The sequence below is a fragment of the Erithacus rubecula genome, assembly GCF_903797595.1.
Source record: "Erithacus rubecula genome assembly, chromosome: 14".
Taxonomy (NCBI): Eukaryota; Metazoa; Chordata; class Aves; order Passeriformes; family Muscicapidae; genus Erithacus; species Erithacus rubecula.
This window is the reverse complement of record NC_136666.1, coordinates 10621005-10742900: the sequence shown is the minus strand read 5'-3', so window position 1 is coordinate 10742900 and position 121896 is coordinate 10621005. Positions and strand designations below refer to the sequence as shown.

Below are 121896 nucleotides of genomic sequence, written 5' to 3'. Positions count from 1 at the left end.
CTGATTTAAAGTGCAATATTTTTTTTTTGTACAGTGTTTAATAAAGATTTTTGGACATATATTTTTTCTTACTACCAAAATTTCTTATTCATGTTTTCCCTTTATATTTAAAGTTTTCAAATGTTAACACATAGCATTTTTTGTTGGTTAACTTTGGTTAAGTATGCATGCTATACCAAAGCAGTGCTGTAAATGTTTGTGATTGCAATGGGCATGACATTCCTCTGTAGATTATTTTATTGCTTCTCCAGTAACTGAAGATTTCAGCTTCTTTAAGGTAGTTTTTGATATTTCTGAAATAAAATATAGTTTGATTATTCAACACTGTGATTATGCTGAGATTATTTATTACCATGATTTATATGGTAACCATGCCTTCATTCCTTGTTATTTTTTCAACCTACTTTGTCTGTAATTCTGGGATTTTTTCAAAGCCTCTGATTAGTTCTTGTTCTGTTATTTTTAACAGTCTATCAGACATATTGAAGTCTGCTTTGCATTGCTATTAAGAGACAACATAGATGTAAACTGACTGAAAAAGTGGGAAGATAATTTGTCAAACTCCAAATGTCAGCTCTGATTCACTTAAATCTAGAATCAGGATTCTTTAAAAGGTGGAATAAAATTGCATGTCTTTTCTGGGCCTTCACCAAGCAGAGTTTATTTACATCTGACAGAACAGCTCCATGTTTTGTATTTAGTGAGTGATGGGAGTACACAAAGAAATTGTTTCAGAATAGTCTTTGTAAATAATCTTTAGAAAGAATAATCTAAGAAATAGAAAGAATAATAAAAGCCTTAACAATTTTTTTATTGAATAAAAATAAATGTCTAACAATGTAATGGTGTTCCAGAGTTATCCTAGATAACAATATTGGCAAAGGCTTAATTTTCCTTTGAATTCCATTTGTGCAGTCTTTTAAAAAGCAAAGGCTCTGTACAGCAGTGCTGTGGAGCCTGCTGCTGGATGGCAGAGTGCACAGAAAGCACTTTCAGAACAGCAGCTGAATCCATGAATAACTTTTCTGCTTTTACATCTTGGTTAAGCATGACATCATAAAACGCTTTTTAAAAAGCTGTTATTTTGGAAAAATATAAGTTTTCCAGCCATCTCTTCATTTGGTCTGCATTTCAGTAATTTGTTGCTTATGAAAAAGCTGACGTCAGGTATTGAATAGTGTCTGAAGGTTTATAATATCATTTGATGATTTTCCTGGAAGCACAATCAGTGTGTTGGGGATTTTTCAATTGTGAATAATAAAGGCTTCTCTCTTTCACTATTAAACTTAGGGGAAAACATAAAGGACAAAATGAAAGGAAATATGTCCCTCCACCCTAAAAAAGCTTTCAAACACATCTGCAGAGGAACTGTTAAATGTATCGAATATGCTCTCCACTTCCCTTCCTCTCAAAATGTTTGTACCGTGCTGGTAGGTGGCAGCAAATGACTTTCCATAACTTAAGGGAGGAAAGTGACTTCAGAACTGAAAAAACAGCTGTGAAAATTTTAGAAAGCATCTGGGCTCCCTCACAGACCCAGCAGAAGAGCCATTTTGAGCAGAACATACAGGCACATGGAACTTCATGGATTCAGACTGCATTTCTCCCTCCCTAGAAAGGAGAGCTGGAGGGCATTGGGAGCTTTTGTAAAAGGCTCCAGAGGTACCAGGACCATGTGCAGGATGTGGACCTGGGTAGGTGTGGCTGTGCAAAGTTTTGGCTTTGTTTCCTCAGTAGTGGCATGGCACAGAATGATTCAATAGAGTGCATTTTTTTTACTGTGGTACAGAAAGATGGCAATCAATTGGACTTTTTCCTGTCCTGATTTTAGGATCTTACAGGTTTACATCATCCTTGTTCATTCACAACCTGAGGGAGGTGAATAATTTTCAGACAGAAAAACAAAACTGGTTTGCTATGTCATTAACAGTGATACTACAAAAACACAGTACAAAGACAAAACTTCTGTAAAAGTGACAGCTGCTTTAATAATGTCTGGATCCCTTTCATGCAATGATTTTGTGCACAGCTGATTTGCTCAGTTCAGCTTTCTTGCTTTCACATGACCAAGTTCCTGCTTTAAAAATGTTCCCATCATTGATCTTAGCTGTTTTATAAGAGACTTTGTTTATGAAGTACAGCCACATGATTCTGCAGAACCCAAATACTGTTCTACACCAATGGGTAGAAGATATGCAATACTGAGAAAAAAATCATACTGGAGTAGTGTGATAGAGCATAACAATACAGTTAATTACAGAACTATTAATTGGGACTTGCTTAAATCATGAACGTAATAAAATGAAATTGATTCATCTCAATTTCTCAAAATCAGCTAAAGATACATAGAGAAAATACTAAATATTTCATACAAAAGCAATTTCATGTAAAACTTCTGTAAAAAACTGGTGGTGTCTGTGTATTTGGAACAAGCAATTCTTTGAAGAGCAGACAGACTGAAGCCAGACTGCCTACAGATTTCTGCACCTCAGCTGGTATTTCTGAGTTTACTCTATTTTCTGTAAATCTATGCAGTCTCATAATGAGATTTGATTGAATTTGCACACTAGGTTTAAAGATGATTCAGCCAGGGAAGACACATGCACTAAGTGTGTCAGTGTGTCCAACGTGCTTCAGTTTTGTTTCCTTTGGAGGTAAGGCTGAAAGAGCACAATCAGGGAAATTAGAACACAGAGTATAATGACCTGCTTTTGGTGGTTGAGTGGTTTCAACTACAAGTATAGAAAAAGAATGAGGTTACCACCTGTAAATTGCTACCAGAAATTACAGTGGGAAGTTGAAGTAGTGATGACTAAACCTAAAACCAGGTTTTTAGAAATGCCTAGGTGTCATGGCATGCTATCTTGTGATCTAGGCAGTAAAATATAAAGAAAAAATCTTACAAATCACTGAGATTATTAATAATTTCTTAGATTATTGTAAATAGCATTATTTGCTTACTGTGTAAAATAGTTTATCAACAAAAGACACTGGCTATTTCACAAATACAGTCATTTGCAGAAAATATTGATATAAATATGTTTGAGATGGATATAAACGTGTTGAGATGTTTGTAAATATGCTTGAGACGGAGCGTGATGAAATCTGGGGAGTCAAGAAAACTAGAATGCACAATCAGAAAAAGGACAGATGCCATGTAGGGAGTAGTATTCCTTCAGCATTTGGAAAATCTTTATTAGTCTTGTAATAAACTTTGGTTTGGCTTTGGTTTTCTTCAAACATCTAAACGTAAAATTTTCAGTATTTAATTTGCTTTCAATGTTTATTTAAAGCGAAAATAACCAAGTTGGTTTCCAATTATTTTACCAAGGTGCTTGAAATATTATGACACAGCAGGTACTTCCTCTGAAGTAGAATTACATCTTGAGCCAGAAGGTTCTGGAGACAGCTGGCGGTAGAATTTGTGACCCTCGGAATCTGTGTTTACATAGACATAACCCGCGGCGTCTGGTTGCAGTGCTGGGCAGATCTCTTGCTTCTTTGGAGTATATTCAGTGCGATACAAAGTTTCATCTTTAAAAGGAACTGCTGTAGATACAGTCTGTACAGGTTTGAAACTTTGAGGTGGGTTGGCTTGATGTGGTATGTAATGGGACCTGAATGTAGTTAAACTAGAAAATTTCCCTGTGAATTTCTGAATTTCCTGTTCTTTCTTAATAAGTCCTGGCGGACAAACCGTCCAGGGCTGATAATCTTCTTTTGTAGTAGTCTTCCCTTGAAAAGAGCCAGTGCTTCTTCTTCCAGGAGCTGGTCTTATGGGCACTCTAGGAGCAACCTTGTGTTTAATGTAATCAAGACGGTTTGTGGACTTGAGGTCCATCTTGTCTGTGGGTGGAACGTACTCTCTTGGTTTCTGGAACTCGGGTGCGGTGACCAAATATGGCTGATAGCGATCCTGGAATTCAGTGGTTCCTTTAAAAGGATCATCAGATCCAAATTTTCTATTTTCAGGCTTGCAGCTTTTTGCTTGTTCCCCAGGCATCCCTTTAAAATCTCTCTGGTGGGTTGTGAGATCTTCAAAGGGTTGGTCGCATGGCTTGTACTCTTCTCTTGGCCTTACAAACATGGGCTCCAGCTCATGGACAACGTAGGCGGTGCGATGGATGGTGTTGGCATCGAAGGGCCCCTCTGCCAGCTTGGTTTCACAAGGTTTAAAGCTTGGGGGGGGATTGGGTTGCCTAGGGATGTAGTCATCTTGAAATGTAGAAGGATTTCCAAACCTCTCTGAAGGTGGCTCGTATGCCTGCTCCACCTTACAGGATTCCGCTCTTTCGCCTTTCCATAACCTATAGTCATCTGTAAAGCAAAACCAAAATTCCACCATACAGGTCTTATTACTTAAGACCATTCCTTCAAAATGAAAACAAAGTCTTCTGGCATTAAATCTTGCAAAACAAAGAAAATGGATCTAAATGAAAATGATAATTTTATCTGCGTGTTTGTAATTTGACAAAACTGTCTTCTATTATAGCCTGTGATAAAAACAGAACCCCAGAATTGTACCTGATGCCCTATTTTGACTATTTGCTCAACAGAAACTGTACAGAAAATAGCCTTATATGTTTTAAATACAATATCTTCCATTTTCTTAAAAGATTTAGCACCTTTGAGCTGACCATAGTAATAGAATAATTTGTGTCAAGACAGATAATCATTAGCATGATGTATATGTAAGCTATAATATAAACAAGCAGAAGCCTAAACTCCACTTTTGACTGCTCTGTGGAGAAATAAGTCAAATGAGCTAAAACTACCTGAAAAATACACTGCACCCTAATTTCCATCCAGTTTTGCCTGATACAGCCCAACCAAGTGCAGGCTGAAATTTCCTTGTAGCCAAGCTAACCTCAGAGTTAATTTAGAAGCAATAGGTCTCTCCTCAACAACTGGAGTGCTGAATGTTTTAGGGCATCATCACCTGCTTTCTAGTATATTTAACTCCCTGTCCCAAACCAGTTTCTAACACAGGTAATTCCAAATGCTACCTTCATCTTGGCTATTTCTGTTTCTGCAGGGGGCACATATTATTACCTCGGTAAGTTGGGATCGTATCCACTTTTGCATCTGAAGTGTGTTTCCTCTCTTGAGGCCTCACTAATGTCACAGGTCCTACTTTATGAGGACTATAATCTCTCTGGTATATGGTTCCCAGGTCAATCTTCCCTGACTTTGGTCTGTATTCTGCATGTGGCTGAAAAGGTCTCGGGACAATTTCATATGGTAAATAATCAGATCTGAATTGGGGAAAAGAAAACACTGGTCAAAAAATCTCTTCTTCCTTCTGAAGTCATTTTTGTAATTTTTCTGCTGGAAAAATAACAAAATGTTTACCCAGACACTATATGTTGGAGGGATAGCACAAAGGAGAAAGAATCACAGTATATAAATTTAAGGTCTGTGCTGCATTAGTCTTTATTGAAAGATAGATGGTGAAGTAAGTTTTTTAATTAACCCCAAGTCCCCATTCACAGTTTAACAATATCATTTAAAGTATCTGAAAGAAGACTTACAAAGTTGCTATAATTTTGCAAAGAAATTATCAGAAAGTAGAAGCAGAGCAAATCTCTATTAGTAAATTACTAAAAGTGCATTTACTGATAGCATGAGGAGAATGGAATATAATCAGAAACAGCATTTCACTGTTTTTTTGCACATTACATATGTGGCTATTTAAATGGTCCATACAAGCACATCACCCCAGTCTGGCAGAATAGCATTCAACCTTCCTATTTATGCCTTTTTTTTTGATAAAAAAAGAAATTTTACCAGATGCCCTCACAGCTTAAAAGAAAAACAATAATGGAAAAAGTAAAAGTTGATGCCACTGTCAGATCATGAATGATGAATGGGTGATATTTTTTTCTAATTCTTTGAAAGATGCTCTTTAATTCTGTAAGCTTAAAATCAGTCTGTGCACAGACAGAACAGATACACTGAACCCCTTCACAGTTTGCTTTCTTGAAACTAAAAATTTTCTTGAAACTAATAATCTAAATTTTAAAAATCAATAAAAGAATTCCTGTTCTTTTTTTCTTAAGATTTCATTTTCCCACTATCTTGGATTCTACAAATGTATTACAGAAAGCTCCCCAGGTTTTCCTTGCCAGGTTTTCCATATGATTTACATTTCCTAATAGGCTGAAAACAAGGCAAAAATGTTTTTTTTTTTCTCTTTACAGGTTAAAGGCTGCTGTAAAGAATGCAAATCTTGATATATGCATGCTTTGCTATTTTTCATGACTTTTTATGACTGTATTTGTATACTCAACATTCATACTTTAAATATGCAGAAAGTGCAAAGGATGCCATGACTGCACTTTGAGAACATTGCAATATTTAGCCTCCTTAAAAAACAAAGAACGAGAAGCCTTACAGACTAATTCCAAAACATCATTTGAAAAGATTTACTTGAATGTCGTGGTGCCGTCCATTCTGCCCTGGTCCTCTGGGAGCTCTGGTTTTGGCTTGCAGCTCTCTCGAGGGCAGATGTTGCCATAGCCAGGGTACTTCTCCACATACTCAGTTTTGTGGCTCGGCTGCACTCCATCATCATAAATCTTTGTGGGTCTGTGGCAGCAGCGATGGCGTCTGGGGCAAACACAGCAGAGAATTTGGATTGTTTCATTTGCAAGGGAAACCCATGTTCTGTCTACTGGGAGTGAATAACAAATGTCAGTAGTTTTTTGTTTAAAATCTTTTCTGAGTGATAAAGCCCCAAAATACTGTGCTGATGGCACAAGTCCCAGAGCACATCACACTAATGCAGTAATAAAAGCACTGTTAGCTGGAAGTTGGGCCTTGCTGCAGAATGCAAAGGGTGCACAGAGCTGATCTCACTTCTCTAAATGCTGCTACCACCAAGATGAACTTTCTTCTTATCTGTGATGTTTAATGCTATTACTCATTTCATTTGGAAAAGTAACTAACTATGCTTCATTTTTTGTCTCATATTGTCTGTTTTTTACTGCTATTACCTTATCACTTGTCTTTTTATTTCTGTACATCTCACCTATTTTCACCATGACTGGATTAACATTTTTTGATTAAAATTTTAGTGATGTGAAATCTCATGTGTACCTCTAGTGATCTGCAGGCCACTTATGACTTTTCAACCCTTTTTTTTCTTCACAGACTGACTAAATTCTCTATCCAAAACACATGTTTATTTGAAAGCAATTACATCTCTTTTTCTTAATAGGTTTTATTTCATTTCCTCCTGTTTCTCATTGATACCTCTATCAATGACATCATTATGCAAAAAGGTGTTGGGAAGTATATAATGACAATTTTTTATTCATACCTTGTTGTTTTCAATTAATGATCCATGAAATTAAAATTTAAATGTTGTTATTGTTTTGAAAATCTTGCTATATTAATTCTAATTTGCAAAATGCACATCTCTGGCTGATCTCCAGAAAATATATAATGACAGCTCTTCCTCCTACTTGTGGCTGACACTTCCAATGCAAAGGGGAAAAAAAAAATTTTCAAATAAACAAGTATTGTAAAATTCTGTGATGAAAAGCAAAAATATTTAAACCCCGTGATGGGTAAAATTGTACAACTTTTAGTAAGTAAAATAAATTCAAATTTCAGGAAGCTAGATATCCAAAGAATATTTCAAAGGTCTGAAAAGAATTTTAGCTAGTATTGAATACCATAAAGGAAAATAATAAACTAAAGCAAGGTAAAATAAAATAGAAATAGACCTGAAGAACTCCTGCTGGGAAAATGAAAAAATGAAAATTAAAAAAACACTGAAAGTAGTTCTTAGGGAAAAGAGATCCTAAAGCTGGTATTAGTTTGTGCTGCCTGATTTTGCCAGCTCAGTAGTTCAAAAAATGAGAAATAAAGTAGCTCTGTCTAAGAATCCAAATCCTTTCAAAGCCTCAGGTGTTTACTCCTTTTCAATCAAGTCAATTAACAATTGAGAGACCTTTTCAAAACATAGCAGGGAAAGGAAAAAGGAAGAAGAGGGAAAGAACTGGAAAGGAAGGAAAACAAGGAGGTAAGTGTGTGCCATTTCTCACTACAGTGTTTGCCTGTCATTACATTTGTCATGAATTCACTTTCACCTTAGTAATGTTTTTTTCAGAAAGTACAAACAGAATATGCTGTATCCCACAGTATCTAAAAGTAACAGCTAACCTGGAACAACGGACATTGAATGGATGGTTTGAAGGCTGGTTGAAATACAGGTTATCAAATTATAATGTTTTTCACATATTTTTTTTGGGATGCAATTCAAAGGAGTTGGAAACAAACCTTACTCATCTGCAAAACCTTCACTTTGACAAATCTTCAGTTTGCCATCAGCTGGTCCAGAAGACCAACTACCAAACAAAACACCTCCTGTGTTCTGGGGTCACCATTCTTTAAGGACTTAATCCTGAATTCTGAATACTTTTAAGCAATGTTGTGAGAATATCCCATGTATTCCTGAATGGATATGCTCCAAACTGAAATGGACACTAGAAAAATAATTACTGCAGAGTGAGACTGCAGTTCTTGGTAAATACAAAACAGAGGTGAAAGCAATCTGCTCTTACCTCTTCAGGGAAAGAGATTATTGCAATTTTATTAGAGTTCATTGCTGATCCAAAAATGTCCTTCAAACCACTCATTTCCAGTGTATAAAATAACTCTGAACACACTCTAACTGTGCACAAAATTACTTGGAATCAAATCATATTGTTGAGGAAGTTCCTACATCCTGCTCTGTGTTGTGAAAGTGCTTTCAGTTGGCCTGAAGGGTAATCTAAAATTGCCTCATGAATTTGACTTAGAGAAGAGATTAGGGGTTTATGGTTAACTGATAAATCTGCTGTAAGATGTTGTCAAATTTTTTTGTTGCCCAATTGCTAAACTGAAATTTTTCCTTTAGATAATGGTTTTTTAAAACTAATTATGTAAGGCATCACAAAGGTAGGAATCATCAGAGAAGACACATTACAGCTCTGATAAAGAAAATATGTTGCTTAGAGTTTGGCCTGCACTCCTTGAGACACTGTTTATTTTTAACTTTTCCTTGTATTTATCTTCATTTCCACCCCAGAGTTACTGATCATTCAAATGAATTTGGTGAGAATATTCCTTTTCCCATGCCTGACTGGCATTTGCTTTGATGGATTATTTTTCTTTCCCTTCTTTGTGGGAGACTATCTTGAGTCTTGCATAAGGTTTGAATAGAATCTCAGCTAAATAAAAGTGACAGTACACTCTTGTGCCAAATGCTCATGTTCTGGTTATTTTAGTAGAATGTTGATGATTTTAACTTACTTAAGGCCTGGCATGCATACTTTTTTAATACAATGCTAGCAAGACTCTTGAAACTCTACCACAAAGCATTTTTCTCCAGCAAACTGGACTAATGAGAAAAGCTTAATATTTGTCATAATAGGAAACTTACTACCTCTCCATAAAAACAGCTCAAAGCTTTTCTTTTTAATTTATTTTTAATTTTTGCCAGTGCACACACTATGGTCTGGAAGTCAGAAATGATGGATGGACACTGGTTTTGAGAGTCATCTACTTTTCCTGTTCTTGACAGGAGATCTGGTAGTTTTTACTGGGTTTGTATTTATATGTGGTCAGTATGATGGCTTAAGTAACCATATTTTAGAGAAATCTTTCCTTTTAACTTATATTTATTCAGAAATACAGATTTTTATGATAATGATAACAGAAGGGCAAGAAATGGGGGAAGGCTGAAAGACTAAGAAGGAGATAAAGCACTAGTTTATTTTTGTGTCTCAAAACAACTTTTATGCTTTTGTGGGCTGTGATTATCTTTTATAGCAAAGAATACAAATAGTATTCTTGAATGCAAAAAGTTCATCTACCACACAGGCTTTACTCTTCTTTGGAAGACAGATTTAACATCTTGTATTTGAAAAAGCAGAATGAAGTTCTCTTACTGGCTTTGCTCCCCTGTAAATTTTTTTCAGTTTGGTTTTTTTTTTTTTTTAATTCTGTTGATAGGGGATATTGTTTCCTTCTATTCTATTATTTAGAATTAAGCAGTAATTATACCTCCATAAAATTTCCTGCAAAGAGCTAAATGATAATGTCTACAAAACATTAGATATTTATAGTTGCTTTGAAGTCTCTGCTAAGCTGTGTATGCATTCCAATGTCCAGGTAACACTGCCAAGTGACCAAGTAGCCTTCCCCTAAAAACAGAAACACTGTACACTGAAGCAAACACAATGTGCTGCCTAAACCAATACTGACTTAAGATTTTATTGACTGTAAAAACTTCAGTGAGGTTTATTTTAAACCACAAGCTTTATGCATATTTAATTCAATTATTCATATTATTGAACTCAGTTTTTGGATTGAGAACTTTTGGTTAGTGGAACCTCATTTTGTGCTGTCTCATTATGTTATCTCACCATCTTTCTACTTGAGGCTGAGCCAGGTTTGTTATCTCATCATGAAAACAATGTGTTCCAACTCTTCATTAATCTAGGACTTAAGAAACAAATTTATGGGGCAAAATTCACCACAGGCTTGGCCAAAAAGAACATGAGGAACTTTACTTAGTGCCTGCCTCACACCTCTGTCTACAGATGAAAAAAAGAAAGTGGCTGATGAAGAGACAGACAGACCTCCCAGACAGAAACACACAGAGGGTGCAGACACTTGTGGCCATGGTGCATTTTACAACCACAGTTTGCTCTGTACTTCCACAAACATTGAGCATACCTCTGTGATCTTATGATGACTATTCTTGTATGTAGTTGTTATTTTTATTTTCTTAGTATGAACTGAATCTTTGGATCCTAGGGTGATTATTTTTGTGATTTTTTTTTTTCAAGCAGACAGAAAAGAAATTGAAAATATTAACAGTTGTGACTCCAACCTGTAAATATATATTTGAATCCTGAAAAGTCCATGTCCCCCCTGAGTTGTGTGCTTTTTTTCAACTGTGACATCAATAATATTGCTTATAGACTTCTAATAGTAACTTTCCAGAACAGCTGAGGGAGCTGGGGTTGTTTAGCCTGGAGAAAAGGAGACTCAGGGGTGACCTTATCACTCTACAGCTCCCTGAAAGGTGGCTGTGCTCAGGTGGGGTTGGTCTCTTTCTCCAAGCAGCAACTGACAGAATGAGAGGACACAGACTCAGGCTGCACCAAGGGAAATATAGGCTGGATATTTGGAAAAAAACTTTCACAGAAAGAATTATAAATGGTCTGCCCAGGGAGGTGATGGAGTCAGCATCCCTGGATGTGTTTAATAAAAGGCTGGATGTGGCCATTGGTGCCATGGTTTAGTTGAGGTGTTAGGGCATGGGTTGGACTCGATGATCTTGAAGATCTTTTCCAAATGTGTGATTCTGTGTCTGTGTGAAATGTAAATACACTACTTCACATTTACTGAGAGGGTGTTCATACTTGGGTCCTACTCCCCCGTGGCCCAGGGTGCTGCTTATGTTTCAATGAGGTTGGAAAAGGCCTCTGAGATTATCGAGTCCAACCTGTGACCAAACGCCACCGTGACAACCAGAGCATGGCACTGAGTGCCACCCAGTCCCTCCTTAAACACCCCAGGGGACAGTGACTGCACCACCTCCCGGGCAGCCCATCTCAATGCCCAGTCACCCTTCCTGTGAAGAAATCCTTAATGTCCAGCCTAAAGCTCTTCTGGTGCAGCTGAGACTGTGTCCTCTGCTCGTGTCACTGGTTGTGTGGAGAGGAGGCTGAGCCCCACCCGCCTGTGATCCGCAGTGTTAAGGTCACCTCGGGGCTCCTCTTCTCCAGCCTGAACACCCCCGGCTCCCTCAGCCGCTCCTCATAACACTTGTGCTCCACTGCCCTTCTCTGGACACGCTCCAGCACCTCAATGTCCTTCTTGTCCAGGGAAGCCCAGGCCTGGTCACAGCCCCAGGTGTGTTGTGAGCAGCGCTGAGCGCAGGGGCGGCCGCTGGCCCTGCTGGCCGCACCGCTGCTGCACAGGCCCGGTGCCTCTGGCGCTCCGGGCACACTGCTCGCGTTCAGCTGCTGCTGGCAGCACCCCGGGCTGTTCTGCTGGGCATTTCCAGCCCCTCTGCCCAGCCTGTAACGCTGTGTGGGGCTGCTGCGGCCTTGTTGAACTGATACTGATACTGGCATCATTCCACGGCTCCAGCCTGTCCAGTCCCTCTGCAGAGCCGCCTTGCCCGCAGCGGGACACTGCAGCAGCTCGGCGTGGCGGTGCCGAGGGAGGGTGGCGCTGGCCGGCTCGCAGCCGCCTGACTCACCCGCAGGAGCATATCTCGCAGATGCAGCGCGGCGGCGCCATGCCCGGCCCGCTCGGCCGCCCGGCCGGTAACCACGGACGCCGCCGCGCGCGGAGCAGCGGCGCCCGGCCCGGCCCGGCTTCCGTCCGGCGTCACGGGGCGGGATCGCAGCGCGGGCGCGGCTTTCCGGGAGCGGCGGAGCGGGCGCAGGTGCGTGTGCCCCGCGCCGGGAGCAGCGGGGCCCGCAGCCCGGCGAGCGGGGACAGCGCTGCGCCCGCCCTGGGGCGGCCGCGGGGCCGGGGCAGCGCGGCCCTGCCCGCCCGGAGCGGCGGGAGGGGAGGCGAGCGGGGGCCGGGCGGGGTGTGAGGTTTGTGCCGCTGCGGGCGGCTCGGAGTTCGCTGCCGGCCCGGCTGAGCCTTGCCCCAGGCGCACGCACGGGCCTGGGGCGGCCCCGCGGGTTCGTGACGCGCTCCGCCTGTCCCCCGTGAGGAGCTCAGCTCTCCTCGCACTTCGCGTCGTTAATCCAAACCTTTCCTCGAGCCGACTCCTCGGTAAAACACTTCGCTCCGTTCGCAGAATTAGCCAGCCATGGTGCTCACAAGCGTGGGAAAGATGGTTGGCCTGCAGAAGAAGGCGTCCGGCATCAGGAATATCTGTATACTGGCCCACGTGGACCACGGTAAGGCAGGTGCTGGTGCCTCCTCCTCCTCCCGGCACACGTGTGTGTGTTCGAATAGTGCTGCGATATTTCGTTCGCTGTTCTGAAGTCTCGGGGTTTGCGCATTTAGCTTTAAACTGTCTTGAACGTGATTCAGAAAAGTGAAACTGCTTTATGCACCTTTTTCTTGGCTTCATGGAGTTTATCTTACATAAAAGCGTATCACACTATAATAATTTGAAGTAGTTGAAATTGAATGTTTTCTGTGATGGTGAGTGTCAGTATGGATTTAGTGTATGCTTGAGAGGCAGAATAATATTTTTCTAAAATATTCTGTGTTATCTTCTTAATAGAACGTGTTTGTTATGTAGGTGGAAATAGTACTTGAAAACACATATTTTGTCTAGTTGCATGTTATAATGAGGTTCTTATGTACTGTTTGGTATTTCAGCTACTCTTCTGACAGGTAAATTTGCACCCACTCTTCAAAGATAAATTTGTGTGCATGTAACAGGAGTAATTTGATTTATATTTTGAAAGCTAACTTGTACTTTTCATGGGGTTTTGCAGTCTTTATTAATGTTGTTATCATAAAATACTCAATGTTGCATCTTTTGTCATTGTTTGTATTCATTCAATCTAAGTAATTTATTTTTCTTTTCAGGCAAAACTACTCTAGCTGATTGCCTTATATCTAGCAATGGAATCATCTCCAGCCGCTTGGCAGGAAAGGTAGAGTTACACTGTCACTGAACAGAATTCTGGTGTGGATTGTGAATTCTTGATCATTAAGGAAATTCCATCTATACTCTTGCTAAACCTAGTTTTCTCACCATCATTTTCTGACAGTTGATAAATGAATTGTGAGATGTTTCTTCAGACTTACTGTCTTTTCTTTTGTTTCTGTACTCAGCTGAGATACCTTGACAGTAGGGAAGATGAGCAGATCCGAGGAATAACAATGAAATCTAGTGCAATTTCACTGCACTTTGTGAAAGGTAAGTTGCTGATGCTGGCATGTATAAATTTTAATAGATATTTCTGTAAATTTTCCCTGTCTCTTTGTTGTTGCTGTTGTGGTCTCAGTGTGCAACTTTTACTTGGTGTTTCTCAGTGTTAGGTCACAATTCTGCAGAGACATAGGCAAGTAAGTCAGCCAAGATAATTGAGTTCCATCTCAGGGTCAGGATGAACATCTTCAATCATATCTCTCAGTGCAGGCTGTGAGAGTGGTTGCCTTATCTTTTATTTTAGATATAAATATGTATATTTTGATTTCAGGTCTTGAATTAATGTCACTTAAAGGCAAGACCTTTTTTCAAAAAACCCAAGTTTTAGTACAGTCTTACTACTTTATTGAGACACCTGTTACACTGTGCTGTAAGGTTTTTATAGTGTAGTTTTTGTCAGGACATGAAAAAATAATAGCTGAAGCAATATAAGTGGGTGGCTGGAAGAAATATCTTTGAAAACTGTTCTGAAATATTAATTTATTGTTTGATCCTAGGTGATCAGGAGTATCTGATTAATTTAATAGACTCCCCAGGGCACGTGGATTTTTCTTCAGAAGTATCTACTGCTGTCCGACTCTGTGATGGGTGCATTATAGTGGTGGATGCTGTTGAAGGAGTCTGTCCACAGGTGAAATAAAGTGTGTTAAGAAGAGAAAGAGGGGAGCAGGCAGAGTCTGAAGTGGGTTATATAGAAATGAAAGAAAAACTATCTAAGAAGTTTTGTAAAACTTTTAATAAATGGCAGTGCAGCTGAGGTATGAAAGCAAGTAGTAAAAATCATAGTTGTGCTGAGCAACTGAACAGTGTTGGTGAAAGGGTGTAGAGATGCAGGGTTGAAACAGTGATTATGCCATTTTTCAGATAATTGAATATTTTGATAGAGTAAAGTCTTAAGGGAAATAATTTATATTTATCTGGGATTTCAGGGTTTGGAAACGAATGCACCAAAAAATGGTTTGCTTTTTTCATGGCTTACTTTTCTAAGTAGTCTAGTTTTTGTTATGGGGTTTTTTGCCATGAGATCCCACCATTCTGCAGAATTCTTCAGTAACTAACACTGTACACTGTGGGAATCAAATTTCTGGTTTGCGTGTCCACCTGTCCTTTACTATATGTTTATTAGATTTTAGAATTGTATTTGATTTTTTTTTTTTAATGTTCTGTCTTTTTGGTGCTATCAGGCTTTCTGTAATGGTTTTTTTTTAAAAACTCTTTCCCTCTCAGACTCAAGCAGTCCTGAGGCAGGCGTGGCTGGAAAACATCCGCCCAGTCCTGGTGATTAACAAAATCGACCGCTTGATTGTGGAGCTGAAGCTCACCCCTCAGGAAGCATATCTGCACCTCAAGAATATCTTAGAACAGGTATTCCTGCTGAGGTGTGGTTTCACACAGCAGATTTTGTGGCACTATCCAACATCCAGTCTGATTTTTAACACTGAGGTGTATCTTATTCCTGATTGCTTTTGAGGTTCACTTTGCATGTCTGTGATGGAGAGAAGAGTAGTAAATGCCTCTTGACAGGTCATCAGGAAAAGCCTTTATTTTTAGAAACAATATGCTGAGTGTTTTATTCTTCTGTTTTAAACTTACTGGAGGTAGACAAACGTTAGACTGTTCCTGATATTGATGGATTTATGTAGGAATAAAGTTGTTTCATCTTTTAAATCGTAATTTAAGTTGCTCTCAATTTTTTTTCCCCACAGTTCACTTGGGAGCATTTATCTGCCTGGTTTCCCTTTGCCCTCTGTTGTTTGCTTTGTTGACAGAAACACAAGTTCCTATTTCACCATTCCTTGTTCTGAGAGACAAAGTGTGTTACGTGTGATTCTTTGATTCAGTCTGGTGTGGCTAACTTGGACTTGGAAAATTCGTGGTGTTTATGGCAAAGTGTCAGTCTCATAAACTCCTGTGGTTTTCAAATGTGTAGAATTAGGTGTTCTAATTGCCCAATGAATCACAGGCATGCTACCTTGTTAACAAAACTTCTCTTTTTATGTTTTCAAGGGTGTGAAAATTACACTTCAGTTGCAAGGGTTGTGAAAGAGTGAATGAATCTGAGGGTGTTTTTTGCATATCCTTCTCTAGATCAATGCAGTCACTGGAACACTTTTTACCTCCAAAGTATTAGAAGAAAGAGCTGGAAAAGAAACAGAAAGTGAAAGCGTTTCAGACTCATCACCAGGAGATCAAATTTATGACTGGAGTACTGGATTGGAAGACACTGATGATTCACATCTCTATTTTTCACCAGAACATGGAAATGTGGTGTTTGCCAGTGCAATTGATGGCTGGGGTTTTGGGTAAGCTTGAGATTTAATTACTGACATTTTTTAAAATTTGATTTTAATCTTAAAGTATTTCAGTTGCATCATGTTTGTAAAGGTGTTTGATTTTTCTGTGGTGTGCAGCTGTGTATAAATTACCTGAGTGACAGGATCCCTGTTTTACTTAGACAGGAGTTCTGAGCTCCTGGTAGGATCCAGCCTAGCCTGGTGAACAGTATTTTCTTCCTTGCTGCCGTTGGATAGAGTGTAGCAGAGGATGGCAGGATTGGTTCAGGGTGTTTGCTTGGAGGCAGCAGGCATGTGAGCTGTGCTCCTGCTCTGGTCGCTGGCCACGAGGGGGAGGCGTTCCTTCATCCTGGAGTTGGGATTAGAGGGATGTGCTCCGTGGTGACACAGGGAATGAGTACTGCAGAGCCCTTAAAGAAAATCATCTCCAGGATTTTTAAATCTAAGTCAAACTGTAAATCAGGTGCCTTGTGTACTTTGTAGTCCAGCACAAACAGCTCTTGTCCATTCAGAGGGAAGAGAAAATAAAATGGGCTATTTTAGTTTAATTATCTTTCAAGACTATTTTGTTCCTTCCCATGAAGTGTCAGGCCCTGGCTCTGATTAATCATAGGGGTAGAAAAAGAACATTTTCCTTAATTATTTTCAAGAGTTTCTTCTGGACTGCCAGCTACAGTACGGATCAGTTGGGATTTTTCTTAATAATGGAAAGTTTTGACTGTTATTTCTTAGTTGTGAGTTCTTTTCCTGAAGGTATTAGAGGAAAAAAATTAATTTATTAGGCAGTGCCAGTCTCATCCAATGTGGTAAGTACATATGCTTTTCTCATAATTCTCAAGTATTGAAAAATGCCATTATGTATATATATATGCAAGAGCTGCTGGCACAAGAATCTTGAAAGTTCTCCCTGAGTTGAGAGTTTAGACAGTTTCTGGAAAAGAAATCTCTTTGGGCCTGGTTCAGAACTCACAGCTTATGTGTTGCTGACATGGACAGGTCCTTTTTTCAGCTGTATAAAAACTGAAGAATTCTGAAAGAATTTCAAAGAAAAGATGATCAAATACCACTGTTCTGTAAATAGGATTGTTACAGTTACAGATTTGTATTTTTTTTTCTGCAAGCACAGGGAGCAAATATATGGAAATATTTTTTATTACTGCTCATTGAACAGTTTCAGGAAGGAAACTATAGCATGTTCAGGGCTCCCTCTCTGGGCCTAAGCAGGCTGCTTTTGTTAACTCATGGGGACTGCTGAACAACACAGAAAATTATATAAAACTGTAATGCCATGATTGTGTTGTAAAGCCACTGTGTTGTTACTTTTTAAAGTAATGATTCAAACAACAAGAAGTTTCATAAGTGGTTAATTAAAAATAATTACCCCCATGCAATGGCTCAAGTGTGACTCAGAAGAATGCTTTGTTTTTAACATCTTACATGCTGGTCCCAGACCATAATTAAATGTGTCATGGGCAGTCTTTCAAAGAATAAGTTCAAGAGTCATCACTAATGTATTGTAAAGTCTGTATTAAGCTTTTGAGTTTTTGAGAGGGGGTAGTACACAAATGTTTATTTCTAGTAGTGCCTTGAAGCTGACGTGAAACAAAACAAAGCTATTCAAATACTGTTGATGTTTCTGATCTGTTATGACTAAATATTTTTGCAGGTGTAAATGTTAAACAATGTGAACTAAAGTGAAGACAATTGGAAAAGTGGGAGTAAAAAAGGATTTGAGATTGTTGTTTGATTTACACATAAGATGTTGCTGTAAAAAATACTTCCATCAAGATGTTTCCTTTTCTTTCAGAATTGAACATTTTGCCAAACTGTACAGCCAAAAAATTGGAATCAAGCCTGCAGTCCTTCTGAAGACTTTATGGGGAGATTATTATCTAAATACAAAAGCAAAGAAAATAATGAAAGGTGATCAGGTATGGAGAGTGTAAAAAATATAACCTGATTTTTATTTTGGAGTTCACTTTTTTCCCCCCTAATTCTGTTCCTTATAGTTTATCCTGAAAGTTGACCTCAGTGCCTCTTGGCTCAGTGTTGCTGAAGGTACAATCTCACCAGGACAGCCTTGCAACAACTCCTGGAGCATAAACATTCCACAAATGGCCACTCAAGTGCTGCATGGAGGAAATCTCATCTAACAGGGCTCACTAAATAAGGGGCATTGCAGCTTCATGGTTTCAGCATTGAGTGAAACACACAAGGTGAAAGGCAGATTAACAGTGTAGAAACAAAGTAATGAGTGGGTCTCTCTTCTCTGTGAAGAGCTCTTCCACAGCTAATGGTTTAGGATATTCACATTTATCTTCTCTGGAGATTTATGATTTAAAAAAACTTTCTTGCCATAGGGAATTTCTGTTGAATGCTGTACTGAAGCCCTGGTCTGAGGACTACACTTTTCTAGCATTCAGCATTTCCACCATTAAAAGTTAAGGGAGGAGAGAGTAGTTTCCCTATTTTCATGTAATCATGATTTTTTTTTTTTTGCTGTTTATATAGGTGATGATTAATAGTTACAAAAGGGGTGATAGGCAGGCTCAAAGTAGTCACATGGCATGTTTATCAGGTTCTTTTTCTGAAATTGAAACCCTTGTCTTCCACTTTGAAATTTCATGTTTATTTTGTGCCTTGTACCATTCTTATAAGACAGAGTTCTTGATTTTGAATCAGGTTTTACATGTTCCTAATGAGAAGTGCAGTCTTAAGCTTATTGAAAAAGTGAGAAATTGCTGGTAATGAGCTGTTTTTATCTTCTACCAGTCAAAAGGAAAGAAACCTTTGTTTGTGCAGCTGGTGCTGGACAACATTTGGAGTCTGTATGAGGCTGTTATGAAAAGGTGAGAACATCTATGAAATTTTCATGGCATCTTTCCATTTTTTTAAATACTCTAAAATAATAGATACTGGTTATATATTGCTTCTGTGGATTTTTAATCTATTTATTATTTTTCTTACAGAGACAAAGAAAAAATAGAGAAGATAGTCACCTCTTTGGGATTGAGAATTGGTGCCCGGGAGTCACGACATGCAGACCCAAAAGTTCATCTAAATGCCATTTGTAGCCAGTGGCTACCAATATCTGATGCAATCCTCTGTATCCTTAAAAAAATCAGGATTTTGTTTTTTCTTTTGGCAGTTTTCAGACTTCAGAGTGTCTGAGATATGTCTGTCACATGTATTCCAATGTATGTTTAATGTCTGTGCCTAAGCTAGCTGGACCTCTCTTCTTGCTTATAACATTACAATTTACATATCTTCCATTGTTTTTACATTTCTGCCAACTTTGTGCTTTTGCATGTCTTATTTTTAGGATAATTATGAAGTTGGAGGTAATTTGGCAACACACCTTCATTAAGTAGCTTTAAATTCAAGTTTTAGTGGTTTTCCTGAAGTAGAAAACAATTTATTGTTTATAATAGCATTATAGGTCTTCTGTCCATGAAGTTCTGTAGGTGTCTGGTGTTTTAGGCAGTAATTCTTAATTCAAAATGAGCCTTTGCTGTTTGTTAGCTGTGCCTATTGTTTGTGTTATGGTAGATGTGCACAAATTATTGATGTATGAATAGTAATTACTTCTATAAATCTTGCCCCAGTTGTGCTGGTTTTGCTTCCCAGCTGAATTTAGTGTGGACCACCCCTCCTTAACTCTGCCCCTGATAAATGGCAAAAAATTACTGCTGACCTGAAAGGGACCTGAATGCACTGTGACAACAGAGCTGGATTTTGGATCTGCTGCTGCTGGCAGTTAGTGCATGGAGCTCAATTAAAGAAGCATTGAAAACATTTGTGGTGTTGTTGGTTGCATTCAGCAAGAAAATACAAATATGTATCCTTAACAATGTGTTTTAGCCATGGTGTGTGATAAAATCCCCAGTCCTCTGGACATCACAGCAGAGAGAGTGGAAAAGCTGATGTGTGTTGGAGCAAGAACATTTGATTCTTTGCCACCAGAAACTCAGGAGCTGAAAAGTGGTGAGTAGGAGTTCTCCCATTAACATGGAAGTTTTTTCTGTCCTAGTGGTTTTGTTTGTCTTTGGATTGGAAGATGTGTAGTAATCTGTATATAAATTTATAAATATTCCTCTTCTGGTGACTTTGTTGATGTTTGTCATTGAAATGTCATAGTTTTATAGCCATGTATTTTTCTTCCATCCCATGTATTCCTGGGTTTTAGACAACTTAAGCTGCAGGTGGTGTAAATTCCAGGACTCTGAAACTGGGAGTTCTGCAAGAATACAAGGTTAATACTTGTTTTTAGTTCTGAACAGTAGAAGTTATGTAATTGAAAATTGAATATTTTGCCAACTTGTGTATTAGAATAATTTATTTTTAGCCAGCAGTGGTTTGAATTTGAATTTAACTTTTGCAAGTGTATTGATTAGCTTTTAATAATTAATTATTAATCATAGCGCAGTGTTTTGAGGAGAGCTTCAAGAAATCTGAAAGGATGAGTTACCAAATATTAATTAAAAATGAGATGTGAATGTCAAACTGACAGACTGTTAGGAATTGTTTCCCAGGGGTAACAAAACTGGCTTTTCATCCTTTATTGAACATATAAAACCATGGTATTCTCTAGATAGTATTCAACACTGTGTTAGAGGAAGTTAATAGGAAGAAATTTGCCTCAATACACTTGGATCTTACTGTTCTTGGTTATGAACAAGTAGTGGATTTGCACATTTACTGAGTATTTTGCTAATTTTTAGTAGTACTCTTGTGCTTTTGTTTGCCTTAGGTCTGTGGTCTTTTCATATTTCAGATAAAAAGGAGTGTAGGATATTCTGTTTCTGTGTTAGAAGTTTTGAATGGTTTGAATTTCATGTATTTCAAGTTGGATGGAAAAATGGTTTAAGGGAATTTCTTACATATCAAATGAATTTTGTGTGAATCTTTAATCTTTTGAGGAATATCTGTTCTTGCAGTGAAGTTGTTAGGATTTTGTGAGGGTTTAGACATTTACAGGACTTCCTCCTTTAGTTTGAAAGGAAAGAGAATACTGTGAGGTACTGAATAAATAGTTCAGTCTTAATCCTGTGCTGCTCTCTGGTTTCCATTGTGATCTAAATCAGCCTGCAAACTCAAGTTGTTTAATTTGGGTATATCTCTTTCTTTAATTAAGGGTTCTATTTTTGAGGTCTTGCTCATTTTATTGCAAAACACACTTGAAGATACAGGCAGTGTTATCAAAGATTAGGCCAGAGAAGTCTTCTACTTTTTCCTGTTGGTTTGTCCTTAGCATATTATCTGTTGAAACTGGAAATAAACAGTAATGCCTATTAATGTGAAGTCATAGCTTTGTCCATATTTTAGGGGGAAAAATGTGAAAATAACTTCCACTTATGTTTTTATTTTTTTAGCTTTTATGAAATGCAGTAGTGAAGGAACAGCCCCAGTTATTGTCTTTGTTTCCAAAATGTTTCCTGTTGATGCTAAGGCATTGCCACAGAACAAACCAAGGTAGGAAAATGTAACATTTTACTTCCTGATCTGTGTTAGGTACTTCAGAGGAAAAAACAATTATATTGAAGGCTTGGGTAAGTTCGTTTAGACGTGAGAAAATAATTAATGAATTCTTGAAATACAATGAAGTCTTTTCTGTGAGTAAAGATTTTCTGAATGAGTTCAGGAGATAATTTGTTTAATCATAGTAGTTTTAGAAGTCACAGCAATTCTGTTGGGGAATAGTGCTGTTGTCCAAAGGTATCATCCTAATGTGTGCAGTGTAAGCAGTTTCAGGATGTCTGGTGGAAATGATGGAGTTGTAAAACTTCCTTGTTTTTTCAGCAAAGTTGTGTTGGCAAGATCATAGCAACTTGTGTTTGTACCAAGGAACACTTCCCATCAAACTGGGCATAACAGTGATCATCCTGTCCATTGCAACAGCAAAATAAAATGGGTTGATTAAAATAGTCCAAATCCTTACTGACTTTTTACAGTGATGTGAAGGGCATTAAAGCATTTCCAAAGATTTTTTTCTGTGAGGCTGGGAAGATTTTTTGTTACAGCCTTTTGATTTTTAATAGGTATCCTATTTTCTTTGAGGAGTAGGTCCTTCTAGATCTTATTTTCCTGGCATACTTAAGTGTACTACTTTAACCAGTAACTTTTTCTGCAGAAGAAATGTACTTTCTTGATGAGTTTACAAGAATGAAGTTCATCTTAACCTTTCATCCCTCCAAGCCCCTGGATCTTTTCCAGTAGGCAACTTCTATATTAACTGGCTGTTTTTGAGTTTTTGGGTGGTTGTCACTGAACAGCAAAGTAATATAGAAAATGATAATTTTCCTCCTGAATTAGACTGTGTTTAATCTTTGTGTGAGAAACAGTTCTGCTCCTATTGTAATATTTGAAAGCTTTACTACGACCTTAGTTTTTTCTTGCACTTGCTAGATTTATTTCAATTTTTTTTATTATTGAGGTTATCTACTACAAGTCTTCCATCAGAAATCTTCCTTGCAGTGTTGGCACTCAGGGAGAAGATGCCCTGTGTGCCTGGGCTGAGCAGACACTAGATGGTGCAGTTTTGCTTTGAGTGCTGTCCCGAGTGTGTGTGGAGCAGCTCAGGTGTGGCACAGCAGCGCCATTCCTGCTTTGTCTCCTTTCCTGGGCTCCAGTTATCAGAGACAGCTGCACTGACACCATCACTTTTTGGCTGTTCTGTCATGATTATGACCTGGTTTTTTATTTTTTGGGAGAATCAAGAGTCTTTGAGGTGATGAGTATGTGAAATAGGGACAAAGGCAGATTTTACATACACCAGACACAGAAGTTTTCAGTATTGTAGTTCCTTTCCTTTCTCCCTGTTTATTCTGTGCATTGAAAAATTTGGTGTCTTGCTCTGTAGTTTGTGTGAAAAGTATCTCTTAGTGTTAAATAATTCATTGAGTTACTAATTAGCTAATATTAAAATGAAATCACATGTGTGTTTTTCTTTGAGAAAATCCCTCATTTTTAGTAATGTGGAACTTTTGCTGATTAGGTAATGTCTAAGATTTCTTTTGAAGTGACAGTTGGCTTCCATTAATTGAAAAACAGCAATAGAGCTAAATGTGTATTTCTCAATACTTGACTTGTTAAGCTTGTACAGGTAAGCAGTTCCTTAAGAAATTGGAAAAGGAGGTTAGTTCCAGTGAAGGAAAGTAATCTCCATGGAACAAAGTCCAAGTGTTTTAAAAGCTCTGCATTGTGTACCTGTGGTTCTTGAGCATATTTTTAATTGTATTGGTCATTGTGTGCTACTTACAGTTACTCAGTGAAGATTGTGCTTAACAGAATTGAGTGATGGTTGAGTGGAGCATGTGAGATCCAGTGTTTAAACTGGCATTCCATGATGGTGCTCCATAAGAATGTCTGAACATGGGGAGAAACAGAGAATATCTACACTATGTCTATTACCAATTGCTTCACATTTTCCTATTGAAGAATATTAATCCATGTTGTGTGTTAAGCTTACATGTTGATTTTGAGGAGCCATAACTGTGCTCTTGTGTATCTTGATGTTTGACTGCTAGACTGACCTAAGGTTATTTGCATCCCTGGGTCTGGGGAAGGACTGATTTTTTAAGCATGCTAAAAGCATGTAAAAAAATCTGAGAGTTTTCTCCAGATTTTTTTTTAGTAAGACTTGTCTTCTACTTCCAGAGGGAAAAATGTAGATCTGTGCTAGTGTCTCTTTTTTCCTTTTGTGAGATAGTATTGTGTAAGGTTACCTTTTTCATACTTTGTCAGATGATCCAAACTGACTTTGTAATTTTTTATAGTTTGCCTTATTTCTGCCATCTGCTTGTAATACTTATTAAGCATAAATTGGGAAAAGCAAAAAGCTCTTCTAAGTCCAGGGTGTACAGTAAATGATAACAAAGGATGGATTTTTAATTAAAACAACCTCCTTTGAGACTGCTGTTGGCAGCTCATATCTCCTTGAAGGTCACTTTAAAATTAATAGATTCTATACTAAAGCTGGTGTGATTTTGCTTTTACTGTTTGAATAGCAGAATACTTGGGAAAATTGTTCATTGTCAAGTTAAAGCAGATTGTCACCTTATATTTGTCCTTCCTTGGAAAGATTTGAAAATTAACTTTTGTATGGTACCACTATGTCATTAGTTTCTATCAGGTTTTGTAAAGAAATGAGAATTGCAAGTGTTTTGTCTTCTAGTTTCTCCTGTCTGATCTTCTGAAATTATTTGCTATTTCCCACCAAGTCAGACAAAAATGTAAATTGTTGGTTGGGCAGAGAAAATAAGCAGATTAGGGCCCCTCTTCCACTTGCTTTATGTAATGGTTATTTGATGGTGCCTGTGGTTATTTATTCCAAAGAATTGCTGAGTGCACTCTTAGGTGTTCATTCAGCATATGCTGTTTCTTTCTCTCAATTCTGCTGGTGTGTGACATTGAGCCCTAGTCTAAGACAGAATGCTCGAGTGTAGGTGTAGAAATAAAAGCCAAATTGAAATTTAGGTATAGGGTATATAAATGTACCAGTTTGCTTTTCTTGAGATTCAGAATTATGTCTTTATATAACCCAGTGTAAAAGAGAAATATTTAGTAGTTAATTACAATTGCTCCCAACTGATCACTAGAGGTATTTAATGTGAAATGTTAAGAAAATATAAACTGAACATCATATGTTTGTTATGATGAAATCATCTGCTTGTGTAGTAAAGCTTTATGTGCAAACCTTGCAGTGATGTAATGCCACGTGAGCAATCAGAAGCAAACCTTTCATGTTACCTCAAGTCCATCTTTTCCTGAATAATGTAAATAAATAAAATGTACTGAAGAAATTATATTTCTACTTTCCAGTGGTAAAAGTCTATTGAACAGATAAGCTAGTGCACTAAAATTATATTTCATTTCTGCCTGGGGGGTTTAAAACCTATAATACCACTACTATTTTCCTCCAGATAATATGAAAGGTTCTTCTTTCTCCTCAGTCAGCTTGAAATCAGGACTGTTTTTTTTCTTAGATGTCACCCTGAAATAGACACTTCCCCATACAATTCTGCATGAAATTACAGTGATAGTTGTTTCTTTGTTTTGTGCTGCAGCTTGTTAGCATGTCTTAAACAAACAGATTGTAGTGTGCTTCATTTGTTTTCTTTCTAATGTTTTATGAAAAGTGTATTGGGAAAAACAAATCCCATGATTTTTGCCAAATCTTCAGCTGAAATGTCATTGAACAAAATGAGAACCTGTATAAAGCTCCAAGCTCTGTAAGAAATTACTGTCTTCTTGCAAGTAAATTAATTTCTGTGTTTAAGGCAATATGACTTGCAGTGGCTTCAGTGTGATCAGAACCCATCATCTTCTGTTTTCATTAGCAGTTTGTTCTAAATTGTAGTTTGTGCATTAGAAATGAATAGGGCATGCATCATCTGAATGGGCTGTCAGATTTGTAGGTTAGCATCTGAATTTGGCATCCAATTGCATAACTAATAAATGCTTTTCAAAAATTAAAATCCCTGTTATGGCTATCATAAAATAGATTTCAGTAATAGTATACATTTGAATCTGGCTAAGACCTTGGCAGCTGATCCAAGAAGGAAATACAGAGTAATGGTTGAAATGGAATCTCTGGATGTGCTACAGTTTGTGTAATGGTGAGCTTAGTGAGTAAGGCTTGTAATGTTGTGGAAGTGTTTTGCTTCAAGTTTTTTTTTTTCTTTTTTGCACATTCAGCATGTGAGATAAATCAGAGGTCGCTCTATCAGTCTGGAGTGTTTTTCCAGGCACAGTGTGACATCTTGGGATTGATACCTCATTTCATTACATGTCTCAGAATGAATGATAACTGCTATATAATGTAATACAAATAGTTCAGTATTCATTGTTGAAAGAGTCCTGTAAAACTATTGTATGAAATTTTGTATAAGTTGTGATTTGGATAATTTTCAGTTGTTCCTTTTGTGTTAACATATTTATTTCTACTGTGAATTGTGAACCAGTCTCATTGCAATAGAACTGATAGTAAATGATCTTAGTAGGTGTACATTAGTTTGTGAATGGAAATTGTTGCATAGAAACAGTTTAATCCAGAAATTAATGAACTTCTAAAGGATTAGGGAGACCACTGGACAAACACTATGCTGAAATGTGCACAAACTGACCAAACTGTCCTTAGGGATGCTATTGACAGGATTCTTTGGGTGCCAGGTGAGCAGAGCAGCAGCCAGTGATTCCACTAAACTTAATTCTGAACAGCAGAGTGATTAATAGAATTCTTTATAAATTGAATGGATTTAAAGATGTTTCCAGAAATTACTCCATCCACACCTTGTGAAGTCCATGAGTTTATGCAGTTTAAACTGGAAGAAGCTGTATGGAGAGCAGGCATTCTCAGAGCTCAGAGCCATTGTTTGTGGTATGAGAGATGCATCACAGACACTTGCTGGCAGTGCTATTAGTCTTTTGGAAATCAGTTGATGTTTTGTCTGTGGTGTTTCCTTTTTAAGATGGTCTGGAGGTTAAGAACATAAACATAGCACTTCAGTAATCAAAGACAAATTTATCTTTGGCAGTTTTGTTCTGATTATTCACTCTGGATTTTTGAACTGCTTTGGATTGAAGTCTTTGATAATGTGAAAGAGTAGAAAAGCTGTCATGTCCAGAGGATTGATTGCATGAGGAAGTTTAGTTTTCATTCAGTTTGAACTAAATGTGTTCTCCTGGGGGAATGTGGGAATCAGAGAAGTAGTCAGCAGGAGCTTGCTTACATTACCTGAAATCTAATGCCTTTAATCAGCAATCTATTAAATGTCAATAGCATGTATTTTATACCCTTTCCCATATTATTATTTCCATAGCATTTGTTCACCACATGTGTGAGTTTAAGATGGGTTGGTAATGATGTGGTCACCCTTCTGTGCCAGCTCCATTACTGGTGCCAGGTTCCTGTGTCTGGGTGCTGTAGCATTTCTCTGGAGTCAGGGAATCTCTCTCTTTCTGCTACAGAATTTTTATTTGCTAGTTCTTGTGTTTCCTTCCAATATTATGAGGCTGTTGTTCCTTTCTAATGGAGCAAAAAAGGGGAAGGGGGAAACAGAAGAAGAAGCAGCAATCCTTCTTTTGGTATGGGCAGCTTTTGTTCAAAATTGATTTTACTTCTGATTGGTTTTGCCAACTGGAGAAATTGAATAAATCAGGGTATAATTTGAAACTGATTTTGTTGCAGATCCAGTGTCTTATGTGTGTTAATCTTGTTCTGTGTTCTGTTTGATTGTGTTACAACTCTATACAAGGCTTTATTTGACAACATTATCTTTTCGTGGTTTCTAATGATACTACTGGGAGTGACTAATTTTATAGAAAGTGATGGTGACAGAAACCAGGATGGAAGTCCAGGTTGTACCTGATAGTTAAAGTCAATCTGCTGTTTTATGAAAATGAGAATATTACTGTGTGTTTATAGATACATTACAACTTAGACCAGAGCATTTAGAATCTTAAGGTACCTTTAATATTTGTGGTTTGTGCTATTTGACACCTAAATATACTAATACTTTGAAAAATACCATATAAAGTGGAAAAAAGCAAAGAAACTTTTTTCTTCTACTCTGAGTTATTTATAAAAATGAAAAATATTTTTGGACAATCAGATGTGTTGGAATGCATACATAGTCCCTGTATGTATACTATGCCATCATATATAGACAGTGTTTATGACACCCTTGGCAGTCTGATCTGTTCTTTCCCTATCAATCTATCTCCTCTAGAAATTTTTCTGACATTCCAAACCTTTAAATAACTTTGAACAGCTGCCTTCAGGGAAAAAAAAAATCGTAAAAAAGTTTTCTTCTCCACCATCTGCTTTGCATTTTGTATTGTTAAGCCTCGTTCTCTTTAGTGGTAAAATAAACAAACCAAGCAGGAATACCACAGTATTTGAAATTTTAGAGTTACATATTCTTAATTATGTCATGACTCTTTAAGACAGAGATTTTTTCCTTTTTTTTTTTTTTTTTAAATCAACTAATTTGCTAAGAAGTTTGAAGTGCCAAACTATGGAAAAGATTCTCCTTTTCTGTAACATGCAATGTGTCTGTCCCAGATTCTGAGTTCTAAAAGTCTGTGCTTCAGATTCTGACATCTTATCCTGGGGGCCTCTCTTAGGCAATTTTTAGAGAGACTTTAAACTTATGTATATGTAACTTATGTAGTTTTCTTACTCTTTCAAATTGAACATTTGGGTTCAAGATAAACATGATAACTGTTCCAAGTGATTTCTTCGAGTTCTATGAAGAATTTTGATTAATGAAGTGTCTTATTTTTTAAATTAAGTCTCCTGCAGTAGGTGTTATCTGTAGAAAACCATAATGATATAAATAAAAATCTTGCTGGCAGTGAGTTGGTCTCAGCTATGTAATCTATTCAAGACTTCCTGCCCCTAATTAATCCAGTTAAGAGCAGAGTAGGTGTCCAGTAACTCTTTCTACTGACTGCACATAAAACTTTGACCTGTGATTAACAGAGCTTTTCCCTATTTCCAAGTATGCAATAGTTGATATGGCAAAGTGAGTCCATTTTTTTGCCATTTTATTAGTGGAGATCATATTTATATGGTTCTTCTGTAAACAAAAATGACTTTACTGCTGTAGTGCTTCCTGTGATTTTCTTCCTCTTATCATTCATTACTGCTGTTGCTGTTCAGGAAATCTTGCCCTGTGTTTGGAAGTGTGGAGGTTGAAGAGGGGAAGTGACTTGTCCAAGGCTACTCAACAAGCTAAAACCACTAATGGGGCACTTTTTCTTTTAATGCTCTGTGCTTGGTGCAGTTTGAAAAAATCCTAAACCATCTCACTACTAAGGACTGTTGGTTTTGCAGGAAAAATAATGTAGGAGAGGGGCTTTGCTGTGGTATTATGTTCATCTTCTTCAGCTGAAGTCAAGGTCTAAGACTTGGTGGTTGGTTTGTCCACTTGTGTTGTAGAAATGCATGTTTTGTGATAGACTTCTGTTCCCTCTCTGGAGTTAGAATTTCATTAACAATACTAATATAATGTAAAAAATACATTGGTTATTATTTTGGAAATTTATTGATGGTGGGAAGCAATAGATATGTCCATTGCTCCCAGTGGACAAAAAAAAAGACAAAACCAACATTGAAAGCATTCTGGTTCTCTTAAAAGTTATGTCTATATAACTTAGTTATTTCTTTGGCTTTTAAGTTACAGCACTAAAGATTATTTTTTAATGTAGGCACATAACAGCACATTACTTTTGTTGATACTGAAATTAGTAAACAGAATAGATTATTCATAGAAGTATCTGTAATGATTAGGTTTACATGGGAAATTAATGGAAACAGAGTAATAACTGAAAAGAGAAGATGACCAGTGTCTGAATTTATTTTCTATCTTTTAAATCACTGAATTAGAAGATAACATCATATATTTTTTTTTAAGGCCAGATTTAAAAATCAAATGGACAGTTTTGGGCAATGCTGTTAGATTTGATGTATGTGTAATGAATATCACTTTGCTGTGTGAAATGCTTGGCAAACAAGTCTCTTTGTATTGCCTTACATAAGGATGGTGATATTATTTATCTTGTATTATTTATTGCTCTAAATCATACTTTGAAGCACTTTGCTTTAAGGCAGTGTATACCAGTGAGTAGATGGATGCATCTATGAGACTATTAAAATTATTTTTTGTTGTTGTTGTCTGTTTTAAATCTTTTGCCTTAATGGGCTTATTCTCTATGAAAGGGAGCTTTAACAAGCAAAGACTTTTTCCTGCCTTTGAGTGCTTGCTGTAAAGATTGCCTTAAAGTAATAAAGATAACATGAGTAAATAAAAATGGCAGCATTTGATCTCTGTGTATTTGGAAGAAAAACAAAAGTCTAAATACAGTAGAGTTTGCTAATTTTAGCTGACTTAAATTATGGTATTGGGGGACAAAAGGCTTTCTTCATGGGTTTTTACTTGTGTCAAATATGGTATTTTAATTACTGTTACTTTATTTATTTTAAAACAAATGACATTACCAAATAGTGATGTTTTAAAATGCATTGTAGGCCATTAACTCAAGAAGAAATTGCTCATCGACGTGAACTTGCCAAACGAAGGCATGCAGAAAAACTGGCAGCAAGTCAAGGGAAGGAGCTGTCAGAAAAGCCCCCAAGTGAAAATTCACCTGAAGTGACTGGGAGCACTGGTGATAAAAAAGGTGTGTGGTACCTTAATGCCTGTTCTTCTAGGAAAATGTTTAATAGGAGTGTCTTGGCATTGCAAGGGGAGCTGTACAAATCCACTTAGTGAATCATCCACCTGCTATTCCAAAGTGCAATCCATGGAACTGAACAAACAGTGAGGAGGGATTTGTAAGAAAGCTGACAGTTCATTAGTGGTGAAATAGTGCCACAGATTGATGTTCCTTAGCCTGAGAATGTGCTTGATCTTGGTACTTTGGGGCATTGAAGGGAGATGATGCTTCAAGGAGATGCTCTGCTAAAAATGCCAAACAGCCAAAATTGGTACAACAGCAGGGTGTGAACAGCAGGACTGGATTATGGGTAGCAGCTGGGGGGTTGTCTTTTCTCCCAAGTTGAAGATGGTAGGACAAGAGGAAATGTGTTCAGGTTGTGCCAGGGAAGATTTAGAGGAAAACTTTCTTGACCAGAAGTATGAAGTATAAAGCATTAGAAGAGGCTGCCCAGGGATGTCATTGAGTCACTATCCCTGGGGATATTTAAAACAAGCTACACTGAAGAACATGGTTTGTGGTGGACTTGGCAGTGCTGGTTGGACTTCAGCATCTTAAAGGTCTGTTTTAACTGGAACAATTCTGTGATTCGCCACGTGACAATACAATATATAAATTTGGGTTTTTTCCCCTCCATATGAAAGTATTTTTATGCTTAATATATTTTTTTTTCTGACTGGTTAGGTGAAGAGCAGCAGCTCACTGGTCAAGGAGACAGCATGACCTCCAAGGCAGTGAAAGAGGAAGCAGACAACAAGGAGTATTTCATTGCTTTTGCCAGAGTGTTCAGTGGCGTGGTGAAAAGAGGGCAAAAAATCTTTGTTTTAGGACCAAAATATGATCCTGCTGAGTCTTTGCATAAGGTAAGAGCTGACTGTGAACTGTTGCAATAACTTGAGATTCTTTTGAAACACTGATGACTTAACTTCTTACATGTGTCTCACTCAAGAGAGAAAAAAAAATTCAAATGAATAATTCCAAAAAGTATCAAAGATTGTGTATGTAAACTCATTATAAGCTATAACATTTTCAAAATAATTTTAAATACATTATTGTATTAGCTAACCATGAATCTAGTATGTGTATATTTTGTTTTTTAAAAAAATGTGAAGGAAAAGGCAATTATTTTAGGGTACAAAAGGTGCACAATAGTATTGGGAAAAACTAGTGTTAAATACTTTGAGATTCTGATCAAAGAAGTTCATTACTTTTGAATTTACTTCGGAACATTTGTTTTTTCAGTAATGAAGAAAAATGAGGTAGAAGTAGTGCACCCCTAAAATTTGCCAAGGAAAGCATTATTTTTTATCTTATTGGTAACATTCATATGTTTGCCTCTAGTCTGGATTTCTGGGAGTGTTTAAGGTTTGAGATGAAAATGCTTTTGGATTGTATTTTTTCATTTTGGAATGCAAGGAGGTTTTGTGGAAGAGGTTTTTATCTGAGCTAAGTGATAGATATCCAGTTGCTGGTTTTGTGCTCTGTGTAGCTGTCATCCCAGTGCCCTGCCACAGATGATCTGCCAGCAGTCCCTCATATGACCTGCTGTACCTTGGAGAACCTCTACTTGCTTATGGGAAGAGAGCTTAAAGATCTTGAGGAAGTACCTGCAGGAAATGTCCTGGGTAAGAACTAGGATTTAATTTTATTTATTTATTTTTTATTTTAATTTTATGGCCTGAATCCTTATGTTGTCCAAAATACACTGAAGTCAGTTTGATGTAATTAATAAATAAGAAACTTTAAATCCATGAATATTTTGAAGTGTGTTGTATGTGGGGAAAAAAAAAGACAATCTAATTAAACTGGGATTTCTGTGCACTTTGAATGGGAGAAAAGTAGGGATTACATTAGCCTGTTATCTTCAGGTTGGATTATTGCCAGATAAGCATTGCTGCCAAGAATTGGCCAAAGGCAGTAGTAAATTCTCATATTTCATAGATTGCAAGGATTATTTATCATATTTTCCCAACAGTGGGAATTCTTTAATGTGACTTTTGTAGTGATGTGGATGAGTGTAGTTTTATTTATGGGTCTGTTTGAGCCCTGGTGCTAAAAATTACTTCTTTTATGACTGTGGCAATTTTTTCACTTTCTCCATGGACAGAGTTGTAAAAGCCAACCTAATCATTGAGTTATGCTCTTCTGTGCCAGACCTTGAGCTGCTTTGCTTTAGAATGAGTAGCATTCTTTACTAGTTTTGCCCTTAATTTGTCTTTTTCTTTGATAGCAAAAGTAGTGGTTAGAATTTAGAAAGTGTAAACTCTCAAATTCTTTTTTTTATGTTAGGGAAAATGTTTGAACTCCAGCAAAATACAATAATAATTTCACGTGGACTGCTTGAATTTTTGGAAATTTATGTTGTATATATAAAGCAGAAGAAAAATAGGTGTACTCTGTAAGGGTTGAAATTTTTTAATTTGGGCAACCAGCCATGCTTTGTCTCTTTTGTCATGGACCTCACATTGAAAACATAAGTAGCTGATGAATTACTTTTATTTGGGAGCTTAATATTTTAAAATTCTGAATTATACCTTACTGTAGTCTGGTTGTAGTTGACCATTTGCAGTATGAAAATGGTGAGTGAGTGTGTGTGAGAGTGTCTGCCTCCAGCAGAGAAAAAATATATTGTGAGGATTTTGTTATGTCTTTAGTGTTAAGAGTTGGACCAAATTTTAAGAAAGGTTTTTGTAACCATCAAATTCTATAAGAATTTGTGGTAGTCCAGTGCTGAAGGCTGCTCTTCAGTGGGGTCTAACTTTTCCATAAAGAAAAGCAGTTTACTTGAGTATAGGAGTTCTAAATGGTCATATTTAGAAGAAGCCATTAGAATTTTAAGATCAGAATTCACAGTCAATCTTAGCCAGACTATGTTTGGTATTTCATCTTTTATCATCACATCTTTGTGAAGTGATCACACAAGGCAAGTTTTGATTTTTACCTGAAGCATATAAGCTCAAGTCTGTACATTCAGGTTTTTAGATCTAGTGTAATTTTAAAGATTTTTTTTTTTTTTCACTAAAAATCCTGAATGCCTTTCCTTTGTTTCTTTCATTTCCCTGTGAGGCTGCACTGTTAATTTGCATAGATTCAGTTAGCTGTTTAATGATTTGACAATGATTTAGCACACTCAGAAGAAAATGCAATGCATTTATATGAAAGGAATGTGTAACAATGGTGATGCAAGACTGTTTTTATTCCAGTTAGCAACAGTGATTTCTGTTTGTAAGGCCATTTGTCTTCCAGCTTTAGTGCACACAGCAGATTTCTCTCCAGCCATATAAGGAAATTGCTTGTGGATTATCCAGTAAATTAAGGAAGCTTTTCTGAAAGCTCTGTGGTTTCACTCTGTATAATTAAGTTATTGCCATAAGGAATACACAGTTAATCATGACTGCCTATTTCCACTTTAAGACTCGTCATATGGATTTTTTCAGATTTTTTCATCGGGGTTTGGGGTTTTTTGTTATTATTTATATGTTTCTTACAAGGGAGGATCTGCTTGGTCCTAGTAATTTGCCTTTTTGTCCTTTATACTGGTTTATGCAAAGGATTAGTGATCAAAGACAAAGCTTGATATAGAGGTTATTTTACTGAAGATGGGAAGATTAATGAATATTTCCTTAAAATACTGCTCTCCTTTTAATTGATGAAAATCTGAGATTGCAAGTGGAAAGGGCAATGAAGCCTATTGTGTTTGAACTGCAAAGCTGTGACAAACAGAATTCAAGAACATCAAGCTAGAAATAGACTCTATGTCCTTGCCTAATATGTGTAGCCATTCTGGAAACTTTGGGAAGTGATTTTCTGGTATTATTTTGATCCTGGAAGTTAGGAGAGACAAAATGTTTTGCATTGGTTAATTTGTGTTGCAACTTTACATCTGGACTGTTTAGCCAAAAGTGTTTGTCAAAAAGCTGTAAGCAGTATGTCATTTTCAAGTAATGTGGCAAATACAAAATAGAGCCTCTTCCATATAGCTGTTTCTAATTCAGAATTTTTCTTTGAAAACTTGTGACTACTGTGCAGTTTTGTAGGCCTTGAGTAGGAGGTGAAAAATGATTGAAAGCAAAAGGTTCTTGGGGACCAAGGGTAATAAAGTCTTTGTTATAAATCTTTAAAAAATTATTTGTCAGGCTACTCTATGAATCCTCATCTTAGACAAATACACCCAGTTTGTAGAATCTGTAATTTAGAAGAACACTTGTTGTTTTCTCTGAGAACTAAAAAGGAGTATATGAACAAAGAGCCCTCTGAGAAGATAGTACTGTCTTACTTTTCAGCTTTTTATTTGTCACCCTTTTCTGCACCAGCACCTCTGCAAGATGTTCTGTGCCAGCAGACAGGATATTTTACATTTCAACTGGCACTGCAAGGGTGTGCTCTGTTCTCCTTTGAATGAACAGAGACCTTGCAGTAGGAGAATCTAGCTGCTGGAGCAGCAGATAAGGTTCTACTAGATGAGGCATGTGCCCTCAGGTTCCAAATGACACTTGTATTGAGTTGAAACTGCTGAATGGAAAACATGATTGCCATTGGAATGGGCTATGGAGGCATCTTCAGGCTTAATTGGGAAAACTTTGAAGTACTGGTCCAGAAATGAATCATGTGCCTTGGTGCACTGTTTCAGGAGTGGCTTCTTTTCCTCTGTCACATCACCTGCCTTTGCAAGTGTGCAGCTGCTGAATTCCAACCTCCCCGTGGGGATCAGCTCTGGGACTGAGACCCTGCTCCTGCCACTGTCCACCTGCCTGTCCTGACTGCAGGGCTGCCTGCCTGTGTCACTCTGTCCTGACTTCAGGGCCAAAATCAGCTTCTGGACCAGCTTCACTTGGACTCAGGCCTTGTTATGTTAACAGAGAAGTGTTCTGCTCTGTAATTCTAGCTAGGTATACCAGAGCCATGCTTAAATTCCAAATATAGGAGTACTCTGTACTTGCAGACATTTAATGTGACAATTACGTGTGCCACCCAAGTCCCTGTCTCAAAATAATTGATTTTGGATTCCAAGACATCTCAGGCACATTCTGTGCTCCCTGTTTAGAAAACTGCCTGAATAGACATTGGAAAGAAAGTCAAGTAGCATAGACAATATGTGCTGTTTTGACAATACTGTCCTGAAACTTTTAGGAAAGAAATGGTACTTAAATATTATATGATATTAAATATATTAATGAAATACATTATATAAATATTATATTCCAAAGCCTGCTTGACAGGTTTATGTTCTTAGTGACACTAAAATTAAGACTTGCCTTTGTTTCCATAATATGGTCTGTGCAAAAATATAACAGAGAAAGGAAAAATGTAGACGGTCATCTGGCAATCCAGGGATTTTAGCTTCTTTAGTTTAGTGAGTGTTATTGTAGCTTAGGTTCTTGCTGGGACACTTCCCTTGGGAATGTCAGTGCACTGGAGGTTCCTGCTGCCATCCAGACATCTCCAGAGGTGGGATATTTGACAGGTGAGCCTTTGCTGTGGTGTGAAATCCATTGGTCTTTAATTTGATTATCATAACTCTTCTTCCTAGTGCCTAGGAAAATTAATGGTTCAGTTAGAATACATAATTGATTTAGTTTGGATGTTGTTTGTTAAGACCTTCTGTTTGCTGAGTAGTGTTAAGTACTGTTCAACATGCTGTAGAGACTGATAATGCAGGTGCACAAAGAGAAGAATTAACACTACCATAAGCAATTTTTTTTTTTTTTTTTTTTTTTTTTAATGAAAGTTATTGGGAAGCAGTACTTATTAGGTCTTTCTATGAAAGAAAGAGATGTTGCTTGTTTACTGAGGCAAAACAATAACTTAAATTGAAACATTGTTGAAAGCTCCACAGAGGAGATTATTATATGCAAGTTTTAAATAATTTCAATTATGTTTCTATGTTAAGAATATTTAGGCTAAATTAAAACTCTGTCTCACACCAGTGTTTTGAACTATTAATATGTCTGAATTATGGGGAATGCAAGAAGATGGGGTGGTTGTTTTGCTTGTTCCCATGCAAAAATCTCTTTCCCTTTATGTATATAAATACATTTATGTATTTATTTTATTTATTTGCATGAACCAGTCAAAGAAAAAGTACAATTGCAGGAAAAACATCACTTTGTAACAAGCATTGTGAAATTCTTGTGGTTGAGGACTATAAAAAGAACTGAGTGATCCCCAAAGTGACAAAGGAAAAATGATGAGGCAGTATGTGAGGAAAAAGTAAGCTGGGCTCATAAGTAAAGATTTAACAAGTGTATGCCCTCCAGATGCACAGAATAATAGCTTCCTTTTTTCTCCCTCCCCTTTTTTTATTTTTCTTGTTGCTGTCCAAGCATTGAAAACAAAATGCCTTTTTTGTTCTCTGCTAAAAAAGGGTTGTTGGAGGTAGTGTAAAAAAGTATTTGAAAGATCAGGGAAAAGAGGTAGTGTTTGTTTTGTGATCATATCATGCACAGACCAAGAGCTCAGGATTCCCATACTGGGTATTGATTACCATTTCTAAGTAATGTAAACAAGTGCTGATGTGAAAACCAGCATGCATTTTTGAAAACATTGGTTTAGGTACTTGTGCAAGTGAATAATCATGTGGGATTTTTTTTAATTGGCTCAGTTTCATGTTTGTCCAGAATGAATAATTGAAGGATCATTCAGTGATACATTTTTGTTAATTGGAGTAAAATTTGTCTCAAGGCATGTTGTGCATGTACACACATGAGTTCAGAATGACATGCATCTGAAGTCATTAGTCTGTGTGCTGCTTTTTATCCACAAGTGCTCTAACAATGGACTTGTGTTTGCTAGTGTACAAAACCTGCATTTTTCTTAGAGCTGCCTATATGACTACTGAAGTGCTTTTTGTGTCTTGTTGAATACTGTTCAAAGCAAAGCTTTTCCCTTGCCACTAGATTTGTAGTGCTTTAGTGTAGGGCTCATAGGAGGCTAGATGATTTCCTGAATGTTCTCAAATGCAGTTAGCTATGTGAATACCAAGTGTTCTACCAAATTAGGAGCATTTTGTTTTTTAACTTGCCAAATTACATTGTTAAAAGCAGGAATCTGGAAGTCCCTCCTGTTGCCAGCTCACTGTCAGACTTCCTACATGACACACTGCTGTTGTTTCCATTTCTAAAATGCTAGTTTTCCCATACAGTGTTCTTTCATTTTTAATTCTTTATAAAGCACTTACAGGGTTCTTGACATGGGAACAATGTGGTGCAGGAAATGTGGGTAATGATGGGTTCATACCTCTGGATTTTTTGGTACCTTTGTGGAGATAGGTGCCATAGAGCTGCAGTAGCAGAAGAGCTGGTGTGAAGGAGCTCAGCTAACCTCATTACAAGGTGTCTGACAAGCATTTTATTGCTTTAGGACTTCATTGAACAATTTAGGAGCTTTTAATAAGCAGCCTCTGTTAAGAGCAAAGAGCAGCTGCAAGCAGCAATGCCATTTTCAAGGCCCAGAATGGCTTTCTAGGCCTGATGCCAGCTAGCAGGCATTACCACCTTCTGTGAGAGCACTAGGAACAGGCCTGCTGTTCACCAGCCTTGTATTTCTGTGCAAACATTTGGTGGGCTAATTTCGCTCTCTGAATCAGTAATGTGATTATTAAAAAAAAAAAAAAAAAAAAAAAAATGGCCAGCTTGAAGTGATTCCAGCTGCAGGGGCTGGCTCATCCCAGCCTGCTGTGCTCAGTGAACACAGGAGGGCAGTCTTCCTCCAGAATATTACTGAAATTAGCCCAAAATACTGAATGAAACAAAGAAAACTCAAACCTTTGTCTTCAGTTTTGGAATACTTAGAATTTTTATCTCTAACAGCCATCTTATAATGTCTATAAAATAACCTTTTAAGGCTAAAAATAGTCTTTTAAACTTGATTTTAGTAATCCAGTACTGTTAAAGGAGAGGTATATAATGGGATGGATTTTGTTGTTGAATGACATTTAATCTCATGGACTGTTGCATTTATCTGACACCATAGTATTTATATTATTTTCCTACCTAGTTAGTGTTTTATTAATAGTTAAATTGTTGAAAAAATTGGATATGTCCAAGTTGTTTCTTTGAGCTAAAGACATAATAGTTAATCTGTCGTTTGGCCTCTTTCAGAGCTGGAAACTGAAACCATTTTCTTTAACTCTCTTTTTGCCATAGTGGATTTAATCCCTTTGCTGTATGTGCTTCTAACAAGGCAGGCTGAAAAATTGATATTGCTTGGAGGGCAACATAACATGACATAGTGCACAGCTAATGAACTAGCACCAAATGAAATTAGAAGTGTATTTTGCTGATCATCTGCTGAGTTTCCTTTGCCCTGTTTGACTTCCCATTCCATGTGGTTTATTTTGGGGGCTTTGACTTGACAAACTTAATTGCAAAAGAAATAAGTGATTCATTAGCTTGTTTTCAAATCAATATCAAGATATCACTTGAGAGGAAAAAAAATATGCCATGTCTTAGGCCAGAGTTATAGCACTGACATGTGTCTTTGGTAACTCAGTTGAATATTTTTTTGAAAGGATACTTTGAATGGTTAATAGCTTCCTTATAAAGCCCTTGTTGTGTTTTTTTGGTGGGACTTTTTGGTTGGTTTTTTGGGGGTTTTTTTGAGAATTTAAATTGCTTTTTGAGTATCTGTATTTTTTCTGTTTTTCTGACTGAAGCTTATTAAGACTATAAAAGGAAATCAAAAGTGTAGTAATCCTTTCTGAAGAAAAACACTTCTAAATTCTCTAGTGCTTCTGGAATGTTCTCTGCTCTAATTTTTGGGAGTTGATTGTGAGATCTTAAAAATGTGTTTAATCTTGACACTAAAATGCAAGGCGTTTTTAAATAATATTTAAAATTTTGAACTGTATAAGACTGTTTAAGCTAAAGGCATAATATATTCATCTACTCAACAATGCCTGTAAATTTGCTCTTGACCCCTGCTGGATTATAATGTCAAAAAAATGCAAGTGATTAAGTTTTTGAGGAAAAGGAAGAATGCAAGGCAACGTTGTATATGTCAGTTTTATAGCAACTTTTAATTTTTATAATCTGTAAAAACTGAGCTATTGTGTGAATGGAAATGAGATTTCTATGTAATTTCCTGAATGCAAGGCAAGCACTCCTGGTTCTTTTGGGTTTGTATGCAGACAGCTACTTGCTGATGCTTGAGGTTTCCCAAATAATACCAGAAGGAAAACTGCCCAGACTTGTCGGTGTTGGTTGTTGCTGCTTGTGTGCCCGTGGGCAGCAGTGGGACTAACAAGAATCGAGACAATTTCATACCACTGCGGCTTGAAGGAGCTCAGAGCACAGCAGGAGGCACATGCTCTTCGTATAAACATCTACAAATAGAGTGGGCACGGGCTCTGAGGTGCAGGCACTTGGCTGTTTATCACCCCAGTGTTTATTGCAAAAGGAAGTGATTCTTGGCCATGAGACTCCAGATTTGTTCAGTGCCTATGATTATTCATTGTTCAGAATTCAGGGTCAGTATTAGAAGGGCCTGACTCCTCTTGTGTCAGAGTTGACAATTGGAGTCACTGCCCCTGGGCAGGGGTTACTCAGCCTTTCAGCAGCTAACTGCAGGTTTAGGTCACAGATACTACCTGGCTTATCTCCAAAATCTCCAAATCTTCTCTGAGTGGTTGGATGTTGGATGGGTGTCATTTTGCAAGTCTCTTTAAAATGAAAAGACAGGGATTTCCCCCAGTATTTCACACTTACTGTCTTTAAGTCGGCATCAGTGTACTATTTTCAGTCTCTCCCTCTATAGTGCATGTAAAAATAAAGGGAAAGCAGTTACCTACAGAAATAGCCATGCTTATTACTTGACTAATGAACTGTATGAATAGAAGTGAAGTAGTTAGTATCATCAATGTAAGATGGTAAGAGAAATCTTGAGGTGGTGTTTTGAGGTTGCTTGCTGAGCTCACATCTACAATGTTGCGCTTGGGATTTTTTACAGCACACTGAGATACCTCAGTGATCATTTGGGGAAATGACCTCATGTTTTCATTTGAAAACCTTGAATGCTGTACCCCTCAGTCTGCTTCTAAAAATTGCTTGGAGCATGCTTTTTTTCTTTGGTGTGTTGTATTTTTTTAAGGCCAGTATACTCTTAAAAAGTAGAATGTCAGCATTTTGTGGTAGGTGTTTGTAGTGTAGCTGCTTGTTCCCTCCCTTCCTCTGATGTTCTAAGGGAAGCAATCTAACTTGCCTTGATTGGTGGAAATTCTCTAAAGAGATTTTTAGAATCATTACTAAATGAGGATCTATAAGTTTTGTACTCCAAGTTAATAGCATTCCATTTGTAAGAAAATCCTGCCTGTTAGTGCAGCTATGAAACGCTCTATCAAGAGTGGGAATCATCAGTTTGGGACATGGGGGCATTAGAGTAAATGTCCAGAGATTCAGCAAACAGGGCTCACTTGAGGAGTTAGTGCTTGAGGCTCAGTTGTTAACAGAGGTGTAAATTATCTGATGTAACAAGGCTCTGTATTTAGACTATATAACTGAAACTTTTATCCCCCTGTCCAAAATGGTATTAGGCTTTTCTTCCCTCTGAATAAAATATGCTAGAGAATTGCCTTTGCAGAAGTTGCTGTAGAACTCAAACTTTCAGAAACCTGTTGTGGAGGAACATTTCCTTTATTTAATGTGACCATGGGTTTTCTAAAATTCAAACTGAGAACATTCAGTGTCATTTCAGAAATAGGTGCAAAATATTCGCTTTAAGCACAAATGAATTTGAAAATGCATGCCTTTCTGCATGTAAATTCATGTATAGTCATTCAGAGATGAAAAATACACCATAAATCAAATCTGTTTAGGAATGTGTCCAATTACCAATGCAAAAAAGAAGTTCTATTCTAAAAGGGCTTGGGGTTTTGCAGTGTTATTTATGGAAAATGCATCTCTCTTGCTACTGTGATGGTGTACATGAATCAAATCCTGACATCTTTGAAAAGGTGTGTGTAATACTTTTAATCATCTGGCTATTCCTTTATCTGTTTTTTTGGCAGATAAAGTTCAGTTTCTATCAGATGAATAAAGTTGCAGCTTCATTGCACGGGTAGTCAATTCATGTACTAAAAGGTAGTTGTGAAATGTAGACATTTGTCTGTATCAAGTCATAGTATACTTGGGGCAGGAACTAAATAAAACTATAACTGGCATACTGCCTCGTAGGTGTCATTTAGGCTGGACTTCTACTCAAGTGTACAGTTGCAAAGACACAGAAGGGTGTAAAATATGACATTAAATCATAAAGTTATCCATGTGGATAATCATTGTTTTCTGTATCATAGAGCTGTATTTCACATTTGTATACACCTCTGTTACTAACACAGCTTCTCTCTTGGCAGGCCTCAAATACAGTCCTGCTTCTTTATCCTTTGCAGTCTCAAACAGGACACTGTGCTTTTCCCAGCACAACCTAAATAACTCAAATAATTGTGTTAATAGAAAATATTCTCATTCCTGGTGTCTGTCACTGCTGAAATGTACCATGTGTAGCACTTGAGGCAAGGGAAGAGAAACTTGGATCTAGAAATTAGTTGTCTCAAAAATGTTATCCTCTCTGTTCCCTGAAGTGATGGATAAATAAACATGGTTTTTCTAGGCAGTGTAGGCTTTGTTAGTTAAATCTAGTTTGTCACTACTTTTGCATAGTTCTTCACTTTTGAGTATTTTCTTTTAAATCCTTCCTTTTTCAGTTTTAGTACACCAGCAAGCTGCTCTCTGTATATGTGATTTTTAGCAATAAAAAATATACAATTCTCTTGAATATCTAATCTTCTCTGTTTCTGTATGAAGCCTTTTCTAAGGTTCTGCAAAATTGAAATCCCTTTATGTGGATTTGATTAAGACTTTTTCCTGTCTTTACACTTTAAACGAGTGTCCTGTGAACAAAACAGTTCTTAAGAACAAATTTAGTGGTTTTCTATTTTTCACTGAGTTTCAGTTTCTTGAAACATGCATACAATTGTCTGATAAGGATTATGTTTTAATTTGTGTATCAAATATCTTAATATTCAGGACATCTAAGTTATGATTCCCTGACAAATTAGGATAGTTAAAGAATTGTCATGTAATTTTCCATGTTTCTTTACAAGAACTGGCTATAGAAAGTAGTTAACTTGTTTTATCCTTAAAATGTTTTCTTACTCCCATTTAATATGAAGGCAGAGGGCACTGTTTTTCATACAATACAAAAAGTGCTGCTCTTTCAACTTTGGGTGAAGGTCTCATGGATTCACAGTACTGTCAGTGTAGTGGATTATGGTTTTTAATGGACATTTCTTCATGCAGAAAATCTACAAATGTTTTGACTCTAAATTAAATTAATCTCACCGAGTAGTCTGAGAGCCAAAAATCTGCAGTCAGCATGGTTCCTACTTATTAGCTCAACTTAGAAATTTACAGGTTTCAGAGGCAGTGTGGTGTTAAGTAAAGCCACTGCCATGAAAACGTCTTGCTCAGTTTCTTTTTCTTTTTTTTTTTTTTTTTTTTTTTTTTTTTTTTTTTTTTTTTTTGACACTTTCTTTGTCCTGAGAAAAGCTACTGTTTTATATGAAAAACAGCTTCTCTTTGAATGTTTCTTTAACTTTCATGGCTACACTAATTGCCTTTTGCTCAGGGTAATAGCCAGGCTGTAGAAATTAGGCTGGACCTCCCTGAGCTGTTTTTGGAGTGTTAATGTGGCTCTGAAATCGACCCTTTTCCCCTTAAGCTCCCCAGTCCAAATCTTAGTGTTAATCTCTTAGTGTCTCTTTCTATTCCACCTTTCTCTCTGTATTTCTATCTCTTACTCTGCCTCTACTTTTAATTAGTATTACCTTAGTTATCCCATATCAATAAAGTAAGACTAGATGAGAATATTATAGTTAACCACAGCCTAAGCTAACAAAAAACTCTTTTTTTTAACGGGCATTGTTTATGCAAAACCACTAATCTGGGAGGGTGATTTACTTGAATGTGTTCTGAATTCCTGCTGGAGCACTTCCTAAAGTGAGCCTGGCCTGTGTAAGGGGAGCAGGATACCTGCTCTCACACCTGCTGTGGAAATGTTCCTCTTTCTGTGTGGTACCCTGGTGCCTGTAATGCACAGCATCCTTACAATAAATAAATAAATACCATCTGTGCCTGGGAAATGCCTCTACTTCTACATTTGAACTGGCCACAGAAGCCTTCCTTTATCCATTTGGATGTTTCTGCATTGTTGTGTGTTGTTACCAAAGCTCCTTCAAGGAGTTCATGAGAAGCAGTGAGGCTTGCACTGAGGGCACTGGGAGGACCAGTTCGGAGTCATGTTTGCACATAACCCCACTGAAGGAACGTGATTGCACAGAGTCACAATCCTGTTTAACAAACGGGAAGGTTAAAAAGTCAAGAGACTGTTTGCAAAGGCTGTGTATTAATGACTTATTTTCTAAATATTATCCCAAAGCTGTGATGTTGTTTTGTGTGTCAGATGAAATTGCAGGAGTGGTGTGAGGTTGTTTGGCCCGTGTCAGGCTGTGAGTCATGGAGCTGGCTTTGTCTGGGCTCCGAACTGTGGGGGGGACTTAAGGCAGAGCTATATTTAGGATTATCAACTGATGTCAAACTGTGGAGCACTGCTAAACAACACTGTTAAAGGGGCAGCCCTGGATAGTTCAGGCTCAAAGTTTAGATTGTTTGTAGTGCTTTTTGATTTAATAAATAATTGGAAAAGCTGATATTTACAGGAAGTATTCTGCAGTTTGCAAACCAAGCAGTGTAAGTTTCAACTCCATTTTTATTTAGCTAGTAAAAAATATTGTAATTTCATTGTCAGAATGGTGTGATTTGAAAACAGCCAGCCTAGATAGTTCTTCTAGTTTTCCATGTTTCAGAATCTGAATGGGCAAGAACATTATGTATAAAGAATTGTTCAATTCCAGTCATAGATAGACAAGAAATAATGCTTGAAGGGCTGTTAACATTGAGTTTGTCTTAAGATGCAGAACACCTTCTCAGCTTACTTGATTGTATTTTGAAATTTTTTCATTAAGGCATGGAACCAAATTTAGATACCTTTTTGCATCTAATTAAGACTGAAAGAAGTAGGGTTCTTGTCTAAATGTTCTTGCTCCTTACTACCTAATTCCCTCCAGTGAGGTCTGTTGTTTATAGGGACAAAATTCAAGTGTGCTTTTTAAAAATTAAAAGTTTCATTTCCAAGGCTGCTTCTCTGTTGTGACTGTCATGGACTGTAGCTAATGTTTTTTGTGGGGTTTTACATTTGCTGACCTTCCTTTGAGCATGTATATTTTGGTAGATAATTCACCTAATTTGGTGGAGAGAATTTTATATTGCAGTCTTTGCTTCTAGTCCTGTCTGTGTGAAAATACTGAGATTGCAGTAGGAAAACTGCAGTGAGTGTGAGGACCCCAGCTGTGATGTGAGTCAAAGTTTTTCCAGACAGAATAGAGGTGATTTCTGTCATCCAAATAAATTTGAAGTCTGGAAATATTTTAAAGACACTTGATGTTGGTTGAAGTGCACTATTATTGTCTTGAATGTAGCCAGACCTTTGCCAAGACAAAGTACTGGTGGGAAAAAACTCCACTCTGAGTGTGTAAGTTTTACATTTGTTTAAGTTAATGTATGGGACATAACAGTTCATCTGTTACTGACATTTTAAGCTTCAGTGAAATGCCAGCTTAGATACAAGACTGTTTCAGTGACTAATTGAACTTCTGAAACATAGTATTGAGCAACAAATACTCATCCAAAGACTCGATGTTTTCCAAGTGTCTTGTGTTAAGATTTGTACAATATTGAGGTATTGGGTCACCAGCTGTGTGAGTTGCAAGGCTGGGAACCCGTTACTGCAAATGAAAATGCAACCTGCTGATAGTTCTTGTTCCATCAGTTATTGCACTTACACAAAGACATTCACACGGGCATCTGAAAGTGCACATGATTGAGAAGCTCTCAAAATGGGATGTAAAATGTCTGGAATCCTGATGGTTATATTTTTTGGAGCTTTTGCACATAGGATTAATTGTTTTGTGATGTTCAAAAACAAAGTTCTCTGAGCAGTGTTACTAACAAAGCCTGGATTCCTGTGCACTGATGTCCTTGAAATGCTCAGCTCCCCTCTCTGCTGCAGTTGTGTCCCAGTTGGCTGTTGGGATGGTCTGCTCTCTCCAGGCAGCTTCCAGCCAGGATATGTAATGATCGTGTTTTGCCTGCCCTTTCTTCTGTGAGATCACCAATTTTGGTCTCCCTTCAGTACTTAGCCATTGGTTTTACATAACTTGTGGAAACTTAATTACACCTGAACCCTCTGCTCTCTCTCGCTGGTGAACTTAGTGGAAGTTGACAACATGTTTAAAAGTTGTTGAGGGGAGCCTGTGTGATTACAGGAGTTGGGTTTACTTTGGAAATGGCACTAAAAACATACTCCATTTTTAACAGATCCTTTTGTGTCCACAGTCCCATCAGGAAGTATGACATACTGTGTTGAAAGCCTTGCCTCTCAACCAAAAAGAGTCATTTCGGTGCTCAGGCATTTTTAGCAGAAATACCTCTCATTTTTAGTAAAAAAGGTTTATCTATCTGGAACTCTTCCAAAGCATTTAAAGCTGATACAGAGCAGTGGCAAATAGCCACATTACTTCTGTCCAGAAAAGCAGCTGACTTTTTTTTTTTTTGTGTATTTTAAAGTTTTGCTTTGAAGCAGCAGCCGACCACTGATGTTTCCTGTGGGTGACACTCAATACCTCATCTGTGGGCTCTGCTGCTTAGGCAGCACCATGTCAGCCAGCCTGGCATCCTTTGGGAAGGCACAGAGCTGGGGCAGGCAAAAATCAACTTTTTTCACAACCCAAAGGTGTTAGCTGCTCCCTCTGCATGGATGGGAAAGGGGGAAGAGGTCTCTCAAGTAGTTTTTGGAGATATTGGTTGTTTAACCTGGTGTTCTGGTTGGTGTCATCATGCCATTGGGGTTTCACTAGGATTAATATGTTGAGTTGCCTGTTCTTGGACAAAATATCAGAAGCAGCCTCTTAAAGCGTTGATAGTTGAGTGCAAATTGGGTGAGAGGAAAAATTGCTTTTTATTAGATTAGTTTTACTTTGGGTGATATAATTCATGATACTAAATAAACAGAGTCTGACAAGTGCTGGGGAGCCAGAAGTGGGGACAGTCTTTGTTTTTTTAGGGGGCAGCTGGCAGTAGATCATCTCAGCTGTATTTGAGATGGTGTTCTCAGACTGCCTTTTGGGCAGACTTGCCTTTTCCTTTTATCCTTGAATGCAAATGAATTGATCAGTGGCTGGTGATATTCCTGTAAAAAAGGGAATTAAAACACAGGGTTTTCCAGATGTGGAGGTGTTAAAGCTCCAAGCTCCCTGGTGTCTTTTGTCAGTGTGAGGCTGGTTGCTGTTTGTAGCAAATGAAGACAGACATGTTGGAGATGTTCTCAATGCATATAGACTCATGTGACTTAAATAAAATTAAATCTTATTAATTGTTTTGTTGGTTTTGGGATTTTTCACAACAAGGCATTAAAAATCAAGATCAGTTTTATTTAATATCTTCATTTTAAAATAGAGGAATGTTTTAAAGCTCAGTTTAATGGTGTAGTCCTCTGCACTAGTTTTAAAAATTTTCCTACCTTAGGAATGATCTATGTATTTTTTCCTATCTTTTTCTTGTCCTAGAGCTAATGGAACTTAATATGTTGCAATATTTTAGGAAGTCAAAATTATGCAGACTGCAAATTACAGTAATAACTCTCGATGATACATTAACTGAAGTAATCGGAAATTAGGGTGAAAATTGCAGTTCTCTTTCCTTTAGGGGAAAAAGGTTTGTGGGGAAAAGGAGGATAAAATAGCATTCCTAACTTTTAGGGGTTTTTTACATTTTAAATATGCTTGATTTTGATACGCTTAGGTTACTTAGAGGCAGACTGGCAGTATTACTCAAAATGAAGCTGACTTTTAAAATCCAATATTTAAATACAATTTTGTGAAAAAATAAGAATTCTTTTCAGTCTGAGGTCAGTATTAATGGTAATGGGTTTTCATGTGGCAGCAACTTTTTTTTTTTTTTTTTTTTAATTTGAGTGCATTTTTTTGTTCATTCTTTAATTAGTTTAGCTACTGACCTGGAGCATGTGATAAATAACTCATTATCAATAGCTTCCTAGGCTGCTGATATAACAAGTGTATTTAAGACATCCCTGTTCCCTCTCATGCCATCTGTTTTCCACCCATTATGTCAAATAGTCCCAATCTGAGACATTTGAAAGGTGCTTTATTTAGTTAGAATCCTTTTGATTAATTATTTCCCAGAATATTATTGCTTGTGTAACTACAAATGAGCTACTTAAAGGTTTCTTTCAGCTTGAAGTGAAATTTTATATTCTTCTTTATCCATCTTGAAAATTATTATGTTTAAAGTAAACATCAATTTCAGCATAATGCAGACTGAAGTGGTCCATTACTCATGGTGCTTTGGAAGACTTTAAGCCATATTTCCCAAGGCAGCAAAATCAGGCAGCATAAATCACTTACAGACAGATGTGTTGGGGGTGGGGGCTTGCCTTTAAAAGAAAGCATTAGGCACTGGGGCAGGTCTTGGAAAATTGAATTTTAATTAGTTACTTGCATGTCTTACAAGTTAACAGGATAAATGGTCACTGGCTCAGGCATTTCCCACAGGATACTGTACACATTTGGTAATGCCTGTGCTATCTGGAATATCCTCATAGCTGGTTAGTCTGTATTTGCATTTATCTGATGTATTGGATGATGAGAGCCTTATGTTCTTTTTTTTTTTAAGTAATGAAATATAAATCACATATATTGGGATTCTACAGTTAAACATAAATCAGTGCCTATATGGACAAAACTTAATGAGTATTTAAGCTAACTGCCATTGTCTTTTGCAGTTGACACTTCTAGTGGTAGATTCTAAATTCCCCATGTGCCTGGGATATGTAATGCAGAATTTGTAGGATTATGTTCATTTAGCTTTTTCTAGGCAAACAGGACAAAACTTCCAAGACTTTTACAGATTAAAATTAATTCTTTGCAAGATCAGTGCCTGAAGGCCTCATTCATTTTAACACCACTTATAATTGATTCTGGGAAGTAACAGATGTTACTTCTATTTTACAATCTTCAGTTTAAAAAAAACAGCATATACATGAAGTCTGCCCATTTTCAGGAGACATTACTAAAACTGAATATAGCCTAAAATGGCATTTGCTCTTTGGGTGGTTTGTAGATTATGCTGTAACTAGTCTGATTTATGAGGAAATCATTTGATGTTATTGATTAGCTGTGATTAGTTATTTTGCTCTGTTGTGGGAAGCATTTGATCAAGAAATTAGAAGAATTAAGCATGCTATTGTGCTGAAAACCCTAATGAACTTTAGATCTTTGTTCATTTGCATCTTGCCTCCAGTACTAGTAAGAGAGTGTATGAGGGTTTATATCTTCCCATTGTCTACTTAGAAATAAATACTGAACTTTGCTACATGTTCAAGTGAAAGGCTTTGCCTCCATCTCCTTTCTTTTACTGTTAAGCAGTTTTCACACTCAATTGGATAGAGCAGAGCTGATTCCATGCCTCCCTTCTCAGCCTCGGGCTGCTGCCTCCCTCTCCTCTGCCTTCTGAGCATCCATACCTTCCAATGTAGCTGAAATATTTGAAAGAAAACATTGAAATAAATTGAGAAGTGATTGTTTGGGTTAATACTTCTGATATCTATTCTTTTCATGATTCTGTAACACACAATCTTCTTTTAATGGATTCCAGAACTGAGCATGTGTGCACAGCTAATGTTTTGATGATGGTCCTGCAAAAGATTGTTTTGCTTTTTTCTCATGTAACTAGCTAGAGAAGTTGGTTTTAAGTAACTTTCTCTCCTTTCTAAAGTCCAAAATAGCAATGTCAAATGTGTCTTTGCTGGATGGCTGCTGGATATTTGTCTTTCTTCTGCTAGCTTGAGTGGAGAAATTTGGATCTCTTGGTGTATGTTCCTTTGACAAACTTAGATATTCATATCAAGCAAAAGTCAAGTCTAAAGTATTTTACCAAACTCCTAAATATTTTCTTGGGTTTTGTTGGCGCCCAAGGGTTTTGTTGTTTGTGGTGGGTTTTTTGGGTTTTTAATGTGTTTTGTTGTTGTTTTTTGGCTTTTTCATTTAATAGTTTGCTCATTTTACCAGTAGGAGCCAGCAGTGGATGGCCAGCATGTGTGAACAATGCAAAGTGCCCTCCAGAGCTACACCTGAAACATTTCTCATCTTCACAGAAAGATACATAGAGTCTTCTGAGAGTGTAGTTAAAGCTGTGTTGACTAGAAGACTTTCTTTGTTCTTGGAGGATTGCTGGGCAATTTTTTTCCCTGCATGGGATGCTCCATAAAAATTCAGCTGGTCTGTTTTCCAGTACAACATGCAATTTCATTCATCTATTTATGAAAGCACATTTACTATTACTAAATAAAAAAAACCTCAACAACAAATCAGCATTTCAAAAGACTTGTAGATTATCAAAGTAAATCTGTTGAAACAGCTATTCCTAAATTCCATTTGTTTGGGACAGCAACCATTCTGAGCCAGTGCTGAAGTTCTGGTAGTAATTTTTTAAAAAATTAAGTAATTCCAGATGTGTTGATGTCAGGTCAAATTAAAATAATTTATTTAAAGTAATTATAAATCTAAAATTTGGTTTGTGTTTCAGAAACCCATGCAGAGTTTTGTGTAGCACTAAGTGCTTCCCATGTGCAGTAATGGAAGCATTAATTTGACATACAGGCTGTAACTGAAGTGAGTTCCATATATACAAATATCTGTCCACATATTTGCTGTTGTTCAGTATTGCTGCTTTCAGGTGATGTCAGGTTGAGCTGCTGTGTGGAAAGGAATTTTAATGTGTGGGCTCAGGCAGAATGCATTGCATATATACTTCTGAGGACAGCTACTGACCATTTTATAAAACCACAGAAGGTGCTGTTAGTGCCTTTATCAGGAATGCTTTACAGTTAAAAGGTTAAAGTGGTTTTAATTGGAGTAAAGATTTATTTTTCCTTTTTTTTTTCCCCTGTGGAATTACAAGTGCATAGATTTCATAATACATAAAGGTGGATGTGGGCCTGTTACAGATCTAAGTATGAAATTCCTAGGTTTTTATGCTGAAATGACACTTAAACATAAATGTTGAAAAATTGGGATAATTTTCTTTAGTCTTGAGCTCCAAAAATTAGTATGGCATGATAAATGAAATAATTGTGTAGCGTAAGAAAAACATGATTATTTGAAATACTTTCATCTTCTGTAGTTATTGGTCTCATTAAGCAGCTTAAGGAAATCAATATTTCATCCTGACTACAACAGTTTGTAAATCCAGAAGCCAGATCTGGAATGTTAACTGATTTTAGTTTAATTCTGTTTACTTTAAAGTAAATTTGTATTTTAGCAAGCAAATTTCTGACTCAGCTTTGATGACAGCTTTGTCACACAGACTGAGTGCAGGTATATCTCAAGCCATTCACTGTAACATTTTAAAGCTGTTACTGTTTAATGTAAAGGGGTTTTTTTACATTTTCCTTGAAATTATTCGTAGTCTCACCTGGAAAAGTATAGGAATGTTCATAACCAGAATTGTCATCTCAATTAACACTTAGGAAATGTGTGCTATCATGCAGTACAAGGGCCTAAGAAATATATATGAAATACATGGTATTTTTTCTCAAAGACACTCAGCAGAAGATAAATGATGCTTGTTTCCTCATTGTGTGTTTGCAGTCCTTCTAGAAACTATAATCTAGTAATAGAATATTTTAGTGGAACGTGCTGTTAGGTGGTGTTCTTGCTCTCCTTGCAGCTCTGGAAGCAGACAGCTTTGTTCTTTGAACTGCTGGTTTTTCCTAAAGGAGCTCAGTGGGGTGCTCCAGCACTTTTTCATCTTTCACTTCTTGAAGATTCAGTAGTCAAGTACTGAGTTGCTTCTTGTGTCAAGAGCTGCTTGTTGCACTCAGTGTCTCACCACAGCTGTGCCCCTTGGGGAGAAGGAGTTTTGTTGTAGGATTATTGGTAATATGGCTGAGTTTACTCTCATCTGATCAGGAAGTCAGGCTCAATTTCCCTTCCAACTGCTATGAACTGAAAAGTAAAATTTTATAATAAAATTACACCTGAACACCTTTGTAGTGAGAAACTGAATTCATGTTAATCTCCAGTGCACAGAATTTCTGGTTTTGAAACTCAGGAAGAAACTGGGGCAAATGTTCCTACAGTCTGTTGGATACTGGTGATTTTTAGAAATTCAGCTAAAAAAAAAAACAAAAAAACCACAAAAACAACAAAAAACTGGGAATGCAGAAAAAGCAAATGTTGAATTAACTTTTCTGTCAAATGATTGGAACTGGGAGCAGCTGAAATCATGCACATACCTTACAATATTCTCTTTTCCATACAAGCAATTTCACTTGCCTTAGAAACAAGTAAGGATTGAAGTGTACAATTAGAGATGAGGAGGCTCACCAGCAATCTGTGCTAACATGTGGTGTGTATTATGGAAAAGTTGATGAAATCTCCACTAGAATGTGGTGTGTGTCTTGATTTACATTCCCTTCTCTTCTAGAAACAGTTTCTAATATAAAAGGGTCAAATTCTGCCCTCAGATGTGTCTCTGCAGTGCCCATGAGACACAAGAGAAACATGCTAAAATCTGAGGTGATAAACATGTAATACAAGTTATTCTTAAACCATAGTAACTACTTGTCCTCACAGTTACTGTCATAAATCCCAGTGATTAGTAAAACCTTTTAAGATTCCTCAAATGTAAAAGGCATACTATTGTAACTGGGTTTAATTCCACAAAAGCCACTTTTTCCTTATAAAATTCCTCCTTTTAATTTTTTTTTTTAATAAGGGACAGTAATGAAATCAGCTGGAGGCTGATGCTTAAAGTTTATCTGGGTACAGTGAACCAATATTAGTCACCCAATAGGTAACAGTATGCTAATGGTATAATATTTTGTAGTTTTAAGCTAGATATTGAGAAAAGGAGAATTATTTGCATAGTTTTGAGGAAGAATGATGATTGATATGGAAGCATTTGCCTTGATTTTTAAATTATTTTAATATTATTTGGCAAATACTGTTTGTTCTGTTTGTTTTAGTCAGCCTTTAGCCTATTCACTTCAGGAATGAACTGGAAACATCTAAGCCAATCATACTTTTAAGGTGGATTTGTGAATATGTTTCCTCATTCATATTTTTAAAATCACCATTTAAAGATATTTCTTTTAAAATGTGTCTCACAGGGTATAATGGTGTAATGATAGTTTTTTGTATTACTACTCAAAGAAAATTGCAGAGGTGTCATTGTGTTTGTAAAGTCCTGTTGAAACAACAGGCACATGCTCACTTTGAGATTTCAGATTGTGTAGAGTTATAAAAGTTTGCATCACACCTACATAATTCAGAATTATGTAGGAGCTTTCATGTTCTTCACTGGTACATAGTGAGGTGCCTGGAGCCTTTAAACCAGGGGGTTTTCCATATTGTAAGGTCCTAATCTTTCTAAGGAGGTATCATTGATAAAAATGATAGATTTCAGTGGAGACAGAGCCTTACTGGGAAGATTTACATTAGATTTCTGCTTTACTTAGTTCCTTACTCTGTTAGTCCAAAGCTTGACAAGTCTCCATTCCAAAGCAGCCTGGGATTCTTAAGTGGTGATATCATCAGTGAGAGAAGATAAAGATCGACTGAACTAAAGTGCTGAGGCTAGTAACAGTGTGGCAGAAGTTAAAATTTAAACAGCTTTCATTCTTCTTTGTTTGATTTTTCACACTGCAAACTAAATTATTCTCTTATCTGATTGAAAAACTTTAGCATGGTGGTGGTGTCTGCTTCCTTTTTTTGCAACTTGAAGTAACATTAAATGCCTAAATCTTTCTACATCAAGAGGAACTAATTGCATATACCTTGATCTGTTATATGTTCAGATCTTTATAGCTAAATTGAGCTGGAAAAGCAGACTTTAAAGGCAGCAAAAGCATTGTGTAAGGTGTAGTGGTTACCAGCAAGACATAGAAGTGGAAAGTAAATTGAGGCTTGCCTTAAAACTATTCCTTTTGAAAATTTCAGTCATGATGTTCTTATCTCTTTTTTACCATTTATTTTCTATCATATGTTAATATCTGGGGATACAGGTAGGTATATACTTGATTTAGTATTCTTATCTTCTAGAACAAGTCAGAGAAGGAACTCAATAAAAGAAGAACCTTTGTAAATCTCATATTTCACCACCTGTGTAATAATTCTCCCTGAACCATTATTTGATCTACTTTTAAAAGCACAAACCACCTCTCAAGGTCTTAGTTAACCATTATCTCACTGACTTTTATTAAGGCTTAATTTTGGAGTGATTTTTCTAAGACCTTTCAAGTAACATATTGATACACATTTGAGATCTGTGATCTCAAGTAGTGTGTGGTTTGGACAATAACTAAGTTTAGGATTTATGTATCATTATAATTAGAATTCTTCCATTGATATGTCATGTAGTACTTTGGAACTGGTTTTGTTACCTCTTCCTGTGAAATTATTCAGAAAGCACATTAGCAGTTACTTGGTAATCACATTATGCAAAAAGAGTAGCCAAGAATCTTTATAGATGTTTTCCAACATTTGTTACTAAGAATTTTTTAATTAAATAGGTTCAACATGGCTGGACACTGCTCTGTGCTGGCTCACACACTTGAGCAATTAAAACACTCAGGTTGTAAGTCTAACAGATTTTCATGAAAACTGACAGTTTTTTTCATTTTTATTGTATTATGGGTGCCAGACACTTATATTTAATGTATTTTTACCTTCAAATGTGAGATAGAAGAGCAAAAAGCTTCAGTTTTTCTTTATGACAGTAAGAGTGCAGGAATGTGTTAAGAGAGTCTATCTGAAGTAAGATTCAGTAATTTTATTTCTCTGCTTCACGTTACACTGTGCAAAGAAGCTGTTCACCTCCCATTCTAAATCATTTTCATTTTACCAGCTGGAGAAGATCAGAATAAAATGGACCCATCCCTTTTCTTAGTCCCTGGTGGTGATGATCCAGCATTTGTTTTTCATTCAAACCACATGTTGAATAAGTGAAAAAGAGGAAATACATGCTGGTCATAGGTCAGGTGCAACACAGAGTTTATACAGATTTATTTTCTTTGTAGCATCTGCAGTCATGCATTTAAAACCATTGAATGTTGTTCTGCTTCCAGTTATTTTGAGGCAGGTTTTCTTATATAATGACATTTTGGGTTTTGGATTACTCTGCTGGCCAGGCATCCTGCCTCCAGAGCTGGAGGAACAGCCTGATTCTGCAGATGAAACTGCAGCAGACTCTCATGAACTCAAACTTCTGCATGATCTCATAGGGTGGAAGCTGACCCTCTTTGTTTCTGGCCTCAAATGAAGAAAGCTAAGCCAAAAAAACAACAGCAACAACAAAAAACCTGGAAAAGTATTAGGGTAATAATGGGCAGTTGGGGTGAAGAACTCCTTGGGCATGTAGGAGAGAATGAGGAGGAAGGAGCACAAATATACTGCCAGCCTACAATGTGAATTTAGTTTTTAAGCAGATACAGATTATGAGCTGAAGGTTTGAGTTTTCTCATAGCATTACAAGTTGCATGCTCATTTAATTTACACTCCATTAGAACTGCACTGCTCATTGCTTATGATTGAAGGAGCATCAGGAAAAGTGGTTGTATAAATTGATATCAGCTTTATTTGTTGTCTTTATTATTCACACACTTCTAGTTGTGTTTTAATAGCTTTGACTAAATTATGAATGATGTGCAGTTGGTTAGGAATTTGAAGGCAATAATTTCACATTATCTTAAATGTGCCAGCCAGCCAAAACTCAGTATGCATTTACAGCAGCTATTTTGCAGATTTATAGCTAATATTTTTTCTGTATTTTTTTTTCTTATCATTACAATTTGATCTCACTTTTCTTCAACTTGCCAGCATTATAATATATATAGAATGAGAATTAATAGCTTACAATGGAATTAATTCATTTTTACAAGAATCAAGTTGGGGAAAAAAGTAAATCCCAAATGGGCATAAGGGAGTGGGAAGGGGGAAAAAAGCATTTTTCACAATAATAATAATGAAGCAGTGGAGGAGGTTGCCAGCAGTGCAGTCTCTACTGTGAAAAGTGTTTAAACCTTGAGTGGAGAAGGTCCTGAGCAACTTCATCTAATTGTGAAGTTCACCCTGCTTTGGCCTGGATGTTGGACTAGATGGCCATTGCAGGCCTCATGCAGTCTAAATTTTTCTAAATTTAAACCACCAGAATTAAATCTGAGCTATACAAAGCCTTGGATATATTAGAAGGGAAAAAAGTCCTCATGTCCTTTCTGTTCTTCAGAGCTATAAACATGCCTTTTAAAATACTGAGGGAATGCAGTGGGAACTGTGAGACTGAATATCAAATGTCACACCAGAGACTTAAGAACCCAGTTTATGGACAAGTATCTTAACAGATCCTTTATATGAACAGTGAGGAATTGAATCCTCCTTTTGTAATTAGAATGATCTCACCTTTTTTAAACTTGATGGTTTTAGTCTCATTTTAATATAACAGTTGATGACCTTCTCTGGTTGTTTTGCCTTTTTTTCCCCCCCCAATTTCTATCAGGAATAGGAGGCCTGCAAGATTTTGTGCTGAAGTCTGCAACACTGTCAACATCACCTGCTTGTCCACCATTTACACCTCTCAACTTCGAAGCTACTCCAATTGTTCGAGTAGCTGTTGAGCCAAAACATCCAAGTAAGCTTCAGGGGGAGTGGGGTGGTAACACTCAGTGTGCAGCAGGGATTTGGTCACTTTATGAGCTACCCCCTGAGCCTGCCTGGCTCCTGTGACAGTAGGTGAGGAGACACAGGAGAAGGTGTTGTGACCTTTTGGGACAGCTGTTCACCAGTCAGACACTAATGGGCTAACACTGCAGTGTTCCTTTACTGTGGAGGTGAGCAGAACTGTGGGTTCTCCATGTCTGCTGCTGTTCTTTTGTGTGTGTCATCAATTTTGTGCTGTAGATTTGCAGTACTGCTTCTCCTTAATGTCCCACCCACTTCCTGCAAAATGAAGAGTGGGGTACCTCTGTCTTTATTGGAATTTCAGCCAATTCCCATTTGGTGTATCTCTGGTAGAACCAAAATAACTGGCTTTATGTTCCATTGCAAAATACTCTAACACTAAGATTACATGTTTTTTTAGAGAGCTAGTGGACAGCTTGGCAGCTATTTGTTTCATGTCTTTGAGTAACAGATAATCATATATTGTACATCCTATATTTGTTAAAGCAGTTTTGAAAGTATTGGAAATTACTGGGTTTGCTGAGTGTAGTATTAAGTTCAAAATATTAAAGGAATGTAATTCTAGAACTGCTGACCAGTTTTGGGGAAATTTTTGTTCCTTAAGAAAGGAAGCTAGATCATTCTTGCACCATTACTTAGTGTCTCCTCCTCAGTAACTTCTGAGTTTATGATCTGAACTAAGTTTTTTAGGTGGCAGAAGCCTGAAAGGTGGTTATATGTACTGAAGTTTCCTGAAAATCCATTGTTGCTTGCAGTAACAGGAAGACAAGCAAATTGTGGCCATTGCAGTTGCCCAGAGCTGTGTGTAGTGTTGAGGTGGCTCTCACACTGTCATGTGTGCATTGCACTACCTCATCAGACCTGCTTCAAAACTGCATCTGCTTATGTGGAAAAATGACTCATATAAATTATTTCCCTATGTACATTTTACAAAATTACTGCTTGTCTTCACACTCATGTCAAAATCTTCCTGTATGATTGCAATAAGCTCCAAAAAAAAAAAAAAGAAAAAGAAGTACTCATCACTCTGTGAACTTAAATGCTCAAAAGACAAAGTTGAAAGTCTTTGTTCAATTGTGTTGGCTATGTGAAATAATACTGCAGTTTTTCCACTTTTTGTTTATTTTTTATTGGTTTGTTTTTTCCAAAGGTGCTTTTCTGTTAACTCCCTTACAAGCTCAGCAGTAAATAAACAATATCATATTTCTTTTAATAGTCATAAGTGAATGACAAGTTTAATGTCACTCTTCCTTCTGAATATGAATATACATTCCTGGAAACCCCTGGGGTATTCTCTACTGTGTATGTAAAATTAAAAAAGAATTCATAATTAATTTCTTTAAATTGTGTTCATTATGAAAGGCTGCTGACATGAGGTGTTTATGCATAGCTTTGATGTAATCTAGCCAAATTTGACTCAGCTGTGCTTGTTCATTCTCCATTAACTTTAAGACAGCTCTTTTTAAACACCTTCATTTTAGGGACAGCTGTGATTTGTTTCACTGAAAAGCTCTCACATTCCTTATTTTTCCTCTTTTCAGCTTGTAATTACTTTAAGGCTTTCTAGTGGCTTACAGCTACTTCAAAAATCCTTCCTTTGCTTTATTTGCAGTTTTGCCTTCTAAGTAATCCATATGGAATACTTTTACTTTTATTTTAGTGAAGGTAATGTTATTATTTATGTATTTGGAGCATTTTAAGCATTAGCAATTTGTAAGTTGCTACACTTAGTTATGAAAGATTGCAAGGAAATGAAATTACTTACTGGAAGATGACTTGAAAAAGTTGTAATAGATAAGAAAAGTTATAATTTGATAATTTGTGAAAATGAGGAGTGAAGTCCTGAATTTTTTAATCACTCCATTTTGATAAAATTAAGGGGTTTTATTTGGTGTGAGCTGTTCATGAGCTGTATCTGAAGTTAATTGTGTATAGGAAGCAGCATAACCTAGTCATAGTCAATAGGTGACTTGTTCTACTGAACCTGCTGTAAAGCTGTGTAAACAAAAAATGTGCAATCCATTGAAGTGTGGTGTTATATGGTTATAATTGTATGATGTGAATTTTGTCATCAGCACATAAATTGTTGGTGACAAATTCTGAGTGCAGCTTATGTTTTCAGTTGCTGCTCTTAAAACCAGGCTGCTCTGTGTGACTCATAAGCAGAAAATTGCCCACTGAAAGATTTGCTTATTCCTAAAATACCTATTTGTGTGTTCAGGCTTCCATAAAAATGAGTGTTACTATTTCTCAGTTTAAGTCTCTCCTATTCTGAATATTTCTTTCCCAGTATTCCTTTGTTAATAATACCCTGTTTTGCCAGGTGATATGCCTCAGCTGGTCAGAGGGATGAAGCTTTTAAACCAAGCTGATCCATGTGTGCAGGTTTTAATCCAGGAGACAGGAGAACATGTGCTGGTGACAGCAGGAGAAGTTCATCTTCAGCGCTGCTTGGATGACCTGAAGGAAAGGTTAGAGGGGCAAGGAGGAAGAAATATTTTTAGTTCAGTAGGTGTCTGTTGTATTTCTCTGTCAGATGGATATCTTTGATTTATATTCTGGTAAAATAGAGCTTTATCCATGAACAGTTTTTACCATTGAGTCATAAATGTATCTTTTTGGAACTTTATAGCTAGTTTTATAATTATCTGCAGTTGGGCAGAAGCCACCAGCTTATCACTTGTATGCATCTAACACACTCTTGGGGCACTTTCTAGAAATTACAAATTGCAGTACTTTCAGGAGTCTAAGAGTGTAATGTGGCATTTGAACAAAATAAAAACTGAGGAGAATCATATCCAGTAAATGAACTCTGAAAAATTATAAACCACCAAGGCCAAAGTCGTATGTGCACACTCTATCCTGTGCTTTTTCTCTTTTTTTTTTTTTTTCAAATGTTAATCTGTTCTCATTCATGAGTAGCATTTTTTGCAAGCACACATGCATATATTTAGTATCTTCTAATGTTTCTTCAAATGGCAGAAGAACAGATGTCTGAAACAATCCCTTCCTGTAACTTCATTTACTAAAACATTTCTGGTACTTCTGCCATATACATTTACTGGCATTTTCTTTCTAAACCAAAGAGCAAACCTGATGAATGGTTGAATGTTTATCTTACTGTACCCATACTCATTTCAGTTAATGTCAGAGAACTGTAATTTCTTATGAAAATTAGACTGGATCACTTGTAAAATTGGATGTATGTTTTAATGGTTATTCTCATTACAACTTAGTGCGAGGTATTTTTACTGCTTCTAAAAATGTGGTGTTATTTATTGATACATTTTGCTCAAATGTAATGTGTTTAAGCAAAACTGGTTGTGCCTGTCTTTAGCTGCAGTTTGCATAGCAGGATTGTATTATTGGCAATGGTCCAAATAAAAAAAAAAACCAAAGAAAGATAAAATAATACTCTATGACAGGGTAATAGGATTATAGTGAGCAGCTAGTAGGACTTACTTACATACATTAATGTACATTTACATTCCTAAACTTTTGTTTCATGTACATAATTTTGGAGGTTTTTATGAGTTGTCATCTAATTTATTTTTTTAAGAGAATGGTAACCTGTCAGAAGTTACCATTTTGTATCCCTGTGCTTGTGGCATTGTGAGCAGAAACAAGAAACACCTGGAGACACAGAGAGCTCCCACCATTGTCCTGCCTGGCTGTGGTTCATGATTTCTCAGTTGGGTGCCAGCTCCAGGTGTGTTCACTGTGGAGCTCATGCTCCTTCTAGATCTCTCAGGGTCTGGCCTGTTTTAGTTGCCATCCCTCACACACCAGCTCATGGTGATGCTTTGAGAGGCTCCTTAGAACAGAGGCTAGACAGTGTTGAAGGAATAAAGTAGGTTTTTATTGAAAGGCCTTCACAGGATGCACCTTGGGCAGTAAAAGAGCCCAGCTGTGGCTACACCCAAGATGGACAATGAGCCACAAGTTTTCACACTTTCCTGTTTTGGTCCATTTCCATGTTGGGGTTAATTGTCCAGTTACAGCTTCAGGTTCTTCAGTCTCACCCTCCCAGGTTGCTCTCCTCAGTTTGCTGTTTACACTTTTTGGGCCTGAAGCTGCAGGCTGGTTCTCAGGCTGGAAAAGGATTTTTTGTCTCAACTGTGAAGAGAACTTGCCAACACTTTATATGAAGTTCAAAGTTCTGTACTAATGCAGTACAGAATCTGTACAGAAAATATGAAAGCTAAAATGTAAGGCATCAGCAGGACAAGAATTGTCCCTTCTTTCTCTCCCCATTTTGTAGAAGAAAAAGTCCAGAATGGGATCCTTTACTTGCTCCATTCCTTATGGATTCTGTGTAAATTCTGACATGGTAAAGTGGTACTACTTAACTAATAAAGTGTGAAGAGGAGAAGTTGTACTCTGGAATGTTACTTTTAATTAGCTCTCTTTGTTTCTGTATAAGTGTTTAACCTCTAAATACACATAATTTGGAATAGCAAATGGTGAACTAGGGATCAAGACAGCATATAATAACCTTAAAATGTGACCCACAAACTTTTCTCCCCAAATATTGGGAAAGTTATTCAAGATGGTTGAGTCCCATGTGAAGTAAGGAGGCAGGATCCTGATACTGGCATCTGCCACAGTTGCATCAACTGGTTTTGCAGATTTGATGCTTTTGGACTAGTTACAGCAGTTGAGGAGGTTCTGCTGAATTCAAACTACATTGCATTGTCAGGATTTTGATCAGACTTTTTTGAAGGCACATATTTAATTTTAGCTTTCCCACTGTGTATTTAGAAAATTATGTTCAAGTGACACGTTGTCAGAGATGTGAAGAGACGTGGAAACAACTAAAAGATTAGTCCTGTATGTTCATCTAAATTCTTAAATATGGATGTCCTGCTTGATTTCACCAAATTTACATTTTTTCTTCCCAATTAGTTCTTTTTGAATGGAGTAAGAAATTAGACTTTGTAACTTTGCAATTTTATTTTCTGCATTGTACAACAGAAATTTTTAGAAATTTCTGTCCCAGGAGCATTGCAAATACTAAGCATTAGAAATTAAGTTACCCTTTTCAGAATGAGAAACAAAGAGAATTAAGGTAATGGTGGCATGTGGGTGGGTTTGTGTTTGGTTTTTTGGTATAATGCAAATCCTTAAGAGAACTGCAAAAAGGATAAATCTTCTGGTTCTTACTCCCATGGAAATAAAACTTACAATTGTATTTGCTTTTCTTCTGCAACTTTTTTTAATCACTGCCAAAATTTACTGGAACACAGGAAATTTTGCTTAGTCCTTTTCTTGTCATTTAATAACCTGCTCAGAACTCATGGATGGTTAAGAAGGATACACAGCTCTTATCTTTGAGTCTGTCACATAATAAATAATTCCTTTTTTTTTACTTGCTGTCATTCACAGATGTTTCACCTGACTTTAAAGCATCACTTTCTAACATTAAGCTTTTATAATAGTGGTTATCAGACAAAGCTGTGTTAAGCTTTCCCAGTGCTTTGTCTTCTCTGGGATCTCCCTGTGTGAGCAGATGTGCTGGCTCACACCAAGAGTCCATCTCTGTACCGTGTCTGAGCACTGTGGCCAACAGCAGGGATAGGAGGAGTAAAACTGGAGTAACTGTGATGCTTTCCCAGGCTTCTGTCATTTTCAGTCCAGGGCCCTTTGTGGTTTGGTTGTTAGTTAATCCTGGTCAGCCTTTCCCATGCCCCATGTGGTTTTTTAGGTCTCTGTTGCACCCTTGGAACATCTGAAGGCTTCTTGTGCTTGCGTTCCTTTGATCATCTTTATTCTCAGTTTTTTTCTAGTTCTGTTTCATTTGAGGGCAGAGAACAGCAGCACATAGTTTCCAAGATGTGGGTGAACCAGTGATTTATGCAGAGACATAGCAGTGCTTTTGCTTTTATTTTCTTGAGTTCCTTTCCAAATATTTCTGAAGACATAAAAGGCAGTGCTTCTTTTTTGAAGTACATAAAATTTGAGTTTGAAATGCATTACCTAGTAATCTATGTTGCAATCAGACTTCTTCATGAACATCTGTTCCTTGTTAAGGCCATTGCCCTACCTCCCACCCCCAAGTTTAAACCTGTTTTCAAGATTTTAAACTAATTCTTAAACTTCATTTTGCAGGTTTGCAAAGGTGCAGATCAGTGTATCTGCTCCCATTATACCCTTCAGAGAGACCATAACAAGACCTCCCAAAGTCGATATGGTGAACGAAGAAATAGGAAAACAGCAGAAAGTTGCTGTCATACACCAAACAAAAGAGGACCAAAATAAAATTCCTGAAGGAATCCAGGTTGATTCAGATGGGCTTGTTACAATTAATACTCCAAATAAACAAGCTACTCTCAGTGTAAAGGCAATGCCACTTCCTGAGGAGGTAACTCGACTTCTTGAAGAAAACAGTGACTTAATTAGAACTATGGAACAACTCAACACTTCTCTGAATGAAGATAAAAAAACACATGAGATAAATCAGAAGACTCTTGATAGAATCAAAGAATTCAAAGAAAAGTTGGAAAAAGGTCTTCAGGGGAGAAAGTGGAGAAATGCTGTTGATCAGATCTGGTCATTTGGACCACGAAAGTGTGGGCCTAATATTTTGTTACATAATTTTGAGGGCTATAAAAGATCTGTGTGGCAGTGCCTTGGAAGCTCTGTGAAAGAAGTAGGTAAATACAGAGACTTTGACAACAGCATAGTAAGTGGATTTCAGCTGGCTACGCTTTCAGGTCCCATGTGTGAGGAGCCTCTCATGGGTGTTTGTTTTACAGTGGAAAAATGGGAAATAAATAAAGCTGGAGATACACTGTCAAACAGTAGGCAGGATTCAGGGGAGCTTGATGCCACACAACACCAGCAAAATGAAGATAATACTCTAGCTGAAGGTCCCAGTGCAAATGAGCAGAACAGGAACCAGAGTGGCACAGAGTCACCTGAGAAAACGAGTAAACAGAAAGGAGAGTCAGTCCTTGCAGATTGTTATGGCCCCTTCTCTGGACAGCTGATTGCCACCATGAAGGAAGCCTGTCGTTATGCTCTGCAGGCAAAACCACAGAGACTCATGGCAGCAATGTACACCTGTGAAATCATGGCCACTGCAGAAGTTTTAGGTAAGACCTAAATATGCCTTTGTCAAGAATTTGCCTTCTGCTTTCCAAGGTGAGTTTTATAAATGAGACTGAATCAGGAGGTATAACTTCGTTAAAGGTTTTGTCAGACATCTTTTATAGTTCTCCAGTAGATTCTCCAATGACTTTCTAATGCCTGTAATATTTACCCTATTCTGAATGAGAATTCAGCATTCTTCTTGCCTATCTGAACCATAGCCATAAATAACAATGCTACACCTTTTTGAAATGCAAGATACAAATTCTTGCTTTTCTGTGAGGTTTTTGCAAGACCAGGTTCAGTAACCATGAATATCAACACAGTGCCTCATAATTAAGGGTAAGTTCAGTGAAGGGAAACCTCTCCTGTTTATTGAGGGAGTGCAAGATCCTAGCAAATGCCATATCAAGATATTTTAATACAATAATACAGAAATAAAATCAGGAAAAGGAATATTAAACTATTGTTGCAGTCCAGTTGGTAATTTTGTGGTTTTGAGTGGCATCTGTATCCTGGTATGCAAGTTGCTCAACCCAGCACATGCCAAATGGTGTCACTTATATTACCTTACCACTTACACCTACTTAAACTTGTTTTCATGACCTACTTATGACACCACTTAACTGTATTTGTTCTTGGAGTTTTCCATGGGAGTTGCTTGCACTCTGAATATGATCCAAAGCACCAAGATTTTCTTTAAAAGTAACTTCCAGTGTATTTAACCTATCAGCAATTTTTCTTTGACTGTACTAATCATGGCACAAATTGCAGCGTATCCCACGTGCAATAATTAAATACTTGGTTACTTGTAAAAAAATCTCAGCTATTGTGCACACAATCATACTGATAAAAGTCCAAAGACAAAAAATTACAGTTGTTGTAATGGAAAGAAATGCCTTTGAGTGAGCAACTGTTTTGTTCAGATGCATGATCCTGTTCTTTGCTGGAGGTACCCTGTAGCAGGGCTGCTAAAGGGTGTGGTGCCACGGGCTTATGGGCACCTTACCCTAAACATCCCCTGCTGTGACAGGCAACTTTGGCATTTCAAACTCTTTTCTAATGTGTGAGATTGCTAATAGCTGTCAGAGCTGGGCTGTGTGTTGTTCTATGTTGCTGTTCCAGAAGCACATTGGCACAGTACTTCTGAGTCTCTGTATCAAGCTAAACCAAGGTACCAATTTTTAAACCTCAAAAACACTGTATAAATTGCTGTTTTCCAAAATACTCACTACCCAAAAAGCATGATTGTTTACAGTGAAGTAATAAACATGCATTGGCTCATCAATTGTGCTGTAAACCCAAATTGTAACATGGCTTTTTAATGCACATATATATATTTAATGAGTGTAATTTAGGACTCAGACATGCAGATGAATTAGTACAGTCTAATGAATGCAAATTGTGTTGTAATAACCACGGACATGCACTTAGTTCATTACAAATTCATGGGTTTAATTTTTATTGTGGAAACTTAAGCTAATAATTTGCATCCTCATTAGGAGGAGTGGAAAGCAGGCCTTCCATCCAGTCAGGCTTGGCAGTTGACATGTGTCAAACTGCTGGCCTTTGTATCTTTATTCTTTCCTTTGGCAATTCTTACATTGATACCCTGTGAAGTTTAATATATCTCCATATTGATCTGCTTGTTTCTAAGACAGTCGCTTCTGGGAAAGTGAGGTTTTCTCTTTTCTCAGAATACAAAACTTTTCCCATCAGACTTTGCTGACAGTGAAAATAACTTCAACTGAAGCAGAGGAGAGGTACAGGGAGAGGGGAATACAGTGTTTTTAAGTGTTTTTCTTGTGTGCTTATTGCCTTCATCAGCACAAATATATTTGTTAGTTTTTGTCTGTAAAATGCTTTTAAAAACATGATACCTACTATTAAGTCAAACATGAGTATTTTCACAGCTACTTTCATGACATATACACTGTATTTCAATAAATTGAATATTAACTTGAGAAAGAAAATTGAAATTATCCATGACTAGTTTAAGATTGAATTTATTAACAAACCAATTGAACTCATTAAGAATAATAAATATGTACTGTTTCAGATAAAGTAATTTTTGGGATTAGAATAGCACTGCACTGTCTGGGACATTTACCATGTAGGGAATATGATGATCCAAGCAAATTTCAAACAGTAGCTTAGATACAATTCCTAAAACAAAATAATATTTCTTAGCAATGATTCTCAAATGTTTGGTTAAAGAAAAAAGCAAGTTAGGCACATAATCTGGCAAAGTGCCTTTTTAAAACAGTCATATGATTGTATGAAATGGACATAGATGGATTCATCCAGCAGTAATAAAGTATTAAATGTTACTCAGATGGTTCTCACATTGTATGGCAGAATGTGCTGTTTGAATTTAGCGTGTCCATTTAATTGATTGACTTACAAAAAAGAATCCTAGCCAAGAGAAGTTACACATTTGACTTAAAGCTGACCCTTCCTGAGCAAATCCTGATGTGTTTCTCTTCGTGGTGCAGGCTGTGGGTGAGCTGATGAGAATTGTGTCTCTGCAGGTCGTGTGTATGCTGTGCTGTCCAGGAGGGAAGGCAGAGTGCTACAAGAGGAGATGAAAGAGGGGACGGATGTGTTTATTATTAAGGCAGTCCTGCCAGTAGCAGAAAGCTTTGGCTTTGCTGATGAAATCAGGAAGAGAACCAGTGGCCTGGCCAGTCCACAGCTGGTGTTCAGCCACTGGGAGGTAAAAATATCTATTCATTCCATCTGTTTTGGTGATCTATTTCCTGTAGATGTGGCAGACTGGAATAATAAGCAAAAAAGGTTAAGTTTTGGTCAAGACATATGATTAATTCCTTTCTGAAATGAGAAGAAATGCCTTAAATTATTTCTTTTTGTAGATATGGTGTTCATAAATGTATTTATATTTTCTTTAGATTAGATGCTTTTTTATTTTAATAGAAAGTATTTCATAAATGAAACTGTTTCTTTATAGATGTATTTTCCTGAATTTATGTGCCCTTTTTCAAGAGTTCTCTGGTAAACTTGTTTGGGGAATGGGAAAAAAACCAAAACCACAAAACAGCCCCAACCTACCACTAAGAGAAAATGAATGTATCAGTAAATCTATTGCACATGAAAGTTAACCTCTTAAGATCTAGCAGGCACCTTCCATATTCCACACCAACATAAATTTTCATGCTTAAATGGCAAATTGATTAGATTTCATTCTTTCAAAATGAAGTTTGTTGATAGTAGTGATGTTCTCAAAATCATTCATTTTGGTCATCCTTGGCACTTAAAGAAATGAAGAGTTGAATGTGAAGGTGTAAAGTAGGAAATGGGAAAATGATCAGGAGTGTCATCAGCTGAAAGTGCAGTGTAGTTTGTTCCTATGATGTGGAGAGTAGATCTTCAGGGAGAAAAAGAACAGGCTGTGAATCAGAGCTGCTTGTTCAAGACAAACACACCTGCATTGTCAGGTTCCTCAGAAGATTCCACTGAAGGAGCCAAAAATGGCTTCAAGGGCAAAAGTCAGTGGGTATAAACTTTTCACCTTAAATTTTTAAAATAACTTCAAAGTCTAGGTTTTTCTGGTTTTGGTTGGGGGTGTTTATTTGTTTGTTTATGGTCAAGTGTGCCTTTATTTGGTGTTAGAAAACAATCGAATCTTTCGTAAATGGATTTTAAAAAAATCTTTGTTTGTTTGATCTTCTGATTTGTTTTGTCACCTCAAATGTCAAGTCTCTGAGTACAACCAACTGCAGATTTTTGAGGTCAGTGACACTCTCAGCAGTTGCCAGCTATGGGCTGCTTACCAGTGTTTCTCTGAAGTATGTGCTGCTTTTTCACATGGTGTGGATTCCTCATCCACAGCTGTTTCCCTAGGTAGTATCTGTAAAATACTCCACTAACTGTTTTTCTTTGTTAGTAACTGTGGTAACTGGTCAGGAATTTAATGTGGATGACAGTGGAGAAGAACTTCTGCAAACTGGCCACGTGCTAGCAAAGGAGTTGGGGAGAGTATTTGAAAGAGTACTTGAAACAGTACACTTGGAAAAGTACATTATGTCTTGCTTGGCAGTGGCACCTTACTGGTGTTAGTAAACACAGGCACCAAGGACTTAGCTCCTCTGCCTTGTATTGATTCATTTAATCTTCTTGTAACCAAGTCCAGCTTCACATAGAACCACGAAAGGAAAAACAGCTGCACAGAATGCAAAAAAGAAAAAAATCAAAACGAAGACAACCCTTCACAGATGGTGTACACACAAAAAAATAGATAAAGTGCATCATTTGAGTATAGGGATCTTGGTTACAGCCAGTTACAGATCAGGTAGCTCAAACCAGTGAGTGTTGGCTGTACTGTGTACAGTAATCTTGTCAGTTTTGGATGATCTCTGAAGTGCAGCTGGTGAGGTTTTGTGGCTTTAGTGGTCTTTTGTGTGAACCTCTGACATCAGTGCCCTAAAGGAATATCAGCCAGAGGACGTCAGTTCCAGCTAACCATTGTTCTGTGCCAGTTTCTTTAGGATTTGTAGCTCCTGTGCTCCAGCACTAAGCAAACACATGAACCCTGTGGCTCTCAGCCTCCCCTTCTGTCCCTTGGCATGTACATTCACTCTCAGATGTTATGAATTTCACATCAGAAAATATTCACACATCATTAGAGATATGCACAGGACAGGGAGATTTGAACAACTGGCAACATTTTCTAAAACTGACCTCTGAGAGAGATTATAATTGCAGCTAGTATGTTAAATGCATTGGTAGTAGGAAAATTACTGTGTAAGCCTTTCCTCTTGAGGAATCTGTCACTGGGGGAGGGTTGGGATTTTTTGTCTCCATGAAAGCCATGTTCACATATTTTTGTGATAAAATAAGCCTTTTACTAAGCTACTAGTAATGTTATCTCTGTGCAGTGATGGCAGAAGGAGTGCATGTTACTCTCACACCATCAAGACAATTTTTAAATAAATGCAATTTTCAGAATCTCTAGTGCTAGTATGACAGAGAAACCATGAGAAATGGTTTCTATCTTAACTCCTGTTTCTTCTCTTTGAATTCTGCACAAAGTTGCATCAGGTGTTGGACATGACTTTGACATTGTCACTTTACTGATGAATTATGGTATATATATCTACATGATAAACACCAGCATTTTATTTGAATCCCTACTATTTAATGCATCATTGTGTGAGGTAATATGATGTGAACTTTGTGTCATCTTAAACTGTTTTTTCCTTAATGTCAAAACTGTGTTACCAAGAGTGTGGCTGGCTGCTGCTTTAATTTCATGCTCTCCAAACCCTTCCATGGCCTTCTGAATAAACTTTGTGCTGCTGGTGTTTTCTCAGTGTGCTCAGCTTGTTAGCTGAGTACCTGGGACATGTATTTGTCTATACAAATTTCTTCTAATGTGTTATTAACCCTATTTTACACAAAGTGAAATAGAGAGTTTGGGGAATTTTTAAATTTCCAAACACTTCATCTCATGGAAATCACATGCATAGAGTATGTTTAAAGAATTGAGGTTTGAGTTCACTCTTTTATGATATCTAAACACAGGAAGGTCAGTGACAGAGCCTACATTTAAATGAAGCCATTCTGGTCTCTGTGGAAATGAATTGCCATTTTTTTAAAATTCAGTTAATGAATGGATTTTGTGTAGCTCAGATTGCTCCAGCCCCAAGGGATGGAGCAATACATATATCAAGGTCTATCTTGTCACATACTCCTTTTTTATTAATTTCTTCTGGCATGCTTATGCAATTTATTCTTGCCTGTAAAGGACAGCACCAAGTAACCATTAGTGGAGCTTTCATTTTAGTCCCAGCTTAAACTAATTTTGAAAGTTAGGCAAATGTTAGGTGTGTTGGGTTTACTTGGCAGTACTTTCTTAGATTTCAGTATAAACTTTCTTATTTAATTATTAGTTTGAAATATTTAACTTTGGGATAATTATGAACTAGTATTTTTTTAAACTTTGAGTTATAATACACCTTTGGTTAATGTATGTTTTTGTTTGAGACTTTCTTTTGTTTTCAGTTCTTTGCAGTTAAGTCTTTTACTCAGTCATGTTATTTTATCTTAATCGTAAGGTTTTGAACAAGAAGGTATTTGTGATTGCACGATTCTTAGAATAATGGAACTCTGATCCCATTTGGGAAATCTGTGTTAAAAGGAAAAAAAACAAATATGCATATGGCTCTATTCAGATGCTGATTGAATTTTCAGCAGAAATTGTCAAAGAATTCTACTAGATGTAAAGTTGTGAAATGTATAGTATTCCTGTTAAATGACATCTTCTCAATTGCATGAAGATCAGCTATTAAACACACTTTTATTCTTGAAGAGGCATGAGTGAACTGTAAACACATTTAATCAGAATTCTTTGTCATTATCCCTTCTGAGTAGAATAGTGCCTAGAAAGTGCCTCAGGGCTCTGGAGAAAGGTAAGAGAAGGGCTGTGTGTAATAAGTGCTAGGAATATGAGACTTCTGAATGTGGAAGTTTTATATTCTGAATTTTAATTCCTTTTGAATTGTAAGTCGTTTTACAGCTCAGAAGATGGGGCTTAATATAGAAATTGCAGGATGAGATTGTTAGGCTTGCATTAAACAGGAAGCAGGCTGAGGTAATGAGAGAGAATCTATTCTAGGTTTGAACTGTAATTTTACATACATTATTGCACCAGTGACAGTTTAGGCACATAAATGAATTTGAGGAGTAACCTGGAACCTTTCAAATATGAAAAGCTCATTGTTTTGGCAAAGACATCTGAAGCTAATTAAAACAGTAAATAAAAGTGGTAGGGGTGTGGCTTTAATTCTCTTTCTCAATACATATTTCTTAAGTAATAGGAAAAAATGCAGCAGTAGAGCCACACATCTCCTTTTTTTTTTTATTTCCAGTTACCAAATTCCCATTAACAGCTCCTGGCTGAAATCAAGACTAAAGCTTAGCTGTCAGTGTTTGAGACACAAACAAGGATGATGCTTTTGAGCCAAAATAAACTTGTGCTAGTTTATTTTATAGCTATCTGTGTAAATGTTCATTACTACAATACTTCTGGGAGAAGGAGTTCTTGTATCTAACCAGGCATTTCCAGGCCTTGACAGTCCCCAGTATATATTGTGAGTGGAAGCTCTGAATTATGGGATAGTTTTGGATGCTGATTTTACTTGCAGGGTATCTACACACCCAGCATATTCATGTAGGGTATTCTCTGTTCTGGAAGCACACTGCCATACCCAAGTGGCCTTGAATTTGGTTGTGCTCAGTGCAAGACCACTTGTGCAGCATAAATTGCATATGATTTTCTTGAAAAACAGCAGGTAACTGTTCACATACAACTCTGCAAGGTTCTGCTGTTTTACCTGAAAGTAAGTTTACCCTAAAGCTTTTTGTTTCTTAGGGCCACTTCAACCACCTCAGACATGCATATATCACTATACCTTTTTCAGTTGCAGTGTCTGTGTCTGTGTCCTTGTCATTACTAGGTGATGGACACCACTTGAACTGTAAATGCTCTTGAAATACCTTTCTGCCATCAAATTTTCAAAGGTAGAAAGGATTCTGATCCTCTGGAGCCCATATCATCTTTGAAATTGTGCATAATAGTTCTTATGATTTTTTTTTTTTTTCTTTTAAACACAAGAAGGAACTTCTGGCATAATGTTTTTCTTGACTTGCTGACAGCTGCTGGTGGTAGTGCCCAGCCACACTGAATTTAGTGTTTCTTGGCATTTCTTGCTGAGCAGTTCACAAAGGCCATAATGTTGCTTGCTGGTCTTAAAATCTCCATCAGACAGTGTAAGACTGCTCTTTCTATTCATAGTCCAGCTAAAGCATTTTTCACATTGATGATATTTGGCTCAAAAGAAATTTTCTGTCTTCATCAGACAGTAAGGACCAGTAGGGGAAATGCTAGCAGGAGCATGGCTGTGTTCCCAAATCTGCCTGACCTTTTGGATGAACTAGGCAGATCCCTTCTGTTTGCTTTTGATGCTTCTCTCAACCTTGTTTTGCATAATTAAGGCTGCCTTAGGCAGAAACTGTTTCTTACCATCATTTTGTGAAATGCACTAGACAATGGGACCAGGATCACTATTGGAGCCATCTGGGTGACACTGAAATGCAAATAATAAATCATCCTTAAATTAAGCCTTAAAATTCCAAGTCCTCTTGAATTGCAAGTGGTCTGCTCTAACTCATGTCCTACTGAAAAGCTTGATTAGCTTACATAATCATTTGCAGGATTAGTACACACTCTATCATCTATCAGTATCAGCATAGTATGCTCCTAGTATTTCTATTTTTATTGATGATTATTACAGGTATTCAGATTATGTGTCTCATAGAGATACTAGCATTTATAGCTTGAATAATTAATGTGTAGTTGTTAAGCCAAAAGAGAGTGACATCTGTTTTGCCTGTGCTACTCTGCATGCTCTTACTAAACAAGTCTTATGAGATTTCATTGTTTGGGTGTGTTGGTTTGAATAGTTTGTTATATTTTATGAAACATCTTGCTTTAGAATGGTTTCTTTTTCTAAAGAATACCCTTAATTTACAATATTAGAAGTAATCTATTCACTTCTTTTGAAATACCTAATCCCAGCTGACTACATTATAAACAGTTTTATTTATACCTAGAGTGGGTTCTGCAGTGAGTGATGGGACACACTTCATGTATTTGACTGAGAGTTTTTATTTTTCTTTTAAGCATGATGGAATTCTAGGGGTGTGTTTACAGTCATACTTTAAACAAATTTTATCACCCAAGATTTCTAGAAAATAAATCAATAGAGATTAAAATGATCCTTAATTTCAGTGCTCCTTTAATAGGAACATTTCCATCACTTAGGCATTGTGTTTGCAGTAACAGATTTAAGAACTGTATCAGCTGCTGTGCACTGATTCATTTTCCTGTGTTGCATTTTATATGGCTGCATTTAGAGAAAATGCTTTCTTCTAATAGACTAAATGCTGGTCCAGTGATCCACTGCATGGATCTCCATTTATAGTTCACTTTTTAAAATAAGTGTCTTTGAGAAGAGCCTTGCAGATGTATAGAAATACACAGTTGTGTTAAGGGGGAAGCACTTGTTGTGTACACTTGGAGGATAATAGTGTTTGTGCTGGGCTGTTTACAGTTAAGGCTGATGTTGTCCCTGTCTGGAATTCTGGTGTTGAGTAATAAATAAGCACAAGCCATTGGCTAGTTCATGCTGTTAAAAATTCCCAAGTCCTAGAAAAATTCCTGGAGAAAAGGTGTGCTGAATTTTCTAGTTACCAAGTCACGCAGAGTATGATGGTATTTGAAAAAGTACTTTATCATAATGCTAACAATACCATAGTATCATTTGTTTTACAGAGTCTTATTCCTGATACTAGTGCCTCTTAACATTGTCTGTTATATTGGGAGATAAGATTTGGCTGTGGTAATTTTCTTCCCCCATTGCTCAGTGGTTTCCAGACACACAGCACACTGTCAGAGAGAGAGAGGCAGATATTTGATAGAAGGTTAACTGAATTGCTTCAGTCACTTAAGATTTTTCATCTGTGGAAAGCATATTATTTTGAGTGTCCACTTTTCTTTTGATTGAAGTTTTTGTTTAGGAACAAAAGGTATTGTCAAAATGCTGTCACATTTGGGATTTTAAGGGGAGTCTTAGGCTATACGTTTTAGTTTTGTACTGAAAAAGTAGTATTTGGAAACATTTGAATAATTTTAAAGTGGCATGCAATGTAGAATAAATGTTTCTGGGTGTCTGTTCTGCTTTGATCCTGTGGATCTTTCAGGATCAGTAAATGCCCTCTGTGGAATAACTATACCATATTCCAGAAGGAATGGTCCATTTAGAGTGTAACTCATCACTGAGAGCGTCATCCAGACAAAAACTCAATTTCTGTTACAAATTCCAGAACCATCCCTGTGTAGTTCCCATGAATACAAACAATAGCTCAGAACCTAAAAAGCTTCTTAGCTCTAAATCCAGGAAACCCAGACCCACCATTCTGACAGTTCCCATTGTAAGGAAATTGATGACAATGCTTTGGGACTGTTCTCCTTTTGCATGCTTGCACTGTATTAACAGAGCACAGGGAATGATGGATGCCACCTGCTATAAACATTTGCCTTGATGCATGATTATGATATAAATAAAGAGCCACAGTCTAGTTTGTGCCTTTGCCTTTACTCACAGAGTAAGAGCTTTCAAAAAAGAAAAATTTCCTACTTTTTTGTTTGGGTCACTGTGACAGTAACACCCCTGTGGGTTACAGTGACTTCTTAAAGATGATGGCCCAGGTTCCTCTTTCCCATTGCTTACCACAGCATGGTAACATGTGCTAATTAATTTGTGTTTTGTAGTGTATCTGCACCATTTAAGTAGGTGGAGATACACTAACAGAAATTTTCTGATTGCCACCAGATCTTGCTCTAGAAGCAGTGTGTAGTGGCTGAATTATTTAGAAAGGTTGATAAGCCAAGCTAGCTCCTGTGGTAGTTCTTTTAAACCTAATTAACCTCTTTACAGCACTGCTCTGCATCATGTAGCGGCACAAGGTTCACTCAGGATTCTGTAACCCTGTGCTCAAATAGGTTTATCTTTGCTGGCTAATAAATACATTTAAACCTGCTGTTGTGCTGACTTCCCTGAGACCTGTTGAAGCATAAAGAATTTGTGTCAGTGGAAGAAATACACAGTACAAAACTTCAGTAGAGCAAGTCTTTCATCAATTATTGAAAGAGCCAGTCTGTCAAACCTGGGGATTTTCTTAAACATCCATCACTACAGTATCTAAATATTTACAGGTAGATTAGATCTGCAAGTTCAATTTTGTATACATTTGGACTCCTCTGTTATGTTCATACTTCAAGAACCTCTGTCTCACTCTTTCTCTCTGGGCATAATTTCTGGGTGTTCCATTTCTTGCCAATTTTTTAAAAAGAAGTCATCAAAGGGCATAGTAACAATCTTTAACTTACCAGTTTGTAGCTGTATAACCTCCCTCAGTAGAACAGTCTGAAGCAAATCCATTGAGCATGAATCACCTTTTCTTTTTCATGTGTTCTTAGACTTGGTTTGTTCACCTCTTTGGGCACATCATGAAAGGGGAAGTCCCTGGTAGCTTTACATCATTAAGATGTTCAGATTGAGCATCACTACAACTTCATCAAATCAACATGCAACCTTCACTGCCCTTTTTCTGTATTTCTAATGCATAAAATAACAGTGAAACTTTCAGATTCATAGAGTGGGGGCCATTCTTTTTTTATTGATGTAAGCTGTTAAGGAACCACCTTTAAGCTTCTATGCATTGGTTATAGGGCTCTGTGCAAGACTTCAGAGTGAGTATGACTCAAGCAGATTCTTCTGTGGTTAGACAGTCCTTACGTTTATAGTAAAAAATAAACACAAAAAAAAAATTGGAAAGCTGAGTTTCAGACTGTTTATTTCTGAGCTCTACTTGCTTTTGGTTTTCAGCCAGACAACCCTGTGCTTAGTCATTTCCCATGTAAATAATTGAGATTGGCTGTCACTTTCAGCACGAGTAATACCCACTTAATTTAACAAGTCTTTGCATGTGCTTAACTGTAGCAAACTAGAAATGTTTTTGTTGGTTTAGCTTTACATCCCGTTTTTGCAAGATTGAACCTACAGTATTGCCTAATACAAATTAGACTGCCATAGTCATTCTCCTAACTCCCTATAAAGTGTAATTTGTGTGGTTGTGTTGGGAGCTATTTAGGATGAGGTATTCAGTTAGGACTCCACAACTGACAGTGTTTCTGGGGAAAACCATTCATCTTCAGTCATCATTTTTCAATTCCTGTTCTTGCTAGTTTGTGTAACCTGAGCTCTACAAAATTTTGCTTAGGTTGAAGCACCATATGGCAATTGAAAGAATTTGTCAGAAGAAAAAGATTGCAACATTAGAAAAGGTTTAGAACATTAAGCTAGAATTGGTAATTTAGAAAAATTTGTTCTCTCCTTATAAGTTATTAGTGCTAGTGCTAATATTTCAGAAGTTATTATAGAGTAATATGCTTAGTTGTTAAAACTGCTGTGATTGTTGCAGTAACTAATCCTTGTCTGGACTGCTTTTTCCATGAGGATTTTGTTTAAGAAATGAATATGGTATTACCTTTGGTTTCTTTTAGTAAAAATATATTACCTGTAACTGCGTCTTGTGAGGAAGTCTATAATCAAGTAAAATTAGTATTTTTGAAATTTGCACAGAATCTGTGTAACACTATATGGTCAATTCCACCTCTTCCTAATGTTCATTTTAGGGTTCTGTGTAATACCTTCTATGGCAGTTCCAGAAATATGGGGTATATAGGATGAACTGGAAATAAGGGCATGTCCAATTATTCTGTGGTCACATGAGATCTAAAATCTGTTCTAGGAGGGCTACAAAGCTGCAAGAACAGTTCTGCTAAATATGTTAGAACCAGAAGCAGTGATTTTAAAACCATCTGTCCAGCTCAGGATTGGGATTGGAAAACAAGGGCACAAAAATGAGCAGAAATCTTCAGTTCTGAAAAATTCTAATACAATTCTTGTGCAATAATATTCTGAATAAGGAGTTCTCTCTTGAAAATTGAGAATTTTCTGAACATTATTTTGTGCTGTTTGCTGATAGGCAGTTGAAATTGCTTTTAGAAAATAACTGTTCAGCTGAGTTTGCAAAGTTAGTGTGGGTTTCTTAGGGCCAGAGCTGCAGAGTGTGTCTTAACTCTTGTTTTCCACTTCCATAGCGCTCTGCCTTTGTTCATCTGTTCAGCAGCTGTTAATTGAAATAGGCTGATCACCTTTTGTGCTGCTTTTCTCTTTGTTTGCTGGTGTGCTTTGCAGGTCATTGCCAGTGACCCCTTCTGGGTGCCCACCACGGAGGAGGAGTACCTGCACTTCGGGGAGAAGGCAGACTCGGAGAACCAGGCGCGCAAGTACATGAACGCCGTGAGGAAGAGGAAGGGGCTCTATGTGGAGGAGAAGATCGTGGAGCACGCTGAGAAGCAGAGAACCCTCAGCAGAAATAAGTAGCTCTGCCTGCTGCCTTTCCCTCCTGACACAGCTGAGTGTGGGTGGAGTATTTTATATGCAGCAGATGCAAGATTTCATCTGGACTTTGTTCTTTGGTACCGTTTTTCTTACGTGCTTTGCCCGTGGCTTATGTTTTAATAAACTGAAGCCTTTCCAACTTTTGTACAGAGAAAATAGTTTATTTATTGAAATAAAATAGAGGCGTATGCACTGCAATTGGTCTTGATTTTTAAAATTTAATGCCCTACAGAACATCCTGTCACAAGGATTAGGAACTCCCAATTCAATTTGTTTATTTCTGATTTGTCACATGTAATTGCAGTAAGAGTTGGTTAACTGGCTTCTTGCAAAATAAACCATGCACTGAATTTAGCTCTTTAATGGTTTTGATTGTTTTTTAAATTCATTTCCATAATGTATTTGTTTCTTACCCATACTTTTCATAGTTACCTATATGTAAATGGATGTAAGTCTATTAGGAATTTCTAAACTTATTGTTTTACTCCATTCCTCATGTAGGCAGTTATTTAAAGCAGTAATGTATCTTCTTTAAATCAGAGGGCAAAAAGAATATATGTGGAAGACAGCACTGCAGAAAACTGAGCAAGATTTGTCTTACTTTCTCTCCTTAGAATACACCTTGTTAAGACACCTTATCACAGACTAGGTGAGGGGACTGAGTATCTCCAGTATAAACGAGAAACTGGACATCAATTTTCTTCCCACACTTTATGCAGGAAGTTAAGTACATTTCACTTGAAAACTCTGGCAGTAAAAGCACCCTTGATTAGAGAGGATTTCCTCAAATATATCTGTCTGAAACATTTTTTCATTTTTAAACCTAGTGCCAGACAAGTGCCATTTACAGATGGGACTAGAAGCTTGCAGGTCTGCTTAAAACCTCCCACAGTTTGACTTGGCAGCAGAACTCAAACTGGGAGCTCAAGTGACTTCTCCTGGTCCTGATCATATCAACCTAGATTCTTCAGGGAAGGTGTCTGATAGTTTTGCTTCTTCTGTTAGGGTTTCTCCTTTCTAACTTCAGTTTGGTTCAGAATGCTGTGTAAACTTTTCTGTGCTTCTTGCTAGTTTCCTTTGGAAGCAGAAACAGAAGAGGATGTGGAGGAGAGGATGTGAATGAGCTGGATTATTTTGTCAGCACCATTTTTTTAATGCATAGTTTGAATTCTCACATAGCTTCTGATTCATTTCAGTTCTTGTTCATACCAGACTGCCTGTGAAAACCCAAGATCTGAGGCAGGAGAGTATAGTTTTCTTTGTTACATCATATATAGGAGAGGGACCATCATGAAAACAGGGATAAGGGCATTTTAGTATCTGTTGTAATGTTGGCACATAGTCCTTTGGTATTCATAAAATGTTTTAAAATTGATCCTTGGAGCAGAATCTCTTATTTTAAATCATATATACATAGATTGGGATAATGATAAAAAATGTGTACTTGTCATATTGTGTTATTCTTCACCAGTTTTACTTCTCAAATCTGCAGTATCTGTCATGTGCTGCTTCAGTACAGCCCTGAGAAGGAAAACACTTCCAGTGCTAATGTGAGTTGTCTGTGTAGGCCTTGCTGATCTTACTGGTGTTGAGACAAAAAGTTTACATGCAAGATAAAATATTTACATGTAAACACCAATTTGATTTAGCAGCATGTCTGAAGTTTGGTCTCTTATCTACTTAATGTGGCTTAGTCATATCCTCTCTTGTGAGTGTGTGCTTTTTGATTTGTTTTGTGCTACTTGGGATCTACTCAAAAGTAGATAAGATAAAAATTAGTATTTATTTTTATAGCACCTATTAATAAACTGAAAAGGTTTTGTTTTTTACAGCTGCATCATTCCATGTTATAAAACTCCTGCAAACCATGACTAATGAGAGGAAAAAATAGATACCATGAAATAGTGTGGTTTGGGCTGTTTGACAGATATTTTCTGTTTCAACAGATGCTGTTTTCCTACAGTAGCTTTGTTATTTATTTGTTCATTTATCCTTTCTTCCCATCTTCCCTCCTGCTTCATTTCCTATTTTACCAAAGATCCAACTGTATAACACCCCACCGGTTCTTTAGAGGAATATTTTTATTACCATCTTATTTCTTTTTACTTAAAACTGCTTATCTTTGTAAAAACTTGCTGATTCTGGAATTTGAACAAAAAAAAAAGGGGGGGCAAAATTCACTAGTGTTTTCCTGTTAGCATTTTCATGGCCTTGTAAAAGCCTTGTCCTTCACCCTTACAAAGTGACATGTCTCTGTGTTCTCCAGTGAGACATCTAGATGCATTTTTTCTCCCAGAAAAGCTGTTGGTGTAAAAGGATAACAATAAATAATAACTTGCCCAGGTAGTAAAAATAAAACTTTGGTCAGAAGCCCTGTGTTTCCTAGGTGCCCACAGAGGTTTCCTACCCCTGAGGAGGAGGGGACTTCAGTAGTTGCAAGATTTTTTTGTGAAGCGGCCACAGAGCACAGCTAAAATCTGCATCTTCTCAGGTGGAATTACAAATGGAAAGCAGATGGTTCATCATCACCAGTTCAGTGCTGGCTTTTTCCCTGGAGTATTTTGGGGTTTTTTGGTTTTTGTTTTTTTTTTTTTTGCTATACGGAGGCCTCAGATTTAGAGACAAGCCTTAAGAAACTTCTGGGCTTTAGTCATGATTCCATGACATTTATGTGGTTCATTGTCACCTCTGCCATATTTCCATGAAAACAGTAATTCTGGATTATAACTTTCTTGGGATAAAAAGCCCACAGTGTTAATCTAAAAAGGTGGCTGTGGAGTAAGCAACAGGCTTTTCAGAGGGGTAGTAAAAAATGATCCCTGCCCGTTTTGACACAGTATATTTTTATGGCATTTGGAAAACAACATTCAGTGGTCTTTTCATTGTAGGATTCAAGAAAATAGCTTGGAGTGGTCATCATGCAAAGCTGTCTAAATGCTGTGATTGTGGACCTGCTAGAGGTTGATAATGAGGAAGAGACAGATTTAATTGTGCTTTAAAAGACCTTGACAAAGTCCATGACAGCTGCAGGAATTCTAATCCTTTGCTGCATCTGAAGGCAGTGTAACTTTTTGGCTAGACTCATCCCCTGAGCACTCTTGAGATACTATTCCTGCTTTGTTCAAAGGGAGGATGCAAAGTCAAGGTCAGTCATGTGGGAGTAGAGGCTAAGATGACAAAAATCCTTCAAAAAAATGTTTATACCAGGAATTACACAGCCTTTAAATAGTGGTTTTTGGTTGCCTCTAATACGTGTGTGTGACTGTAAGTCCTGGGCTTTTTTAAAAAATCTTTCTAAGGCTCCTTTAAATGATGATTTTATAACAATCAGCCTGATTTCAAAGGCTGGTTCATTTGCTGGGGGATACAGATACATCAAAAGCCAACTGGTGCTGAAATACAGTAGCAGGAATGCTATGGAGCATTTTCTGCCTTTCATCTCCTGTCGTGGTAGCATTTACCTTCAGGAGATGAAGAGCAGGGCTCCTAGGAAGAGCTGGCATTGCTCGTGTCAGTGAGTGGCAGGAGGAGCTGTGGCAGCAGCAGCTGAAGCTCTGCTTCCCCTGGAGAGCTCCTGACAAGGGCTGCTGCCACTGCTCTGAGCACTGAAAGCTGATCCTATTTATGAATCCATGTCTTCTCCTTGTAATGTTGCTGTCTTGCAATATGAACAGCTTAGGAAGGTTATTTTAAATTAACCTTCCTGTGTTAAAACAATGTCTAGTCTGTTCCTATCTTATCCAACGTTGTAAGCATCAAGGCCAGCGAGTAGTTCGACTGCAGCTGGTATGAAAGGGGAAGGCTGGAAGAGTAATGTAAAAATGTTGTAGAAAAAAAAAATCACACTTGCATAGATGCCTTTATAGGATCTGTTTTTGTTGCATAATGAGATTGCTTTGTGCTCTAGAAGTGTTCAATAATAGATAATGTGCAAGTGGGCTCCATGGAATATAGGCTGCCTTGACAGGCAGTGTATTACCAGTCAGAGCAGCCCTTCTGTGTAGCCTTGCTTCTGCAAAGGACTAGGTGAAGAAACAAGCCTCTGTCTGCTTTTCTGTCCTGTAATTTCAACAAAAAAACTGTGGCAGGCTCATCATTTTGGGAGCTTGTTGGAAGGGAGCTGTGCATTCCCAGCAGCAGCAATCCCCTGGCTACACTGACTACAGAAAGCAACTCCAAATAACCTTTTCATAATTTTTCTGCCAGGACCTCCCAGTGAATCATGGCTTCTGTTGAATCTTGTTGCTGGGACAGGTGAAGCCTGAAGAACTGAATGGAATATTTTTCAGGGTTGGTGTTCTGAGATCCACTGGGGATGCAGTTCTGAGGCTGCCTGAAGGTGGGAGGCCCAACATGAAACTACAGAGCTTACTCTTTCTCAAGTAGGAGAATATTGTAAGAGAAATTCCATAATTATTCTTTTATTCTTGTGATTCTTGATTAAACACCCCAGAGCACATGAAGAAGCCTCTGCTAACCTGGGCTGGCAGAGTTTGGGCTATAGAAAATAGAAGTACAGTAACCATCCTGTAACTTGTACTTGAGCTTATCAGCATCATTTCTTCCAAAGAGAAAATACTAAAACTGTGATTGACATCACTGTGTCACAGTTACTTTAATGTGTATACAGAGCTGGTGGCTGACAAACTGAGCTCTGCTTTTACTCAGGAGCTTGCAGGCAACACATTTCTCTGGTCAGAAAGAAATGAGCTATGCATTTCTTCATAGGTAACTAAAAACCAGACAGCTTCATCTTCTAAATATGTGTGCGAGTTTCCTTGTTTTTGTGTATAAACAGGTTTAGTGTTGATATTAGGAGTCTGGACTTGAGCAAAGTCAAGTTTTGTTGTCACATTCTGTGTGAATCCCTCTTAGACAGTCAAAAGAAGAGCCACATTCCCCAGTCAGTGCTGTGGGCTGTGCTCCCCCCAGAGCAGCAGCCACAGAGAGCAGGGCCAGAAGAGCTGCAGGTGGATGTTAAACCCCAGCTTGCAAGGAACAAAGGAGCTGCTCAGTGGAGCAGGTTACTGAGCAGTTGGTGGTCACTGAAGATAAATCTCATGTGCAGTGTCAGAGACCCCTCAGTGCAGCCAGGGGCTGGAGTGGCAGAGGGACCCCTGGTACAGGAGGGGATGTACATCCCTGCTTTGCTGCCCATCACATGGAAATCCCTTTGTGATGCACCCAAGCCTTTGGGGTTTAGCACTTCAGGACTTTTTAGGACTTTTACAGAGTTTTAGGATCAGAATCTCATTTTGTGCAATTTGTTGCTTATGTCAATTGTGTTTGCTCCCTGCTGTTGAATCCTGTTGAATTCTGCCAGGTGTGGATCTGGGTTCTGTGCTGCTTTAATTTGTTCTTGACTTAAAACGTGACAGGTATCTGTGATAATTTTTGCTGAGCCTTTTTTCTTCCTAGGTTTATTACTGGAGAGCAGAAATAAGTCTGCAGACTTGTGAGTGCACCTATAAATAGCAGGCTACTGTGCATAAGGTTGTTACTGTTGCCAACCCTGTGTTTTTATGGCAAATCTTGTGATACTTTGTTTTTCCTATAAACCACAGGTCTTGTCTTTCATCAGAATCTCGGTTTTCATTTAAAAAAAAAGTTTCCAGTTTGATGTTGGCACTAAATTAGAGAAAAACATGAAAATGTTTCTCAGCTTCACCATGATGGCAGAAAAAAACAAATGCATACAAGAACCCCCAAATATAGTATTTTACTTTAAAAACAACAAACAAAAATCCCAAACCACCAAGTAAATGAAAGACCTGTGGTTTTGAGGGACAGACTCTTAATGTCTGTGTTGTGGTCTTTTACTGTAACTGTAAAAATGACTTTTGTAATACTTTTATAAAGTGGTGTATTTTTTTCATTGCAGATAAGCTTCTTGCAAAATCCTTATTGAAAAAGAAAAGATGTTGCATCCTTTGGAAACATTGGTCACTTTATAAAACAAAGAGCTGCTAATAGTCCCTGAACTGATGCCTTTTTCCCCAGATTTCGTTCTTGATCTGAGTCTCTGTGATCCAAAGGCGAAGGGCTGGAGGCTGACAGTAAATCTGCTAAAATGTGGAGCTGCTGTGAAGGGAAATGCCAATCTTGATTCTTCCCTCTTTGCTCAATGTGTGCTGAGTTACCCCTGCTTTTTATCAGGGTAAATGTTTAAGGAAAAATTTCTTCTATTTTCATTTTTAGACTTTGGATTTCACTTTTTGAAGATTTTCTCGTGATACAGCTCTCCCTTAGCCTCCAGTTTGACTCAGCAAACCAGTGTGTGTGTGTGCTTTTACTGGAGAAGTCTCAAGTCATCACCTCCTTGAAGTGCTCAGGCTGAACCTCTGTGGGTCTGGGCAGGGATATCAGATGGGGCTGCAAACTGAGCTGGAGCTCTCCTCTCACCAGCTCCTGTGAACTGACCATTCTTCTTTTCACAGGGAGAAAGATTCAATGTTTAAGTCTTGCATAACATAATTAATCAGCATTCCAACAAAAGGGAGAGAAGTGGCAAGTTGTAGTGTTTGATATTTCAGATGTAAAAATCGATTTGAAATTACGCCAGATCAGATTTAATCATCCAGAGTAAGTAATGAAAGGGCAAAAAAAGTTCTTGAATAAGCTTTTTACTCTGCTTTTGTTGACAATAAATGCTGTTGCAGATGAAGCAGTTCTCAGGGCTGAAGAGAGAAAGATGATTACTGGATAAATGGGCAAACTTCATTTTTGACATTTGCGCAACCAGAGGTAAGATTATAGAAGAGAAAATAAGAATTTGCTAAGTTCAAAGGCCTTTTTGCTACAAGAAACATTATTTTGGAAAGGAGTTGTTACAGAGGAGGTTAGCAGAAATAATAATTTTCTGATACTTAAGAGAATGAAATTTTGCAACATTTGTTAATTTTGAAATCAAAAGGTATTTTCCATTACTTTGAGCTATGTTGTTTTTTGTTGTTGTATGTTGTTGTACTCTAAAAAGCTTCTTTTTGGAATTACAGCAAAGCAAGGGAGCTAGTTTATTTTCTATCCCTTTTACTCCATTGATTTAACCAAATCTTACGAATTATAGGTATATTTTCAAGGCAAATATGGGGGCTTCCTCTGTTGTGCCATATTCCTTTTCTGATGCTGCTGTGTCAAACTTGGTGATGATGTTCATCACTGACTTCCAGTGAAATTCTCAAAGAGTATGCTGCTTTTCTCTGGAGATATAAAAATAAGGGAGAACATGCCAGGCACTCACCAAGTCAGTAAAAAGTGTATTTTCTCTTCTCATTCTGTCCTGCCAAATATCTTTCTGAACATTATGGATTTTGCTGTAGTGTTTAAAAAATGAAACGTGTACTTGTGGAAGTGCATGAGCTGTGAATCTGTAGCAGTGGAGGAGCTGGTGGCATAACTGGGAGTTTTTTCTGTGCTGATTGCTCAGGGATGTCTCATATTATCTAATCAGAAGTCATTACCGGTCTTTGCAGCATTAATTCATGCAGCCTTCCATACATACCCTGTGTTTGGTCCCTCAGGGCAGGATGGTTCTCTAATGGATCACATTCCCCAGATCAGCTGATAGGGCTGCATCTCTGCCCTCAGCCTCACAGATGAGCTGCAAATGAGCACACATTGAACTACCCGGGGAAAAACTGACTTTTTACACTCACATTCCAGCTAAAGAAACAACCTTGGGTTTTCTTTGTTCGTTCATAAGAAAATAAAAATCAATTTCCCTGGTTCTAGAAGACACACCTGGAGTCAGCAGGTTTCATAGATGATGTTTCCTCATGATGCATGTTCTTCTAGCACACCCTATTAGCTGTGGAAAGACCTGATTGTAAAAACTTGGGGTTTCTGTGCTGGGATGTGTGATGGCTTCAGGTGGGCTTGGGTGTGAAGTGTGTCTGCCACCCAGCACTCACCCTGATCTCAGTGTGCCATGGGATGTTTGCCAGGCAGAGGTGTTGGAGTTTGGGGACAGGGCAAACAGAAGGAGCATGAGAGCTGCTGCTAAGAAAATATGGGGGTTCAGAGGTGGGGCTGATTTTATTGATGTGTATAAAAAGAAAGAAATCAGTTAATAATTCCCCTTTTTAAGAGGGATGTTTTGAATACTGAGAAAATCGTTCTCCACAGCTGTAAGATGCATTTAAATCACCCAGCGGAAGGGAAGCACTGATCTATATTCATGTAAATGTGGTTTGATGTCCTCTTAAAAGTTTAAATGAAACACCCACGTCCAGGAAGCTGCTTCTCTCATGTGGAAGCACAATTGCAATTCTTCCTTAAATGTACTGATAGGACATCTTTTTCTCTTCAGAAGCACTGAACTTTGGCAATTTATATTTATTTGAGATGAAAGAGGCGTGCTAACAACTTGACATCACTTCTGAATAAGAGGAGACCTTGGTTACAAATTCATTTTAAGCTTACTTAATTTTTGATGAATTGCTCGTCCCTATTGCAAATGATTAGGAGCACTCTCTTCTGTAAAGACAGATCTTCTTTTTACCACAGCACAGCAATTTCTACCCCCCCATATCGGCAGGAAAATGTTGCAGAAGGTAGAACAATAAAAATGTGGATGTTTTCTCAGATAGAATAAATTTGTATGATTTTCTTGTCTTGGTAGCTAACATTAGTTAGCCAGTGTTGCAGCTCTTGTAGATCAGGGAAGTTTAAATATTTATTCTGGTTGAGGGTGTTTGGGGGATTTTTTTCTTGATGCAGACTGGGATCTTGAGCAGCCTGTAGAATTTCAGTGCAGAGAAAAGCTGTGCATTAAACCTTACATGAAAGGTCAATGGCAAACTCCATTTTTAATGAGCCCCTTTATTTAGTTCTGTCTAGGTATCAGTGCTTCTATTTGAAATGGAACCAGGTTTTTTATTCACATGTGTGTATAACATTTTCTATGTAATGTTTTAGGGGGGGGAAAAAGGGATTGAGACCCTTGCAGAGTAAGCTTTTTCATCAGTGTAGCTCAAAAAAAATCTGAGTGCTGTATTACCTTGGGAAAGTCCTGCCTCTGTAGCTTTTATCTAATGCTCAGCTTAGGCTTTACATGTAGGTCTGTTTGATTATTGCCCCTTGGAGCAGATAAGTGCATGCAATGATCTCACTCTGTTGTTAGGATAATTTCTCTTTGGGGATTCTGACCTTCTTCATATTTCAGTGACATCATCCTTTCTGCAGACTGTAAATCACTGATGTTGACTCCTGACCTTGCTAATGAAACCTGCAGAAATACAGTATGGAATAACAGAGTGCTTATATTGATATTGTGAGATGTGTAGCTAACTTTTAGCTACTTCTTAAAGGTAGTAAACTTGGATAACTGTAGATATACTTGAATATATTACCTTGAATAATCATTTTTTGCTCCTAACATGTCTGTCCTATGCTAACCCATGTAGTATGCACATGTGCATCTACCTCAGATGTAACTTCAGTGTTTGCTTTTAATTCTGGTGTCTAAATACCTTTATTAATAAGCCTGAAACACAACGGCAAAGGGAGATGTTTTTCCACAGTGATCAACTTTTAAATTGCAGAAACATTGTAAAAAATAGACGTATCACTTTAGCCACAGGAAAATGACCTTTATTCATAAAAAAGGCCAATTTCACATAAACCAACAAAGACAATTTTCTCATTTAACACAGCAGGGTTTCAGTGGATGCAGAATTGCTTGCTTGCAAATGGTTTTTTCAAAATACCTCAGAATGGTGCCTATTAGTTTCTCTAGTAAATACCTTCATGTTGGCATCCAGGGTATTGCAGGGGGTGCAAGACTGTAGAGCTGCAAAGAGTCTGAAGAATTGAATATTCTTGCCATGGTTTTTTGCTGGATTGAAGGAGACAAAGCCTCTTTCCTTTGTCAGTCCTTCCATGTGTTGATTTTTGTGCAGTTTACCTTTTGAGCAATCCAGGTCTTTGTGTTATTGGTATTAATTTCTAATGCCTTGTGTAATAACATTAAAATACCCAAATCAGAGCAGTGTTTTCACCTGATTTGTGTGTCTGAGAGCAATTTGTGTACAGTCACTTCCAGTATTTCTCCTGCGTGTTCAGACAGTTTCCTGTTGTGTTTGTGTGGCTTTTCACACACAAGAGGAAGAGAAAACAGTTCCTAAGAAGATAGGATTGTAAAGTACACACACTGGATATTTTGGAACTAGTTGGAAGTGTGCAAAAATTACTTTTTATTGGATTTTATTTTAGGCTGGCACATGTCCTTTTTTGTTTATTAATGTGGTCTGTGTCCTATCCTGAACTAAAGGGCAAATGGACAAAAATCGAGGCTGCTTGGCTGTAGCTGTCAATGTGAACAGTGATGTGCAAATTCAATTTCTGTGAGGCTCCTATCTCTGGGATGCATTTGCACAGGAAAAGCATAATTTCACAAGCCCTGCACTTGTAATTGCTAATCACAATTTTAATAATTACATCTCCCTTTTGAGTCATGTGTCAGCTCCAGGCCCCCAGTGGTATCATAAATGTTTTTAAAAACTTGACTGGAGTAGTGAAATCCAAGTGAAAGAGATGAGGTTTGGTGCCTTCCCCTTCCCTCCCTCTTTTCCTCTTTGCCCATTCTCCTTTATTCCTCATTTTCTTGGGAAGCTCCATCTGTAGAATGTAAGTCCAAAGACCAGCAAGATGTGTGCCAGTGTACTCTGTATTCTTCCTTTTCAGTACTCCCCCCAGGCTAAAACTAACCTGAAATCATCATTCTACCACTTCTATTTCTAATGTCATTCTTCGTTTTTCTTGTTCTGTTGAGACATATTTGCCACCTTTAACTTCTTTTAATGTTTTTAAGGAAATACTGATAACAGTCTATCTTTGTCTAAAAAGATTGAAAGGAAAGAATCTGGGATTTTTTTTTTTCTCATAAGTCGAAATTTCTATTCAGAATTACATTTCACCTCATATATATATTTTAAATGATCTGGGAAGTTTGTTTTCTTTGTGTTCAGAATTACGTGCTGCAGACCTCTGTAGGGCCTCAGAGTTGCAATCAGAAAGCAAGTGGGAGAGAAATACTCTGAAAAAGGAACCAGACTGGAGTCTGTTGTGCTCTTTATGTACTTTCCAGCTGGTTTTGCTTCTAACGTTCAGTATTCCTCATGGGACACTGAGGCAAATCTGCATTCACATTTTTCCCTCTTTGTGTATAACGCACAAGACCCTAAAGTAAAGCAGTGATTTGCAGTATTAGGAAATGGGGCTCGGTGTCCCTGTCCCCAGCGTGAACGTGCACATTTAAATATGAATAAAAGTGGGCCAGAACCCCCTTGAAGCCTGGAGTTGATGCACAGACTGCCTGTTCTTTCCGGTTTAAGTACTGTACTTGTTTTTTTTTTTTTCCTTTGCTGAACAACAGCTACCATATGGGCTGAGCTTCAGCCAGTCAACTGCTAAATTACAAACACTCTTTTGACTGTAAATTGAATGGAAAAGGATGTCAGTTATCGCTTTCCTCCCGTGGCCACACCACAAGAGCACCTGCAGTAAAAAACTGGCATTCATGCTCTGAAAGGCACCACATGCTGCTATTGTGAGCTGAGCAGGATCTAACCTTGGCTTTGCTTACCCTTCTCCTGTCGCAGCGAGGAGATGGCAGAGATAAGAGCCCCACTTGTGAATGTGAATGCACTCAGACACTCCCAGCACTTACCCACCCTAGTGTGCTTCCACTAAAGGAAGTAAAAATCTACTTAGGAAGATGGCTCTCTGTGCTATTCTTCAGAGAGGACTCTTGGGCTTGGGCACGTGTTTACCATATTGATTTGGAAGTTTGTTATGAAATTATAAATGCTGTCTGTCTGAAAGCCCCTCCCTGTGACCAGTTCAGCTCGCTCACAGCATTACCTGTCTCCAGCCTGAATGCCAGAGCAAAACTGCTCTGGTTTCTCACTGAGCAGAGATGGTGGGGAACAGAACCATCCCTCTGTGCATAAACAGCACCAATGTGTGCCAGGAGAATTTGGGCAGGGAGGAGCTGCTGCTGTCTGGACAGAACTGGGCAGTCCATTGCAAGAGACAGCTGGGCCAGGAGAGGTTCTGTGTGGGGACATGTGTCCTGACATGAAATGTGGCAGCTGGGCTGGGGGCAGGCAGCGAGCAAAGCTGCAGCTGCTGCTGGCAGGGCCTGCCAGCCCTGGGGTTCCAGGGAAACTCCATCCTCTGCTGTGCCCATTAACTCTTCCTGGACAGGTCAATGTCACTGCTCAACCAGCCAAATGGTTATTCACTCTGTGATGTAAAATTATTGGGAAGAATGGGCAGTTTAATAATTAGGGTATTTCCTTACATCTGCTGGAGCCTGCAGCTGCATGACTGGCTAAAGAATTAGTGTTTCTGTTGAGCTCCCCAGTGGATTGTTACGTGCATTGTGTATCTATCTTATGGCTTTTGCTCAAAGAATCCTTGAAGTTCAGCACCTACAGACATAAACCCCACTCTTGAGTCACTAAGGGTAGTCATTAGGTCAAGGCACAGTGTACTGTAAAAAGTATTACAGTGCTAAAGAATTTATGGGGTAACCAAATAACATTCAAAATGTTAATTTACAATTGCTGGTTATGACTTAAAATTGTACTTTTGGAGGTTGGAGACCTTGAGCATTTCTGCCAATGTTAAAACCCACAATGCTTAAGCATAACCAGATAATTCCAGCACTAAGCTAGCTTTGTGATTCTGGTGATTATTTGGCAGTATATAACATAAAAGAGGTCATGTATTTTTATATTTCATAATGTGTAGTTGTCTTTCTCCCCAGAAATAAGTGGGTGAAAGACACTACTGCTGTTTGAATGATCTCAAGACCAAGATGGTGTTGTTTCAAAGTTGTTTTTAGAACATGCTCTGTATCTTTGAAGGTTTTTAAAATGCTCTCTTTTGAGATAGTAGATGACACTTTATATAATGAATGCCATCAGATGTTTCATCCTTGGTTCCTTCCCTAGCTCTGGGCCACATTTTAGCATTCATGCATATTATGACTACTTTAACATTATAGTATGTTTATTAAGCTTAAATTAAATGTCATTTATACTGTTTTTTGGATATCCATTGGTGCCCTTTTTTCCTGCCATCTGTGCAGTGCTGCAAATTAACAACCCACATTTCCATTACCTGTAACATTTATGAATGTTTAGCCTTCACTCTTCCTTTCTTTCTGATTAGAATGGTTTTGTAGATAAATCAGGCATGAGTATAATATTTGTTAATTTTTAATAGCAGTTGTAGGGTTTTTTTGTGTGATTCAAAAAAAGACTGGGGAAATGCTGTAGCATATCTGGGAACTGAAAATCCTGTAGCTGTTTCACAGTCGAGGTTGCACCTTGTCTCTTGCTTTGATGAGCTTCTTTTTCACAACTTTCCTAGATTCTTAAAAAATAACTATGGGATGTCTTCTAGGAAAGCAAGTCCAGGTTTGGAGAGGTACATGAATTTTAAGCAGCATGTCTATTGTTAGCTTTTCAGCATTTCCTTCCTGACAGTCTCCCCATGGATATCTCCAAAATGTCTTGACTGACAAAATTCCAACTGATTTTTCTTTGCTTTCCATGTCTAAGTGGAAGTTCCTGGTGAATTGTTGCAAAGTTCAGGCTTCACCTACATGGTAAACACTGTAGGGGAGGAAGGGAATGAAGTGGCTGCAAGCACAGCAGAGAACAGTGGGGAAAGGAGGTTCAGGATTGTGCAGAGGCAAATGAGGACAGGAGAGTGTGAAAACATGTCAGTGTGGGTAAAATGCATTGTGTCCCTGTCTGCTGTCCTCTGTCACCCCCAGTCCTGGGCTCACACCCAGAGAATCAGAGTGGTTGTGGCTGGAGTGGAGCTCTGGATGTGGCTTTGTCCAGCCCCTGCTCAGGCAGAACACCTGGAGCAGGCTGCCCATGGCAGCACCATCCACAGCTGGGTTTGGAATCCCTGCAAGGATATCTCCAAAACAGCTCCTTGCATTTGCCTTTGTGCCCTTGCCAGAGAGGCCAAAATCCTTCAGAAGGGAGATTTCTGCAGAGAGGCTTTGTAAGAGCCACTGGACCAGTGAAAGTTCTGGATGCCTGTCTTTACTGAGGGTTGGAAGAGGGCAGAATTCCTAAATGCACATGAGAAAAAATGCCTGTAGGGAGGAAAGTGAGGAAAGCAGGTGTAAATGTGAACATCTGTTAGGTCTGGTTGTACCTTGAAAGAAGTTTCTCCTGTTAACAAGAATTCTCAGACCTTGGAAAGTCTCTGAAACATGCAATTGAATTCAGAAATTCCTGTATCTGCTGGAGTCAGAGGTGGGAAGTGTGATACTTGTTTCTTAAATATGCTCTGGTAACAATATTAGGAGAGATGACAACTATTATTATCCAATATCTTTTGATAAGGTCAGTGTGAGTTATTTTGTTGAGAAGTATTTTGAAGTTCACAAAGTTGGGTTTATGTCTCATGTGTGGCCATCACCTTAAGTCAAGCAGCTGCTTTTATATCCTGTTTTTCTCTTGCTAGCTCTGTGCCTGGTATGGGACATCTTGCTGCAGTCCTCCTGCTTTGGATGTGCCAGTTATGTAAACAGAGATTGGGGATAGGTGTAGCTGGGCTGAAAGTGGTGCTGGAAGCTGAGAAAGTGGGGCTGAAGTAACTTCCTTTCATTAGAATAAAAGTCTGAGTTGCATCTAGAGGTAAGCTGTTTCTTTCAAACTCTAAAGTATGGATCTGTCCTTCTTCCCTCCCCAGAATTGAAGAAAATATGATTTGTCTTTGAAAATGGATGGGTTGAGGTTTTTTTCTAAAGCAAATATTTTTAAATGGGTGGTTTCTTTGGTATGCTGAAAGAAAACAAATACATTCAAAAGGGCTGAGAATTTAACCCCAGGGAAGAGCTAAGGAAAAGGCAGACAAATTCCTGTGACTCCAGGAGCCCTTGGAGAGGCAGGTTCAGCAGGGTTTGCTCAGTGACACCGAGAATCATCCCAAGGCTCTTTAGGCTTCTGCAGGGCTGTTCTGTGGAGCAGAGCTGGCTGAGCTGAAAGCCAGAACACCCTGAATTGAGGAGGAGGGAAAAGCCAGGGCTCTGACAAGTTACACCTACGCCTGCACTTCCCACAGGGCTCTGCTTTTGCTCCTGCTCGCTCTCAGGGAGGCTTTCCTGCCTTTCACTCCTCAGCCCATGAACATTTTTCCTCTCTGGCCTCTCCAAAACACCCCCAGCTACCCCAGGGAATTCTAGCAAGTAAGTGCAAGGGCCCCTTGCCAGGAAAACCCTCTGGCATCCTCTGGCATTTTAACCAGATGTTACCAACATCTCCCTACTCACAATGATAATTGTTTCTCCGTTTGTTTTTCTGAAGTGTAAAATACAGAAGTGGAAGTAACACTAAACAATTGATGAAATAATTTCTGTTTAGTCCCTGTTCTGTGCTGTGCAATTCAGGAGTTGTCTTTAACTTAATGCTTTAAATAGGCTTATATAATTTTTCATACAAAATAGAGACCTAGCCTTGGAAATAATAAAAGAGGTGATTATGGTGGCATGGTAGGCTCTAAACTTCAATGTTTTCCTATTGTGACATCATTGTTTCCTCAAATCTCTTTCCTTTGTGTTTACAATAATTCTCCTGAGAAGAATTCTGCTGAGAAGAAAAGTTTCCAAGGGCTCAAGGGTTTTTGTTTTTTTTTTCTTTCCAGCAGCACCCAGAAGTCTGGCACCTTACCTAACCTTGTAAGTCTGCAAAACTGGCCTGGAAATTAAATGGAAACAGACTCTCTCTTGGGAGTCCAGCTCTCTCCTACTTCTGATTGGTCCAGAAACACTGTGAGAGCAGACAGATTTTCTAGCAGTATCCTGGCACTTTCTTACTCATTCCTGGCCAAAACCAGAAAGTGTTAAAAAAAAAAAAAAAAAAATATATATATATATATATATATATTATATATATATCTAGTAAGTGGGAGGAGAGGAAAGCACTGTATATTTTTAAAACACAAGTCTTATCTGAGTTTTGAGAAGAGAGTTTTGGGTCAGTTATTTTGTCTGACTGGTTCATCTACCCCCTCTCCTAATCCCTGTGTTTACTGCAGAGCTTTGTGGTTTCCTTCCTCTGGTTCCCCTGGTTATCTGCACTGGCACAGAGCCTGGCTTCTGCTTCCCTTCCTCCTGCACACCTTCGTGTCCCCAGCCTCTGGACCCTGCAAAGGCAAGTCTTGATTCTTCACACTTCATTTTTTTGTGATTTGCAGCTACTCAGGGGCACCCTTTGCAGGCTGTTGTGATCAGCCCTCACTGCTTTGCCTTCAGCTTGGCCTCTGGTTTTTGGCTTCCTCAGTTTTTTCTTTTTCTTGTTGTTTTTTGTTTTTATGGCTGCTCTGAAGTGCTCAAAGAGCTGCTGACAGCCCATGGAAAACTCAGCAAACATTCCACACAGACCACTTGCCTTTACCATCCTTTCCCGTGCCACATTCATTTTTACTGGGGATACTTGAGAAACCAGGACTTTTAGGCTTGGCTGATGTGCTTGTGCTGCTTTCAGACAACATGCAGGTCTGGACCTACCTGCTCTTGCTGCAGCAGGGGCCAGCTGGAACTGCATTTCTGCTGCATCTAGCCCAGCCTTTTAGTCCTGTGACTGCTTCCATTGGCTCCTCATCAGGAACCTGCTCTTCACTCAGCTGTACAAGCCAAGTCCAACTGCTTCCAGCTTTCCCTGCTTCTCTTTCTCACCCCAGCTTACCTGGACAGCTAATTCCTCTCTTTAAGTTCAGCTGCTTCAATTTTTGTGGTTGCCACTGGCAATTTGTTCCTTTTGTCCCTTGTTTTGAGAGGCCTGGCAGCAAAGCCTCAGATGTTTCAACACTCACCTCTTTTCAAATCCTCCCAAATACCCTGGGATGCCATTTTCAGGAGCTTGCTCAGCAATCTCGAAGTTTTGGAAATTTTGCCCCTGATTTCTTGGAACCACTCCAGCTGCAGGCACTTGTGGGTGCTTGTTTTGGCCACACAGCTGTGAATCCCTGAGGTACTTTTTTTTTAAGGTGCAGAGGTGTCCCTTTATGTCACTTCCATGTTAGCACAAAAATAGCCTGAAGCACAAGAGGCTGGTGCAAGGGTGCACTGGCAATATTTCAGAAGTAATTTTCAAAATGAAGAGTACTTTCTTGGAAAGCCAGTGGGTCCTTTAGATACTAAACTCAGAACCAGGTGGCTGCCTCTGCATTTTTTTCTTACTGTATCTTCTTCATGCACTGGAATTCTCCTCTTCAGATCTTTACTGCAATGGTAGACCTTCCTTGATTCCATTATTAATAACTGTGTTGGATTTTATTTTGAAAATGTCTTCTGTGTGTGCTCCCACCTCAGATTTTATTCCAAAACACTTTTAAGGATTGCAAGCCTTGCAGGAGTCCCTACAAATCTTATGACTGGATCTCATGACAACATCCTCTTCAATGTTGTTGATTAATCTTTGTTCTCTTGAAGGTTAGGAGGTTTGCACAAATAAGAAAGCCCTCCCTATTACTCAATAACCAGCCCAACTTGCATCCTGACACTTCAGTGGAAAATCTGACTGTTGTGGGCCAAAATAATCTAACCATGTTACCAGAGGTGTTATGCAAGACTAAATGAAGTTTCATTTTCTTCAGACTATTCAACTCTCTGCATAATTCACATAGTATTTTAATCATCTTTTGAAGAGTCCTTACTTTCTGAAAGGTCAGAAGTAGCCTAAAAATAGTTACTATCATCTGATGGCTGCTTTGCTGGATATGAGCCTTGATTCCCAGTGGACAAGATTTTCACGTCATAAACCCAGAGGTATCCTGGCAGTAATTAGCATCTTGTGGAAGGGCTGATAGAGAAATGCAAAGCTTCACTCTGAGCTCTTGGCTTTCAGAAAATGCTATTTATATGGAGAGCTCTTTGGGGCAGGGACTGTCTGGTGTTATGAATGCTTCATACAGCTGAACCTTGAATTGGTTGGGGCCCGAAGGCACAAATGTAATTCCAAGAATAGTATGATTGAATGGCTGTGGAGACTGAGCAACTTTCTCAGTTCTAGACATGACGTCAGAGCAAGATTGAGGTGCAAGTGGGAGAACTTGTACTGTGCAGGGTATCTGCTCTTTGGATGGGAACAGGCCTTCATTCTCTGGGCTTATCAATGGCTCTCTGTTACTGAGTACTCCCAGTTCACTTCAACTTTAAGATCTCTCTGAGTACAGAAATTGCTCTTAAAATCTTGAAACAGTCTATTTACTTTTTTGAAAATACCAATGAGAGAAACCTTTTCCTTGCTTTGATTCTGCAGTGGATGCTGTGGCTGCTGCTGGTTGTTGGTAGTGAGGATACATGCAGTAACAACTGCCAAGCTTTAAGGTCACTGTAATTTCAGGATTAAAACATGAGAAGACACTAAGTGAGCCAGATCTGTTCACTGGAAATGAAGAACTTTTTTCTATACTTCTTTAGACAAAGAGAATAAAATCCAGTCTTATAGAACTCTCTGTTTCTTAATCAAGACATGTAGGAGTCTTGAAATGAAGACAGACCTGGCAGGCAACATTTGAACATTAATCTAAAGAGTTGAATGTCCAGATGTGAATTTGATCCAGAACAGTGATAAGTATCTTCCTGCTTTAAAGCTGAAGTGGGGTTATTTCCAGTGGCCAAGATCTCACTGTTCACCCATTACTAGGCAGAGCAGAGTATTAGTAATGAGGAGCTAAGGTAGCCACAAACTGGAAAGGCCTCTAGGGCTCACTACCATCCTGCTCAGTCATTCTGCTCAAATGCACCTCAACATCTTATTCTTTGAAGATTTTTGCTAATGACCTCACAGACTGGAAGTTGTAATCATGTTTCTGATATTTATTACCTAACCTCATTCTAAAGATGCTGTTTCCTTCCCTTCTCTTCCTTTGCACCCAGCTTCAAAGGGTGCAGTAGGAGTTCAGGTTATGGTAGGAGGAATTCAGGAAACCCCCCTAACATGTTTTTAATCCTGGCCAGATGGGAAAATTAATGCCCTGGCTCTGGCAGCTGACCTGTTTGGTTCAGAAACCTGGTCTGACAGTTGTGCTGCAGACACCCATTGGAAAGGCACCTTTCAGCAGGGCAAGCAGCTGTGCCTGCAGCACTGTGAGAAAAAGGCAGAGGCTGAGGCTGCTCACAGCCCTCTGCTCCACCAGCCCAGCTGCACTGGGGCTGCCACAGGGCTGCCTGGACCAGCATCTTGTTTCTGATGGAGGACAACTACGTACACACACACACACACACACACACATATATATAAGAATTCCTGGAGTCAGGCAGAATTTTCCCATCTGCCACAATTTCTATACATATAAATATATATTAGAAAAATATAAAACTGTATGCAAAAATAGATTCAGTTTCCTAGCACTTGTGTCTCTTTTGTATCTTCTTAGCAGAAGGAGGAAAGTGAGATGATCTTGTCTTTCAGTCCAACCAAATACTAAATGAGGACATACAACCAGAATGAGGTTTTTAGCCATAGATGAGTTGTTTATGCAGTTGGGGCTGTTGCTGTGGGGAGCTGCCAGCACAGCTCTAGCAGAGACATCCCCAGGCAGCAGGAGTAGCTGTAGGGAGGTAGTTTGACCATACAGGGACAGATACTTGTTACTGACAGTGTCTCTAGTACAATGTGTGCATCCTTGAAATAGAAATAAATAAGCTTGTGTCTGGATTTGGAAAAATAATATGTGTGTGTGTTTATGGCAGGAAGTTTGGCCTGGCTCCATCTCCTGCTCACCTACACATGCAGCTTCTTGTACCTGTTCAGTGTCCCTTATTGCTGTCACAGACTTTATTAGAACCACAGTGTGGACATTTTCTGTACTCTGACTCTGTAAAATGGGTCATGTTTCAAAATGTATTAGTACCTGTGGGTTAATGAGCCTCCTCTCTCCTTTCCAGCTGTGTTCTGCTTTGAAACTCATGCTTTTTAGCACTTTTGAAAAATATCTGCCTACACCTGTCTCTTGGCTCCCCTCCTTTCTCAGCCAGATCACAGTGCTTTAACAGAGCAAATAGCAGTACATTGGGCATAAAATTGGGTTTAATGCTGTGTTTGCTTCCATGTTTGGCTGTGACCTCTTCTAGTCTGGATGAGACCTCAGTGAGAATGGAGTTTAATAATAAAGTGAAATTACAGAAAGCTAGAGAAGATGCCACTGTAGGTAATTTTTGTGCTGTGCTTTCATCTAGGCAGGACTGAATATAACTCTGATTCCTATTCCTGACAGCCTGTTTGACATTTCTGTCTCCTGCAGCAGATAGACTGGTCTGTACTCACACATTTGTGCAATAGCTACTGCTCAGTTTAAAAGGAAAGGAAAGAATAGACAGGAGTCCTTGATATGTATCTAAGCAATAGCTTCCTCTCAAAGGCAAACCTCCCTGGCACAGGTCACTAGTCCACACTCAGTGCTGGGTCTTGTACATGAGCAGCATTTAAAATTCACACAGCTTTTCATACGCCCTGAGCCAGCCAGTTTTCAGTGGCATTCATGGCAGCATCTTCTCTCTGATATGCAGAGGTTAACCCTTGTGACAGCCTCACAGTGCCACCTGTGCCAGGGCTGCTGACACTTCCCAGGGCAGGAAGCCAGCCATGCACTCAGCTGTTTACTTTTTCCTTGTTGTTACTATTTTAATTGCCATTAGTAAGGCTCAAAAATATTTTTCTCCAGGTTTTTTTCATGGAATTTGCCATGGTTTAGGGTACAGGGAGATGTTTTTTTTCCCCCTCTGCTCTACTACCAGGTATGAATGGTGCATGGATATGTCCCATTTCTCCTGGAGCCATCCAGCTGAAGGGAACTGTCAGCACCTCTCTGGGCAGTGGCACCAGCTGGTAGAATATGAGTATATTTATCTTCATTTGATGCCACTTTTACCCTGCCTATCCTGTGGTTTTTACTTGTTTCCTTGAGCAAAAGAGCCATTCCATAGTCTTGGAGGTTCTGCTGTTGTTTGGCAGTATGAAGAGTTAGAAGGGTCTGCACAAGAGGCTGTCAGATGAGTTAAGCTAATGATTCCCTAGTAATGATCCCTGGCAATCTCGACTGGGTTTGGCAGTGGAAGCAATTTAAGGAGTGAACTGCTTATTACAATGACCTTTACTGCATGTGTCTGTACTCAGTAATTGATACAGATTAGCCAGGAGTTAGTATTGCATTTTATAATGGATTAATCCTGGAAAGCTGAATTATTTCTTTTCTTGGGGGCAGCTCAGAACAAGTCTGTGGTTGCTGCAGCCTTCTGTGTTCTCTGTCCTCTGCAGCATCCCCTTAGACCCACTGCTTGAGGGGTCAGTGCATACAGAATCTCCTGTGCAGTTAGTACCTCTTAGCAGAAAATGCCCTCAAAACAGAGGCATAAACCAACCTAACTGTTTTAAAGGCAAAACAGCTGTGTTGTTTAGAATAAAAGGGGATTTTAATTTCATGTTATTCTATATTGCAGGACAGACACACACACAGGGAGCAGCAGCAGCTCTCTGTGTAGACTATTCTATTTCTGAGTGCTGTGTTCCTAGGACTGCATGCACATACCAGCAGAGGGCATGCAGGCTTCATTAAACGGGGACACCTGCTAATTAATAAATCAGAAGCAGGTAGGAAGCTACCTGGATCTGTGTCATTCCCAAAGTTCATTCAGCTGTGCAGAAACTGCCCGTTCCAGCAGACTGCTGTTATCTGAAGCAGGCAGGAAGTGAGGGGGCACAGAGCATATGTTTGAAATTACATAATCTGTGCTCAAACTGCGATCATGTTTCATGTTCATGCTTAGTCAGGCTGTGGCAGTGATTAGGGTTGACTAAACAGTTACTGTAGCTCCCATTTTTTCCATTGTGTGGCATCTGCTAGCTCTGTTCATCATTAAAGTCTCGATCCAGGCAAGTGACACCGAGTGTGGATCAGCCACAGTGAACTAGAGAAAACAGGGAGAGAGAGTCAGCAGTTTTTATAATATATTAGCACGGGATTATTGGGAAATGTGAATTTAAAAGGAAGGCTATCTGCATTTTAGATACTGAATCAAAGCTAAACTGTACAGTAGACTCCTCTGTTCTATCCTGCCTTTGCACTTGCAGTACATTCATAATCTTCATAAAGGAGAAAATGAATTGGTGAAATAGGCTGTTTTATGATAATATCCCATATGTTATCAGATTCATGCAGGCAGAATCACACTAATGAAGAGAAATTGCAGTTTATGTAGGGCTTGCAGGCCTCTCTGAGGCAGATGAGCAGTGGTGAGGGTGAGAGGCTGCACAGTGCCTTGGCAGGCTGCCTGAGAGCTAATCAATGCAGATGGAGTCAAAGGGACTGCCAGCCTGATTCCCAACAGTTCCATCTCGGAGCAGGAATGGCTGTATCCATCAGTGCTCCTTGATAAGACAGCCTTTAAGCTTGTGGTAAGGATGAACTCATCTGGGGAGGCAGAGGCTGAGCAGCACTAAAAGCGATGACTCCACATGCAGTGCAGGGGAGAGGTGGGTGTTTAATTTTAGCTGCTGACCTGATTTCATGCTGAATGACAAGTATCTATAGGAATCCTCAAGGGCCAATCAGTTGCTATGCTAGTGAAGCTTTTGGAGAAATGCATTTAATTTTATTCAAGTGATGCCTTTAAGGAAGCAATTATGATTTTAGCTCTCAGAAGTTTGGACTCCTTCAGGTTGATTTCAGCTAGTGCTAAGCTGAACTTCTTTCATGTTTCATGTTACTGCAAGTGAAGTCTAAGGCAGTTATTTAACATGGCACATGCTAATGTTCTGAAATATCTCAATTTTCCTCGACTGTTCAATCTTTTTTTGCCAATATGAAAGCAAACTTGGTGAAGAATCAAAACAATTTATGTCCTTTTGCCATTTGCATGCACATCCTGAAGTGAGGCTTAGAAAATAAAGGCACAGCAGAGCTTTAACATCAAGGAACTCCTTTGCAGAGGGTTCTTTGTGCCTTTGTGTTGGAGGAAAGTGTACTTGTGGTGACCCAGGAGAGGGCTTTCATTTTTCAAGAGGAAGACTGGCAAAGATCTCAGTCCACATATCATCAAGACCCTTGTCATAGGAGATAATCATGAAAAAAATAAGAGAGTTGGGCCCACACATGGGGCAGATGCTTCACTTTTCACTGGTGATAGAATCCTGGCCTCTAGGAACATTAGTCACTTGGAGTCCTTCCCTTGGGGTAGTGTGTTTCTGATCAAAAATGAAGGCTGCAGTCAGCCACGAGATTAGACTCAAATTGTTCAGTATTACTGAATGTTTAAATATTAAGCAGTAGGGCTTTTAATACTGTTAATAACATGGTAGGAGCTCAGTTGTTATGTTCATACTCTGTGCTGCTTATGTAGGTAGGGTGTGAATCCAGGTTTGGTTCATGCCCATCTTTCCACTGTCACATTGATTGATTTGAAAGTTCCTGTTTGAAGATCACTTTGCATTATTCCCTCCCCAGTTTTGACTTCAGTGAAAAATGGCTGGACCCAGATGCCAGGCTTTGTGGATGGGATTTGTTTGTTTTCTGTGGCTAGTTGCTGACTGGAACCTCATCTGCATGTTTGTATTGGCTTTTTATTTTCACTTGTCTCTGAATCTGTCCAGTGATTAGTTTGTTGACAGATGGCTTTTCCCTTGAATAAGATACAGTGACTAGATGTTCTGAATGTCCCAGAAGGGCTCTGGCATTTGTCCTCAGGACAATGAAAAACACCCAGGCATTTTCTGCCTTCTTTGAATTTGCCTTTCATTTGTGTATTGTATAGATTCCTGTAAGGATGAGGAAAGAAAAATGTTAAAATGTGGTCATGACAGGCAAAGTGACAGGTCAAAAAAGCCTTTTTCTCAGCATAAGGAAAAGGATTTTCTTGCAGTTTCTGTGTATTGCAGTTCACGCTTCCTTGCTTCAGTGAATAGATGTGGGGTTTGCCATTTTTTGAGGTAGCACAGCAAAAAGAAGGATAAGTTTGGTTCCACTTGCCTTGTTCTGACTGAGTTCCCATCCCTTGCACCCATGCAAGTGGTTTGAGGCTCTGAGGTTCCTCAATGCAGGCAGTACAGTGGGAAGACATCAGGGTTTTCACATGAGTATAGTGGGAGATGTGGGACATTTCCTTGGTGATGTGCAGGGAGAAAAGAACTTAATCCAACTCTCCAGTTTGAGACTGGAGATGCAGGGTTGGCATCCAAGGGAGTGGAGCCCTCTCACTGTTATCTCAGTCTTGAAATGGAACTGCTGAAATGCAACCACTGAAACATCCTGTGATGCTGGGACTGGTCCCTTTTCCAAAAGGAAAAGAATCTCAAAATTATAATACTTTATATAATCTCTTGATCACAGCTTTCCTGAAACAAAAGCCTCCCAAGAGCATCCTTCCTTCATCTGAGCAATGCACTTGCTGAACCCCTGTGCTGCTGCAGCTGGGTGCTGGGGACAAACTCACCCTTTTCCCCACAACAGGGATGTGCAGAAATCCACAAACCCACCCTCTGCTTTTTCTTTTTCCCTGCACCAAATTCTTCAGTTTTGTAGCATGTGAGTCAACTTGTAAAAATGACTCACGAGCTCATTCCAGCCTTCTGAATTGGGAGCCAAATTAAAATACTACTTGCAATGCATATATTGAAGAGAACGAAAAGTGTCTGTTCTGAGTGTCAGGCATTAGCACAGCACATCTGAAGGCCTGTCTTGAGATAGTCTGATACTTGCCAGCAGGAAACCTGGTGTATAATTAGCATTCAGCTAACAGAAAAAAAAAAAATTTGAAAATCAACTCAGGTTAAAAAAAATCTAATTAAACTATAAATTGTATTAATTGTAAATATATAAAAGTTTATTAATTTTGAAATGTTGATTATTTATATACATACAGTGCCATTCTTGGATAGAATGGTTTGTTTATAAGATGCTGAAAAGGTGGTTTTCTGCAGGGCTGCAACAGCTGGCAATGTTTTTCCTGTGGCTGGTTTGACTTTTGAGTAGACATAGTCTGGGATTTAACCTGGTGTCGTGTGGGCAGGTGCCCTTAGAACTGCAGGGACAATTCTTCTCAATCTCCATCTCTGGCCTTCAGGGAGCCTTTACATCAGGGCCAGCCAGTGTTTCTGACATTGCCACCCATGTACCAAAATCCTCTCTGGAAGCTGATCTCATGCAAGAGATGACAGCAGCAGGACTGGGATCAAGGGCACAGCAGCCAGAGTGTGACTCAGTGGAGCCAGGCCTGTCCTGGCACAGCTTCTTTTTGGTGAGGTGAGGGCTCAGCCAGGCTGACACTGACATTGTCCCAGCATCAACTTTGAATTCTGAATGATGTCCAAAATTAGGTATCACCAATTAGCAACACCACCTCAGCAATCATGCAGAGGTCTCCACTGAGAGCATGGAGGTGAAAAACATCACCCCAGCTCAGCCAGGGTGATGTGTGTGGTGTGCACACATTTAACAACACTTCTTTCTTTTTTTTTTCTTTTTTTTTTTGCATATTTTTACCTGCAGGATGTTTCTGTGGTTACTGTGAATCTTAGGGCAGGAAGGTGAGAACTGCAGCAAAAGGCAGGGAATCACCCAAGGAAAAGATATTTCAGAGTTTTCTCTTTCCTTCTGGTGAGCTCCTCAATCCAGCCATGCTCCTCCTTTTCCCAGGCTTGTGTGACTGGGGCACAGGAGTGCTTGTATCCAGCAGCAGCACCTGCCCCAGATTTCCTCCCTGGTCCCCTACCACCCCTGTAATAATTGATGCCCCATTTCCAGGACAGTGGGTGTGAAATGGGAAGATCTTTAAGCCTGGTGGGGCCATGTTACCAACTTACAGATGAGCCAAAAAAACCATTACTTTAAAAATTACATTACTGGCAAAAACAACCACCTTAAATGGGAAGTGTTTCACTAAACAGCTACTCTGGTTTACGTTCTAATTGAAAAGAAAACAATAACTAGTCAAATGCTGTGGGAACTACATCCACAGGAATATATTTTCCTTCAAATCTAGTAATTGTAAAGATGCAGAGTGAGCTTTGTTCTAGCAAAGTTCATGCACATCAAATGTGCACATATTGTTGTCACTTATCAGTATGTAAATAACATATATGAATAATTGCCAGTAGGTGGTAGTCTGTGTTTTTCAGATAAGTTTATGACTTAGTACTGCAAGGGTTTCATGTTTGAGGTGATTTAGAAAGATCCTGTCATCTTTAATGCATGGTCTCAAACCACCATTGCTTTGAATTTAGTCCCTGGCTTCCCCGATTTGATAGTTTTGTTTCACAAACATCAGCCCATCTCAGAGAGACATATTTTGATTTTCCTTTTTATGCTTATGGACAAACCCAACTGGAAACATTTTAAAAAGTGCCAATTAGTGTGAGCCCAGAGAATTCAAATGCGTGTCTTCATTGGAATGATTGGATTGCTCTCTAGTGTTTCATTTTAGGAGAAAAGCTTTTGATAAATAAATGCATTGTTTTAATGATTTATAAATTTAGAATTGCTCTGTCATAGAAGGTGTCTTGAGAATTCCTGAAAGCTCACTGGATAAGGAGGAATTCAGTTACTGGACATCAGATTCCCTGCAGTGCCTCATCGTGCTTTGTAGGGAAAGAAGTGACCATTTAGAAAAGACAAGGGGTTTTGTTAGAACCCCTCACTTCCTTGGCTCCTGTGTTATTCCTTGCTGAGAGTGATCAGTACAAAATCACTGCTGTTCCCCAATTCATCACACAGGAAGAGATGCCCACGCTCCCCCTGTGAGTGCCAGCCTGGGCTGACACTCGTCCTGCCCCAGGTGAAGACAGACCACTCCTGCAGCCTTTGCAGAGCTCTGGGAAGGTTTCTTGCTTGGCAGAAGAAGGGGATGCCAGTGGTAAAGATTCTTTCTGTGGCGTTGCCTGCCAGGAAGCAAGGCAGAGGTCGGGGAAGGCGCTATAAATATTTCTGCAGTAACTCAAAGGCAGTGAGTGTTTTGGTTGATTTGTTTTTCCTGGGCTGTGTGAGACTGCTCTCCTCTGTGCAGGTGTCTGATTCATGTGAGGCTTCCTTTTTCTTTCTTTTCCTACTTGTTTCCTGCCTCTGCAATTGTTGCTTGCACTTGCAGCACTTTTACTCAGCCCGGCAGTCCCACGGAATGCAATTAGGTTATTTGTGCAAATGCTTTCCATCATGAATACGGTCTGCAGAGTCAGACCTTTTGCTTCTTCCTTCTGCTTCTAACCTGTCCCTCCCAAGTTTCCTTTCTCATTGTTTTCCCTTTCACTTATGTCTGCCTGCTGTTAGAGCAAGCTAGCAGAGAAGGAAGTGGGGGAGGGCTGTTTCTGCAGGGGTTTCAGTGCAAATAGCTGCATGCCTTATAATTTCTTGAGCAGATTAGGCTGTTCTTGGCATGCACTCAGGCTGAGAGAAAACTGCTTATTGCCAGGTGAAGTTATTGTGCTTGTGCCACCAGTGTCCATGAGCTGCACTGGCAGGAATTGCAGTGAAGGTAAGGAATGGATCAGTACTTGGCCCTTGCCAGGAGTAGAATTGGTGATCCCAGAGGAGCTGTGTAAACAGGATCTGTGTCTGAGTCAGGTCAAACAGATCCCACTGAGTGCAGGGAGCTGTGGTTGTCCTGCCTGTGGAGGAAGGCTTGGGCATAGCCATGGCCCAGCCTCCAAATCAGAAAGCTTCCATCTCTAAATGAGTCCTGGTTCCACTTTATTGCAGTTTGTTTTATATTTACTTCTCTACATCTTTTTTTTTTTTTTTTTTTTTTTCTCAAAGGAATATTCATATCCATTAATGAAGGAAAACACAAAGTGATAGCAATAGGTGATCACACAAGCTTGCAGCCTGCTTCCAGTCCCAGGCAGCCATATCCAACCACTCTAGGACAGAGGTGAAATGTAGTTAACCTGCCCTGTTTGCCTTTCTGTGTTATCTGTTCTTAACCTGCTCCATTGAGATCTAAGTTGACTGTGTAAAAGTCATAAAATCTGATTTTGTGAAGAAATAATTTTTATTGACTGGAAGTGAGTAATACCAAATAAACCATCCAAAGCTGGAGCCCATCTGGAAAATGCTGAGCTTAATATTTCTGTTCTGCATTCTGTGGTTACATGGCAACTGCTAGAGGCAAACTCAAGTGAGAGACATGCATACTACCCACATGTGTGTCCTCCCTAATTTATAAATATACCTGTGAGTATACTGATAACAGAAAACAGATTAGTGAGAGTTGGTTTCATGCCTGGAGATTGAGTTTCATGAGAAATGTAGATGGAAGGGAGGAAATCTCAGGGTCAGAAGCTGGTTGTATCCTGTGGAAAGCAAGAAACCACAAACTTGGTAGTAGAGAATCATTGCAGAAACAAGAAAAGAGATGTTCATTTAGCAATTGAAATCAGACATGCCAGAGACACTTAAACTGTGTTTTCTTTTTATAGAAACAGATAGTCCATCCTGGAGCAACAGGATCTCTGGACTCTGAATGTTTCTGTTTTCTCTTATTGGGTGGACTGGTGACAGCACTGTGTGTGGTGATAGATCCCAAAACTCCTCTGAGTTTTCCATTTGGAATTAAGAGAGGAGAGGAGGAAGGCAGCTTTACCTAAGTGCACACAGTATATAATCTATGAATGAATGCAGAATGAGAGCTAGATGGGACATTGTTCCTGGGATAAGAACAACACATCCATGCTTCAATACTCTAAAGAGATCCTCCTTCTCAAGCTCCATGTAACATGGGATATCCCAAACTCACCATTCCCTTGGCTGTGCCTGAACTGCCTTTGTCCTGGTCCAGACAGTCCCAGACTGGGGCCCAGTGCTAAGGATTTTCATCTGACTCTCAAAGGGCTTTCCCTCTGGATTCAGGTCTCCCTCTTGAGTTAACCTGGTCTGAGAAAAACAAAAAACAAGGACCTTGAGACTTGTTATTTCCCTCTTCCTTTCAACATTTTCTTTCTGGTAGGAAGCAGGAAAAGCAGGATGACACACCTCAGTTCACGCTGCCAGAGCTGGGGGGTTTTGACAAGGCAGATTTGGTGAGGCTGAACTGGGAATTGTTCCACTGCAACTTCCCACTACAGCTGTGGGGAAAATCCTGGCTTTAACACTGATGGCGATGTGCAAGTCAGAATGATGTGGACAAACCTCCAGCTCACTGTCTGGAAGAAGGAAAAAACAATTCTAGAAACCCCTTCAACTTTCACCCAAGACCTTTGCATCCTGGTGTGGACAGTGCAAGGTTTGTGTTCTTTATCTAAAGTACAATTTTGACTAAAATGCAGTAAAAATGGAAGCATGTTATGCTTTTTTCAGAGTCCCTTCTTGATGATTGTCATTTTGAGGGATGAGGATGTCGAATTTGCCACATTGCACAAAGTTATGGCAGCTGTTCCATATTGCTGGATTGGAAATTAAAATGGAGATCTATTTAAATTGTCTGACACTTCCAACAGCTTGAAAGCAATGCTTCAAAACATAACAGAACTCTAATCTGGGTCCTGAGGGGTAGTCAGTAACATTAAAAGCAAATGTCTTTTTCCAAATAGCCTTTAACTACTTTGTGTCTTTTCCTTTTTTGTTGCTAAATTCTGCTTTTCATGGCAACCATTTGATGAAGTGAACAGAATTTCTGAGAATGTCAAAGACCAGATCCTAAGTGAGAACATTTCAGCAGGTCTAGTCTGTTATGATAATAAATATTTTCAGGAATGTTTAAGCTATGCTAACCTTTAAAAAAGAATGGCTCACATTTCTATTTTCTTTCTTCATAAATGTCTGGTGCCTGAAACTTCTTAACAGTTTCTTCATCTCAAGATAAGACTGGGTTTATCTCTACCTGTAAAAAGCAATGCAATCTCTTAGTTTAGGAATTTCTAGAACCTTTGCCTGTCAACACATAATCAAATCTAGCTTTTGTTCCTAGTGCTGCTGCTTTAGCAACACCAATTTTTATATAGACTAGAAAAACTCATAATATAGAAAATTGTTCTTTGAATCATGTGTAATTCCAGACCTGTGCTTCAGAACTCAAAATTATCCAGTTTGATTTGTTGTCACCATAAAATGTTGGTTAAAAGCATTAATGTTTTTATCCAGTAATTCTTAATCCACAGGAGGAATGCACTGTTGACATCTTTGCAATTTTTTGTTGTCCTGAATGTGCCAGTTCATCTCACTCATACTGAGCATTAATCACTAAATGTAGCATTGTGATGTGTTCAGGAAATACTTGAGGAGGCTTTATAAAGTGGATTGTGTTGCTCCTTGTGGGTGAAATTCACCTGCCTAGAGCTGAAATAAATAAGTGACAGACTCTTCTGCTAAGGCACCTCCAGTTCCACTGCTCCCTGTGCTCTGTTCTGCTTCCCACACATCCTGTAATGATGAAGGTGCTCTGTTCTAAAACACCATTTGCATTTCCAGGGGGGCACACTGGAAAGCACAACAGACCCTGGAAAGAGCAATGTGCTATTGATTAATCTGTCCCCTGGATGAACCCTGGTAAAAACATGCAGTTCCAAAATTCTGAAATAAACTGTATACAAATAATGGCAGGAGGAGTTCTCTCTGGAATTATATGACTACATAAATAAGCAGTTCTTCAGTGCAGCATGTGGTTTTCTAATTTCCAGTAAAATGGAATGAGTCACACATGACAACAGCATTGCCACTAACCAGTGTGGCATGGCATCTGAAAAAGATAGCACTGGAAGGGTGTGAACTGCAGAGCAGATGATGGGGCTTGAAACATCTTCTTTGCTTTGGCAGAGCAACCAAAATCTTGATGCTTTCCCACAATCTGCTCCAAGGATATAGGTTTTGCTGTGCTGTATCAAATTATTACCCTGGGAATTTGTGTGTCCTGCCTTTGCCAATGGACAGCTCTTGATGCTTCAGATAAAGATAAGTGCCCAGACTCCCCACAGGGGAATTCCAAAGTTAGATGGTGTGTCTTCAAGTAGGGCTTACATTACTGCAGATTAGCAGGGGAGGGTTTTTCTCTCTGGTACAAAATCATAAAGGATACATCTACTCAGGCAAAAAAAGGCCCAAGACAGCTCCCAAGTCCAGGCTCACATACCACACATATTATTTATATGTAGGTACATGTGTTGGTATGGGCCTTAGGCTGAGTTCACTCCAGAGGAAGAGTCTAGCTATAGTCATGTCTTAGCACAGACCCAGGATTTTCTTCCTCATGTCTGGAGAGTTTCTGCTTGGCAGCACAACTGCACAGGGGCAGAGCATCCCATGGACCCTGAGACTGAGAGGAGGTCAAGCAGAGTCTCAAAAGATGAGGGCCTAAATTAAAGAGATTAAAAGCAAAGCCCTTCCCTTTGTTTCTGCACCTCTAGAATTGGGGATCAGACCTTCTGGTGTTAATAAATTAGAACATTTTCAGTTCAAAATCAAGATGGAAATGACCTAGCACTCGGTCCCTCTTATAGGGCATTAAGGTTGTCAGCTTTGTAGTCATGAGTGACTTCTGCCTTTTTGAATCTATTATATGAAAGTGGTGTCAGACACTTTATCCTTTGAATGTTTTTCTGAAGGAATACTTGTTAAAGGCGGGGTGGGAGGAGGGTGCAAGTAATTATTTTTCTTCTCCTGACATATCCCCAAACACAGCCATATTTAGGCAGAGTTAATGGTGATGTTCTAGGTGCCCAACATTGCATTTTCATTGATTTATGTTGCTTCCTCCCTGTCAGTATTGTCCACACTATAAGGGCTCAGGGAGTACAGTAGTTCAAGCTGCAGTTTAATTCCCTGTAGATGGAGATTTGCAGTGACAGAAATGCCTGCTGTCCTGGCAGCCTCTCACATCTGCTGGAGGCAAAAGAGTATGTCAGACAATAACTCGGCCAGCAGATGTGGTTCTGTAGGGACAGTAGTGTCTGTGGTACGAAAATTCCCTCCCAAAATCCAGATCTGTGGGGACAGTGAGCGTCTGTGTCAGTGACAACTTTATAGCATCTGCTGGGACAGTAATGCCTGTGATACGTAAATGCATCTCTGCATCTGCTGGGTCAGTCAGAGAGAGATGTATTGTATATATCCAGTTCTACATGTGAAAATCTCCTTCTCTTTAGTTCGGGGGATTTGTTTGATTCCCTTTCCCACAGAGTTAATAAGAACGATTTTATGTAAGAAGAGCTGAAGGTATTTGTGAGTCTTTTGCACGTAGGACAGACATTGCCACATTTCAGCTGCCAAGAAATACTGCTACATTTTCTCCAACCAGGGTATTAATCATTAATGGCTTTGTTCTCAATGAACAGCCTGAGTATCTTCAATGATGCTCTTGTGAGTGCTAATGCTTTGTGGTTGCAGTGAGAGCATCACATGAGAAATGTGTTTGTTCAGAGAGAAGGAGATGCACCACAAACACAGCATTCTGACCCAGACCAGATTTCAAATACTCCTAAGTACAGGTGTGCAGAGATAAAGATTTTTAATTTGGCCTCATCTCTAGGTTAAGCACTGCACCCACGTCAGGAAGGATTGCACTGGGGGCAGTCAGTTTTCCAGCAGCAGCTACTTCATTCAGATGTCAGGGTATTTTGCTACAACAAAGGCTGATGTTGACATTTTTTTCTTGGATAGAGACAGATGCAAGAGCTTCTGCCTCAAGGTTATCCATTATACTGTATATTAACTAGATGTTTTAACACGGGGCTTCCTGCAGAGACAGGAGTGAATGATGATTAATACTTATCAATTAAAATCTAATCTTTTCCCATGTGTATTTATATGCTGAACTTCAACCTACAAGGCAATTCTGTGACAGGAATTAGATATTCTTTTGTTGGAGAGCATTGGAATTATGGTCAGGGATGTATTATTCACTCGTTTATTATGAGTATTGCCTTTGTGCCTGGTTTTTGCCTAGGCATTGTATATAAACATAGTCTCTGTGAAAAGGAGTTTATAAACAATTGCCATTAAAGGGACAATTATTTTTTCTTTCTGCATGTAGCAGCTCTGAGTAGAAGGTGAGGGATGCAGGAGAGAGGAAGCAAAGGTTGTACATGTTTTATGACCATAATTATAATTAACTATTTTAGAGATTAAAGTTATATTAAATTTTAATTATAATTTACTATTTCAGAAATTAAAACTGATTAAAAAAGACTCAAGGTTATGAGATACCTCACAGATCTACGAGTTATCTAGCTCAGTCTAAACATACAGAAATAAATCTTTTTTTTTTTTTTTTCCCCCTTTTCAATGCAGCCCCAGTTGAACACAGTGCAGGAGTGGCAGTGCTGGGTGGCAGAGGCAGAGCTAGCCCATGGTGACAAAGATCTCCAATCCCGGGAGCAGGGAGCACTGCACAAAGGGAAACCAGGGAAGAGATGGGAGCAGACGGGAAGGATGAACCCCAAACACGTCGTGTGAGAGCAGAGGAGAGGCAGGAGGGGTTTTCATTTTCCAATCTCTTTGGCACAGTTGTTAAACACCATTTAATTCAGATACACTGTGTGATAACCAGGTTCGTGAGCGAGAGTCAGGGCGGAACAATAACTGAAGGAGGCCACTCACAGCCCTGGTGGAGAGACTTAAAGTGGGCAGGTGATCTGGCTGGTTAGCTCTGATTTATTACAAAGGCATCTTTATGTTTTTTGAATTGCCTTCCATCACTCATGTTAAACAAAACTGCATTCTTATAAGGCAGTTCATCCCCTCCATGCATGCACATGCTCATCGCTCATGTCACACTACCAGCAAAGGCATATGAAGGAAGTGCAGTTATGTGATGCCTATTACAAAAAATCTTTTTTGTTTTATTATACTGGAAACAAGCACTTTAGTAAAGCTGCTAGGAACTGGTTTGGGTTTACAGTACTGTATCACCATTTTCAGGCTGATGGTGACTGTTAAAGGTGCGAGACTTTTTCTGGTTTGCAGCAAAATTGCTTTTCACAACTTGTCCCAGAAGATCTTTGTCTTCAAAAATACATTTTGCAAATGAATTCTGTAACAGGGAGAGGCGTGGAATTATGGGGATGAAAGTGCATGTGGAAGCATCATCTCCCCGCTTTGTATTTTTTGATGTGACATTCTTCATGACAAAGGAAAGAGGCACTTCTGCAGCCTCCCTACCCCTGAGCCTGCTCCCAGCTCAGAGAGGCATCACAAAGCCACTCACTGCTCAATCTCCATTTTATTTCTTGTCGTTTATTAACACAACCCTACTGTTTTGAGAGCTCGGCCCATCCCTTAGTAAAAACATTCAAAGTGGCTGGAACAACTGGTGAAAAAATGATAAACATTTTCAGCTGAAATTGGTCAGATTATGGCTGAGTTGTTTATAAACATCTTGTCAAGAGGTGGAGCTAACATCATTGAAAGATGATAAATTCTGACATGGTGCTCTGAGATTTCACTGCCACCGAATGTAGGTTAATATGGGATTCAATAGGAAATCTGGGCTGTGTATTGCTGCATATTACAGGAAACGAAGGGACTCGTCATTTGTCTGCAGATTGCTAATTGCAGTTTATTGCACATGCAAAAGGTTAATTTGGCTATGTTATCACAGTAATCACATGCATTGCCTCAGAATAAACCATGCCCCTACACTTACTGGCCTGTGGGATTTGGGACATTATTTTGTGATGTTAAGGAAATAAGAATTTTGGGTAAATGCTGTTACAGTGGACAGCAGTGTCCTTAGGTGTAAAAAGCAGAACAGAGCAGTTACAAGTCTCTGGTATTAAATACTTTCCCTTAACCCTTAATTTAATTATTCCTTGAGATGCATGTAATTTATTCTTTGTGATAATCGAAAACAGAAGACTCATCTATTCTAAATGAAAATTATATCCTATTCTTATTATTGCTAATGCTTTGTATTTAGAGGAGTATTTAAAGATCTGAGATGAATTCATGACCTCCTCATGCTAGGTGCTGTATATATACACACAGTAAGCTCACTGCCCCAAAGACCTTACACTTTAATTAAATAAAGGTTGGAGGAAGGAAGTTTTATTACTTCTGTCACAAATGGGAAATGATAACAGAGAGAAACTAAAAGGACTGAGAATTACACTCCTCCTGCAATGAGTCCTGTATTTGCCTGTAATATATCCTCCCTTCCTGCTTTTGTTAAGTTGCTGTAAATTGCTAGGTAGATGGCTGGTCTCTCCCCCAGAGATGGAGTTTAATTCTGTGCATGTTTCAAGGTTTTATGGAACCAAAGGCGTTCTGTAGATAGATAACACTTTAATTTAGACTTGATTAAGTTATTCTGAAGCAATACTTTTGTGGAGGGAGTAGATGTGTACAAATCTGGTGCAGGTTGCTTGTTGCCATATGAACATACTCCTGCTTAGTTGCTGTGCTCCCTGGGGGCTGTGCTGGTGGTGCATGGGGGTTTTAAGGTACATCAGTATAACTTTTTAATTGTTATTATTCCCTGTAGTTCGCTCTTAAATGTCTTCCAAAATAGTAAAAAAGTAATAGTGCTTGAGATGCTGGAGCATTCCACAGGATTCATGGGGCTCTTGGAACACCAGTGCAGGCTTAGTCTCCCAGAAATTCATCTTCTCCCCCTGATCCCTGGAAGTATCATGCTCATTCTGAAATGCATTTTAAGCATTTTTCGTTAGAGCTCCTAGCTTAACATTAAAAATAAAGGCAGCTCAGCCTGGAATCTTGCTTTGGGAAATTTTTTTCTATAGAGGAACATAAACTTAAAGATACCTTGTTTCACTTTTCTTCTTTGTTCAGTGCAGTACAGTGATCTGTTTAAGCAAATGGGGTAGGAAGGATAAAGCAAAAAAAATGATAAATCAGGCAAAGAAACAAAACAAAGAATAGGTAAAATCCAAGCAGAACCCAACCACTTTCCTCATGTCTTTGCATTTCAGTATTTATGACCCTCACTGTAGGACTCCAATAACATTAATTCTCTACACTGATGTGTCTTTCCCTCATCTCATCTGTCCTGTCCTGCCCCTGTCTGGTAAATGGGTACAGTGATGTTCTGTCTCTCAGATTTTAGACTCCCTGAGTTAAAAAGAATGCAGAGAAGCAGACTTCTAAAAAAAATATTATTTTATTTAATAACAAAGAGTATTATTTTCTTGTTGTAAGTCCTATCCTTGAGCATCTACAGGTAACCTCTTGCTTACTCTATGAAAACCAGCACTGCTGCCTATGGAAGTAACTCTGTGAAACAAATAATCTTTTAAATACAAAATTTCAGTTTCCTTAGTTGATGGGACAAGCTCAGCACTTAGGAAAGCACATCACCAGTGTGTACCTTTGCTAGAAAACAATCCACTGGAGCTTTGTTATACAACATTCAAACATCCTGATGAAGTGACAGTAATTTGCAATAAACACGGCATGTAAACAATTACCTGTGACTTGTTACACTTGTTTGTACAAGCAGCTGGCTAAACAGATCTGGGTGCACTTGTAAACGTCGCACCTGATACTGGGAAACAATTGCTTATTATATGATCACTCCAAAAAAGTCAGTGTTTTGTACCTGACAGCTGGCAAGGACTGAGTCTGGATGCTTATGGACACACGGAAAAGAGGAGAAATCAAACGTGAGGTGGTGTTCTTGTGACCACGGAGAGGAGACTTCCAGGTCTAACCCTCCCATGGAGGGAGGTCTTTGTGACAGAGTATTTGATAATAAACACTTTCGCTGGTTGAAGGGTCGTGTGGTGGTAGAGGCGAAAGAAAGTCATTTGGTTACACAAGTGCAAGGAAGAGGTGATTTATTTTCTAGTGGTTTAGCAAGAGGGGTGTAGGATGCTGGTGACACTGCGCGGGGAGCGGGGCCGGGCACGGGACACGGCTGGGCCGGGGCTCCCAGCGGCTCCGAGCCCGCGCCCGCCGGGGCTGCAGCGCCCGGGAGCCGGGCCGGGAACCGCCTCGGCCGCCACAGCTCGGGCCCGCGGAGGAGCGGGCACAGGGGGCGGGCTGGGCGGAGCAGGCGGAGGGACCGAGCGGAGCGGGCACAGGGGCCGGGCGGAGCGGGCAGAGCGCCGGGCCGGACGGGGCCGGGCGGAGCGGGCAGAGCGCCGGGCCGGAGGGGGCCGGGCGGAGCGGGCGGAGGGGCCGGGCGGAGCAGGCGGAGGGGCCGGGCGGAGCAGGCGGAGGGGCCGCCCCGCCCCGCCCCGGCCGCGGCCCCGCGCGGGCGCAGTGCGCGCCCCGCGGAGGGCGGGAGGCGGCGGGGAGGGCGGGGCGCGCAGGCGCGGGGCGCGCGCCGGGCGGGGCCGCGCGGGAGCCGGCGGGGGGTTCCGCGCGCCCGCGGCCGCCGCCCGCGGGGCCGGTGAAGGGGCGGCGGCGCTGCCGGCGCGGGGCCGGGGCCGGTGCGGGGGCGGTGCCGGGGGCTCCGCGGCGCTGCCGCTGCCGAGCTCGGCGGCGCGCAAGGGGCGCCACCCCCACACCCTAACCGCCCGCCCCGCCGCAAAAACGCACCCCAAGCGCAGCCCCCTCCGCCGGCGCTCAGGTGGGGCTGGCGGCGCGCGCTCGGGGGCGCGGGGCGGGGGGAGCGCGGCGGCCGGCGGGCCGGGGCCCGGCATTGTTCGGCAGCCGACAACAAAGAGCGGGGCCGGGCCGGGCCGGGCCGGGGGGGCAGCGCCGGCCCCTCCGCGCCGCCCCGGCCAATCGCGGCGCGCGGCGGCGGCGCGCGGTGACAGCGAGCGGCGCTTACGCTGCGGCGCCCGGCGCGGCCCCCGCTCCCCGCCCCGCGCCCGCCCGCCTCTCCAGAGCCGTCTGGCTGCAGCAGAGCCTCAGACAGAGGAGGGGAGAGGAGGAAAAAAAAAACGCTGAGTGAGTGGAGTGGAGCCTGGGAGGGGCTCCTTAAAGAAACGCTGCCGCCGCTTGGCATTGTGGCCGGCGAGGAACTCGAGGGGGGGAAGCCATCGGAGCTCCTCTCGCTTATCCTCTTCCCACCCCCCCCACCCCACCCCCAGCCGACAAAAAAAAAAAAGGAAAAAAAAAAAAAAAGCCAACCGAAAAAAACCTCGGGGGGGGGAGTCGTGGGGGGGGTCCTGAGAACATCTTATAAACCGGATTGCACTGAGAGGAGGAAAAAAAAAGCAAAAAAGATACAAAATATACAAGCAAAAGGCAACAATTCCCCGGTCTGCAGCAGTCGCCCACCCTCCCTTTCCTTCTCTCCTGCTGGCCATCTGCCTTGGGTTCTCCTTTGTGTCTGATCTCTTACTACTGAGCCGAGCGCAGGCGGAGGGTGCACCACACACAGGGACTATGCCCAGCTCGCTTTTTGCAGACATGGAGAGGAACGGGAGCGGCGGCGGCGGCGGTGGTGGTGGTGGTGGCGGGGGAGAGACCCTGGATGACCAAAGAGCCCTTCAGATCGCCCTGGATCAGCTCTCCCTGCTGGGGCTGGACAACGACGAGACGGGCTCCATTTACGACAACGAGCCTCGGAAAAAGAGCGTGAACATGACTGAATGCGTGCCGGTGCCCAGCTCGGAACATGTCGCTGAGATAGTGGGGAGACAAGGTGGGTGCCTGCATGCCAGGGGGTGTGGGGGCGCGGGTCTCCCCTCCGCGCTGCCGGGCGGGCGGCTCAGATGCGACACTGGCCATTCCCAGCAACGCTGCAGCCGTGCGGTGGTGGCCAGTGCCGGCTTCCCCCAGACAAAGAAAGTGCAGCAGCAGCCGTGGTGTTTCCGAGGAGTGTTATGCATCAGTTTTGAGATGCACTTTCAGCTGCCGGGTTAAGGGAAAAATCACGAAAATAATAAAAATCTGTCCTTTCCTCCGGCTGCAAAAGTTAAGATTTGCAAGAGGAAACGGGAGGAAAATGGGAGCCTCGGTGATTTTTCCCCCCCACCGCCACCCCAAAGTTAGAAAAATCGTGGATTATTTTTAAGGAAGAGAAATGGAGTGGAGAAGTGGAACAATGGGGTTGGAATAAAGCATCCGCAGTGGGGAATATGGCTCATTCGGTACAGCCTCTGCTCCTCACCTTAAGAACTGATTTTATTTTTCCAAAAGGAAAAAGGAAAGTGCTGAGCAGGAATGTGGACTGGCGGGTGTGTTGATTTGTGAGGGCTGCTTGCATTTTATTTTATTTTTCTTGTGGCGGTGCAGTTTTTCTGCACGCTTTTTTTTTTTTTTTTTTTTTTTTTTTTTTTTTTTTTTTTTTTTTTTTGGGTAGCTCTATTTTTATTTTTTTCCCTGTGTTGCCGACCCTGTGAACTGAACTGCAGGTTGGTAGTTTTGGGGCAGTTTGCATGGCAGATGTGTCGGTGGCCACTTGCGATGCCTTTGGGCGTGTGCCAGGGCTGTGGGCTGACATTACTTTACACCGTGACCGAGGCTCCCGGTCGAGATGCCAGCGATCACCTGGGGTTGGGGGCAATGTGTTTCGGGTGGGTGTGTTGTTTTTTTTTTTTTTCCCCCCCTCTCTAGCTGCACCCAAACAATGGGTTGTAACCGGTTCTCCCCCACCACCTCCCCTTCCTCCCCCCCCCCCTTCGCCCTCCATCTCCCGCATCTCGTTCCCAGGTTGTAAAATCAAAGCTCTGCGGGCAAAGACCAACACCTACATCAAGACCCCGGTTCGCGGGGAGGAGCCGCTCTTTGTTGTGACGGGCAGAAAGGAAGATGTGGCCATGGCCCGCAGGGAGATCATCTCTGCGGCCGAGCACTTCTCCATGATCCGAGCCTCGCGGAACAAGAACACAGCCCTGAACGGCACCGTTCCCGGCCCCCCGAACCTGCCCGGCCAAACCACCATCCAGGTGCGGGTGCCTTATCGCGTGGTGGGCTTGGTCGTGGGGCCCAAGGGGGCCACCATCAAGCGCATCCAGCAGCAGACGCACACGTACATCGTGACCCCGAGCCGGGACAAGGAGCCGGTCTTTGAGGTGACGGGCATGCCGGAGAACGTGGACCGGGCCCGGGAGGAGATCGAGGCACACATCGCCATGCGCACCGGCGGCATCATCGAGCTGACGGACGAGAACGACTTCCACGCCAACGGCACGGACGTGGGCTTCGAGCTGAACGGCACGGGCAGCCTCTGGAGCAAGCCCACGCCGCCCAGCATCACTCCCACCCCGGGCCGCAAGCCCTTCTGCAACTACCGCAACGACAGCTCCAGCTCGCTGGGCAGCGCCTCCACCGACTCCTACTTCGGGGGCGGCACCGGGGGGGGCGGCAGCGCCCGCCTGGCCGACTACAGCCCCCCGAGCCCGGCGCTGAGCTTCTCGCACAACGGCAACAACAACAACAACAGCGCCAACGGCTACGTGTACGGCGGGGGCGGCGGCGACGTCCTCTCCTCCCCGGACTGCTGCTCCGAGCTGCCCTTCGACTCGCCGCCCGGCTTCGACCTGGCGCCCGCCCCGCCGCCCGGGGCCGCCCTCCTCTGGCCGCAGTTCGAGCGCGGCCCCGCCGCGCCGCCCTCGCCCGCGCCCTCGCCCGCCGCCGCCGCCTTCCCGGGCGCCGCGCCCGCCAATGCCAACCTGGCGCTGCTGGTGAGCGGCCCCCGGCGCGGCGCCGCCCCGCCCCCGGCGCGGCTCTCCCCGCCCCTGCACGGCAGCGCGGCCGGCACCGAGCACCCGCTGGCGCGGCGGGTGCGCAGCGACCCCGGCGGGCGCCTGCTGGCCGCCTCCTACCCGCTGTACGCCAACGGGCTGGGCGCCCACCTGCCCGGGCTGCCCTCCGACTCCTCCGCCTCGTCCTCCTCCTCCTCCAGCTCCTCGTCCAGCTCCTCCTGCTCCTCCTCCGGCGTGCGGCGGAAGGGCAGCCGCGACTGCTCGGTGTGCTTCGAGAGCGAGGTGATCGCGGCGCTGGTGCCCTGCGGCCACAACCTCTTCTGCATGGAGTGCGCCAACCGCATCTGCGAGAAGACGGAGCCGCAGTGCCCCGTGTGCCACAGCGCCGTCACCCAGGCCATCCGCATCTTCTCCTGAGCTCCGCGGGGCGCGGCCGGCGGGCCGGGGCCGCTCCCGCACCGCCAGCGGGCTGCGGCCGCCGGGGGCTGGGGGGTGGCGCGACAGCGGGTGCATGCTATAAATAATAACGGGCGACTCCATTCTAGTGCTAGGCTAGTTTTTACACTGTACTTTAATACGAAGCTTCCAAAACTCTCCCTTTTTTTATAAACAAACAAGCAAACAGGAAAAAAAAAAAAAAGAAAAAAACAGAAAAAAAAAAAAATTGAAAGTAGAAGATGCTTATGATGATGACAATGGTGTGTGGACTGTTAGTAAAACGTGCTGGTAGTTCTAGGATGCTTATTACAAAATAATTAAATCTATGGGTGGATACTTTTCTGAATGTTCTTGAAAGGGCAAGAAGTTCCTGTGAAAAACCATGATACTGCAGCTTTATCAGACTTTAAAAAAGAAAAAAAAGAAAAAAAAACCAACAAACTGTAACATATCTCTTATATATATTAAAAACGTTTAAAGGTTTTAAAGATAAATTGCATTAATACAGATTGAAGTATTTTATTCTTTTTTGACTTGAAAAATTATATTTCATATTGCAAAGATGTTTACAAGTATTTTAATTTAAGTTCAGTGAACTTTTTGTAGCTGGGTTAAATCTTTTTTATTTTAGTATGGCCTTATGGCAAAGAACACTGTATTATTTTAATATCACACAATTGTGAACGGAATTACAAACCATAAAATGTGTAATGCTTTGAACAGTATTCTGTTGGGATGGAGATTTTATAGGTTCAGAAAAAAATCTTTTAAATCTGCTTCACCCAGCATATTTTCTATTCAGTGATATAAAGCATATTTTATTCTATATTATTACAAAAATGGAAATGTATAAACATATGTCAAAAGGAACTGTTGAAGCTTTCTAACATTTGTATAAATAGAATTCAGTGGAAATTACAAAAATTCTGTTGCACCACTATAGTTTTAGTATTTCTATTTTAATACATTTGTTTACCACTTGTTTATGTATATGTAGGTGACGTTACTTGAGCTTAAATGTACTTTACTGAGCAAAGTTTAAAAACAAAGTATATTTTATTTTATGATAAAGGGCCTTTAACCTCATGGTCAAATACTAATATTATATTTGCTGAGACAAGATTTGAAATTGTATCAAGAGTTTTATTTTTCTGACATTTAAAGTTCTACATAATAAAAGTAAAACTTAAGTAATGGTGCTACTTCATGTTTTTTTAAGTATTTCTATATAAATAAAATAAAATATTACAGAAAAAAAAAAAAAAAAAAGATACCGTGTGGTGATTTGATTTCATGTGCTGAGAATTTTTTTCTGGAATTTTTGTTTCCTGCTTGTGTCAGTTGAACATGTTGGGAGTTAAAACTGTGTCAAGCTGAGGTTGCTGGAACTCATGAAGTCTTCCAGAATAAACCTGCCAGCTATCATACCTTAACACGCTTTTAAGGAAAAAAAATTTGGTTTTTACTATGTGTTATATTGCTGGGGTTTGCCACAGCACAAAATACTATTTTTTTCATAATTTTTAGTCATGAAAAGTACTTGGGTTTGTGTGAATTGTTAGTTTTGGCAGACAAATCACGGGAAGTAAAGGAGCTGAAGGAGGGAGCAGGGGGGGCTCCTGGCTCTGCCCTGCCCAGGCACCGCATCCCAAACTTGCTGTTCCTGGGCACTGCAAGGCTGCAGGAGCCTCCCCGAGTCCTTGACAGTGCTGCTCGGTATTTGGCAGTTGTGGCTGGAGTAATTGGCGTTGACAAGCTGGTTTGAATAAAGGATTTCTTGCCGCGTGCAGCTGGTGTGGCTTTGCTGGGGCAGGGGAAGCTCAGGCGAGCCTCGGACACACGGGCAAACCCCCAGGAGTTGTGGTGCTCGGGGCAGCCCCTGGAACCACGGCTGATGCGTGTTGGGCACATTGCAGAAGGTGCTGCACATCACTAAATGCTTCTCTTTACCCTTTGCAGTGGGTGAGTGGAAACAACAAAGGAAACGCAGAGTGTGTAGCATGTTTCATGTGCTTTACTTTGTGCTTAGCAGGGCATGGGCAGAGCTGCTCTGCTCCGATCTCCTTTATGGATCCAGAGCTGCGGGTTGGGTGGGAAGGGGAGGAGGGAGGATGCGGCAGGGGATGATGGGATCTCTTTGTTTGATTTGATTTGATTTTTGCTTCTTGCATTGAACTGTGGTGGTGGTGTCATCTGATTTATAGAGTTAAAATCCCTCACTGAGTGTTGCATCTATCAGAAATCTTGAAGGTTTGGATGGGGGTGAAAAAACCCCACCCCAAGGCCATGGAAAAGAATCCAGAGAGTGGCAGAGAAGATGTGTTTAAATACAGAAGGGGTACAGACACTGAAAAAACCCTTGCAAAATCAGTTACTTTAGAGAGATCAGGAAGTTTAAGTCCATGTGTATATTTTCTTGATGATGGGTGTTTAGGAAATGCTCTCAAGATGCGTCAATCAATTTCTCATGTCTGTGTAAACATCCTGTGCGGGTTTTCAGGGAAAAGTTGTGAAAATGCCTATAAATAAAAAAGTGAATTTGATCACTTTGCTTGGTTTTCAAGCTTAGTGAAACCGAAAAGTGAGTAAGATGGACAAAAAGTGAAAACCACTCTCCTTTTCTGCCCTGTGGTGTGCAGTCCTGTGTGTGTCCCTGGTGTTGGCAGTGGTGCTGTGGATGGCTGTGAGCAGCCCCTGGCAGCTCAGGGAATGCCCTGGCCTGTCACTAAATCCAACTGGCCTTGCTGTCCATGGCCATTTTTCAGGACTTACTGTTTCTTTACCAGGCTGTGGCAAAAGCAAAGGCAATCAATCCCCTCTTGGTCCATGGCTCTGGCTTTTCAGCCTCTCCATGCTGTTTCAGCCCCTTTACACGCTCCATGTGTGTGTTGTCTCGAGATGGAAAGACGGGCTGTAGTGCCTTAAAAACTCATTGTGTTCACTCCTCTTTGAGAATTTTTTTGCCTGCAGAGGGACCAGTCTGGATTACACTCTTCCTTTGTCATCTAAGGAGTGTCTTTTGCCCAGCCTTCCAAATGTGATGCCCTGTGGTGGTGGCAGACCAGGGGGCTCAGCAGCACTCACCCCCAGGCACCTCCAGTGCCTGGACCCTGTGCTGCTGGCAGAGCTGGTGCATCCCCCTCTCTCTGTTGGAGGGTGCTGCAGGGTGCCCTGGCACATTGTGCTGGGGCTCATTGCTTGCTGGGCTGCCCTGATGTGCCCTGAGCCCAGCTCTGCTCCCAGTGTGGATGTAAATCCCCCATCCTTTGCCAGCAGAGACGAGTGCACGGGAGCAGGGACAGTGTGGGGAGGAACGTGCAGGCTGCCCATGTGCTCTGCCCCCCAGATTTATGCTGTAGGTCAGTCCCTCAGACTGCAGAGGCCATAAATCAGTGCAGAACTTGTCCCAGGGTCGGGAGCCATATGGTGTGCAGGAGCAGGAGAGGAGAGGGATGCCCACGCCAAAGGCGAATAAAGGCCTGTGCTCGGGGCCAGAATATTTCAAAGCCTCACAAAGGGGCAAAGTTCAGTTTCTAATTGAGTGCTTTGAAATATATAGATGTATATGGTCAATGTTTATGTTCCAGAACAAAGCCCACTTTGTCTGCCCAGTGTTTGTGTGTCGGTGCTGGGAGCTGTTCCTGGGGGTGTCCAGCTCAGAGCTGCTGTGGGTGCCCCTGGCACGTGCCAGCCCCTGCTTGGGGCACTGCTCAGGACCTGCACGTTTGGGGGAGTTTCCTGCCTTTCCCAACACATTTGTATGGTTCCCAGCACATGTACACATCATTATCTCAAACCAGGCTACATTTACATATGTAAGAATTATTATATACAAAGCCCTAAGCTTAATTATTCCTCTGTCCATATCTTGCACTTCACAGAATTTGCATAACAATCAGACATCAAAGCCAGAACCCTTTACTGGAAGAAAGGTCTTTCCACTATATTATTTTAATAAAATAAATTATAATGATCAATTAAATCAAAATTTACTCTTTAGATTTTTTCCTGCAAATCTATTGAAATGAAAGTTAAAAGCAAATTTTAAATTTAGTAATAAGAATCTAACATAGTAAGGTATTTAAATTAAATTGCTTTTTGTTTGATATTTCTCACTCCTTGCTGCCAACCCCCTCACCCATATTTTTTCTCCATTCTCCTTGTCTTGCCATTTTGGAAGTTGAAATGATGCTTTGCTGTCACTGAAGTGGATGTGGATTCTGCAGCTGGAAGAGCACGCTGGTGAGTATTGTGTTTAATTCATCTAGAAATAGCAAAAAAGAATTATTCGCCCTGCCTTTGCTTATTTGTGTTTCCTGTAACTTGAGTTGGCCCTCGAGTAGAGATGATTTAATTAGAGAACAAAGACTATTTTAAATCAAAGGCAGGCAAGGGAGGCTTCAGTCTGTAAAATCATTTGCATTTCTGGTTTACCTGTTTATGACAGTCTACCTGGCAAGCGCCAAAGGGCCCGAGTTTGCAGGTGAATACTCAGTCCAGCAGTGAGGGATGGTGATAGACACTC

At 39.6% G+C, this 121896-nt stretch overlaps 3 protein-coding genes across 7 annotated transcripts; 2 read left to right on the top strand and 1 right to left on the bottom strand.

The window, feature by feature from the left end:
* Positions 1-3170: 3170 nt before the first annotated feature.
* On the bottom strand, positions 3171-12378 carry SAXO2 (stabilizer of axonemal microtubules 2). Its single transcript, XM_079317785.1, has 4 exons — positions 12266-12378; positions 6430-6609; positions 5053-5255; positions 3171-4317 (listed from the first exon to the last, which is right to left on the bottom strand). Exons 1-4 carry the CDS (start codon positions 12304-12306, stop codon positions 3344-3346), a joined length of 1398 nt encoding a protein of 465 aa, XP_079173911.1. The 5' UTR covers positions 12307-12378; the 3' UTR covers positions 3171-3343.
* Positions 12379-12402: 24 nt separating this feature from the next.
* EFL1 (elongation factor like GTPase 1) lies at positions 12403-76788 on the top strand. Of its 3 annotated transcripts, XM_079317783.1 has the most exons (20): positions 12403-12454; positions 12821-12923; positions 13567-13634; positions 13816-13900; positions 14410-14543; positions 15140-15277; positions 16001-16215; positions 18014-18137; positions 18979-19055; positions 19176-19312; positions 20068-20190; positions 21579-21678; positions 30239-30390; positions 31111-31289; positions 31916-32051; positions 56106-56237; positions 58611-58758; positions 62396-63381; positions 65908-66092; positions 76219-76788. In XM_079317783.1, the coding sequence occupies exons 2-20, from the start codon at positions 12833-12835 to the stop codon at positions 76405-76407; spliced, it is 3399 nt and encodes a 1132-aa protein (XP_079173909.1). In that variant the 5' UTR covers positions 12403-12454; positions 12821-12832; the 3' UTR covers positions 76408-76788. The 3 variants fall into 3 exon arrangements, with proteins under 3 accessions (XP_079173909.1, XP_079173910.1, XP_079173908.1); XM_079317782.1 differs by lacking the exon at positions 12403-12454 and having other exon boundaries at positions 12720-12923; XM_079317784.1 differs by lacking the exons at positions 12403-12454; positions 65908-66092 and having other exon boundaries at positions 12718-12923; positions 76219-76369.
* A 36863-nt stretch (positions 76789-113651) lies between these two features.
* Positions 113652-118565, top strand: MEX3B (mex-3 RNA binding family member B). Of its 3 annotated transcripts, none has more exons than XM_079317780.1 (3): positions 113652-113905; positions 114692-114928; positions 115939-118565. In XM_079317780.1, exons 2-3 carry the CDS (start codon positions 114694-114696, stop codon positions 117348-117350), a joined length of 1647 nt encoding a protein of 548 aa, XP_079173906.1. In that variant the 5' UTR covers positions 113652-113905; positions 114692-114693; the 3' UTR covers positions 117351-118565. The 3 variants fall into 3 exon arrangements, with proteins under 3 accessions (XP_079173906.1, XP_079173905.1, XP_079173904.1); XM_079317779.1 differs by having other exon boundaries at positions 113652-114228; XM_079317778.1 differs by having other exon boundaries at positions 113652-114928.
* The last annotated feature ends 3331 nt before the right edge of the window (positions 118566-121896 follow it).

Coding starts and splice junctions, on each gene's coding strand:
- MEX3B (XM_079317778.1), top strand. CDS start 114,670: ATGCCCAGCTCGCTTTTTGCAGACATGGAGAGGAACGGGAGCGGCGGC. Junction 114,929..115,938: donor TGAGATAGTGGGGAGACAAG/GTGGGTGCCTGC, acceptor TCTCGTTCCCAG/GTTGTAAAATCAAAGCTCTG.
- SAXO2 (XM_079317785.1), bottom strand. CDS start 12,306: ATGGCGCCGCCGCGCTGCATCTGCGAGATATGCTCCTGCGG. Junction 5,256..6,429: donor GACGGCACCACGACATTCAA/GTAAATCTTTTC, acceptor TCCCCAATTCAG/ATCTGATTATTTACCATATG. Junction 4,318..5,052: donor TACGATCCCAACTTACCGAG/GTAATAATATGT, acceptor TTTGCTTTACAG/ATGACTATAGGTTATGGAAA.
- EFL1 (XM_079317783.1), top strand. CDS start 12,833: ATGGTGCTCACAAGCGTGGGAAAGATGGTTGGCCTGCAGAAGAAGGCG. Junction 13,901..14,409: donor TTCACTGCACTTTGTGAAAG/GTAAGTTGCTGA, acceptor GTTTGATCCTAG/GTGATCAGGAGTATCTGATT. Junction 18,138..18,978: donor AAATAATGAAAGGTGATCAG/GTATGGAGAGTG, acceptor ATCTTCTACCAG/TCAAAAGGAAAGAAACCTTT.